We start from the raw sequence: 141,202 nt of genomic DNA on the forward strand, positions 1-141,202 counted from the left end.
CAGACTTTAACAAAGTTTAGTGTATATACAATTCAAAATTCTGGCTGGGTGCTGTGGCTCATGCCTGTAATCCCAGCACTTTGGGAGGACAAAAATGGGATCACTTGAGCCCAGGAGTTCAAGACCAGTCTGGGCAACATAATGAGACTCTGTTTCTAAAAAATACAAAATAAATAAGCTGGGATTGTAGCATTCATCTGTAATCCCAGCTACTTGGGAGACTGAGGTGGGAGGATTGCTTGAGCCTGGGAGGTCGAGGCTGCAGTGAGCTGTGACAGCACCCCTGCACTATAGCCTGGGCCACAGAACAAGTCTCTGTCTCAAAAAATTTTTTTTAATTTTAATTTTTATTTTATTTAAAAACAAATACCTTGGTTGCAACAATCATCATATTTACAAATTTAAAGAGTTATAAGATATTCTGTAGTAGAAATATATTGTATTTACTTCACTGTTCTTTGATATATATTATTATGTTTCTATTTATGATTATGTTTCTCGTATATATCTCATGGAAATACATATGGTTGTACTCAATACATATATAGTTATACACAATTAATATGTAAAATGTTATAGCTTTCCTTTGTATTAACAACAAATTAGAAAACATGATAGGGGCCGGGCGCGGTGGCTCACACCTATAATCCGAGCACTTTGGGAGGCCGAGGCGGGTGGATCACGAGGTCAAGAGATTGAGACCATCCTGGTCAACATGGTGAAACCCCGTCTCTACTTAAAATACAAAAAATTAGCTGGGTACCGTGGCGCGTGCCTGTAATCCCAGCTACTCAGGAAGCTGAGGCAGGAGAATTGCCTGAACCCAGGAGGCGGAGGTTGCGGTGAGCCGAGATCGCGCCATTGCACTCCAGCCTGGGTAACAAGAGCGAAACTCCGTCTCAAAAAAAAAGAAAACATGATAGAAAAAATACTTCAATCAGAATCACAATAAAAATATTAAGTGCTTAGAACTAAAGAAGGTACCCACAACATGGATGAACCTTGAGGAGATCATGCTAAGTACAGTAAGCCGGACACAGAAAGAAAAATATCGCATGATCTCACTTATATGTGGAACTCAAAGAGGTGGCATACATAGAAACAGAGAATGAAACTGTGCTTATCAGGGGCAGATAGGGAGCACAGGAAATGGGGAGATGTAGGTCAATGGATATAAAATTGCAAGATCTAATGTATAGTGTGAGGATTGTAGTTACTAATATCAATCTAAATTCAGAGTTTTTCTAGAGCAGGGGGATATAGCTTGGTTTCATGTCCCCACCCACATCTAATGGTGAATTGTAACCCCTGCACCAAGTGTGTTGGAGGAGGGGCCTAGTGGGAGGTGATTGAATCATGGGGATGGACTTCTCCTTGCTGTTCTCGTGATAGTGAGGGAGTTCTCACGAGATCTGGTTGTTTAAAAGTGTGTAGCACTTCCGCCTTCACTCTCCTGCTGCCTTGTGAATATGTTCTTGCTTCCCCTTTGCCCTTCCACTGTGATTCCTGAGGCGTTCCCAGCCATGCCTCCTGTACAGCCTGTGAAACTGTGAGCAGATTAAACCTGTTGTGTTTGTAAATTAGTTGTTTAGAGCAATAAAGGGGTTGGGGATCCTTTGCATTAGTCTGCTCTCACATTGCACTGATTTGCGACCTGTTAGGAACCGGGTCATACAGCAAGAACCTGAGCGGCATGTGAGCTAACATTACTACCTGACCTCTGCCTCCTGTCCGTGGCAGCATTAAAGTCTCACAGGAGCATGAATCATTTTGTGAACTGTGCATGCGAGGGATCTAGATTGCACTCTCCTTATGAGAATCTAACGATAAGTGTTATGCACTTGAATAATCCTGAACCCATCTCCCCACCACCACTGCCCCTCATCCGTGGAAAAATTGTCTTCCATGAAACCCGTGCCTGGTGCCGAAAATGTTGGGGACCACTGTTCTAGGGAGTAGATTTTGGGAGCTCTTGGCACACACACACAAAGGATAGCTGTGTGAGATGCTGGCTGTGTTGATTTGCTTGACTCTAGTGGCCATTTCACTATGTATAGGTATATCAAAACATCATGTCACACCCTAAATATATACAATAAAAATATAAAAGGTGCAAGATCTAAATACATACAACAAAAAAAGGTACAAGATCTATACTTTAAAAAACTTCAAGGTTTTAATAAACACATATAAAAGAACATTTGACTAATTGGAGTGTCAACTTTGTCACTGATAGAATCAATATTGAAAATATGAGGCCGGGCGCGGTGGCTCATGCCTGTAATCCCAGCACTTTGGGAGGCTGAGGCGGGTGGATCATGAGGTCAAGAGATCGAGACCATCCTGGTCAACATGGTGAAACCCCGTCTCTACTAAAAATACAAAAAATTAGCTGGGCATGGTGATGCGTGCCTGTAGTAATCCCAGCTACTCAGGAGGCTGAGGCAGGAGAATTGCCTGAACCCAGGAGGCAGAGGTTGCGGTGAGCCGAGATCGCACCAATGCATTCCAGCCTGGGTAACAAGAGCGAAACTCCGTCTCAAAAAAAAAAAAAAAAGAAAATATGAGGCTGGATGCGGTGGCTCATGCCTGTAATCCCAGCACTTTGGGAGGCCCAGATGGGCGGATCACTTAAGGTCAGGAATTTGAGACTAGCCTGGCCAACATGGTGAAACCCTGCCTCTACTAAAAATATATATATATATATATATACAAAAATGATCGAGGCATGATGTTGGGTGCCTGTAATCCCAGCTGCTCAGGAGGCTGAGGAAGGACAGCTGCTTGAACCCAGGAGGTGGAGATTGCAGTGAGCTGAGATCACACCACTGCACTCCAGCCTAGATGACAGAGTGAGACTCTGTCTCAAAAAGGTTAAAAAAAAAAAAAAAAGGAAAGAAAAGATGCTATTTCAGTCAAATCTCTTTGCAATGAACGGGAAGCATTGCCTTCAACATCAAGGGAGGCTAATGGAAGGATTTTATAGAGCAGGCGGTCTCAAGTTGGCCACCTCCCAGGATTACCTGGGGATGACTGACAGTCACCCCCTAGAGATTCTGACTTAATTGGTCAGGCTATGGCCTAGGTATCAGGATTTCTAAAGCTCCCTAAAGCCCATGGTTAGGAATCTCACAGAGTCCAAGAATCAGATTAGCTGGGTCCAGGGGTGGGGGTAGGGGCTGCAGAGGGTCATGTAAGAGAAACCCTCTTCCAGGGACCAATCCTGTGGTCAGTGAGAAGGGGGGCAGTTCCCAAACAAAAGGAAGTCATGGGCTGGGCACAAATCCCCAAAGGTGCCCACCACATTCCATCCCTTGGCTACCTAGTCCACACAAACACCTTATATATACAAACTTGCCTTGGTTTAATTCAATCCAACCATCTCACGCACACCTTCCGAGTTCTTAACTTTCCCCTTACCAGAGGCAACCGAAGTCACGTCCAGCTATTCCATCCAGAGATGATGAAACTGGGACCACTCTTCTCAGTGTCCACATCTTTGGGGGTGTCCACCCCTCCTCTAATTCTGTCACAACCCTAGGATCAGTCATGACTCTTAGTTGCAAGCAATGGAAACTCACTCTGGCTGCTGTAAGTGGGAAGAATTTATTGATGCGATATTTGGCAGCTCATAAAATCATCAGGAATACTGCAGACTGAGCCTAGAAGCTGGGCTTACACAGGGACATCCGGAGTACAGACAGGGGCATAAAGCCAGTCAGATGATGGCATGGCCACCATGCCACCATCACTCCACGCTGGATGCCACAGCTCACTCTGCCATCAGTGCTGGCCCTGAAAAGCCCACTTTCCCACTGCTGCTGCTACATCTGATGACCAACAAGATGGCCTGGCTACCAGCCCGTATGTGGAGCCCTCATAAGATAAGTAAGCAACAAGGAGGAAATGGCCCAGGTTGGGGAGGACCCCAGGTGGGGAAGTACAGTGACAGTGAACAATTATTCTGCGAGATGGCTAATCACAAACAAGCTGAGGGTACAATGACTTCAGTGAGCACAATGACCTCGTTCTGCATGTAGCTGCATTAGCCCTCTCCAGCAGGACTCTCTAAAACTTCCCTCCAGCCCCTGACTCTTTGCAGACAGCCGCTTCTCTGCTGTACTGCCCATTGCAACCTTGCAACGTATTTTCATATCTTCTCTCGTAAACCTCCCTTTCTTACGACTGTCTTGGAAAACTCCTTTACTGCCTGTGACACCGTGGGTCCTAGCTAGTGGCTACCTGCAACATTTTGGTGGCCAGTATGGGGACTCTCTTCTCTCTCTCTTTTTATGTCCCATCTCAGGACCCTCAATGGACTGTGTCTAAACACAGACACAGCTGAAAGTCTCTGGCCACGGCTGCACTCTGGTGAGGCTGAAAGGTGTCCATGTGGAGGCCTCTGACTGCTGCTTCTTGATTGGGTGAGAATTCAGAGTTTGTTTCCTTTTCAGTCTCCCAGTGGACAAACTCTAGTATCCCCCTGGTGATTGACGGGGCCTCTGCCCTGGCTGGCTTCCAAATCAAACATCATCAACAACAAAATGAAGCCAAGGGCAACTCTGGAGGCAGGAAGTAAAATTATACGTTTCCCTTTTGCATTCAAGAGCTGCTTATCATAAAGATGCCTCTTCTACCCCTTTCTGCAAATGTTGACCTTTTACCACATATATGGTAAAAACCGGGAAAATTACTGTCTAGACTTAGACAGGCTTTTAGACTGAGTCACTACTGGAACTGGGTATGTGATTGAATGAAAAAGGTTAAGTTAAAAGAAGGATGCATAGCCCGGGTGTGGTGGCTCATGCCTGTAATCCCAGCACTTTGGGAGGCCGAGGCGGGTGGATCACGAGGTCAGGAGTTTGAGACCAGCCTGGCCAATATGGTGAAACCCTGTCTCTACTAAAAAATGCAAAGAATTAGCCGGGTGTGGTGGCGTGCACCTGTAATCCCAGCTACTCAGGAGGCTGAGGCAGGAGAATCGCTTGAACCTGGGAGGCAGAGGTTGCAGTGAGCTGAGATCGTGCCACTACACTCCAGCCCAGGCAACAGAGCAAGCCTCCATCTCAAAAAAAAAAAAAAAGAAGAAGAATGCATAATAATAACATGGCTAGTCTTAGAAAATTCTCCTGAGCAGTTAAAATCCTTCACAAGCTTGAAAATGCCCTAAATTGCTTTGGAAGAAACAACAGTTTTCACCTTATGCTGCAGGGTAGTTGCTAAGGCTTTGCCTTCTCACAGAGGTGGCCTGGAAATTCCTGGCTTTGGAAGTGAGTCCTTTGAGGTTTAATACCTGTGGTGCTTTCGCTGTTTATTGATTCTTTTCCCCCTCCGTGGACAGCTTATGATTTCCTGACTTGTCGCTGAGTTACCTTTGGGGTAATTCCGGATGTTGTAAACTGCTTACCATCTCTTTGGAGACACCTTGTGCATCCATGTTTAAGTCTCTGGCTTAGTTAAGGCTTATTAGTTTTATGTAGGAGGTTACCTTTAGTAAAATATTCAAAAGCCAGAAATATTGGCCATTTAGCCCAGCTAAAAGATTTTAAAAGGATTTTCCTTTTAAAATAGTCAGAAATTGACTTAATTAAAGCTGATATTTGGGCTCTATATGTACAGATATTATTTATAAAGCCCCCGTTCTCCCTCTAAAAACTTCTCAGTTGATGGAATTTTGTATTGATTCTCCATTTCTGTCTGTGTATTTAAATGTGTTGTGTGTGTGATGTCTATATAAAAGAGCTCTGATTAATTGGCATAAAGAAAAATAAGCACTTAAAATATTGTCAGAAAAATAGAAACTTTAATGTCTTTTAGGTCACATGACTCTATCTTTAAAAAATAAAGACCATCTGGGCCGGGTGTGGTGGCTCATGCCTGTAATCCCAGCACTTTGGGAGGTCGAAGCAGGTGGATCACCTGAGGTCAGGAGTTCGAGACTAGCCTAACAAACATGGAGAAACCCTGACTCTAGTAAAAATACAAAAATTAGTGGGGTGTGGTGATGCATACTTGTAATCCCAGCTACTCAGGAAGCTGAGGCAGGAGAACTGCTTGAACCTGGGAGGCAGAGGTTGCAGTGAGCTGAGATTGCGCTATTGCACTCCAGCCTGGGCCATAAGAGTGAAACTCTGACTCAAAAATAAAATAAAATAAAGACAGTCTGGGCCAGGAGCGGTAGCTCACGCCTGTAATCCCAACACTTTGGGAGGCTGAGGCGGGTGGATCACCTGAGATCAGGAGTTCAAGACCAGCCTGGTCAACATGGCAAAACCCCATTTCTACTTGAAATACAAAAATTAGCCAGGTGTAGTGGTGAGTACCTGTAGTCCCAGCTACTCAGGAGGCTGATGCAGAAGAATTTCTTGAACCCAGGTGGTGGAGGTTGCAGTGAGCCAAGATTGCAACATTGCACTCCAACCTGAGTGACAGAGTGAGACTCTGTCTTGAAAGAAAGAAAGAAAAAGAAAGAAAGGAAGAAAGAAAGAAAAGAAAGAAAGACAATTTGAAGATTTTTGGTAAAGTAAAATAAAAACGTCTTCAAAGTTCACACATTTGAACTAAATTCGGTAAGTCAGGTACTGTTTGCCAGGTACTTTAAGGCCATAAACTGCCTCTGTGACTTCTATTAATAATAATTGTTTGCCTTGTCTGTTTATGGCCACTGGATTCTAGGTAAGGCCTGGAGAAATACGGAGTTAGTCTGGTTCCCTAGCTAGGCTAAGAGTCAGACACAATCTGCAGCTCCATCCTTGTCCTGAGCTCTGCAGTCCTGACATGGTTAAAACTGCTTGCTCACAGGGTTTTTCACCAAAAATAAAAGTTGCTAAGAGTTAACACTGTAATGTGGACTTGAGACTACCTGTATTAGTCTGTTCTCAAACTGCTAATAAAGACATACCCAAGACTGGGTAATTTATAAAGGAAAGAGATTTACTGGACTCACAGTACCACACAGTGAGGAGGCCTCACAATCATGGCAGGAGGTGAAGGAGGAGCAAAGGCACGTCTTACATGGTGGCAGACAAGAGAGAAAGAGAGCCAAGCAAAAGGGGAAACTCCTTATTAAAACCATCAGATCTTGTGAGACTTATTCACTACCACAACAACGGTATGGGGAAATTGCTCCCTTGATTCAATTATCTCCCACCAGGCCCCTCCCACAACACATGGGAATTATGGGAGCTACAATTTAAGATGAGATTTGGGTGGGGACACAGCCAAACGTATCACTATTGGAGGAACAGTTTAGGTGCAAAGTATAGAAGGAAAGTTGAATGTATTTTTGGTGGGAGGTTAGAAGGAGGCATGGGAATATGGTTTTTGTTAAAGTGGTAATCCCCTCACTTTTTTGGCACCAGGATCTGGTTTCGTGGAAGACCATTTTTCCACAGACAGGGGACTGAGGGGATGGTTTTGGGATGAAACTGTTCCACCTCAGATCATTAAGCATTAGATTCTCATAAGGAGTGCCCAACCTAGATCCCTCGCACGCACAGTTCACCATAGGGCTCATGCTCCTATGAGAATCTGCTGCTGCTGCTGATCTCACAAGAGATGGAGCTCAGCGGTAATGCCTGCTTGCCTGCCACTCACCTCCTGCTGTATGGCTTGGTTCCCAACAGGCCGCAGACCAATACCCACCCTTGGCCCGGAGGTTGGGACCCTATGTTAAAGGGAATGTAATCTTGTCTAGCTCAGAGGGTTTTAAGGATTGGCCTAACCTCAAAGACTAATGGGACACAACTGAAGGTTTAAGCAAGTTGAAAAGGGTTTGTGAAGGGTTAATCTTGTAAAAAGTTCTGTGGGTATAAGGAAGCTGGCTAAGATATAAAGGGGATTATTTAGTTTTTCCGTACATAGAACATTGAAATAAAAGCACACCAATGCAGAGCCAGAATCTGGGACCATGTGTCTGAATAACAGTTTTCTTTAGAAATTGATCTGTTTAACAGAAAATTGTAAAGAGTTATAAGAGGTTTATGGAAATGTTACCTTATGATGAAACTAATTAAGACTGTGCAGATTTGTTGATAAGGTTTTATTAATAATTGGATTTAACGTTAATAATATAGCAATGCAAAGGTGAAATCAGGTTTCCTCTTTTAAAGAGGACATTTATGTAATATTAAAAAATAATGAAAGATTTTTGCTTACCTTTTAATAACAGAAAAAGGAGAGGGAGGAGACAGATTCAGTTGGCTTCATGTTGTCTTTATTGTAACCAGTTTGGGAAGTTGAGCGTCCCTTCTATCAGCAGGTAAAGATGTTTTCAAACAACCCAAGGGCACAACAACCTCATAGGTACAATGACCTCTTCCTCAAGTAGCCCCCTCCAGCACAACCCTATAAAACTTCCCTCCAGTCCCTGCTTTTCTACAGGCAGCCCCTTCTCTGCTGCGCTGCCCATTGCAATCTTGCAACATATTTTCATATCTTCTGTCTCTCTCTCTCTTTTTTTTTTTTTTAAGACAGAGTCTCCCTCTGTTGCCCAGGCTGGAGTGCAGTGGTATGATCTCAGCTCACTGCAACCTCTGCCTCCCAGGTTCAAGTGACTTGCCTGCCTCAGTCTCCTGAGTAGCTGGAATTACAGGTGCACACCATCACACCAGCTAATTTTTGTATTTTTAGTAGAGACGGGGTTTCACAATGTTGGCCAGGCTGATCTCGAACTCCTGACCTCAGGTGATCCACCTGCCTCAGCCTCCCAAAGTGTTGGGATTACAGGCCTGAGCTGCTGTGCCCAGCCTATATCTTCTCTTATAAATATGCCTTTCTTCACCTACAACTATCTTGGTAAATTCCTTTACCACCCGAGACACTGGCCCTAGCTAAGTGCTACCCAGGACACCTGCTCCTTCCCACCACTGGCTCCGATGACAAAGTCATGGGGTGGGTACATTAGATGCCTGGCCTTAATCCTAGGCCAGCACCCCAGATTTAAGGGAGGCTAGTGGGGGAAAAGTGAGAATTTTGTTTCTGTAGTGGAAAGAAAGCGGGGTCTCCTAATGAAGCTCTGAAGTGGTAATCCTCAAACACAGGAAGAAAAAGAAAGACATCCTTTAGAATCCCACCTCACTGTTCTGAGATCACTATTTCTAAGCAATAGGTATGGCTCATAATAGAAGAAATGCAAATCTTCCCTGAAACAAACAAAAACTCTCACAAAAAGATTGTCCCAGTTTCCACTGATGCCCCAGGCTATGGGGCAGTTTTTCAAGAACTCCTTTGATGAGGGTTCTCTCATTTTGCCAAAATGAGAGACAGACAAAATTGCATTTTCTTCAGCCACAGAATGGTATTGTGTAGTTCTGTTTCTTCAACACGAGGACCTGTGCTTTACTCTTTTTGGACATTCACCTTTTCCAGCTCGGCTAACCATTATTAGAGAGCCAGAATGGCACTCTCCCTGCCCCCAGGGTTAGGATCCTACTAGCTTTTTTGTTTCTGGGCTTTTGTTCCAGTGGCAAAGGAACTTCAGTCTTCAAAGCATAGTACAAGTATGGAACTCAGGAATCATGGTGTTTAATTTTTTTTTTCCAGTAGGGAGTTTATTTGGGTCCCGTTCAAGGACTACAGTGTGCGAGCAATTCAAGTTGCCCTGGATAAATGCTCCCAGGAACTGTATTTTAACAGAAATATAAATGACATTCATTTTGTTTGAACTGGCCTGATCTGTAGCATCCCAGGATAGCAGCAGAGGTTCTGGAATGTCCTGGAATGTTGTGCTCTCCCGCTCCTTCCTTCCCTGGTTCATACCTATTTACAATGTCCCAGATCAGGTCAGACACGATGGCTCACGCCTGTAATCCTAGCACTTTGCGAGGCGGAGGCGGGCGGATCATCTGAAGTCGGGAGTTTGAGACCAGCCTGGCCAACAGGGTGAAACACTGTCTCTCTTAAAAACACAAAAATTAGCCAGGCATGGTGGTGCACACCTGGAATCCCAGCTACTCGGGAGGCTGAGGCAGGAGAATCTCTGGAACTTGGGAGGCAGAGGCTGCAGTGAGCCGAGATCGTACCACTGCACTCTAGCCTGGTGACCGAGCAAGACTCTGTCTCAGATAAAACAAAAAAGCAAAAGGGAAGAACTACAGTGTCCCAGATCACAGACACGGAATTCCTTTCCCTCAAGTCTCCAACTGTACTAGTTTGCTTAGGCTGTCATAACGAAGGACCACAGATGGATGATTAAACAACAGAAATTTATTGTAGAGGCTAAGTCCAAAATCAAGGGGTCGGAAGGGTTGATTTCTCCTGAGGTCTCTCTCCTTAGTTTGCAGACGGCTGTCTTCTCCCTGTGTTCTCACATGGTCTACTCTGCTTGTGTGTGTGTGTGTGTGTGTGTGTGTGTGTGTCTGTGTGTGTGTGTGTCTGTGTGTGTCTGTGTCCTAATCTCTTCTTTTTATAATCCTTTTCCTGTATTAGGGAGGGCCCACTCATATGACCTCTGCAGAGACTCCATCTCCAAACACAGGCACGTTCTGAAGGACTAGGGTTAGAATTTTAACAGATGAATTTGCAGGAGACACAGTTCAGCTCCTAACACAAAGCAATCATTTGGCAGTGTGCTGAGTGGCAGTGTGGTAGTGAGAAATGGCTGTGGTCCCAGGCATGCCTGGGTTGCATCCCGGCCCTGCCATGGGTCCCTGGGAAGCTGGCTGGTTCCACTATGATCCTGCCTCCCTTGTTAGGAGACAGGAGAGCATGCGTCTCTCACGGCTGGCTGTGTAAGTGAAATGACACCAAAGGCCTGGCACATGCCGGGGGATCCGACACATGGAAATCAACATCCTTAGATAGAAGTGCAAGACGAGCCCCCAGCAGGGAGCTGAGAGGGCAGCTGGCTTCTGCCAAATTACTTTTTTTATTTTTTGAGATAGAGTCTCGCTCTGTCATTCAGGCTGGAGTGCAATGGTGTGATCTCAGCTCACTGCAACCTCTGTCTCTCTGGTTCAAGTGATTATTCTGCTTCAGCCTCCTGAGCAGATGGGACTACAGGCATGTGCCACCACGCCAAACTAATTTTTTATATTTTTAGTAGAGACAGGGTTTCACCATGTTGGTCAGGCTGGTCTCAAACTCCTGACTTCAGTAATCTGCCTGCCTCAGCCTCCCAAAGTGCTGAGATTACAGGCATGAGCCACCATGCCCAGCATAAACTCTTAACCTTTTCTGAGGCCTTTGGAATAGGACCACTGCCTATTGTCCACCCTTCCTGTGGCAGCCCCACCCACCTTTCAGCCCCTCCTCTGATCACCCCATCCCCAACCTCTGCTGAACTACACCCACTACCTGAACCCAGCATCCAGACCTGTACACAGCCTGCTCCCTTATCTGGGATGTTTATCACCCTCCCTGAGGCCACTTCTCCTTGCCCTGAACCTGTTTAACTCCTACTAACCCTGTAGACTGTGACCCTGCCAGTGTTGGGTCACATCCTCCAAAAAGCCTTTCTCCTTCCTTCCTTCCTTTTTTTCTCTCTTTCCTTCCCTTCCTTCCTTCCTTTTTCTTTCTTTCTCTCTCCCTCTCTCTCCCTTGCTCCCTCCCTTCCTCCCTTTTCTTCCTTCCTTCCCTCCCTCCCTCCTTTCTCTCTCTCTCTCTCTCTCTCTCTCCCCCTCTCCAGGCTGGAGTGCAGTGGTATGATCTTGGATCACTGCAACCTCTGCCTCTCAGGTTCAAGTGATCCTCCCACCTCAGCCTCCTGAGTAGCTAGGATTATAGGCGTGCACCACCATGCTCGGCTATTTTTTTGTATTTTTTAGTAGAAAGGGGGTTTCACCATGTTGTCCAGGCTGGTGTCGAACTCCTGACCTCAAGTGATCCTCCCATCTTGGCCTCCCAAAGTGCTGGGATTACAGGTGTTAGCCACTGCACCTGGCCAGGAAGCCTTGTTTGACCCCTTCCTCGGTGATTCCTCAGCCTCCAGGGCTTCCTCCATCACCACCTGCCCTGAGGACATGGGTTTGTCACTGGTGGAGGAGTCCCAGGAAGACATGGCGTGAGTCTGAGGTGCCCTGAATAGGACCGTCACAGAGCGGTCACTCCACACCTGTTTATTGTGAGAATGTATTAGTCCATTTTCTTACTGCTACAAAGACATACCCAAGACTATAATTTATAAAGGAAAGAGATTTAATTGATTCACAGTTATGGACATCTGGGGAGGCCTCAGGAAACTTACAATCATGGCAGAAGGCAAGAGAAGCAAGGCACCTTTTCCACAAAGATGCAGGAAGAAGTGCCAAGTGCAGCGGGAAGAGCCCCTCCTTTATAAAATCATCAGATCTTGGGGGGTGAGGTGGCTCACACCTGTAATCCCAGCACTTTGGGAGGCAGAGGCGGGTGGATCACTTGAGGTCAGGAGCTCAAGACCCACCTGGCCAACATAGTGAAACTCCATCTCTACTAAAAAAACAAAAATTAGCTGGGCATGGGTAGCTCACTCCTGTTATCCCAGCTACTTGGGAGGCTGAGGCACGAGAATCATTTGAACCTGGAAGGTGGAGGCTGTAGGGAGCTGAGATAGCACCACTGCACTCCAGCCTGGGCGACCGAACAGGACTCTGTCTCAAAAATAAATAAATAAATAAAAATAAATAAAATAAAATCATCAGATCTCATGAGAACTCACTATCACGAGACCAGCCGGGGAGAAACCACCCCCGTGATTCAATTACCTCCACCTGGTCTCTCCCTAAACCCCTGGGGATTACAATTCAAGGTAAGGTTTGGGTGGGGATACAAATCTTGACCATATCAGCTTTGAATTGGGTGTCTCGCTGCGTGGGAGGCACAGGTCGAAGGCTGTGGGAGTTTGAGGAGGGAGCATCTCCAGGGGCTTGGCAGAGCCTGTGGTTCTCCAAACTTTATGTGTGTGGAATCACTTGAAATCTCTAATTTTTTGGTAGCTCACTTACAAGCATGGAGTTCTTCTTGCATCTTATTGCTCTAGTCATGCCATTGTCCTGGGACCTTCCCAGTGAGGAAAAGCCCCCAGGGGAGGAGGGACTCAGAACAGACCCAGGAGTGGAGGTGGGTGGACCACAGCATGAGGCCAGCTCCTATGCTGGCAGAGGGCAGTGTCTGGAAAGCCACACCGGGTGTCAAGGACTCTGCCACCTCTCTGAGCCAGTCTCCTCTGCTGTAATATGGAGAGAATGCCTATTCCAGCAGTGGCTGTCATGTTATGCATGGCTCTGAGTCAAAGCACACGGCATTGACAGCTGCTAGGCATCGCCCTCTCCATTCATGCACCAACAAGAATTTACTGAGCATCAAAGATGTGCTCAAAACCCAGGGCACAGCAGAAAATAGGGCTGAGACTGTCCCTGCCTTCAGGAAGCCCCTAGACTAGTGGGCAGAGGAAAACATCAATACATTCTTAACAAAGAAATAAAGGAACATGAAGGAGGATATGTGTCCTAAAGAGCGGGGTGGGTGTAGGGCACCAAGGCGCAGGGACTTGGTCAGCATGATGGGCAGGAAAGGCTCTCTGCACAGGTGGCATCTTGGCTGAGACTTGAAGGACAGGAAGGAGTCTGGTTGAGCCAAGAGGCAAAGAAAGGAGGCTGGAGCTTGGGTGCTCTAGGAGCCCTGCAAAGGTCGGGGGGCTGCTGCACGAGTGCAAGGGACTTGAGGCTGAGATGCGCCTGGAGGGGTGAGCAGAGACCAGGCCAGCTGCTGCTCTCAAAAAGCCAGGAGAGGGAGCGGGTGGGGCGTAGCAGCAGTAGCACCACGTGCAAAACCAATGGAGGCTTGTGCTTCAGAGGTTGGGTGGCGTCAAAGCCATCTGTATCTTAATTCAGGGAAAAACAGCCCACGCCTGCCAGTAATGATCTTTCAAACATATGGAGGGCTATTTGTTATCAGGGGAGAGGGACCTGTTGTTCTGCTCCTCTGAGATGGAAAGAAGCTGGACTGTCACAGCAGGACATAATGAATGACTTCCTGCTTGGAGCAGACTTCTTGGGGTGTGTGTCATCATCTTGCCCATGACCCAGGGATTAAAGGGTGGGGGAGCCTCCCTGGCCCCTGAATCCCCTAGTGGAACTTTTCCAAAGACCAGTTTCATCTTTTGCAACCTACAAGCAAATGTGCTGCACATCAAGTCTCTTGACTCTTACATAAAGACTCAGGAGAGCCGGGCACAGTGGCTCACACCTGTAATCTCAGGACTTTGGGAGGCTGAGGCGGGTGGATCACCTGAGGTCAGGAGTTCAAGACCAGCCTGGCCAACACGGTGAAACCCAGTTTCTACTAAAAATACAAAAATTAGCTGGTGTGATGACAAAAACCTGTAATCCCACCTACTCAGGAGGCTGAGGCAGGAGAATAGTTTGAACCAGGGAGGCAGAGGTTGCAAAGAGCCAAGATCGCACCATTACACTCCAGCCTGGGTGACGAGCGAAACCCCATCTCAGAAAATAAAAAAGAAAAAGAAAAAAGATTAAGGAGAAAAGCGACATAATTTAATGCCAGAAATAGCCATGTCTCTCCTAATAAAATGGTGGACTGTCTTTGGTCAGTAAAGAAGACCGTATAATCATAATTTGATCATAATTTGAATTTTGTTTGGTTGCCAAGACACTCGGGGTCAGGCTGAAGTGCATGCAGTAACGATATGTCTCTAATTTTTGGCACAGTTTCTTCCCTGACTCAATTGTTTCCTAAAACAAAAAACAAAAACAAAAACTTTTCACTAGTCACACACCATCCACTTTCATTTAATTTCCTTTTAGTCTTTAGCCACAGGAATATGGCTTTTACACAGTCCTCACTGCACATTCATACTCAATTTGATTTTCTATTTTTTCACTTAATATGAGTTCACAAATACTGTATTTCTCTTCATATATCCTACTCTGCCCTTTCAACAATGGCACAATATCCCGCTGAATCATGAAATATTGGTAGGGTTGAACCCAACTGTACATTCCAGAAATGGGCTATTGTTGAACTCTGTTTTTTTCCTAGATTTTCACTGTTCTAAATAATTCTATTACAAAAATAAATGAGAAAATATCAAGGGAGTCATCAAAAGAGAAATCCAAATGGCTGGTAAGCACATCAGAAGGGTTCAACCTCTGATGATTAAAAACATACTTTGAAACGAGATAAGAGTTTTTTTTCCCTGTGGAAATGGCTCAGATTAAACAACAGAGTGACACAATGCTGGCTGGGAAGCGGAGACACCCACAGCTGCTGTGTCTCTCTCTGGGCTGTGAATTTGGCAGTTTCTTGGTGCAGCACTTACTCTGCTAGGCCATCCATGCTGGAAGTCACAGAGGTACAGCTGAGCCTAAAGCACACAGGTTTCACGAAAGCATCCACCCTGCAAAGTTTCAAGGACCAACATGTCCCCTAATAGGAGAGTGAGTAGTGAAGCAAATGTGTATACGACTTTTAAACATATCCACTCACTGGATATGTAATGAAGATTTCTAATAAGACAGGGAAATGGGCCGGGCACGGTGACTCATGCCTGTAATCCCAGCACTTTGGGAGGCTGAGGCTGGCAGATCATGAGGTCAGGAGTTCAAGACCAGCCTGGCCAACCTGGTGAAACCCCGTCTCTACTAAATATACAAAAATTAGCTGGGTATGCTGGCGTAATCCCAGCTACTCGGGAGGCTGAGGCAGGAGAATTACTTGAACTGGGACCTGGGAGGTGGAGGTTGCAGTGAGCCGAGATCGTGCCACTGCACTGCAGCCTGGACTATAGAGGGAGATTGTCTCAAAAAACAACAACAACAACAACAAAAACGAAACAAAACAAAACAGGGAAATGTTACAATACTATAACGTTTAGTGAAAAACAGAACCCTAGATACGAAGCGAGTCAGAAGACCTCTATTCAAATAGAGGCACTGCCAACCTCTAGTTCGGAGACTCCTAGGTCTGAGACAGGGACTTTATTCGTTGCAGAAAAATAATAGCTGGAGTTTCAGCCTGATGATCACACAAGTTCCCTGTGTCTTCCAAGTCCCGGGATCGGTACGGGGTGGGCGAGGTCAAGGGCCTGTCATTGTCACCAGTACACACAATGGGCTGCATTATGCAGCAGAACACTGAGTATGGGGCATTTACTGCTTTTATGGTAAACTTGTCTGTAGGGAGATGGTACCTCCTCTTTCACGGTTGCTTGTTGCAAACACGACCCTGAAACACGGGTACGGAGCGACCAGGGCTTTGCATCTGGGGCATACTCAGCAAGAATGTGCAGGAATGTCCAGGCCCATGATGGATTCTTCCCCTAACACCTGGGTGTAGCTCACCTGGACTACAAGAATCTCAGGGCTGTAATCTTCCAGTGGGCCTCTGAAAGCTGGTGTGCTCAGAACTGGAGAACAGGGCCTAGAATCAGCCTGGGTTTTGGGGTCTGAAGCATGCTTAGAAGCAGCCTGGTTCACCTCCTGCATTTTGCAGATAGGGAAACTAAGGCCCAGAAAGGGACTTGCCCAGAGCCAGACAGTGAATGAGGAAGGGGTCGGGACTGGTGCTCCCCTGCTCTGGTCCTGAGGGCACATCACTGTTGCCACCAGCACAGCAGCTGACAGCGATTAAATTACAGTTTTCTCCATGGGGCTCACCTGATGGGAGTCAGCGTCTACTTCAATTCTCACGATGCTACAAAGTCCTAATCCTTGCCCCACGTGACACGTGAGGAAATGAGGTACCAAGAAGTCAAGGGCTCAGGGCCACAGAGCCAGAGAGTAGTGAGCGTGGATTGGAACCCAGGGGGTCTGGCTCAGGTTCAGTCTGTCCCAGGCTCAGTCAGGACCTCTAGTTGGTTTTGGGTGCTGGGAGGCTCATGGTGCTTACTTTCCTGACACCTGGTGCCTGACTTTCCAAGTCACCAGCCACAGGGACAAGAGGCCGTGGAGGACAGGCCTGGGGCGAGGACCAGACTGAGTGCCTAAAAAGGGGGCACCTCAGAACAGGAGTAAGCTCTTGAAGCTTCAGGAAAGGCTGGGGGAGGCCAGGTTTCCGCTGCCCTCTCTCCTGGCTTCGGCTTATTTTCCCAGCTGCCGCAGGCTTGGCTCAGTCCTCCTCCCAGCAGTCCCTCTGCCTGCCTAGGGCAGTATCGGTGCCTAGCTGAATGAAGGAGGGTCACCTCCTCCTGCTGTCCCTGTTTCCTCCTCCCCACTTCCTTCTCAGCTACCCACAGCACAGCCACTCCCTTCCCATCCCCAGAAAAGACCCTGGTCACATCACCAGCAGCTGCCTGCTCCAACTCCATTGAGACTTCTCAGTCCTAGCTTCACTGAGCACTGGGCCACACTGGGCGGTCCCAGCCAGAATCACATTTTTTTTTTTTTTTGAGATGGAGTCTTACTCTGTCACCCAGGCTGGAGTACAGTGGTGTGATCTTGGCTCACTGCAACCTCCGCCTTGTGGGTTCAAGCAACTCTCCTGCCTCGGCCTCCTGAGTAGCTGGAACTACAGCTGTGCACCACTAAGCCTGGCTATTTTGTATTTTTTTTTTTCCCGTAGAGACCAGGGTTTCACCATGTTGGCCAGGCTGGTTTTGAACTCCTAATCTTAGGCAATCCGCCTGCTTCATCCTCCCAAAGTGCTGGGATTACAGGTGTGAACCACCGCCACCAACCTGTTCTTGCCTTTTACATAAATAGAATCATGCAGCGAGTGTTCCTTGGTGGCTGACTCTGTTACACCTACTTAAGTCTGTGAGATTTACCCGTCATGTGAGGTGCGGATCATTCATTCCTGTTCAGTTTGTCCTGCTCCTAAGCCCAAGTACTCCACGCTATTCATCTGCCTTGATGAGGCTGGTTTTCCCAATTGGAACAATTGTAACTATGGGCGTTCTCCTACATGCCTTTCTGTCTTTTGGACACACGTGTATGCGTTTCTGTTGGGTGTAAGGCTGGGAGGGGTGTTGGTGGCTCAAGGGGTCCACAGTGAACTCACAGGAACGCCACTTCTAGCTCAGTGGTGTCCAATGAGTCTCATCCCGTTCCTCTGCATCTTCACCTGCACTATTTTGTTTTTCTGCTTTGGAAAATAAATCTACTTGTGGTTCCAAGGACTAATTCATCCTCAGTAACCCACGTACTCATGAATTCCTGTACAAGGAACTGGTCCCCGCAGGCACAGCGCCAAGGCTGCCTCCCCTGCAACCTCGGTGACATCCTGGGTCTCTCCCTCGGGCTCTGGTGTCCCGAGTGACCCAGCACCCGCTGGGATTTTAGTTGCCTTCTGGCCTGGCCCAACTGTCCCTGTCTCTGAGGGCAGAGTCGGGTCCCACCCCGGGACACGCCTGGAGTCAGCCGCCGACCTGCAGCCTCCAGGCCGAGGGTGCTGGCTTGGCGGTGGGCCCGTCCCTGTCCCCCTACCTCCCACAGCCGAGCCTCCAACTCCAGGCCGGGGTCCCAGCTGCTCCGCGCCGAGTCGGGCGGGGCTGACCTTTGATCCTGAGCCCGCCCCTCGAGAGGGGGTGGGGGGAGGAGGGGATCGAGTTTCACGGGAAGTGGGGGGATAGGGCTGGGGGCATCCGGCCCGAAGGCGCCCCCTCTGTGCCCCCTCCGGGGACGTCTGGAGTCCAGGCCCCCGCCCCCAGCCGTGGGCGCGCGCCCCCGGCGGCCGGGGTACGGGGAGGGAGGGCCGCGGCGTGGGGCGCGGGGAGGGAGGACCAGGAGACCCGCGGCCCCGCCTCCGCCGCGCCCTCCTCCCGGGCGGGATAATTGAACGGCGGGGCCCGGGCCCAGCGTTGGCTGCCGAGGCTCGGCCGGAGCGTGGAGCCCGCGCCTTTGTCCGCCGCCGCCAGCCGCCCGCCCGCCCGCCGCCCATGGAGCGCGCCGCGCCGTCGCGCCGGGTCCCGCTGCTGCTGCTGCTGCTCGGCGGCCTCGCACTGCTGGCGGCCGGAGGTAGGGGCGCCCCGGGCCCGCCGCCCCCGGTTAGGGTCCCCACTCGCCTCGGCCTCGCGCTCCCTGCGAGTTTTGGAACCACCGGGACCCGGAGCCCGTGCGCTGCCCTGCGCGGCGCCCCCTCCCCCACTATCCGCTCCGGTCCGCAGCTCCTCTCCGGCCCGGGGACTTGTTTCCAAACCGGATTTCCCCACCTCTCAAACACACCCTTCTACCCCAGTCCTAGCAAATCCAGCAGTCTCCGGAGGCCCCACTCCGGGCGCTGGGGGTTCGTGGGGGGCGCTGGTTGGGGGTGACCGAGGCCAGGGCGCCTGGCACTTGGCGTCGGAGGCGCCCTCAGGCCTCTTTGCTCTCTGCTTCCCGCCTCCACCCCCAGGTAGGGACCGTTGTACCCAGTTTGCGGATGAGAAAACTGAGCCTGGAGGATGGGGAGCAGTCGTTTCCCTAGGAGACACTAGCAGTCGTGAAATAGGGGATGGACGGGAAGAAATTAGAAAGTCAGGGAGCAGCCCGGAGGTTTAGGGGTCATAGCTGGGAGGGTGGAGGGGATGTGGACCTGGCCACCTCCTCCCTGCCTCCCTCCTGGGACACAGGGCCCAAGGCAGTGGTTCTGCCAGACTCGGTGCTCAGCGTGGACTGGGGACTGGTCACTTAGACCCAGTAGCGAGGGGTATGGAGTTTGCAATAGCAGATCTGATTGATGGCCCAGACCCCAGGCCCCCAACCCTGGGACTGACAGCTCTCGGACGGTGCCCACCCAGCCTGCGCTTTTCTCCCCACTAACCCTCCAGGCCTGGTCCCTGGGGGGACCACCACGAGGTCCTCTGATCAGAGCAGCTGCTGGGCACCAGAGCCAGGACCTGTGACCTCTCAGGGCCACTAGCCAGGGCCGGTACTCCTGGCGTCTTTGTTTCTCCAGTTGCCCACGTCCAGGGCAGTGCCCTAGACCACCCTCGGAATCCGAATACGGGTCTTAATCCCTGGTTTGAGTTCCTTGTAACCTTTGGTGACCGCCTTTGTTAGTCAAAAGGTCACTTGTCCCAACTACTGCTCACTGGGGGATTCTAGGAGGGGGGTTGAAGGGGGCTGGAGGGGGAGGGGAGGCGACTGGCTGAGCTCTGCGGAGCCTTCTTGACTGGTTTGCGGCAGCAGAGCCTCGTGGTTGTTGAGGCGGTGCTGGGCACGGCCTGGGCACCTCCTGGGGTTGGATACCTGGTGGAGACACGCAGGGCTCAGTGTTGGCACCAGGAGCCTTCGCAGCCCCTGGAGGCTCCTTAGAGGAGATGGGGCTGGATGCGAGGAAGCGCGGGAAGAGGGCATCCAGCAAGCATCAGGCGGCTGGGTGGCTGCCAGCTGGAGGGAGAACCCAGAGGGGCCCTGTGGTGGGTGGGTGGGACATCCAAGACTCCTGTTAAAAATGGAGGGAGCCTCAGAGACCCTGATTGTATAGATGAGGACGCTGAGGGCCTGAGAGAAGGCATGGTAAAACTCCGGCCCGGGAGTCCCTGCATTCCCTTTCACTGTTCTTTTCTGTCTACTGTTAGGGAACAGTTTGTCCCTGTGCGTTTGACTGAATGAACACCCCAGGACTTGGAGGCCCGGAGGGAGGGGCTCTCTGCGCCGCTGCCGATCCTTCTCCACAGAGAAGTTTCTAACTGGAGGGGTTTAAAAAAGCCTCCTGATTGCACACTTCGATAAAAACAGCTGGATGTCCTGTGGGCCTTTTGTTTCTTTTGGGGAGAAGTCTCTTTGAGTTTCAACAGGTTTAATTTGGTACAGTTTGGGAAGGGGTTTTTGAAGACTGCCTGGCTCCTGTCTACAGCTGAGAGGCCTCCAAAACCCTGTATGTAAGGCCACGAGTGGCACCGCCCCTGCTCTCGGAGAGCCGTGGGGCCGCAGATGGCGAGCCTGTGAGCTGATCTGCAGAAACTCCTTTGGCGCCGGCCGCTTACATGGAGAAGGGCGCTGATCTTTCTTGCCAAGGGGCCGAGAGGAGCCGCCCGCCCGTCTGTCCTGTGTATGTCGGTCCCATTGGGCTTTACTGAGAGCTGGGTGGGAGGGAGTAGAAAGGAGGAGGTGTTGGGAAAGACTATTGTGTTTTCTCCAAGGCTTTCTTGGCCTCTGACTGCAGCCAGGCAGCGTTTCCGACTGATTAAAAGAAAGTTGGGAGGGAGAACAAAGGCCAGGGAGAACTTGGCTTGAAAACATGTGGTCTGGAAGTTTCCCAGTCGGGAGGTGGGGGTCAGAGCACCAATGCATGAAGATGAGGCTCCATGCCATGGGGGGCAGCGCTGGGGCCGCTCCTGCAGCACCTACGGCTCTGGCTCACGCCCCGCTCCCGGCCCCGCTCCCAGGCCTCACCGAGGGCTCCCCAACTCAGGGCTGCATTTGCCACCCTGTGAGGTGTGTGGGGCAGGAGAAGGGGCATGCGGCTGACTCATCTTCAGGCCCTGCAGGGCTCCTTGGCTACTGTGAGACTAGAAACAGTTTGCAGCAGAGAAAGCCGCGGGATGCTTTGGTGGTTTTCTCATTTGTAAAATGAAGAGAACAAAACCTATTTCTTAAGTTGCCTTGAGGATTAAGAGAAAGAACATAGGATGGTGTCTACCATGGCAGCTATACTATTATTATTATTATTATTATTATTATTGAGACAGAGTTTCGTTCTTGTCATCCTGGCTGAAACACAATGGCATGATCTCAGCTCACTGCAACCTCTGCCTCCTGGGTTCAAGCAGTTCTCCTGCCTTAGCCTCCAAGTAGCTGGGATTACAGGCGTATACAATTAATGTACAGCTAATTTTTGTATTTTTGTAGAGACGGGTTTTCACCATGTTGGCCAGGCTGGTCTCAAACTCCTGACCTCAGGTGATCCACCTGCCTTGGCCTCCCAAAGTGCTGGGATTACCAGCCTGAGCCACCTCGACCGACCGACAGCTATATTATTAATATTAGCTATTATTCCTGTTGTCTCCCTCCCTAGGAAGTGTTGGCACTGGGGGCCTTCGCAGCACTTGGGGGCTCCCTGGAGGCTCCTTGGAGGAGATAGGGCTTGATGTGAGGGGAGCACAGAAAGAGTGCGATTCTGCCAACACCCCAAAATCGTTTTCCCCAAGAAACCTGTGAACTTTCTTCTATGCTGAATTTCCCAGCCAGGCGCTGGGACGGAGGCCCCAGGGCCATAGGACTGGCGGTAGTCACTGCCAAACCCGTGTTGGGAAAGGTGGTGTTCTGAGCCATTCAGTCATTCATTCACTCAGGGATAGCTCCGTGCCAGGTGCTGCTGTATGTCTTGTGGTTGTGGCAGGAAGGGAGAGAGACCCGGTTTTTCTCCCCATGCAATTCACGTTCCCTAGGAGATCCAGAAAAATGAACCGAGCCCTACTGGCAGAGTCAGGGAAGACTTCCTGGAGGAAGCAGTATGCAAACTGGGACTTGAAGGAGGAGAAGGCAGTGGTTAAGTCTGTGGGTGGGACTGGGGGAATGGAGAAAAGGGTGTTCCTGGCAGGGGAAATGGCAGGGCCCAAAGGCCTGGAAGGAAGAGAAAATACGAGACTTCCAGGGAAACGTCCAGTTCTGCGCCCTCCTCTCCACTGGGGGAGACCGCACTGCTTAGCGACTTCTCCAGCAGCTTCCCTGACCTGGTGAGACTTTAAGGCCGGGCTCTGAGCATTGGGCACCTGGGCAGGGCAGCTTTCCAGGTGAAGTTTATTAAAACAGTTCTAAGAGGCACATGTTTTACCAGCATATTTTATACAAGATTTTCATTTTGCAGAATAGCAAATCGTAACAATTTGATGAATGAATCCTTCTGTAGGCCCCATATGGTTCCAGTTTCCTTGTAATGATCTCACATGTAGCCCCATAACTAAACAGGGTGGGAGGGGGAACCACTATGTCACCTTCTCTGGGATCAGAGACTCCCTCAGGCTGGAGGGGAGCTCAGGGCTGGCTAAGTCATCTGCTGCTAGTCACCCAGTGAGGAGCAAGGAGCGGGCCAGGCGGTGGGAAGGGAGTCTGGGCTCCACCGCCCTTAACCCCCGCAGGTCCTAACTAGAGGCTGCGGTGGGTGAGTGGGGTGCCTGTTGCCCTAGCTGCCTACAGGTTATTTGTGGGGTGCTACACTGTGTGGAGCAAACATTAGAAGGGAGTTAGGAAGCTGTGTGTTGGTCCCAATTCTGAAAGTGTCTAGAGGGATCTTGACGACACCCACAACCTCTCTGCTTTTCTTTCCTTCACTATGAGATGTTCGTGTCCTCCGGGTAATGCAGGTGAAATGCTTTACATTTAGTAATGAATGTCATCTTCTTAGCAGCCCAACAAAATAGGTGATCCAGTGTTGTTTTGAACCTGTTTTATCATTATTATTCTTTTTGAGATGGAATCTCATTCTGCTGCCCAGACTGGAGTGCAGTGGCATGATCTCGGCTCACTGCAGCCTCCACCTGCTGGATTCAAACCGTTCTTCTGCCTCAGCCTCTTGAGTAGCTGGGACTACAGGCCTGCACCACTACACCTGGCTAATTTTTGTATTTTTAGTAGAGATGGAGTTTCACCATGTTGGCCAGACTGGTCTTGAACTCCTGACTTCAAGTGATCCACCTGCCTTGGCCTCCCAAAGTGCTGGGATTACCGGCATGAGCCACCGCGCCCGTCTAGCCTCACATATCTTTAGAAGACTTGAATCTTTAAGTCTGGTTCGCGGGAAGCCTGTTTCCTTTGGAGATTGATGGTGGGGCGTGTGTGAGCTTTAGAGTCAGAGCTGGATCTGAAACCTGCCTCTGCATTGGCTGCATGGCCTCGGGCACCTTGGTGATTCTCTCTTTGCCCCCGTTTCATAGAATAGCTAGGATCATGTGAGATCGTTTGTGCATTCATTCATTCACGGACATTTACTGAATGACTGCTCAGGGCAGGCGTGGGAGCAGGATGCAGAATGAGACAGTGCCTGGCTCAGCCTTGTGGCACTAAGTACAGAGTTAATTGTTTGTGCTAAGTGCTGGGAAGCTCAGGGTACAAAGAGACTATGCAAGAAAGGAACATATTTGTCCCATGTGCATGTGTGTGTGCATTGGCGGTAGTTAGGGAGGACTTCCTGGAGGAGGGACCTTTGAGCTGGTGTGGCATGAACAAGCTGGCCTGAGGAGAACAAGGGTCCTGGGACCATCTAGCCTGTGAAACTCCAGATTCCAAATGCTAGGTGCAGAGGGTGCATGACAGGTGACCAGAGGGGCGAGAGGAACATCAGGGTAGATGGGTCCTAGAAGGCAAGGAGGCTCTCGGAGCAGGGTGGGGGTTGTAGAAGGATGAGGATGGCCCTCTCTGCACTGGGCTGATGCAGAAAGTTGCTGCCTGGGCCAGAGCTGCCTGGAGGGAACTGTGGGGAGAAGGCTTCTTGCCTTCCCAGAGAGGTGCCTTCTGCTTCTTCACTCTTGCTGCTTCCTCTCGGCTGGTTCTCCACCCAAGACCTCTGTCATCACCATGACAGATGCTGGGAACAGGCTCAGCAGTGGACACAGGGAGCTCTTGTGCTGGGGACAGGGCCAGGACCCCTAAGAGCAGGCTCTAGTTTGCCCTGCTTCCTCCTGCAGAGGCCAGGTGACCTTGAAGAGGGACACGAGTCTGTCCTCATCCTGGTCCTGTAAGGGATGCAGGGACATAGGCCAACCTGGCTGGATCCCTGCTGGCTCCCCAGGCTTGGAGGGGCAGGGCGCACTCTCGCGGTTGGGCGGAGTCTTGCGCAGTCCTGTTTGGTTGGAACTTTCCGTCAGGGTCTCTGTGGTTGACCTCTCGTTGCATTTCAGGCTTTTCGGTTTCTCAGTTCTGAACACCAGTGGGGCCACTCCAAGTCTTTGCTGTAGCTTTAGATAATGCTATGGGGCAGATGAGTGGAGCAGGGGCATGAGCCTTTTGGGTGGTGAGTCCAGAAGGCACACGGGACAAAGCATCAAGCTCCCGTTCACTTTCAAATCTGACGCCCTCAGCTGCCTCTGAGTTTTTGAGCTTGAGCAGAGGAAACCGAGGAAATTGAGGCTGGCTTCTGATCACATGCCTTCTCTTCATCCCCAGCTATTCACGGAGCTTTGCCAACTTTTCAAATATCCTCATTTGCCGGATGAGGATATTAAAATAAAACACACAGAAACCCAATCAATCACCATCTCATATCATCACCACTTCATAGAGGTAGGGGACATTTTAATGCACCAAATTTTGGAAGGACACAGTCTCCTAATAAAAGACAGCATTGTAGGTAGAATCGGGCCGGCTTTGTGGAGGTCCCTGGGTCCTGCTTTACTTTCACCCTATTTTGTTGCAATCTGGTAGAAATTGTGTCAGAGCAATGCCCGTACACAGGGTGGGATTTGGGGAGCCTGCTCTTAACTGCAGGCCAAATCCTCCATTCAGTTTATAGATGAAGAAACTGAGGCCCAGACAAGGGTCCAGGTGGGAAAACTCTCAACTGTGAGATCAGAAGCAGACTCCAGGCCTCTGGGTTCCCCAGTTCCTGGTCTCCCCAGCACCCCAGTCTCCCCACTGTGGCAGTCTGCACGGCAGCAATCTGGATATTAAGATGCTAGTGGCTCACAGGCTGCCGGGAACGAGATCAGGCGTTGCCCAAAGCTTCTGCGATGTTCACAGCTAGCAGGCTGACATTCTAGAAGCTTCCACTCAAGGAGTGGCACAGAATCTCTCTGAGTATCTGTAGTTTTAGAGCACAGGGCCATATCCTTCCCAGGCATCCCAGGGCATGGTCCCTGTGGGCCATGTGACCTGAGTTTCTCTGTGTGCCTTGGAACATGGGGCATGCTGCTGGTCTGCCCCATAATCTGTATGGAGGTTTAACGCACCTGGAAAAAATTTAGTTTTAGCAGCTGTCCCAGGCAACATGGTATCTGAGGCCTGTGAACTGAGCCATCCATCTGCACCAATTACGCCGGCTGGCATGCCTCTCTCCTGAAAAGAGGTGGTGGACATGGTGGCATGGTGGCCATGGGGCGCCATGTCATTCTGGAGGAGTGTGTGGTTCCTTTGAAAAAGAATGTTCTCCCAAGCCTGGTGCAATAACTTTTTTCCTTTTGTTTAGTTTTGAAGATTGTGTTTTTTTCCTGTGGTCAGGGTGCTGATGTAAGCACTTTTCCTGGATTATCTCATCGATCTTCCCCCATGGTTTTTTGTTTTTTGGTGTTTTTTTGAGACAGTCTTGGTCTGTCACCAGGCTGGAGTGCAGTAGTGTGATCTTGGCTCACTGCAACCTCTGCCTCCTGGGTTCAAGCAATTCTCTCACCTCAGCCTCATGACTAGCTGGGATTTCAGGTACCCACCACCATGCTCGGCTAATTTTTGTATTTTTAGTAGAGATGGGGTTTCACCATGTTGGCCAGGCTGGTCTTGAACTCCTGGCCTGAAGTGATCTGCCTGCCTTGGCCTTCCAAAGTGCTGGGATTATAGGTGTGAGCCACAGCGCCTGGCCTCTTCCCCCATTTTTACAGATGAAGGAAATGAGGCTTCCTGAGGCTTAGTAAGAGAAGGAGCCAGATTCAAGGCTGAGCAGTTTGAACCCACAGTGTTGCCTTCCCTGGGAGAGAAGATTCCAGGTCCCTGGAGGCCCTGCTTCTCTCTTGAGCCCCCATAGCCCAGTGATGGGGTGTCGAGTTACCAGCGAGTGCCTGTTTGGCTTGGGTGGGTGTCCAGTGTGGGACTGGTAATTTTTGGATCTCAGAGCAGCGCACAGCTGCTGGTGGCCGGGGATAGAAGAAGCAGTCATGGCTTCAGTTGGTCCATGTTACCTTCCTGACTCACAGTGTTCCAGGCCCGCCCGGATGCCCTAGGGTTTGTGTACAAATGGCCTTGATTTCTACCCTTCTCAAGGTGTCATGGTGGGTCTGACTGATTAGGCAGTTGGTTGGATGCTGTCGACCCCTGCAGAACTCTCAGTACCCATGTGGCATGGAGTTGGCGTGGGGGATCTATTAGCCCGAGTCTCCTGTTTGCCCCCGCTCCAGCCTGGCCGAGGGTCCTGGGCAGGCACCAAGAAGGCACCATGTCGGGTAGGACTTGATGAGCAGGTGTGTAGGACAGTGAGGTGGGAGGTGCCTCTGTGGGCCTCAGATGGTCCCCTGCCTGTGTGATGGGGCAGTGAAGCTCAGGATGCCCCGTGTTTGGATATCTACAGGTGACCCCATCCCCAGGTAAATGAGCAACTGGAAGAGCCTACAGGGGTACAGGCGGCACAGCCAGGGTGGGGCTGGACCCAAGGCCCTTCTGCACCCCATCTTCCCTCCTTCACAGGACACACAGGGAGCTCTGAGCCTCAGGGTGTTTTTTTGTTTTTAGTTTTTTGGTTTGTTTTGAGACAGGGTCTTCCCTTTCCCCCAGGCTGGAGCGCAGTGGTGCAGTCATGGCCCACTGCAACCTTGAACCCCTGGGCTCAAGCGATCCTCCCACCTCTGCCTTCCAAAATGCTGGGATCATAGGCTTGGGATGCCATGCCTGGCCTTTTTTTGCTGTTCTTTTAAAGTTGTTAAGTCATGTTTATTTTGGTTACAAAGTTACAATCTATTTTCTACGGAACATTTTAAGTCTCATTTGAAGTCTCAGCTTGCCATGCAAACCATTGCATACGCTGTCAAACTGCTGTACGGAACATTGTGAAATGCAATGTAAATTAATTTGCTTGACACTGTTGGGATTACTGCATGAAAACAACATTGATTGAAGAAGGCAAGTAAGTCAATGGACAAACGTCAGATGGCCATCTTTCCTAAGGCAGGATGTGACAGGATGGCCAACAAACACTAAATTATTTTGCTTTAAAAAGGTACTTTTTATTGTGGTGAAATATGCATCACATAGGATTTGCCATTTTAACCATTGCCTTTTTGTCTTTTTTTTGAGATGGAGCCTCACTGTGTTGCCCAGGCTGGAGTGCAGTGGCGCGATCTCGGCTCACCGCAACCTCTGCCTCCCGGGTTCAAGCAATTTTCCTGCCCTCAGCCTCCTGAGTAGCTGGGACTACAGGCGAGCGCCACCATGCCCAGCTAATTTTTTGTAGTTTTAGTAGAGACGGGGTTTCACTGTGTTAGCCAGGATTGTCTTGATCTCCTGACCTTGTGATCCACCCACCTTGGTCCCTGAAGTGCTGGGACTACAGGCATGAGACACCACGCCCGGCCCCTCATTTCTTCAGAGCAACAATGAGTTAATCCCCTTCAATTGTTTAATCCTCCAGCCACTGTTGACGGAGAGCTTTCTGTGTGCTTGGAACTTTATAAACTTCATCCCTCTTCTCAGCAACCCTGGGAAGATAGTGCAGGCCCCGTTTTCCCACGGGGGAAGCTGTGGTTCAGAGAGGCGATGTCACCTGCCCAGGGTCACAGAGCAAAAAAACTGCTGGAGCTGGGACTGGAACCCACGGCTGTTTGGCTCCAAAGCTGACACTCTTTCTACTCAGCTCCATAGCTGCCACCCGCTGGGTGGATACAAGGACAGGAGACAGACCGTGCCCTCACAACGTTTGTGGCTATCAGGGTAAGGCAGGCAGGCAGGGCATTGGAGGATGGGGAGACACGCGCCAGGCACGGGAGGTGATGTGGGAGCAGAAGGACACCCGGACCATTTGGGGTGGGCAGGCATGCGGCCAGAAGAGAGTGACGGGGCAGGCACAGGAGGTGGGCTAGGACAGGAGATGGGCTGCGGAAGACGTGAGGGTGAAACTGCAGATGGGGGACTGAATAGGCCTGACTGGAGAAGGGGTGAAGGGGGCGTGGGGACAGAGATGGGAACCGGGCTTGGCTGCACGGGGAGAGCAGCGTCACTGTCAGGCCACATGGCCAGATCACATCGTGTTCATCCAGGAGTGCGCCACAGCCGTGTCTCATCTGTAACAGATAAGGCTTGGCTTGGTCAATGCTTTTCTTAATGAATTCGAGCAAGAATGAACGAATGAATGGGAACGTTCAAGGTTATCCCCATGATAACGGGGCTGTCACTTCTGATGACTTCTACTTTGGTGCCGGAGGCTTACAACTCCAGACAATCTGACGTGAGCTCCGGCTCCTGGTGAATCTCACGTCCACCCAACAGCATCGTTGGGGAACGTGGAGAGGGGACAGCTGAGGTGGTGGATGGGCTGAGTGGTCAGGCCACTGGAAACTGGTGGGCTTTGTGTGGGACAGACCTTCACTATTACCGACGCGACTGCAGGACTCCTGCCACCCTGGGGGAGCTGGGTGAGAGTAAGAAGGGTGGGTCTACCTTGCACTGCAGAAAGCAGCTCTGAATTCTCTGGAAGCCCCAGGGAAAAGGGAAAGCCCCAGAGTTGACACTGGGGGACACAGTTCTAGGTGAGACCCCTCCTTCTGGCCACGTGGAATGGCCTGGCTGAGCCCCAGCTCATTTGTGCACTGACCCTACCCATTCTGGAATGTTTCTGGAAGTTTCTCCTCCTCCCTTGCTGAGAATGGGTTGGGGCATCTGAAGGTGGCATATTCTAGACGTGCTTACAGTGGCTGATGACCAGTAGGGTGGTTTAGAGAGGCACTGCCTCACCCAGCAGACAGTAACCTCACTCTGGGCCACCCTGCGGGCCCAGACCGGAAGAAGAATGCATTCAGGCAGAGCAGCCACAGTTGTGTGTGGGGAATGCTGCCAAGCCCCATGGGATTTACCCTCTAGGGATTGGAAAGCCATTAGGAAGGAAACGTGGGGCTTCTTGAAGCCCAGTTTTGTAATGTCCTGCCGAGAGGTGACCCTCTGCTCAGAGGCTGAGGCTGTCGGTGCTAATGCTTTCTGGCATGTGACTCCCTTAGACTGAGAGCCAAGTATGTGGGCACCTGGCACCCGGCTGCTCCTTCCTTCAGGTACCATGGGGTCGTCTCCCTCTGTGAGCTGTGGGGCTGGGGGGTGCCCATTGGGGCTGTAGCCTGGGCTGGGTCATGGGGCACAAGGGCCTGTGTGCCCAGCTCATTCGGGCTGTGGCCTGGCTGTGAGGGCGTGGGCCGGCTGCTTGGCGCCTGACCTTTTCATCTGCTCTTTTTGTGAGTGAGAGAACGTGGCCAGGCTGCCACTACTCCCGAACCAGTGCTCCCTGCCCTCCCAGTTCTGTCCTCACCGGTCTTCTCACAGGTCCCCGTCTGTGGCAAGTCAAGGGCAGAAACCATCACCAGCCTCGGTTTCCTCATCTGTAGCTTGAGGCCCATGTCCCCACTCCCACCCTAAGATGAAAGGAGAAAACACAGTCGTGGGTTACAGAAGCTGGTCTAGAAATGTTGGATTTCAGGCCGGGCATGGTGGCTCACACCTGTAATCCCAGTACTTTGGGAGGCCAAAGCGGGCAGATCTCCGAAGTTCAGGAGTTCGAAACCGGCCTGGCCAATATGGTGAAACCCCATTTCTACTAAAAATGCAAAAAATTAGCCAGGCATGGTGGTGGGCGCCTGTAATCCCAGCTACTCGGGAGGCTGAGGCAGGAGAACCACTTGAATCTGGGAGGTGGAGGTTACATTGAGCTGAGATCACACCACTGCACTCCAGCCTGGGTGACGGAGAGAGACTCTGTCTCAAAAGAAAAAAAAAAAAAGTTGATATTTTTTCCTTTTTATTTGCCTCAGCTCTTTGCATTTTGAATCTCTCCCTGTCTGCAGTCTCTCCTCTGGAAAGAGTCAGGTCGGTTGTTCCTGGCCCTGCCTTGCCTGCTGGCAGGACTGACTGGCGGTGTGGACGTGCCTCTGTCAGCGGGGCCTGTCTTTCTTGACCACTGGACTGTGAAGGCAGGGACCCCATCTGGACAGGGACTGCGTCAGCATCTCCAGCTTGTGGCTGGATCTTGGGGGCTGAGCTGCAACCCCGTCCAAGTTGGATTCAGAAGGGGATTCAGCCGGGGAAGGATTCAGGCCTTTCTAGGAAGGAGTAGGGTGTGGGCTCCCAGGCTTCCACCTGGGACCTGGTGCTGTTTTCAGTACTGGTTTGCAGAGTGACTAAAGGATGTGTCCCCTGCCCTTTCAGACCAGCCTGATGCTGTAGTCAAGATAGAAGGATGTGCGTGTCCTGGTGGTGCACCTGGGAGGGGCCCTCCGCTCCTTGGGTGGCGAGCTCCCTCTCAGCTTGTTGTCTTCCCTGCACAGTGGACGCGGATGTCCTCATGGAGGCTTGCTGTGCGGATGGAAACCGGATGGCCACTCATCAGAAGGACTGCTCGCTGCCATATGCCTCGGAATCCAAAGAATGCAGGTACATTTGCCAGTGGCCACTGTTTCACTGGAACAGTGTTCCTTTAGAGGGAAGCAGGGGAGGAAGGGACGATGTGTGCCAGACCTCTCGGGAGAGGCTAGACACTCAGGCCCGGATCCGTCCAGGCTGCGGGTGCTGCAGTGGGTGACTCCTGCCTCCCTCGTGGCACAGGGCCTTGGCCAACCCTTCCTGTGCCACTGTGATTGTCAGGGTATCTGTCTCCTTCACTGGGAGCAAGAAGATGTGGGCTCGTGGCTGCTCTGCCACAGCTGGGCAGCTGTGGACAAGTCAGTTTCTTCTTTAAAAAAAGGGGGGCCCGGGCATGGTGGCTCACACCTGTAATCCTAGCACTTTGGGAAGCAGAGGTGGCCAGATCAGGAAGTCAGGACTTTGAGACCAGCCTGACCAACATGGTGAAACTAAAAAGATACACAATCTCTACTAAAAAGATACCAAAAATTAGCCAGGCATGGTGGCTCATGCCTGTAATCCCAGCTACTTGGGAAGCTGAGGCAGGAGAATCGCTTGAACCCTGGAGGTGGAGGTTGCAGTGAGCTGAGATCGTGCCATTACACTCCAGCCTGGGCAACAGGGCGAGACTCTATCTCAAAAATAATAAGGGGAGGGGGACAGTTGTTGGGGAGCACAGGAGATCATGTGACTAAAGTGCCTTGCGAATGGAAACACAGACCACCTATATATCCCAGAAATGCCCATGAGCCGGGCACAGAGTGAAGTGTTTCACCAGCCAGTTTTTCACCTTGTGCAGTAGCCCACATCTGGATCTACTGTTTTTATTCTTCTCTCCCTACATTGACTCAAGATCTCTGAAAATTCTGAGACTATATAAGCTTAGAATAAATGATGAGAGGCTGGGTGTGGTGGCTCATGCCTGTAATCCCAGCACTTTGGGAGGCCGAGGCAGGTATATCACCCGAGGTCAGAAGTTCAAGACCAGCCTGGCCAACATGGTGAAACCCCATCTCTAGTAAAAATACCAAAAAAAAAATTAGCCATGCATGTTGGTGCACACCTGTAATCCCAGCTACTTGGGAGGCTGAGGCAGGCAAATTGCTTGAACCTGGGAGGTGGAGGTTGCAGTGAGCCGAGATTGCACCATTGCACTCGAGCCTGGGCAATAAGAGCGAAATTCTGTCTCAAGAAAAAAAAAAAAGAATAAATGATGAGATTAGGTCATGCTGATCATCATCATAAAAATAATAGTGAAGGCTGGGCACGGTGGCTCACACCTGTAATCCCAGCACTTTGGGAGGGCGAGGCGGATGGATCACAAGATCAGATGTTCAAGACCAGCCTGGCCAAGATGGTGAAACCCTGTCTCTACTAAAAATACAAAAATTAGCCGGGTGTGGTGGCAAGTGCCTGTAATCCCAGCTACTCAGAGACTGAGGCAGAGAATTGCTTAAACGCGGAAGATGGAGATTGCAGTGAGCCGAGGTTGCGCCTCTGCACTCCAGCCTGGGCCACAGAGTGAGACCCCATCCCCCAATAATAATAGTGAAAGCCCCAGCAAGCTCTTATGGAGCACCTACTTTACGTGGAGCCTTTGATGTATGTTATCTCATTGAACCTTGTCATGAGCCCCATTTGATAGAACAGGAGACCGGGCTTTTCCTGGTTGTCCAGCTGGTAAGCAGTGAGGTGAGGATCTGAACTCGTAGCACATGTCTGGGAGGCGAGGGTGTGGAAGCATCCAGCATTTGCCATCCATTTGTTTTGTCTGCCTGAAGTCCGAGTCGAAGCGGCTGTGGCGCGTGGAGCCAGGGGCATGGGGTGGAGAGCTGTCATGGGAAGAATGCGCAGGGACAGCTCACCCGGCTCACCCACCTCCTCCCAGAGATTCGCATTTGTGCTGGGGTGTGCACGGGTTGCTGCCTTCCAGCAGTGATGAAGGACATAGATCCTGGTGGAGGAAATTCTTGAAAAGTCAAAAGCATTCTAGACCAAACAAAGGAAAACAGGAAGCTTGCACAGTTTGAATTGACTAGGAGACCATGCAGTCAGGATTTATGGGGCATCTGATGAGTGGGAGCCCTGATCCTGGCTTGTGGCGGGTTCAGGAAATGCTGGAAGTGTCAGAGGGGCCGCCGACAGTTCTGCAGTGAGGCTGTGGGTGATCAGTGCCAAGCATTTGGTGTACCGTCTGCATGGACAGCAGCCAGCCTGGCCCCAGGAAGGACAAGGGCTGGGGAGGTGGACCAACCTGGTTGGGTTTCTGGCTGGATGACCTGAGCCAGCTCAAAGGCACCATGATACCTCCTTTTCAGGGCTGTTATAACGATCAGAGATTGGCTGGGCGAGTTCTAATTGCAGCACTTTGGGAGACCAAAGTGGGTGGATCACCTGAGGCCAGGAGTTCAAGACCAGCCTGGCCAACATGGGGAAACCCCGTCTCTACTAAAAATACAAAATTAGCCAGGTGTGGGGGCTGGCGCTTGTAGTCCCAGCTACTGGGGAGGCTGAGGCAGGGGAATCACTTGAACCTGGGAGGCGGAGGTTGCAGTGAGTCGAGATTGAGATACTGTACTCTAGTCTGGGCAACAGAGCAAGTCTCTGTTTCAAAAAAAACAAAAAAGATAGCTCCAAAATTTGTCAAAGACATTGGTGAGAAGTCAGTAGTGACTAAAATCCTTATTCACAAGCAAGACCCAGAGAGCCACTGAATCTGTGGCCTCGGTTTCTCTGTCTGCACATGGAGGGGTTACACTGGCTGATGCCTCACGTTCTTTTATTTCAGTAGGTATTAATAATAGTGGCTCCCTGTTATGGGCTAAATTGTGTCTTCCCAAAATCCATCTGGTGAAGTCCTAACCCCCAGTATCTCGGAATGTGACTCTATTTGGAGACAGGGACTTTAAACAGGTGATACGGTTAAATGAGGTCATTCGGGCAGACTCTAATCCACTTTGAGGAAGAGGCGAGGACACAGACACACACACAGGGAAGGCTGACTGGGGACACAGGGAGAAGAGGGCATCTGCAGGCTCAGGAGTAGGGCCGCAGAAGGAACCCACTGCCCTCTGAGACCCACCCAGAGAGGGAGTTCCTTCTCTCTTTATGGGAAGTGTGGGTGCAAGTCCAGACTCTCCTGTGGCTCTCGACTTGTTTCTGGTGGTGCTTGCTTCATCACGAGGGGCCTTGGGAAATTCTGGCTAGGTATCACGAGTTTCCATATGACAGTATCCCTGGAACATGTGGTTCAATGCCCGGGACACCACTCAAAGGTCCCCAGATACAAGTGACTGGCCACTTGTGTCACTTAGGCCCCAAGAGGCCCATTGACTCATCCCAGTGGGCACACAGGCCAGAGGCCACATACCTGTCCTACGTGCTTCTCAAGTGAGCCACTGAGCCGCCCAGCTCTGCTCTGTCACTGTCCTGTGGTCCCAGGTGCTGTCTGCTGCCCTCCAACCATTCCTGCGGGCTTCCCCTTTATCCTGTTCTCATTGGCCATGCAGTCTGCACCAATCAGAGGCTGAGCCTGGGCTCCAGCTCACAGTGAGATGGAGCCCATGTAAACGTGCAGCAGGCAGGCTGTAGGGTCTTTGTGTGAGCAGGACCCCGCCCCAGCTTTCCCAGTCTGTAGAGGTCAGAGCTCCTGTCTGGGTGAGGCAAGGACTGCAGGTGGGGGGTGTGGCCAGCAGCACAGTGATGCTAATGAAGGGACTTTCTAATGAGTTTTGTACAGATTATCATTTTTAATGAAGGCAGGGAAGGGATAGGGTAGATCAGAAATCAAATCTGATTTACAAGAATCCTCTTAATAGTGATATTTAAAAGATGTAAGGAAACAAGGATCACTGACCACCTGGTTTGTCTGTTCTGCTAGCCAGTTATTTTTTCTTTCTTTTCTTTTTTTGAGACAGAGTCTCGCTCTGTTCCCGAGGCTGGAGTGCAGTGGCGCAATCTCAGCTGCTGCAACCTCCACCTTCCGGGTTCTAGTGATTCTCTTGCCTCAGCCTCCCGAGTAGCTGGGATTACAGGCGAACTCCACCACGCCTTGGTAGAGATGGGGTTTCACTAAGTTGGGCAGGCTGGTTTCGAACCCCTGGCCTCAAGTGATCTGACACCTTGGCCTCCCAAAGTCCTGGGATTATAGACATGAGCCACTGTGCCCAGCCGAGTTCTCTTCTTTTGAATTGGCATTCTGTGAGGCTCACCAGCTGAAGTAAAATCAGTTTTTGTTCATTCAACAAATCTTTATTAGTTCTTGATGCTCAGGAAGAGGCAGGATGAAAGCCATGGGCAGGCGAGCCCAGGCCAGCTGTCCTGTGCAGAAGTTGAGGGTGTGAGGCCCTGAGGGTCCCTCGGGGCCCAAAGGAGGGGGCGTCAGCTCCCCCAGTGGATGAGAGGCTCAGAGAGGACTGCAGGGAGAGTCCGACCTCTCTGCAACCGTGGGCTGTAGCCAGGCAGGGTTTAAGCAGCCTGCAGCTTTAACAAGGACACTTTCGGGGTGGTCAGGAGACGGCAGCTTTGATGTTTTCCCATCATATATCATCTTGACTCCAGGTCTACACCAAGGCCCGACATTCCTTGGGATCCGGATCTAAATCCACCAAAACCTTGGCTTAGATTAAACCCACGTGCCCTTCAGCGTCTTTTGGAGGAATTTGGACACATGCAGTGTCCCTAGCTGACATTTTCCAGCCCAGCACCTCTCTGACCCCTTCTTTATTTTGCAAATCTCACTGAGGGCCTGCTGGGTGCCAGGCTGCATTCTGGTGAGTGGGGATACATCGATGAACGGAATACGCGAAGTCCCCTGGCCTCGCGGAGGTGGCATTCTACAGGGGATGCAGAATGTAGAGAAGTAATAAGTCAGTCTGATGGTTTGTAGGAAGACAGGGTGAGCCGTGTGGGAAACAGGGAGGGATGGGGCTTCTGCTCATGATGGGTTTACAATTTTAGACAGAGCTCTGGGGATGGCCTCACTGTGCCAGGACCTGAAGGGGGCAAGGGAGTGGGGAGTATGGAAAGTAGGAAGAGCATCCTAGGCCGAGGGAACAGTCAGAGAGAGAGCCCAGAGGAGAGGGTGTGCAGGCGCTGGGTGGCACAGCAGGGGAGCCGGGGTGGCTGGACTGGGGTGAGCGAGGGCCAGTCCCCATAGAGGCTCAGGGGGTGGGGTTGAGCCTGAGGCAGCTGGACACCCAGCAGTGCCTGGGATGCTAGCTTGCTTCCACCTTTAGGGTGTTGTAAATAATACTGCTGTGAGGCTGGGCGAGGTGGCTCACACCTATAATCCCAGCACTTTGGGAGGCGGAGGCAGGTGGATCACTTGAGGCCAGGAGTTTGAGACCATCCTGGCCAACATGGCGAAATCCTGTCTCTACTAAAAATGCAAAAAATTAGCTGGGCCTGGTGGCGGGCACCTGTAACCCCAGCCACTCGTGAGGCTGAGGCAGGAGAATCTCTTGAACCCAGGAATCAGAGGTTGCAGTGAGCCCAGATCACACCATTGCACTCCAGCCTGCGTGACCGAGCAAGACTCCGTCTCAAAAAAAAAACACCACAAAAAACTGCTGTGAACATGGGTGTGCAATATCTGTTTGAGTCCTTGCTTTCAGTTCTTTGGCTGTACCCAGAAGTGGGATTGCTGGGCCCTGTGGTTTTTCCGTGTTTAATTTTGTGAGAAGCTGCGCTTTGAGGCAGCTGCACCTTTTCCATTCCCACCAGCGATGCACGCGGGTTCCAGCTTCTCCACATCCTCACTAACACTTGCGATTTTCTGGCCAGCCAGTGTTTTTTGAATGGATGCACACATGTCTGGTGGTTGTCTCTGGCAGTTTCGTGAAATGCCTGTCATTTGCAAATCCACCGAAAGCATGCATGAAATGTGCGCTAGCTCAGCTCGGTAATTCCATCCCGGAGCCTGGAGGCAGTTCAGACAAACAGGCTGCTGGGCGCAGACATCCGGCCCCAGGGAAGGTTGGGGAAGGTACGTCCGGCCCCCCAGGAAAGGTTGCCCGAAGGTGCCTCCGTCCCCCCACCCCCAAGGTTGGGGGAAGGTGCGTCCGGCCCCCTGGGGAAGGTTGGGGGAAGGTGCGTCCGGCCCCCCAGGAAAGGTTGCGGGAATGTGCGCCCGGCCCCCTGGGGATGGTTGCAGGAAGGTGCGTCCGGCCCCCTGGGGAAGCTTGGGGGAAGGTACGCGGGCGGCTGCCATTTCTGTGCAGAGGCGGCCTGGCTGTCAGTGCCAAGAGGCTGGGGAGGCCCCCACCCTCTCTCCTGGAGGCATGGGTTGGGCGGCTCTTCCTGCCCTTGCTGGCTTTAGCCGGAGCTGGGGTGACTTTGGGTCTGGTCGGGGGCCACCTGTGACACGCTCCTCTCCTGCTCATTGCCTTTGGAGCCTGCCCATGCCAGCCTCTAGCTGTCACAACCTCATGGTTGTGTCGGAGGAGCTGATTTTGGCAGGTCGAGGCCCCCCTGCTACACAAGCTCCGGGTTTTTGAGGACCTCTCACCAGAGCCCTGGCAGGGCTGGGAGGCGTGGGCCGTGCCACTGGATGCCATCACAGCAACCATGGGACTCTCAGAAGCTGTTTGCTCTGAGCCTGAAGCCGGGATGAGTGCTGAGAAGAGCTCTGAAAGGTCGGGCCCAGAGTGAGCCCCCAGCCGCTTTTTGTTTTTCAAATCCTCAGGAACATTCTGCGGGTGAGGCCCAGTACTCAGAGGAGTGATAGCCACTCTGGTGGCAAAACTGGGGCTCCTGACTCTGGCTCCAGACACCACTCTGCATTCAGTCTTTCTTTTTTTTAAAAAAAAAAAAAAAAAAAAAAAAGAGGCCGGGTGCGGTGGCTCAAGCCTGTAATCCTAACACTTTGGGAGGCCAAGGTGGGCGGATGACCTGAGGTCAGGAGTTTGAGACCAGCCTGGCCAACATGGTGAAACCCCATCTCTACAAAAATACAAAAATTAGCTGAGTGTGGTGGTGTGTGCCTGTAGTCCCAGCTACTCTGGAGGCTGAGGCAGGAGAATTGCCTCAACTTGGGAGGTGGAGGTTGCGGTGAGCCAAGATCGCACCACTGCACTCCAGCCTGGGCCACAGAGACTCCATCTCAACAAAGAAAGAAAGAAACAGGGTCTCACCAGGTTTGCTGCCCAGGCTGGTCTCAAACCCCTGAGTCAAGGGGTCTTCCCACCTCATCCTTCCAACGTGCTGGCATTACAGGCGTGACCCACTTCGCCCAGCCAAGCCTTTCTAACTAAACGCTAATTGAACCCCTTCTGTATGCCGTGCACTATGTGTTTCTCTCTGTGTCTGTGGGAGCAGGGAAGGGGAGGCTCAAAGGTGAGAGCGCCCCATCCCCAAGGACCTCGTGCCCCGGGCCCCCTGCCCACAGAGCCTTGGCCCAGCCCACCCCTCGCCCACAGGATGGTGCAGGAGCAGTGCTGCCACAGCCAGCTGGAGGAGCTGCACTGTGCCACGGGCATCAGTCTGGCCAATGAACAGGACCACTGTGCCACATCCCACGGTGACAACACCAGCCTGGAGGCCATGTTTGTGAAGGTAAGAGCCAAAGACCATATGGGTTGCTGCCTGTCCCTGCTAGTCAGCAGACCCGGGCCCTCCCAGCTGAGTGGCACTGTCCGTCAGCGCTCCCCGCCCCAGGCTGCCTTTCCTTGTGAGCAGTGGGGGTTCCTGGGCCAGGAGGAAGGTGGAAAACCCCAGTATTTTTCCTCCTCCCCTGTGGTCATAAATCCCAGAGGACATCTGGGGCCAAGCCTTCTGTGGGGAGGGGGGGTGAGGTGAGCTGGCCTTGCCCTGAGGATTGCCTGTCTCCAGGCTTTAGGCAGACGCAGAAGTCAAAGCAGGGCTCATCTTGGGCTTTCAGAATCTTCTCAGTTCAGGATAGGCATCCTCACCCTACCCAGGAGGCTCCCAAGCTTCCCTACCCACAGATCAGTCAGGGTCCAGAGCTAAGAATGGGCCCTCACTAAGTCCCCTAAGATATGACCTCTATAACCACTCTAGAAGAGGAAACTGAGCTTCAGAGAGGCCCACCCTCCAAAATGGCCTCTCTAAAGTCCTGTCGGACCCAGAGGTGGTCCTGCCCTGAAGGTAAGCTGTGAATAAATGGCATGATCCTTTCCCCTGAGTGCTTCTGGGACGCTGTGTGCTGGCAGGTTACAGAACCTCCATGGCCATGGAAGGGCTGTGTCTTTGCAAGAGGTGGAAAGGTGCCTGATAGCATTCCCGGTCTGAACACTGCCAACAGACCCAAGGTGTCCAGGCCATCCCTCCCTTACCACCGCCCAGGGAGGAAAGCAAGCCCGGCCAGGAGGAGCTTGGGCCTGGAGGAGCTCGGGTTGGGAAGCTGGGTGTTCTGCTGGAGGCGCCAGATGACGAAAATGCATTCCATGGAAGAAGCCTCCCATTCCCAGTTAGGAAGGTGATGGAGTCATTTTAAGAAGCAAGAATCTGAATGAAATCTGGATTCCAGGACGGGGTGTGAGGGCTCCTTTGTGGGGATTCTCCACATAGATTGGGATGTGGAGGGATGCCATGTGGAGGAATTAAGGTTCCTGAGCCCCCTCCCCACCTTGGCCCGGGTAAGCTTTCACGGGGGGTTGGGGGGGGGAATTCTGGCCCAGGAGGTTGCTGGGTGGGGTGAGGGTGGGGTGGCCTGGTCAAGCAGTGCCTGGGAACCAGGACCTTGGGCATCTAATGACTGCCCCCCCCCCATGCAAGGCTGGGCCTTGCAGATGCCGTCTGTCTGGCACACAGCTGTGCCCATGTCCCCAGGCTTGAGAGGTGTGGAAAAAGCAGAGAACATTCTAGCAGGAGTGGGAACAGATCACTTTGGCAGATGAGCAATTTGTGTTTCCGGGAAGGATTACTCACACCCTAAAAGATGGACAAGGTAACTGCCGCTCCCTACGCTTTCTGGCAGCAGAGGGCGTAGAATAAGCAGTCTGGAAGACCCATCAGCGCCACAGAACCGAGGCAAAGCCACACCTCCCGGCTCCTGCTGGGGACTGTTTGGAAAGTTCTGTGCCCCTCTTAGGATAACCATTTAATAAAGACTGAGCAGGGCTTTTCATGTGTCAGGGCAGATGTTGCCTCAGAGACTCAGATGTGAGGCTGCAGGGACTTGGAGGTAACTATTGGGACCTGGGTCCAGGTGACAGACAGCGACCCTGTCCTTTGACCTTGCTTGATGACTTGTCTTGAAGTCCCTGTGCTTTCAAATGCACGGTGCAATTCCTGCTGCTGGAACCCCCCTAACTCAAAAAGGGAGAGGCAAGGCGCAACATGTCGTTCTTCTGGGCATGGTAGGGCAATCTCAGACCACGCAAAACGAACAGACCTTTGGAGCTTGCGCATGATGCTATGAGAAGCTCCCTCTTCCTGGAGGTGTGAGAGCAGAGCCAGGTGGTCACTGGGCAGGGCAGGGATGTTGAGGCGGGCAATCCCATGTCGGGGTAGGGAGGGGAGGTGGAGGCCAGGCCCTTTAAGTTTCCTTTAAAAACTGGGACCTAGCCGGGCGCGGTGACTCACGCCTGTAATCCCAACACTTTGGGAGGCCTAGGTGGGTGGATCACAAGATCAAAAGATCGAGACCATCCTGGTCAACATGGTGAAACCCCATCTCTAAAACTACAAAAAATTAGCTGGGCATGGTGGCGCGTGCCTGTAATCCCAGCTACTCGGGATGCTGAGGCAGGAGAATTGCCTGAACCCAGGAGGCGGAGGTTGCGGTGAGCCGAGATCACACCATTGCACTCCAGCCTGGGTAACGAGTGAAACTCGGTCTCAAAAAAAAAAACAAAAACTGGGACCTAGATGGTTTAGGGTGGGGGATGGGTTTGCTTTGCTATTTCCTGCGGCTGTTTAGAAGTGGTATCTAAGCCAGACATGAGTCATCACTCTCCAGGTTGTGTGGACAAGGGGCTGAGAGGCAATCCCCTGAGGCCTCTTGGGCCCCACTGGGCTGTCTGCCCCGCTCCTCCATCTGGAGTCCCCACTTGTGTTTGCAGAGGTGCTGCCATTGCTGTCTGCTGGGGAGGGCGGCCCAGGCCCAGGGCCAGAGCTGCGAGTACAGCCTCATGGTCGGCTACCAGTGTGGACAGGTCTTCCGGGCGTGCTGCGTCAAGAGCCAGGAGTCCACAGACTTGGACGTCAGGGGCCTCCAAGAAATGGGTAATTTTTTCCCTTCCTTCCCTTGTGGGCAGTGTATTAAGGTTCTCCAGGATGTGTATATAGAAGGAGAGTGGAGAGCGAGCAATTTTAAGGACTTGGCTCACGTGATCGTGGAAGCTGGCAGGTCCAAAATCTGCAGGGCAGGCCGGCAGGCTGGAGCTCCAGGGAAGAAGGGACATTGTAGCTGAAGTTCAAAGGCCGTGTGCTGGCAGAACACCGCCTTCCCCGGGGGAGGGCAGTCTTTTTTCTCTTAAGGCCTTCAGCTGATTGGGTGAGGCCCACCCACGTTGTGGAAGATGATCTGCTTTTCTCGGTCTCAACAGACTTACATACTAATCTCTTTTCTTTTTTTGTTTTTTGAGACCGAGTCTCGCTCTGGCACCCAGGCTGGAGTGCAGTGCAGTGGTGTGATCTCAGCTCACTGCAACCTCTGCCTCCCGGGTTCAAGTGATTCTTGTGCCTCAGCCTCCCGAGTAGCTGGGATTCCAGGTGTGCACCACCATGCCCGGCTAATTTTTGTATTTTTAGTAGAGATGGGGTTTCACCATGTTGGCCAGGCTGGTCTCGAACTCCTGACCTCAGGCGATCGACCCACCTCGGCCTCCCAAAGTGCTGGATTACAGGCATGAGCCACCCAGCCTGGCCAATATTAATCTCTAAAAAATAGCTTCACAGCAACATTCAGGCTAGTGTACTAAATATTAGGGTACCGTAGCGCAACCAAATTAACACTTAAACCATTACAGGTAACATGAGCATCCACATCACCATTGCCTTAACTCAGCACGGACTGACTCTGGTTTTCAGAGCCATTTGTGTTTGTGACCTCATCTGAGAGCCACTGTCCTGGAGTGACACTGAGTGCTTGGAGTTTGGGATCGGACAAATCCGTGCTCCGTCCCAGTCCTAACGTGTACCTTGGTTCCCTCATCTGTGAAGTGGGGATAGTTGCAGTCCTATTTCATCAGGTTGCTGGGAGGATGGAGTGGGAGATTGGGTGTCAAGTGTTGGGTGCAGCACCCGACCCCGTAAGCATCTGCCCTCACCGTCTCCCCTTGTCCCTTCAGCCACCCGGGGCAGCGTAGGTAGTTGGCCTTGCTCTCACGTCGTGGGTACAGGTCTGATGCTCAAGATCACATGGCTGACACGTGGAGGAGGGAGACCCTGGCCTTCCACCTCCTGGCCAGTGCCCTCCATCTGGAGATGATGACGTATGTGACGTATGGGGAGCGGCTAGGGGCCATTGCTCATCAATAACTGGCTTTGCTCTGTCAAATCACAGATACTTACTCAGCAAAGGGGTGTGTGACCCCAACAGCAGCTTCAAGAGCACTCTCAGCTGTGTGCCTCCCAGTTCTGCGTCCTCACCCTGCTTTTCTCCAAAGGCTTGGGGCATGATTCTGTTACAGGGTTCAGGAGAGACTTTGTGGCTGTCTAGTAGTCTCTTACACGTATGCCATGGTTTCTTGTGCTGTAACGGAATTAACCTGGAAGAAGGCAGGACTCTGCCAGGGCCAAACTTGCTGTGTGGGTTTCGGCCTGTTCTCTCCTCTCTCTGAGCTTTGTCCCCACTCTCTTAAAAAATAAGAAGGCACAAGCTGGGCACGGTGGCTCACGCCTGTAATCCCAGCACTTTGGGAGGCTGAGGTGGGTGGATCACCTGAGGTCACGGGTTCGAGACCAGCCTGGCCAACATGGGGAAATCCTGTCTCTACTAAAAATACAAAAATTAACCAGGCATGGTGGCAGGTACCTGTAATCCCAGCTCCTCGGGAGGCTGAGGCAGGAGAATTACTTGAACTTGGGAGGTGGTGGAGGTTGCAGTGAGCCGAGATTGTGCCATTGCATTCCAGCCTGGGCAACAGAATGAGACTCCATCTCAAAAATAAATAAAATAAAATAAAATAAAATAGAGGCGGGAGGTGCCAGAAGGGGCGAAAGGGAAGAACTCACAGACCTGTACTCCCTAAGTCAAGTTGATGGCTGTAGGGTCCCAGGTCACACAGGGGACCTGGTCACCCGGGACCCATCTTTCACTTCCTGTTCTTAGTTTTTCAAGTCCAGGGCTCCATGGATGCCACTGAGATGATTTCACATGTCACAGTCTTCAAGAGGGGTTGGGGCAACATTCTGCCTCCCTCCTTGGCTTTTGAAATCAGAGATGACATTTTCACTTTAAACAAACCCAAACTATTCATGCTGGTGGAGGATTTCTCCTATGTCTCGGGGGAGGATTTTCACTGATTTATGTCTGCAGCGTGAGCAATCTCTGGGCTTTTCTGCAGCTCCAGATGTTTGTTTTATCTCTCCAGATGTTTCATCTCTCCTGTCTTTTATCTGCTTCTATCCTTGCTCCAGACTTTCCCTTGCATGCTCCCTCCTCTGGGAGGCTTCCTGTCTTCACAGCTGCACTTTCCTCCACTGCTGCCTGTGCCATGGACCCGCTGTGTTTCCTGGGGGCCATGCAGAAGGACCCCAGACCAGTGCTGGCCTGCCACAAATAAGTACAGAAACGGAGAGTGACCTTTACAAACACACAAGAGCGTTTGACAGAATCAGTCAGGAGACACAAGTTTTTACCGTGTGCATTGGTTTAGACTCGGAGGGCGTGTCTTGGTCATTAGCAAGGCTGTGACTGCATTTGCTGTGATGGTCGAGCAGTTTGGACCGTGGGACAGCACCAGCCTGAAGTCAGTGATTATAGGCCTTTGTGTCTGTGCTCTTTCTGTTATAATTGATCCTTTTTTTTTTTTTTGAAATGGAGTCTCACGCTTGTCACCCAGGATGGAGTGCAATGGCATGATCTTGGCTCACTGCAACTTCCACCTCCCGGGTTCAAGCAATTCTCCTGCTTCAGCTTTCCAAGTACCTGAGATTATAGGCACATGCCACCACACCCAGCTAATTTTTGTATTTTTAGTAGAGGCAGGGTTTCACCATGTTGGCCAGGATGGTCTCAACCTCCTGACCTCAGGTGATCGCCTGCCTCAGCCTCCCAAAGTGCTGGGCTTATAGGCATGAGCAACATGCCCGGCCTATAACTGATTAGATTAATTACACATCTACAAGTGTAATTGTATCGTAAAAAGGATACAGTTAACACTTAGCTGTTTATATAAGATGTTCAAATGGGTGTTGCTGTCTGATAGTGACAAGAAGGAAGAATGTTGGGAGTTTCTTCTAAGATAAGATGGGACACTGTGTCTGGATCAATGTCTGACTTGGTCTTTTTCCCCCTTAGATAAGATTATTGAGGTTGAGGAGGAACAAGAGGACCCATACCTGAATGACCGCTGCCGAGGTGAGACTTGGGTATCTCCCATGAGCCGTTTGTTGGTAGTTAAACAAACCCCAAGGGGCCAGCAGGGTGGCTCAGGCCTGTAATCCTAGAACTTTAGGAAGCCAAGGCAGGAGGATCCCTTGAGCCCAGGAGGTTGAGGCTGCAGTGAGCTATGACTGTACCTCTGCACTCCAGCTGGGCGACAGAGCTAGATCCTGTCTAAAAAAACAAACAAACCAAAACAAAACCAGGGAAACTGAATGCTGATCTCATTGGAAGTCGGACCCCAGGTTTTGCTCTGGTTTACCCTGGAAAGTGTCCTTTGGCTGGGAGCCAGCTGGGAGCCACTTCCGCCCTGTGAAGTCCTGGACTCCCTGCTTCTTCCCTTTCCTTCCCACTTCCAGATCTGGGGCTGGCTGGGAGGGCAAGGGTAGCCTTACCAAAGAGGGCCCTGGTGAGAGCTGGTGTGGAAAGCCTGCACATGACAGAGCTCCAGGCCTCGAGAAGGTGACAGAGGCCTCCCCCAGGCTAGGAGCCCTCATGGAGGAGGAGAGGGCTAAGTGTTCCTTGCCTTTGGGCCCCTGGAGCCACAGCCACAGCTCTGTCACCATTGGTGATATTCATTGGCCTCACAAGGAGATGTTTGCAAAGTTAAATAAGGGCTTTGTAGGTTTGTTTTTCATGTGATAAAGCTGTTTTTCTTTCATGGCACATTCTGGCATGTCTGGACCTGCAGATCTGCCCCGCAGCTCTTTCAGTGGTTCACCCTGTGGCTGGGGTATTAATCAGGAACCAGTTTAATCCCCAAATAGTGCAGTCAGTGTACAGTGACAGTCAGCCCAGAGGCCTGGTGGAAGGAGGAAGGGAGGGACCCAGAGCCCCAAAAGCCTCAGGGATATGGGAGGGGCTTTCTGGGGAGGGGAGAGCTGGTCTGCAAGGAGGCAGGATTAGCTGGGAAAATAACCTTGAAAGCATCCTCAGGGAGCCCTGAAGACGTTGGAAGGGTACTGACCCACAGTAGCTGAGTGCTGGAGGGCGGTGGGCTGGGGAAGGAGGTGGGGTTAGAGGGTCAGAGGGAGGAGCCCAAGAAACAGGCAGGCTGGCAGCAGTTAGAAGTATCTCTCGTAGAATTTTTCCCTGGTCCAGGCATATCCTGAGGAGGTTTGCAGTTTGAGCATCCCTCTGGCCGCCCTGTAGGAAATGCAGGTTGTGGAGTGATACTGGGCTACGCAGGAAGACCAGGTAGAAGGAGGCTGTGGCCACAGCTAGGTGGGCAGCCCCGGGAGCTGAGGCCGTGGTAGAGGGCTTGGAGCAGCGGGACAGCTCGAGAGTTCAGTGGGAGCAGGTGCCTGAGGCCCACTTGGGGCCTGGCCTTCCACGTGGAGCCCACACCCTCATGTCTGTGGCTGGTGGTGAGCTCCTCTCTGCTTCGCCCCTTCCGGGCCCACCCCAGCCTACAAAGGGCCCCCTGTACACAACCTGATTTTCCAGACAGGGAGGCTGGGACCTGAAGCAGCAGCCCCTCGGGGGTGTCCAGAGCAAGAGCGTGGGGGTCTCCCATGAGGGCTGCAGGTGGGCTCCAGCCAGGTCAGCCTGCCTTCCTGGGTTCATCTGCCCAGAAGGCGTTTTCTGTGACCCAGCCTGAACAGAGCTAGAAACCGCCGGGTGTCGGGTGTGTCCAGCCCCGGCTCTCACACACTGTGCTTCCAGGAGGCGGGCCCTGCAAGCAGCAATGCCGGGACACGGGGGATGAGGTGGTCTGCTCCTGCTTCGTGGGCTATCAGCTGCTCTCCGATGGTGTCTCCTGTGAAGGTAATTGTCTCTGTCCCAGGCACCAATAAGACTGGCAGGTCACTGTGCTTGGAAGCTTGTGCTGGACGTCTGAGCAGAGCCTGCCATATATAACCAGACCCCAGTCAGGGGTGGAGAGCAGCCCAGGACTCACTTTCTCATGCTCCCTGGAGTTTGCAGTGCAGTGGCCCCTCCAAGAGAATATAAGCACTGGGGTTGGGAAAGGGAATGGCTCCAGGATGTGCTGAGTGGCCTTAGGCACATACTTCAGCCTATCCTGGCCCCCTTGTCTGTGAGATGGGGGAGATAGAAAAGAGTGGCTTCTTGAGGACCACGTCACTCCAGTCCCAGAAAAAGCAGTAGATATGAAGGTTAGCAGGGGAGAGAAATCACTGCTTTCGACTCCATGCAGTCCACAGCCTGCACATGCGCACACGGTGGGCCTCGCTCAGTTTGTGTGCGTGCAGGGAACCATTTCCATGGTGGCTTTGGCACATTTCCTTCTGAGGATGTATTAGGATGGGTTGTTCTTGCCGGTCACTTCCTCGCCGCCCTGGTCTCTCCTAGATGTCAATGAATGCATCACGGGCAGCCACAGCTGCCGCCTTGGAGAATCCTGCATCAACACCGTGGGCTCTTTCCGCTGCCAGCGGGACAGCAGCTGCGGGACTGGCTATGAGCTCACAGAGGACAATAGCTGCAAAGGTACAGCAGACCTGGTCTCCCAGGCGTAGATACGGCGCGGTGGGAGGGCAGCTCTGGGTCTGGGCTCTCGTAGTCCTGCGCCCTGTGTGGCTGCCGGGGCGACTGCCTGCTCGTCTGCAGGAGGGAGGTGGTTATACCCACCAGACCAATATCCATGGTGTCTGGGCGGGTGAGATGGAAAGGGAAAGTGCTTGCCAGGAATGTTCAGAATATTTAAAAAGTTGACGGTAGGGCACCGCTACCGGCTAGTCCAGCCATTAGGAAAGATTTACGTTCTTATGGAGCAGAGTAAATGATGGCAGGTTTGCATTTCTAAAACGGCTCAGTGCATGATTATTTAAAATCAAGACCAGGGATGAATTTCAGGTGCTCACACATACTTTCTATAAAAAAACAAAACAAAAGAAAACAAAAAAACCCACAGCTGTTTGCACAACAGCTGCCTTCCATCTGATTCTAGGCTTCCTTGAAGTTCAAAGCATATCTCCTCCCACTGCATAAAAACATGCCATTTCTGGCTGCCAGCCTTTTCCTGCCAAGCCATAGGTGTTATTTGGCAGAGGGTGAGGCTCCGATGAGGCTCTTTCAGAACACAGTTTTTGCAGAGCATTTCAAGCCTTTCCAAAGGACAAAACCACTTGTGTAAAAATGTCGCTTGCTCACTGTGTCATGAAGGTGACTTCAAAGCAAGGCACACCCTTCTGATCTCGAGGGCCACTGAGCAAGTTTTCTCCTCCACACCCACGCACACCAGCTGGGTGGTTCGGACCCCAAGAACCCAGCGGCTAGGCCAGCTGTGTATACACATTTGACCATTTGACAGCCATGAACTTCAAGGGAAGGGCAGCCCATCACATCCTATCGTGACCGTAACTCTTGTTAACATTTGGAATATGGTGAAGGGTTCAGAATGCATTTGTTTATAGAGACTGTGTTTGTTGCCACTAAGATAATTGCTCTGTGATCTAAACTAAACATACACTTAGCCTGAATGAATACTAATATATATATCTACCTGCCAGGAAAATGTCAGGGTGATTTATTATAACAGACAGTTTGCTTCATAAGAGCCTTGGGAAAAAAGTCCACTTTTTAAGTCTTTAGCAACTGGAGCACAGTTTGGCTCAGTGAAGTCCTTTTTTGTGTATGATTTCTCTATTGGAATGTTGTGGGTGATAGCTTGAGTAACGAACATTAGTAAAAAACTTTCTTGTGATTTTAAAGTGTTGTAAGATGCTCTTTGGCAGGACTCTTGCTAACCATTTCCTTTTTTTATGATGTACCAGATATTGACGAGTGTGAGAGTGGTATTCATAACTGCCTCCCCGATTTTATCTGTCAGAATACTCTGGGATCCTTCCGCTGCCGACCCAAGCTACAGTGCAAGAGCGGCTTTATACAAGATGCTCTAGGCAACTGTATTGGTAAGACGTGTGCTGCCAGGATTAGTGGGGTATTCCAGGAAGGGCCAGCGATCGAACCTCGGGCCAGACCACTGGACTCTGCAGGGCCGCATGGTGTACAGAACAGGGGTTGGCACCTTTTCTGTAAAGGGTTGGACAGCAAATACAGCAAATACTTCAGCCATTGTGGGCTGTATGGTCTCTGTTGCAATACTCAGCTCTGCTGTGGTAGTCAAAAGCAGCCAGGGGCTGTCTGTAAACAAATGGGTGTGGCTGTGTTCCAATAAAACTTTATTCACAAAAATAGGCAGCGGGCTGGGTTTGGCCCAGGGGCCACAGTTTCCCGACCTGGGTTTAGATGAAAGAGCCTGGGTTCTGGAGTTAGAGACATGTTATTTTAAACTGAGTGACCCAAGAAAATTCCTTCTGAGCTTTATATTTTTTCCTCTATAAAATGGGAGTAATCATAATATCTGGCTTGTAGACTTGAGGCCAGGATTAGACAAGTACTTTCGAAGGTACACAGGAAGCACGCAGTGAGTGGTGATTCCCTGCCACAGGTATTTAGCCTATTAAAAAATTGTTTTAAAAAATACTTAACTGGGCGCAGCAGGTCACGCCTGTAATCCTAGCACTTTGTGAGGCCAAGGCAGGAGGATTGCTGAGCCTAGGTGTTTGAGGCCAAGCTTGGGCAATATAGTGAGACCCCCATCTCTACAAACAATTAGCTGGGTGTGGTGGCGCACACCTATAGTCCCAGCTACTTGGGAGGCTGAGGTGGGAGGATCCCTTGAGCAGGGAAGTCGAGGCTGCAGTGAGCGGTGATCGTGCCACTGCACTCCAGTCTGGGCAACAGAGCAAGACCCTGTCTGAAAAACAAAACAAAATATAAAAGTAAAAAATACTCTGTGATAGTATTTGAATTCAAAGAGACAGAAAGTAGAAAGACAGTGGTGCCAGACTCTGGGCAGGGTGGGGAACAGGGAGTGAGTGTTTCATGGGTGCAGAGTTTCAGTTTAAGATGAAACAGTTCTGAGATGGATGGGGGTGTTGGTTGCACAGCAGTGAGACTGCACTAAAGCCCCTGAACCCGTCTACTTAAAACGGTTACAATGGCAAATTTTATGTTACATACTCATGTAGTTCACCACAGTAAGAAAAGAAACTCTGGCCAGGTGCAGTGGCTCATGCTTGTAATTTGAGCACCTTGGGAGGCTGAGGTGGGTGAATCACCTGAGGTCAGGAGTTCGAGACCAGCCTGATCAACATAGTGAAACCCCGTCTCTACTCAAATACAAAAATTAGCCGGGTGGAGTGGTGGGCGCCTGTAATCCCAGCGACTCGGGTGGCTGAGGCAGGAGAATCGCTTGAACCCGGAAGGCAGAGTTTGCAGTGAGCCAAGATTGCACCACTGTACTCCAGCCTGGGCGACAGAGCAAGACTCTATCTCAAAAAAAAAAAACAACTCTTCTGGTATCAGATAGAGAAATACTAATATGAAAAGAGAGAATCCCATGTGAACTTGGTATGAATTTAGGAGGTCTAGGTAAGACGGCTCACTCTAGAGGAACAGTGTGAGGTACAGCCGGGGAGCTGGCCGGCCTGAGGTACCGGTTCTGGAAAGACAGGAGGTGAGTCCTGCTTTCCCCTGGCTTTGTCAGGTTAACCACCTGGCTTAGGCCACTGCCGTCAGCGCCTAAGTCCTGATCCACTGGCTTTCCTTGGCCTCTACTCAGCAGATGCTCCTGGGTCTGCTGTTGAGGTCAGAGCTACTTTTTAGGAGAAAAGATGAGGAATCCCAGCTACAGATCACACTAGTCAGAACCTCCCTACCTGGAGTGCCCTCATCACCTGTCCTCTCCAAAGGCTGGTACTGCTGTGAGCAAGGAACTGTAAATGTCCCTCTTCTATTTCCGCTTTTTCTTAGAGAAATCTGCATTGATCATTTATTTGAAATAGTGGTTTGAACAGACAGCTCTTCCCCCACTGCAATTTTTTAACTGCTGAGATATTTAAAGACAAGTGGATGTGGCCGGGTGCGGTGGCTCACCTGAGGTCAGGAGTTCGAGACCAGTCTGACCAACATGGTGAAACTCCGTCTCTACTAAAAATACAAAAATTAGCCAGGTGTGGTAGTGGGTACGTGTAATCTTAGCTACACGGGAGGTGGAGGTTGCAGTGAACCGAGATCGAGCCACTACACTCTAGCCTGGATGACAGAGCAAGACTCTGGCTCAGAAAAAGAAGGCCAAGTGGAACAGTGAACTCTTAGGACAGGGGCCTCATCTGAACCCCGCCCCAGCCTTCCTTTATTACAGCTTCCCTGTCATCCCCTGGGGGAGATTTCTGAGCTGGGGGGCTGTGGCTTGGCTGCCAGTTGGCCCCTCAGCAGTCCCCTGCCAGCAGGGAGGGGGTGGTTGTCGCTCAGTGCAGCGGGTGGTGAGCAGGGAAGCCATGGGCTCTCCAGGGCCAGTGGGGAGAACAGTCCTGCTCGGATTGCAGCCTGCTCAGAGGGGGCTCTGGAGGACGCTGGCGTCTGCTGAGGACGGAAAGCCTGACATGGCAAAATCAGCCCCGATTTCCACCAAGAGGCAGCGTTTGCAAGTCTCAACCTAGCTCTGACTTTCCTCTCTAGAGGGCACAGCACTGTGTAGGGACTGAGGCTTGGGAGCTGTCTCCTCACTGTCCTTCCAGGACTGGTAAGCAGGCTGTGGGCTGAAGCTCAGCCTGGCGGCACTGAGTTGTTCCATGCCATCTCCGTGGGTCTTCAGTGACAGCATCGAAAGCCAAATGCTCAGCTCCCGCAGGGTGCCCCCTTCGGATGGAGGTGGGATTACCCTTTTCTTGTGCTCTCAATCCTTGCAATCAAGCTCAGCATTCATGGTTTTAAAAGATGTCTATTTATTTCAACAACTATGTACGTCTTTACTTACAAAAAGCAAACAAAACCTCAGTTTTGTGGGAAGTAGACACCCCTCCCCTGCCCGATCCTGCCTGCCTCTTGGCAGGTCCGTGAAACCTTCTGGGCTCTGCTCCCTTGAGACTTGTTGTTTTTTTATGAAAATGGGACCGGACTGTTCTGCCACTTGCTTTTTTCCCCCACTTGACAGGGTATTTAGAAATCATTTCATGTCAGCACCTTTGTGTTACCTTTTTAAAAATGACTGCATCAGCAGAAATAATTCTTTCTAAGGAGAAAATCTATCAGGATAGAAGATAGTTTCCGGCCATCTGGGAGAGGGCTGAAAAGGCTCTGTGTCAGGTCCTGGTCCCCCAGCACCGTCCTGGGTCTTCTCCTCCCACACCTGCGCCCATGGTACCTGCTCCCTCACCCGGGAACAGATGGTCCATGGTGGGAAGTGCCGCTCCCTGTGTAGCGAGAATCCATCTTCCTGGAGCTCCTAGAACTGGCCTGGGGCCCCAAGAGCACATCCAAGCCTCCTGCCTGTAGCAGAAGAGCTCTTCCTACAGGGCTAGCACAAGGGATGAGTCAGGGTCCCCGAAAGCAGAGGTCTTTGCCTCTGTCACAGATGGAGAATTTTCTAGGACCTTAAGGTGGGGTCACCAAGGGTTTTGAGACCAGCTTGGCTTTGCTGGGTTTTCTTTGCTCTTTTTCTTCGAATCCCCTCCTCCTGCTGCTTCCTGTCTGCCTTTCTTCTTCTTTTTTTTTTTTTTTTGGAGACAGTCTTGCTCTGTCACCCGAGCTGGAGTAAAGTGGCACAATCTCAGCTCACTGCAACCTCCACCTCCCAGGTTCAAGTGATTCTCCTGCCTCAGCCTCCTGAGTAGCTGGGATTACAGGTGCCCACCACCACGCCCAGCTAATTTTTGTATTTTTAGTAGGGATGGGGTTTTGCCACGTTGGCCAGGTTGATCTTGAACTCCTGACCTCAGGTGATTCACCCTCCTTGGCCTCCCAAAGTGCTGGGATTACAGGCATGAGACACCACACACGGCCTCTTTTTTTCTTCTTGAGTGGGGAGGAGGGAATGGGCCAGGCCTTCCCACATGCCCTGGCCGACCTGTGCCTGGGGATGCCCGCAGGTCATGGGGCAGGAAGGGGTTCCATTGAGTCTAGGAAGCACTGGGTGAAGCAAAGAGAACGGGGACCTCGGCAGCTGGGGCTTTGCCCATGTGAATCCCTCGGAGGGAGACAGTGCACCGTGTTCCCAAACTCACCCGACACTTTCCATTGATTTGCTCTCTGTATTCACTCCCATTCATTCATTCATTTATTCACGATAGCGAGGTCTTAACCCTGTGGAGCACATGATATTCTGAGGGACGCTATTGTTCCATGGTGCAGAGTTTGGGGAATGCAGTCTGAGTGAGGAGCCTGTAGCGCCTGGGGGGAGGCAGCCGCCGCTCTGCTGAACGCTGCGTTTATTCTTGATACAGGGCAGGGGCCACCTAGCTGTTTCTCTAAAGGGCTAGATGGTAAATAACTTCAGTCTCTGTGGCAGCCACTCCACTCTGCCCGTTGCCGTGTAAAAGCAGCCCTGAGCAGTGTGTAAGAGTGGGCCTGGCTGCATGCTAATAAAACTTTATTTACAAAAGCAGGTATAAGCTGGATTTGAACCAAGGGCCATCATTTGCTGACCGCCGATTTAAGGGAGCTCGGAAGCCTGGTTCTAACCTAGTCCCTGCTGGGCCCCTGACTCCAGCCATTAGTCCAGAATCATTCAGTCTCTGGACCTTGGTGTTTCCTGTTTATAAAGTGCAAGCAGTGATGATAGTGATACCGGCCTCACCTCATTTGCAGGCTGGTTGTGGTGCTCAAGAGCAGTAATGGATGTTAACGCTTTTGTGAACTGTTCAGTGCTGCGAGGTCGGTGCAAAGGCTGACTCGTTTGACTGAGGAGGGTGGACTTGGCTGGCAGGGAGAGGGGTACAGCTAGCTGTCTTCCTTTCTGACATATGCTCGGGGTCTTCCACCATTACTCTCTCTCTTCGTCCTCCCACCCCTTGATGCTTTGTAAGTGTCTGAGCAAGGTGATTCTCCAAGGTGATATTTAGACACTTAGGTCCTTTTCGACTCCATCGGGAAGTGAAATCTGTGTATTCTTCCTCCAAATTGGGGCAGAAGAAGGGAATCCATGTGTAGCGTGGTCCTCCTGGGTCAATCACTGGTTCACACTTGCTCACTGTATGTCATCAAAGGTGAATGCCCCACAGTCGCCATGTCAGGGGTGTGTCCATTCAAGGAAGGAGATTGCCATGCCGTGAGCTCAGGGAGCCATGGCACCTCCCGGGTGGGCCTGCGTCGGGAGCGTAGGCCCTGTGAAGCCCCGTCACTGGAGGGACCTAGAGTCTCGCTGGGAGCCAGAGTTGCTGGCACCAAGTGGACGGTCACCTGTCTCCTTGTCACTGGAGCCCTGTCTCCTGTCACTGTCACAGGTCCTATGTCTCCTGGCACTGCGCCCAGTGTGTGGAGTAGGTGAATGTAGCAGAAGCCGGGCAGGCAGGTCCTGATTTGGTGCAGTGAACAGTTGGAGGTGCTGGAGCTGTAGGGGCAGGGAGAAGGGCCAGAGGTATTTGAGGCGGTATGCAGTGATGACATTTGGGAGCCAGTTGGGAGGCGGCTGTGTGGTCCAGGGTGAGGGGATTGAGCCCCTCCGTTTGTAGTTTTGCGGAGAGGTGGGAGGGGAGTTTCTCTGGAGATCCAGTTGTTGGGTTCGGGACACCCCCAGGTTTAACCGCGTCGTCTCTGTCTCTTCCCGCTGTAGATATCAATGAGTGTTTAAGTATCAATGCCCCGTGCCCTATTGGGCATACATGCATCAATACGGAGGGCTCCTACACGTGCCAGAAGAACGTGCCCAACTGTGGCCGTGGATACCATCTCAACGAGGAGGGGACTCGCTGTGTTGGTTGGTATTAAAAAAGAAAACAAATCTGAAATCCACTTTCCCGTCTGTTTCCAGCACACACCCTCCTTCTCTGGAAGTGGAAAGTGGACCCCCAAAGAAAAGCCATTTCTGTCAGCCCCATCCATCCCATTGCCAGCTCCCAAGCACGGGCCTTCATTGTCCTGCCTGGACTGGTGCAGTAGAGCACCAGCCCATCTATGCCCCAGCCTTGTCTGCTTCCGTCTGTCTAGCTCGTCATGAGCCCAAAGCTTTCTCACCCCACCCTGTTTACAGCTCCATCAGCTCCCCATTGGTGACAAGGACAGATGCCTCTGCTTATAGTCCAGTCCCTCAGAGCTGGTCCAACTCCACAAACCCTGTAATTCAAGCGATGTGGGTCTTGCCACTCTGCACACAAGCTCTGTTCTTTCCTCTCTGTGTGGGTGTTCAATCATACATCATTCCCTCTGCCCACCTGCTCCTACGTTCTTTTGGATCCAGGGCACCCAGCCTGCCTGGCTCCTGCAGGGAAGGAGCCTTCCTCACTATAACCCCCAGGACACTTCTTCAGTGTCTTCCTGTGTCTCCTGATGATATCTGCCCTCTGTGGCCACGTGGGGGTTCATGGGCTGTGGCTGAGGCTGTGTGGGACGTGGCTAGGATCATGGGGCTTGGAGCACAGCCTGGGCACTTCCTACCTTAATGAGAGTCCTTGTTGGCCCACCAGGGAGGGCTGCCGCTGGGTCAGCTGTCTCCCCAGCCCGGGGCCCCGCACACAGTAGGTGCTCTGTGAAGTCGTGTTGAAATGGAACGCATGTTTCCATTTGCTGCTTTCTTGCCCTCCTTTCTGATCGTCCTGGGGGGAAGAAACCCAACCTAAAGGTTTTCACCGTGGCTTTCTCTCTCCTTTGAAGACGTGGACGAGTGCGCGCCCCCTGCCGAGCCCTGTGGGAAGGGGCATCGCTGTGTGAATTCTCCTGGCAGCTTCCGCTGCGAGTGCAAGACGGGTTACTATTTCGACGGCATCAGCAGGATGTGCGTGGGTGCGTGGGGACCCCTGCAGGCTGTGGGAGAACCTGGCCACGTGGCACCAGGGACATATTCTGTGGCACCTAGTGTGATGTGGTCTGATCCTCATCTCAGAAAATCCCAGGTGCGGGCAGACCTCGAGAGAAGACCCTGAGTCAGGACCACCCCATTCTAGCCCCAGCTCTGCTGCTGCCCGGCCAGGCGGCCACTGGCACGACCCTCACCACCGGGTGTGAGCCTGCTCCCCACCTGTAGAAAGGGGTTCTGCTTGACCCAGGACCTCCAAGTGTTGATGAGCCAGGTCTACAAATATGGGCAGTATTGGTGATTTCCTGGAGATTCACGGCTGAGCTGCAGAGGTGCAGGGGCTGCAGATGTACCTTTAGCCCAGGGTGGCGAGGGCAAGAGTTTTGACCGGGAGTGGGATCAGGTCCTGTCCAGTTAGTGCCTGCTGTCACCAAACCTAGGTGCTCAGAGGAGCCTGGCAGCTGCCACTTCACTCCTGCCAAGCGGGCACTTTGCTAGATCCTGGCAGACCCTCCTTGTGGGCCCTGGGGAGGAGGACTGGCAGGACGGAACAGGTTCAAATGTGCTGCCACGGAAGGAGCACAAGGCTTGCCCAGCGGGCAGGCACACTGCAGCAGTCCCGGCTGTCCCACTGACATCCCGCGTGCTAGGGACAAGTCACTGTGCATTCCTTGTCTGAGAAATGAGGCTGGAGGCCGGGTGCAGTGGCTCATGCCTGTAATCCCACCACTTTGGGAGGCCGAGGTGGGCGGATCACTTGAGGTCAGGAGTTTGAGACCAGCCTGGCCAACATGGCAGAACACTGTCTTTACAGAAAATACAAAAATTAGCTGGGCGTGGTGGCGTGTGCCTGTAATCCCAGCTGCTTGGGAGGCTGAGGCATGAGAATCACTTGAACCTGGAGGCGGAGGTTGCAGTGAGCCAAGATTGGGCCACTACACCCCAGCCTGGGAGACCAAGCGAGATTCCATCTCAAAGAAAAAAAAAAAATGAGGCTGGAGGAGGCGGAGGACAGAGGACATGAGCAGGCCTCACTAGGAGGGTGGGGTGTGCCGCCACTGTGGCTGGACATGCCCTGAGCCGGCCCACCCCTCTCTTTCAGATGTCAACGAGTGCCAGCGCTACCCCGGGCGCCTGTGTGGCCACAAGTGCGAGAACACGCTGGGCTCCTACCTCTGCAGCTGTTCCGTGGGCTTCCGGCTCTCTGTGGATGGCAGGTCGTGTGAAGGTGAGGTCTGGGCCCCATCCACTCACTTCCCCAAGGCCCCCTTCCTCCTGGGGAAGCCACCGTCCTCCTGCAGACCCGTTTGGGGCAGATCTGTGTTGATTTCCCCAGCACATTTAAATGTTAGCAGGAGAGTGCCTGTGAAATACTGTTCATCAGAAGCCCTGCCTGACTGCCCGCCCGGTCTCTCCTGCTGGCATCTACCCTCTGAGGCTGTGTAGGGGTTCATAGGCTGCGGCAGAGGCCGTGTGGGATGCGGCTACGATTATGGGCCTTGGAGCCTGAGACCCACCAGTCATGGGGCCTTGGTTATGCCTGACCTCTGCCTACCTCCGTGTCCTCACCGGGGAGAGGGGTTGGTGTGTGAAAGAGCAGCAAAGCTGGATGCTTGTTCTACACAAAGACGGTGTGTGGGTTTTAATCAGATGCTGCTTATGGGAGACAGGCCTCTGGGTCCATTGATCTCAAGTCACCTAAACGATTGGAGGGAGGCTTTGTAAATGACGGAGCCGAGAGAGGAATATGGAGGTCCTTAGGGCGTGGGTCAGTGTGATTAGGGCACCTGCTTCTAACTTGTTTTTTTGTTTTGAAATGGGGTCTCTCTCTGTCGCTCAGGCTGGAGCGCAGTGGCACGATTTCGGCTCACTGCAACCTCCATCTCCTGGGTTTAAGCAGTTCTCCTACCTCAGCATCCCGAGTAGCTGGGATTACAGGTGCCCACCATCACGCCCAGCTAATTTTTGTATTTTTAGTAGAGACGGGGTTTCACCTTAGTAGAGACGGGATTTCACCATGTTGGCCAGGCTGGTGTTGAACTCCTGACCTCCGGTCACCCACCCACCTCGACAGTTACGTTTTCCCCTCCCAGGGACAGAGAGAAGTGCCCTGGCCTTCCTGATGATGACATTCCCCAGGCATGGCCCCAGTCCTTGAGAAAGACACTCTTGGGTTGCATATCTCCAAGGGACAGAGACAGTATTTACATTTGCAAGTTTTTCTAAAGTACATGCTTCAAAGGAGAAAGGAGGTCAGCGCCTGTAGTCATGTTTGGGCTGGAACCAAGAGAAAAGTCTTTTGGCAGCGTTAGACTTTCTCAGTCAGGCATCCTAAGGGGGCTGGGTCTGCATCCTGGGTACGTGGTCCCTGGCCAATGGCAGCCACACTAATGTGGTCAGGTTAAGTCTCTTGGCATGTGGGGGTTGGACACAGTTGTTCCTGCCAAGAGTCTTGTGGTTCTCAGATAACACCAGCCTCCTGGGCTGATGGGATGGTCACATGAGCAGCGTGTGACCTGGTATGGGCCTGGCACATACTACGCCAGGGTGAGCTGTAGTGTGCATAATTCTCAAATCAGAGGATGGGACAGTATGAGGGGGTCCTGGGATTATTTCACAAGAACGCCTATGGATGAGGAACAAGATTCACGCATTGAGTCTCTGGGGCTTGTGTTCAAACCCCACTTCTGCCATTTTCAGGGCCTTGAAGAAGTAACTCAGTCTCTCTGGGCCTTGGTGTCCTCATCTGTAAAATGGGCGGAGTAGGACCAACCCCATAGGGGATTGTGAGGGTGAAACGAGATTGAGCAGGTGAAGAGTTTATCACAGGGCTGGGCGCCAGGTGACGAGCTGGCAGTGTAGAGACTGCTGGCATTTTTTTTCTTTTTTCCTGAGACAGAGTCGAGCTTTGTCGCCAGGCTGGAGTGCAATGGCGCCATCTTGACTCACTACAACCTCTGCCTCCCAGTTCAAGTGATTCTCCTGCCTCAGCCTCCCGGGTAGCTGGGACTACAGGCACGTGCCACCACGCCAGGCTAATTTTTGTATTTTTAGTAGAGACAGGGTTTCTCATATTGGTCAGGATGGTCTCGATCTCTTGACCCCGTGATCTGCCTGCCTTGGCCTCCCAAAGTGCTGGGATTATAGGCGGGAGCCACCGTGCCCAGCCTACTGCTGGCATTATTATTATTACTTGTAGAAGTAGGATTCCTGGTTGTGCTTCCTCTGCTCATTCGTAAAGTACTGAAAAGTCGGCTTTCATACTCACATTCGTGGACAATGTCGTGGACACAGAAGCAGGGCCTGGCCAGCCTTGCCATGTGACCTTACTAACCATTTGTTAAGCACGTGCCCTGGGTGTGTAGGAGAACTCGGTCCTGCACTGAGGAGTGTCTCCCCTGGGCAATGAGAGACCACACTGGGCAGGTGGAGACCAGGCTAGGTGTGTGGGGGCCACAGAGATGAGACATGGGGTGGAAGGCTATTGGACGTTCGCCAACGCCACGTAGTGTATATTGCAGGCTTTTCCAGCCACAATCTTTGTTGCAACCGCTCAGCTCTGCTGTGGTAGCACAGAAGTAGCCAGAGGACCATGTTGAAAAAAATAAGTGTGGCTGCACGTGGTGGCTCACGCCTGTAATCCCAGCACTTTGGGAGGCTGAGGCAGGTGGATCACTTGAGGTCAGGAGTTTGAAACAAGCCTGGCCAACATGGGAAAACCCTATCTCTACTAAAAATACAAAAATTAGCTGGGCATGGTGGCACATGCCTGTTACCCCAGCTACTCGGGAGGCTGAGGCAGGAGAATTGCTTGAATTTATATCCACTTTAGTAGATAATAACCTCTCAGAGGTGGAGATTGCAGTGAGCGGAGATTGAGCTACTGCACTCCAGCCTGGGCGACACAGAGAAACTCTGTCCCCCGCAAAAAAAAAAAGAGTGTGGGTGTGTTCTTTATTATTATTTTGAGACGGAGTTTCACTCTGTTGCCCAGGCTGGAGTGCAGTGGTGCAATCTTGGCTCACTGCAACCTCCGCCTCCCGTGTTCAAGTGATTCTCCTGCCTCAGCCTCCCGAGAAGATGGGACTACAGGCATGCGCCACTATGCCTGGCTAATTTTTGTACTTTTGGTAGAGATGGGGTTTCACCATGTTGGCCAGACTGGTCTTGAACTCCTGACCTGAGGTGATCCACCCACCTCAGCCTCCCAAAGTGCTGGGATTACAGGCATGAGCCACTGCGCCCGGCCTGGCTGTTCTAATAAAACTTTATTTATAAAAACAAGTGGCAGGCCAAATTTGGCTCATGGACTAGTTTGCTGACCTCTGTTCTAGGTAAAGGGGGCAGATGAGCAGTAGTCCAGAGTTGCCCAGTGAGTTCTGTGCACTGGAGTGTGAGGAGTACTGGCGTATGGGCTGGGTGGCTGATGCCTTCCTTGTGTGCTGTCATCTGTGTGGGATGCCATCTTGGAGGTGAAGTGGGGAGCACAGGATCAGACTTCCATTTGAGAACTGGAATGGACTCTGGTGGCCAGGTTGGGGCTGGAGGCTGCAGCTGCTGGCAGGAAAGGGTGTGGTCAAAGCAAGCAGGGGCAGGCATGGAGGGTTCAGGGCCGCTCCAAGTATGTTAACCTGAGAGAGGTGGAGAGGAGGTTCTGTTCCCTGACCCTGAGGGCTGCAGTGGAGGCAGGGACGTGTGATGTTGCCCTGAGTGGTGACCCCGCTTTCTCTTTCAGACATCAATGAGTGCAGCAGCAGCCCCTGTAGCCAGGAGTGTGCCAACGTCTACGGCTCCTACCAGTGCTACTGCCGGCGAGGCTACCAGCTCAGCGACGTAGATGGAGTCACCTGCGAAGGTGCGGACTCCCCTGCTTGCTGAGGGGGAAGCAGCCCCTGGCGTCACTGTGACACAGCAGCACAGCTTCTGACTTTCAGATTCCACAGGGAAGAACCTGCCGGCATTTCCTCACCTGGCAGACCTTCCATGTCCGCCCTTGGAGGCTAGCAGGTGGTTTCTGCTTTCTCTCCAACTGAGATTTTTTTTTTTTTTTGAGACAGAGTCCTGCTCTGTTGCCCAGGCTGGAGTGATGTGGTGCAGTCACTGCTCACTGCAGCCTCAGCTTCCTGGGCTCAGGTGGTCCTCCTGCCTCAGCCTCCCAAGTAGCTGGGACTGTCAGCACATAGCACCACGCCTGGCTAATTTTTTATTTTTAAAAAATTTGAGACAGGGTCTTGCTATGTTGCCCAGGCTGGTCTTGAACTCCTGGGCTCAAGTGATCCTCTTGCTTCAGCCTCCCAAATTGCTGGGATTACAGGCATGAGCCACTGTGCCCAGCCCCCAGCTGAATTTCTCATATACTTTGCCCATTCTTTTTTTTTTGGGAGGGAGGGGGACAGAGTCGTACTCTGTCACCCAGGCTGGAGTGCAGTAGAGCAATCTCGGCTCACCCCACCTCCCGCCTCCCAGGTACAAGCAAGTCTCCTGCCTCAGCCTCCTAAGTAGCTGGGATTACAGGCGCATGCCACCGCACCTGGCTAATTTTTTGTATTTTTGGTAGAGATGGCCATGTTGGTCAGGCTGGTCTTGAACTCCTGACCTTGTGACCTGCCCTCTTCGGCCTCCCAAAGTGCTGGGATTATGGGCATGAGCCACAGCGCCTGGCTGCTTTTCACATTCTTAAGCATGTGGGTGGGAAGGGAGCAAACCACTCCTGACTTGTTCTTTAATAGATATGCACGGTGGTGACTGCTACGTGCACTGGGACCCTGGGCCGCGCATCTCGGGGCTTGGTGGTGGTGCATGGCTGAGAGGCAAGGAGAGGGCTCAGGGACCACCTGTATCCCTGACTCAGAGCTCTGACTCTTCCTCTGTAACGTGGGGATTAACCCCAGCCTCACTAGATCGTTAGAAGATTAAACCAGCTGACAGCAATTATGGGCAATTAGGGCAATTCTGTTTTTGTTTGCTTGCTTCTTTGTTTTTGAGACAGAGTCTCACTCTGTCACCGTCTGTCTCCTGGGATCGAGCAATCCTCCCACCCCTGCCTCCTTGAGTGCAGGCATGCACCAGTATGCCTGGCTAATATTTTTGATTTTTCGTGGAGACAGGGTCTCACTTTGCTGCCGAGGCTGGTCTCGAACTCCTGGGCTCAAGCAATCCTCCTGCTTCAGCCTCCCAAAGTGTTGGGATTCCAGGCATGAGCCAGTGCACCCAGCTGAGGTGTGTTTGTTACTTAGTCAAGCGTTGCCCATATTTCCCCCTGCCTGCCACACACGAACTTGCTGTGTGACCCTAGGCTAATTCCATCACGTCTCTGAGCATGATGGTCTCTGAGGCTTCCTGTGTCCAGCTTGTCCTGTGCTGCTGCCCTCCCGGATCCCAGTGCAGCCCCCAGGGTGATGCAGCATGGCCAGCAGCCATGGCCAGCAGCCATGGCCAGGTGCCAGGACACGGAGGCTGAGGTGGGCTTTGCTGTTGCAGACATTGACGAGTGCGCCCTGCCCACCGGGGGCCACATCTGCTCCTACCGCTGCATCAACATCCCTGGAAGCTTCCAGTGCAGCTGCCCCGCGTCTGGCTACAAGCTGGCTCCCAACGGCCGCAACTGCCGAGGTGAGCAGGCGGAACGCCTTGGGGTCCCTCTTGCTGTGCTGGGGGCTCTGCAGTGTGGGGGGGCTGAGGCCAGGCTCCGGGGCTGTGCTTCCCCAACCCAAGGGCCACAGCACAGATGGGATGCATTCAGAGACAGGAGCCCCTGCCGTCCAAGGGGTGTCTTGGGGTCTGCAGCACCCTGGTCTCCCACACCAGGCCCCAGCACACTTGTCCTCTGGATTATCTGACCCCCGTGAAGGCTACATCCAGCAGGAACACTTGACCCCTCCCACCCTCCCCCAGCAGCCCCGAAAAGGTAGGAACAGAGAGGCGTTTGTGAAGATGGCCACCAGGGAGAAAGCTGTCCAGGCCAGGGTATGGTGTGGCCTGTTGTGGGGTGGCCCAGGGGCGCTCATGGCTATGGGTCAGCTCCAGAGTGGGCTAAGTAATGGGGGCTAGTGGCACTTGTTTTGCATTCAGCCCCGTTTCTAAGAATGCACTGGGGCAGTGTGTGTCCCCCATAGCCATCTGGTAACATCCATTCAATGCCTGACAGCGGGTGCTAAGTGGATGCTAGTGAGTGTGATCCTCGGTGTACACACTGGTCCAGAGGCTGAGTCACAGAGGCGGGGCTGTCCAGCCAGGTCCTTGGGAGCCCCACATGGGTCTGTGGATCCTGGGGCTCCAGAAGCCCCTTGGGTCCTACAGATGTAGCTTCCAGTCATGAGGAAGGTGACTTTGCTGAAAGGCAGGCAGGAGCTGCGGCGTTTCCTGGGAGGCCCCCTCCGCTGGTCCGGGGCTCTGGATGGAAGGGCATTTGTGTCTGCATTTCTGAGGGAGCAAATGACTTTTCTCCTGGCCAGGCTCCCTCACCACAGCCTGGGGTCCCGCCCAGATTCAGCATAAACACATTCCTGAGCCGGCCTTTGAGGCTGGGGAGTGTTTTTTTTGCCACCGATGCTTGGGCATTTTCCACCTCTTAATGGATGTCTCCCAGGCTTGGGGACAGCCCCCGAGCCCCACTGTTTGGCTGCTCCAGAGTCTGCGGGAACTGAGCTGCTCCTCCATCTCCAGGGCCCTCTCAGTGTGGCACCCCAGGCCCCATCTCAGGAGCCCCAGGCCTGGTGGTTCTGGTCCACCCTGAACAGCCACCAACCCCAAGACACAGGGCAAGGCGTAGGATCCCTTGAAGCCTGTTTTTCTCGTTGTTATGTGGGGCTAGCAGCTCCTGCCCCTTCTCTCCTAAGAGGTTGAGCACACCTAGGGTAAGGGTTCCTTGCCTTGGGAGCCGCAGAGAGGCTCTGCGTGGTTAGTGCATGGACTCTGATTCCAGTATGCCTGGGTTCAAAGCTTGGCTCTGACACTTATAAAATGTGTGACCTCAGACAGGTCTCTTAAGCTCTGTGAGCGCCTCGTAAAATGAGGATCATAACAGTGTCTGCCTCATTGAGTTCTTAGGAGGATTCGTGACTTATCCTTGTGAGGCACTCCCAGGATCCATCATGTAATGTTTACTTTTACCATCGTCACACTCCCTCCGGGGATTGTGAATAAGTCAGCACTCTATAAATGTAAATATCCTATAAATGTAAGAACTGCCATAGGACGCTGCTCCGAAGATCAGCCAGTGGAGGGCAGGGTTGGCCTGACCCCCGCTCCTAACCCCGGTTGATGGGAGGCCCAGACTCCTCTGTCTCCAGATGGGGATGGCTCCTGCAGCCTCTGCCTTCACTGTGCTTCTGTGGGGTCTCTTGCAGACATTGATGAGTGTGTGACCGGCACCCACAACTGCTCCATCAACGAGACCTGCTTCAACATCCAGGGTGGCTTCCGCTGCCTGTCCTTCGAGTGCCCTGAGAACTACCGCCGCTCTGCAGACACGTAAGTCCCCTGGGCCATGCCATCGTCTGTCTTTGTTGGCCTTCCTGGTGGCCCAGCTCCTGGGTGGGTGGTTATGGGGCTGTGACCTCAGTGTCCTCCCATGAGGGACTCAGAGCACTCAAAGATCACCGGCTCCCTGGCCCTCAGGCCCCTAAATACTAGTGACGCTGGTCTCAGAAAGTCAAGGGAGTAACGGCAAATGAGGCTGGGATCCATAGTCATACTCTCAGCCAGGGCTGTCACAGAGCCAGGCAGAAACCACAGCCCTCTTTTTCCCTAGGGCGGAGCCTTGGGCAAGCTCTCTGGCCTCAGTTTCCTCATCTAACATACAGATGTCAGAACATGCTCTGACTCAGGTGCCTAGGTAGCAGTGTCTCCATGACAGCCCAAAGCCAGGGAGTCGATGTGACTTCCTGGATGTTGTTACTCGGTGCCCACCTGAAAGCCAGAATTCGTCCAGCCGGGTGACGGTGTGGGAACAGCATCAAAGATTCCAGATCCTAAACGTGGGGTTATGTGGCCCTATGTCTTTGTAAGCTCACCCACTCCTAGGCCATCACGGCATCCATGTGAGACCATAGTTCCCACTTCCTATCCCCACTGCCCCTAACTGTATATTCAGAAAGTCTCATTTAGTGCCACTGTCGGTTGCTTCAGGAAAAGCTCCACACTGGGACGGATCTTGGGACTGTGGACTTGTGACCTCCCCCAGCACTGAGTGCTCAATGCAGGCAGCCAGCTATTTCCCAGGCCTTGGGCTCTTGGCTAGCTCCCCCTGCCACCTGAGGGTCAGTGGTAGTGTCCACTGCTTGGCCTGAGGGGCAGCTGCCCATGGCATGGCAAGGCTTCTGGGTCACTGAGCAGCCCCATTGTCTCTCCGTATTTTCTGGCATTGGGGCTGCTCGTTGGCTGGCCCGGTCACTTCCCTGATCTGCTGTTTCCCAGCACAGGTTTCCTTCTGCTTGAAAACCCAACATCTTGCTTCCTTCTTGAGCGTGTGTTAGGAAAAAGCTGCCCCGAAACTGGGTTTGCAAGTCTGTAGCATCCCGAAGAGCTCATGGTTATGCAACAGCCTGGCAGGCAGTGACAGCGCTTCTCGGAGCCATTTAGAAAAGTCCATGGCCTCGGCTTGAGGCTGTGCAGCTGTTTGTCATTGTGAGTTCACTCTCTCCCCAGCCTTTGTCAGCGCCTGGGCTTGAGGGTTCCAGGAGGCTGGCTGTGGCTGTGTCCTCAATTTCTAACTTGCACACAGTCACGAAACCACCTTTCATGGGCGGGTTGGCCATGTGTGCTGAGGTCATGGCTGAGATCAGCAGAACCCAGCTCCACCCCTCATGTTAGCTGTGGAAGCCTCTGCCACCCTCAGTGCTGGAGAAGGTCATTCCTTCTTGGACCTACTGTGTGCAGGCACCTGGGTAGACAGTGAGCCTTTGTCCCTGCACTGGGTTGGCCTTTGGAGCGTGTACTAAGAGGGAGGAAGGCCCCCCCAGCTGGCTGGGCATGAGGGTGGGCAGGGGGCTGCCTGGAGTCAACCACGCCTGCGTGAAGGTGGAAGAAGGAGTGAGTTAGGCAGAGGGGGCGGGAGTATGCACATGTGTGCAGTGAAATGGGGTGTTCAGCCTGAAACCTGGGCCCTGCATGCTGTGCAGTGAGGGACTGACCTGCTGGGCTCCTGGCTTGTCCCAGCCCTTGGACTCCCGAGGCTGATAGCAAGGTGGGGCCACCCCCTCTCAGCACTGCTAAGCCCTCAGACTGGAGTTTTGTATTTTACAGCCCCTTTTCCTGCTCACCAAAATCCAAGCTTCTTAAAGGTTTTTTCATCTAACCTTCAGAAAGCAATTTTTAAAATCTGAAGGAGCTGTATTTAGGAGGGACCCGTGGCCAGCGCTTCTGTGGTTAACAACTCAGCAAGAACGGCTCGCTCGGGAGCCTTGACGGACAGGACGGCAGAGTCGGCTTCTGTGGCTTTCTCTCTCTCTCCACTCACTCTGCTTCTATCTGGGGAGCGTCCCAGCGGCCGAGGGCTGGTAACTGGAGCATGACCCAGGAAACTGGGCCGCAAACCACAGGGCTCGGCCTTGTGGACAGGACCAGTCAGCCACAGTCCTACCCGCAGGAGGAAGTGTGCAAAGCTGTCCCACAGCCTTTGCTGGGACCAGACACACCCTCTTTATCCCCTCAGTGGGGCTGGCCCCTGATGACCTGTGGTCTGGAAAGCTGGAGCAAACCCAGGTGGTCTTGGTGGCTGCTTCCTGGGGATGGGACACAAGAAAACAGCCGTGGGCCTGAGGGTGTAACACAGTGGATGGTGGTGGAGACAGAGCCGTAGAGGGACCCCCCTCTCTTGGCCGGTTCCTGGGGCTCGTCTCCAGGACGATGAGCATGTGACAGTCAGGAAAATGCCAATAGGGCTGTCCACAGGCACCTGGGATGGCCGGGATGGCAGTGACTCCCTGGAGGAGGACGTGGGTCTTGAGGGCCGTTTTTCTCTGCTGTGTGCTGGCTTAGGATCATTTTCATAGAGCTTGGGGTGTCAGGGTCACATGTGTTGAACTGGCAAGTTGGAGCACATTGTCCTCTAATGTGTGACATGGCCCGGGCTGCATGGCCTGATTAGGGGACATGACTGGGAACCAGGTGCCTGCGGTCCCAGGAGCCAGGCCCTGCATGCCAGGCAGGGACGAGGCAGGCTCATCTGTGCCCTGCTCTGTAATAGATTCAGTGATGACAGCCAGTCTCTGACCTACACACACTGGCTAAAAGGGATTTTTATGCCATTCCCAGTCTGACAGGCAGTTTGCCAGATAGAGTAGTTAACGATTTCTGGTGTTTTAATAAGTTTGAATAGAGCAAAGTGGGATAATTGAAGCCAGGACTTACCAGGAAAATCAAGGACGTGTTTATTTGTGCATTAGTCATTTGCTAAGCACATAGCGGGTGTCGAGCCCTGTGCTGGGGCCAGAGAGCCCCAGGCCATGCCCTTTGTTGAGAAGGAGCCAGCCCAGAAACTCCTGGTGCAGAGAAGGTTTTGGGGTGCCCTGAGGAATGACTGTGGGGTCGGATGTGGAGCCTCCAGGCGGTGTGTCAGGCTTGCTGTGTGTGATGACCGGGAGAGCTGCACCAGAACATCACGCACACCTCAGGCTGCTTTCCTCCACACGTGCTGGGTGAACACTTCCCTCTGGCAAAACAAAACCCCAGCCCTGGTCAGTACCGGCCATTCCGGGGGAAGCGGGGAAGCGGAAATCCCACCGGGGTGACTCTAGCGCCACCTGCTGACCAGCCCCCTCCAGGCCGGTCCAGAAGCCGCTGGTGTGTGTGTGTCAAAGCTTTGACATAAGACAGGCTGACTTTGAAAGCCATGTCTGCTGCTTACTACACACCGTGGAGCCATGAACAAGTTCTGCGTCCTCACTGGCATCTGTCTTCCTGCCTGTAGAGCGGGAGGACGACGAGAGAGTGGCGGAAGGCAGCGGAAGGAAAGCCTGCGGCGCACGGCCTCCTCTCTGCTTCCGGAAGTGCAGTTCATGGGTCCCCTGCACTCCCCCGTTCACTGCCGCCTCGGTCGCCGCTCCTCAGAGGCCCTCCCAGGGGAGAGCTCTCAAATCAGCTGGAGCACTAGGCATCTCTGGGGCAGGCCGCCGCCAGCAGCACCCGTGCCTACCTTCTTTCCTGCCTCTACTTTGGGCCCCTCCCAGGCAGGACACCCCCTTTCAGTGCCCTTGACTCCCAGGCCAGTCCTTTCTAAGCGTTTGGCATGGTCACTAGCCAAGTAAATGCAAGGCCTCCTGTCAGTCCCGACAAACCTGGAAAGGGGGCATAAGGAGACCCCACTCACAATGAATGTCAAATGTCAAGGAAGTCCACGTAACCAGCATGAGACATGGAAACTTAAACAGCCAAAAGAGAGAATGATGGAAGACCAGGATGAGAGGATGCTCCTGCCTGGAGCACCCAGACGCAGCCCAGAGGGTGGGACTTCCTAGAGCGTCTGGGCCAGGTCCTCTGGGGCTCCGCGCCTGGGCCCTGCTTCCTAAGGCAGCCGCCTTCAGAGTGTGATGCCCAGGAGTCCAGGACACAGGAGATAACGCCTGCCCCATCTTATAACAAGAAGTTAGAACTTGTTACTATCCTGTAGCAGGAAGATAATGCCTATCTCCTTCCTGTCACAGGAAGTTAGAATCTGTGACAGGAAGTTGGAATCTGTAACAGGAAGTTGGAATCTGTGCTTATCCTGTACAGGAAGTTAGGAACCATTCCTGTCTCCACCGCAGGAAGTTAGGATCCGTCCCCATCTCCACCGCAGGAGATTGGGACCCCTCCCCGTCTCCACTGCAGGAGGTTGGGACCCGTCTCTGTCTCCACCACAGGAAGTTCGGACCTGTATTAGTCAGGGTTCTCTAGAGGGATTGAACTAATGGAATACGTATATATTCCATGATATGTATAAACGGGAGTTTATTAAGTATTGACTTATATGATCACAAGTTCCCACCATAGGCCATCTGCAGGCTGAGGAGCAAGGACAGCCAGTCCAAGTACCAAAACTGAAGAACGTGGAGTCCACTGTTCAAGGGCAGGAAGCATCCAGCATGGGAGAAAGATGGAGGCTGGGAGGCAAGGCCAGTCTCTCTTTTCACAGTTTTCTGCCTGCTTATACTCTAGCTGTGCTGGCAGCCAACTCGTGGTGCCCACCCAGATGAAGGGTGGGTCTGCGTTTCCCAGCCCACAGACTCAGATGTGGCTCTCTTTTGGCAGCACCCTCACAGACACACCCAGTATCAATACTTTGTATCCTTCAGTCCAATCAAGTTGACACTCAGTATTAACCATCATAGGACCTGTCCCTGTGTCTACCCAGGAAGTTAGGACCTGTTTCTGTTTCTATCACAGGAAGTTGGGATCTGTCCCCATTTCCATTCCAAGCCCTGAACTGGCTCTGTGGAACAGGTGGGGTCCTGGGCCCTGAACATAAGGCTTAGTGACGGAACGGGGAGCCCACCGCACCGCCTGAGCAGAGATATGGCTCCTTCACTCACTCTGTGATCTTGGGAAGTAGGAAGGCCACCATTCTCTGTAAGCCTCAGTGTCCGCATGAGAAAAATGGCACGAAGCCACTGTCACGGTGTGGTGGCAGTGATCACACTAGCGAGTGCATGATGAGGAGTAGTTGGGCACTTGGTAAACAGCCCTGATTGCTAGTGGCAGAGACTGTCACAGGTCATCTCCGAGACCCACCCGAGAACCCTGTGTAGCCCTGGCCACCGTCTGGGCGAGGGTCTGGGAAGGGCAGGATGTGCCTGTGGAGCGCCCCCGGGGTGGGACTCTGCCCCTGAGGAGGGGACGTACCTCACTCCGGGCACAGCCCTTGGCCCTTGGCCACCCAGCACCCCAGAGGGTGTTGGAAGAGGCTAGTGCCTGAGTCAGCAGCCCGGAGGTCCACGCCGCCTCCTGCAGGTGAGTGAGGGGCGTCCTGCGTGTTGGCTGAATCGGCCAGAGGGGCGGCGGGAGGCCCTGCCTGCCAGCCCCTCATCCCTGCGCTCTGCCGTTTCTCCGCTTGCTGGACCGGCCCTAATCCTCTTGTCTCTCTGCCCACTTTTCTTGCAGCCGCTGTGAGCGCTTGCCTTGCCATGAGAATCGGGAGTGCTCCAAGCTGCCTCTGAGAATAACCTACTACCACCTCTCTTTCCCCACCAACATCCAAGTGCCCGCGGCAGTTTTCCGCATGGGCCCCTCCAGTGCAGTCCCCGGGGACAGCATGCAGCTGGCCATCACCGGCGGCAATGAGGAGGGCTTTTTCACCACCCAGAAGGTGAGCCCCCACAGCGGGCTGGTGGCCCTCACCAAGCCCATCCCCGAGCCCAGGGACTTGTTCCTGACCGTCAAGATGGATCTCTATCGCCACGGCACCGTCAGCTCCTTTGTGGCCAAGGTTTTCATCTTTGTGTTTGCAGAGCTCTGAGCACTCGCTTCGCGGGGTCTCCTTCCTGTCGCTTTCCTAACCCTGCCCTCTGAGGCGATAATAAAGTCTTAGCAAGCGTCCCACACTATGAGCCTCGCGTGCCTTGGTTTTATTTGGCATGGTTGGGAGTCTGTGCCACTTGTTACCTGAGGGTGAGCCGGGCACTGGCGCCACTGCCTGGTACCCCCGAGGGCTGACTGAGTAGCGCTCCCCATTAGCAGTGTGTGTGCTCGGGGCGGGGGGTCCTTGTTCACAGAGCCCACTGTACTGACAAGGAGGCTGTGCCGGGTACACCATTTCAGAGGTGTTAACTCGTCTTCACTTTGTGTTGAACCCAAAGAATACAGGTGCTGGTAGAGGGCCCTGTCGTTTTACCAATGCAGAAACAGGCCCAGAGAGAAGGGGAAGGGTTGGCCAAGGTTGCGTGGCCTGTTGTGGCCACGCCAGGTCGAGGAAGCACGTCTGCCGGCCCCTGCCTGGTTCTTTGCTGTGTCCCCGGAGGTGAGCATTTCGCTGAGACAAGAAGGCTGTCTCCTAAGATTGAAGCCTGGGCTCTGTTTGTCTGAATGAGAAGCCCAAATCTGGGATGCGGAAGCGCAGATGTGGTTGCGGTTCCTAGGATGCAGCTCTGGCCTCAATGAAGTTGTTTGCCCCCTCTAAGGCTCCTGGTCTTGTGCCAGGAAGAGACAAAGGACCACACAATACAAGTGGTGCTCACGGGACCCCACACAGGCCTTACACCAGTCCTGCCAGGCAGGTGGTCATCCTCATGAAGACTCAGAGAAGGCAAGTGATTTGCCCAAGATCACACAGCTGGTATCAAAGCCCTGGTTTACTGACTCCGCCGCTCTGGCTGTTGCATTCTGCCACAATACCTCCACTAAGAGCCTTAACCACCTGCCTCCCTCCAGCTCCTGCACCCGCCAGTCAGCTCTCCCCTCTGCTGCTCCCAGCATCCTTTCACCTCCCCTACTGCTCATTCTTTGCTTAGCAGCTGGAACGATCGTGCAGCCTCCGCCTAAAACCTTTCCCGGCTTCCTTCGCATTTGATAGAAGGAAGGTTAAGGCCTCCAGATGTCAAGATGTCCGAAGGCCATGCATAACTTAGACCTTGCATGCAATCTCCAGCCTGGCCTCACTTGTTCTGCCCTTGCCCACTTCCCTTGAGCCGCGTTGCAAGCTCTGCTGCCTTGGGCCCCTGCCACGGGCTTTGCACCCTTGGCCTGAAAGTTGCTTACACTCCAGCTCATGTGCCTTCCTCAGAGAGGCCTCCCCCTGTCATCCCTGGCTTCTGTTTTCTCTCCATCTTTCTCATGACAGCTTTCCTTCATGGTGCCTGCAACAGACTGCGGTTCCTGTTGACTTGTTTCACATTTGTCTTCCCTACCTTCCAGAAGGCTCTGTGAAGGCAGGGACCAGGTCCATCTGAGTCAGTGCAGTGTTCCCAGCTCCTGGCAAGACATCTCACATGCGGAAGGTGTTCTGTCAATGTCTGTTCAGGGAACAGATGACTCTGCCAGTCCTGGCTTCTGTCACTAGCATCTCTGTGGCTGTGACACTGTGGTGACACGGTCTCCAGGCAGAAATCCAAGCTGGGAAGGCAGAACACCCTAGTGGGGTCAAGTAAAGATGATTGCAGGGGCCTAAGGTTCTATCTGCACTCCATGTAAGCGGGTTTTGGGGGATGCCCACCTTGACGCCTAGCGGAGAGGATGGACCTGGACGTACAATCAGCCCCACACCTCGCGCTGAGACAGCCGTGAGTGTGCCACGGGAGCACAAGCCCTTTTCTCCTTGGCCCTCTCCACTTTGTCTCCCGGCCCTCTCTCTGATCGTGGCTGGTCTGCACCGGCCTCAGGTCTCCCATATTCTAGTGGCTTCTCCAAGCTATAGCCCAAGAGCCTCTCTGAAGGACCAGTCTGGTTACGATGGTCTCATCTTCCTTAGAACCTTCCCGTGGTTGTCTCTTCCTGGCAGATGAAGCATAGCCTCCTTGGACTGGCATTGGGGGTCCGTCCTGATCTGACCTCTCCCACCCTCTGAGCTGCTCCTGCCCTGCTCCAGCTCCTCTGTGTGCTTGTGCTCTGGCCCCACGGGGTGGCTTGACCTTCCCTGAACCTGCCTTCTTGTGGCCTTGGCATGTGCCATGCTGTCCCCCTGCAAACTGCCATTCTCCTTGCAGACGTGGCTCAGAAGCCACCGCCTCAGGGCAGTTAGTCTGAGCTCTCCTGGCCCCAGGTTCCTCCGTCAGAGCACTTACCCCATTGTGTTGTGGCTGTTTTTTAACGCCTCCACTAGATGGGCTCTTTGAAGGCAGGGATCGTGTCTGGTTAATTTCTGTATTCTTTGCAGCTTTGCAATGTTTGGCCTGAAGAAGTTGCTGAGTAAACATTGAATTAACATGTGGGTGGATGGGTGGATGGATGGAGGGATGGATGTATGGATAGATGGTTGGCTAGCATTTTTAAGGCTTAGTTCAAGTATCATCTCCTCAGCCGGGCTTGGTGGCTCACACCTGTAATCCCAGCACTTTGGGAGACCAAGGCGGGCAGATCACCTGAGGTCAGCAGTTTGAGATCAGCCTGGCCAACATGGAGAAACCTAGTCTCTACTAAAAATATGAAAATTAGCTGGGTGTGGTGGCGGGTGCCTGTAATCCCAGCTACTCGGGAGGCGGAGGAGAAGAATTGCTGGAACCCGGGTGGCAGAGGTTGCAGTGAGCTGAGATAACACCATTGCACTCCAGCCTGGGCAACACGAGTGAGACTCTGTCTCTAAATAAATAAATAAATAACGTCTCTTCTGTGAAGCGAGCAAGCCACAGCAGGGATTCTTGTCCTATCCAGGCATCTGTTTGTCATGGGCCAGATGACTCGGGCAGAAGGAACACCTTTGCCTCCACGTGCATAGGAGAGTAAAGAGGTAGGGGAACCTCTCGGGCTGTGGAGGCTGCCCAGTGACCTTCCACAGCTTGCCAGAAGGTCCTCTGCAGCAACCCCACCAAGGGACTCTCCCTTGTTTGTGGAACTCCCTGCCTCCCAAGGGGCCCCGCTGCATTTTGGGACCCCACCGAGGTTTGCGTGTTCGTACCCGAATGCTCACCCCGCCTCGCAGCTCCGCGGGGATTCTTAGCCATGTTCTCAGATCATGCTGCTGAGAGAGTAGACTGTGCAGAAAAAGCAAAATAAGAGCAGGAGTCTGAATTTCCTTCTTGTCATTTACTAGTTCTGTGACCCTAGATACTTTGTCAGCCTCTCAGAGCCTCAAGGCTCACCTCATGATTGATTTTGAAGAGGGCAAGAAATAATGCCCCAGGCAGCACCTGATACAGAGTAGGCACTCCGTACGTGTGAGTGTTGGTTTCTTCATTCACTGGAAGGTAACTCGGTGTTCATGTGGTTCTTCATTGAAATGGGGATGAAGATTCAGAGAGTTTGGATGAATCCAAGGTCATATGTGGAGCTGACATCACTTTTGAGTCCTAGACCTGTGCTTTCCTGACTGTGTAAATCAAGCTCCCAAGGAGAAAAGACAGTAATAAGAGTGATTTTTGTTGTAATGATAGTAATAACAACTCAAACAGGTAACACATCAAGTGCTGACCGTAAGACACGTGCTGTTGCAAGCATGTAACTCGCTTACCCCTCACTGCAGCCTAGTGAGGCAAGCTCTGTTAACATCCCCATTCTACAATGAGGACAGGGAGGCACAGAGGTGAAGAAATGCCAGGAATGGTGGCTCACGCCTGTAATCCCAGCACTTTGGGAGGCCGAGGCGGGTGGATCACCTGAGGTCAGGAGTTTGAGACCAGCCTGACCAACATGGAGAAACCCTGTCTCCACTAGAAATACAAAATTAGCCACGCATGGTGGCACATGCCTGTAATCCCAGTTACTCAGAAGGCGGAGGCAGGAGAATTGCTTGAACCTGGGGGGTGGAGGTTGTGGTGAGCTGAGATTGCACCATTCTACTCCAGCCTGGGCAACAAGAGTGAAACTCCATCTCGAAAAAAAAAAGAGAGAGAGAGGTGAAGGAACTTGCCCAGAGTTCCACGGTGGTTTCCAGTGGGGCTGGGACTCAAATGCAGGCAGCCTGGGCTGGGATCTGTGCTCTGAACCCCCGTCCTGCCCTGCAGCAAATGCTGGGGAGAGGCAGCGTCGCTGGATGAGTGAGATTTTGCTCCAGCCCCATCTCACAGAGCCCACTCTGCAATTCCCAAACCCAGAAGAGGATATCTTAGTAGCTAAAGGAGGAGGCAGTGTGCTCAGGGCGAAAGGGCTGTGAGGCTGGAATGAAATAAGATACGCAGAATGGGCTAGGTGTGGTGGCTCATGCCTCTAATCCCAGTACTTTGAGAGGCCAAGGCAGGCAGATCACTGAAGGTTGGGAGTTTGAGACCAGCCTGGCCAACATGATGAAGCCCCATCTTTACTAAAAATACAAAAATAAGCCAGGCGTGGTGGCACACACCTGTAATCTCAGCTACTCAGGAGGCTGAGGCAGGAGAACTGCTTGAACCTGGCAGACGAAGGTTGCAGTGAGCCAAGATTGCACCACTGAACTCCAGACTGAGCGCTAGAGCAAGACTCCATCTCAAAAAAAAAAAAAGATATGCAAAAGCTGTAGCATAGAGACTCCAGGAAAATTCAGATGCGTCATTTCTGAAGCTCTCTGGATCTCAACCAAAAAACACCCAGACAACTAGGAAAATAAAACTCCATGGAAAACGTTTGCAACTAAACAAGGTGTGGTTGTGTGCAGTTCAGACCCACCTGCGTGACTTTGGCATCTCTGCTGGAAAAAGCAGTGGGAAACAGTGGCAGAACCCCAAAATAATCAACAGGTATACCCAGAAAGTGCAGTAGGCGCTTTGGTGAACAGCACCTGAAGCTGGGAGGCATTTTGCTCTCTCCAGGGGCCAGAGTGTGCACAGAGCACATGGGAGGTGCAGGGGCCAGAGCAGGCTTGCTCTTGGGAGCTTTTGAAACTGAGCCAACACAGCTCCTGCTGAGGTCAGGGTCTCACACAAGGGAGGGACTGCTGGAAATGAAATAGAAAATTGTGTAGGAAAGCGACCATAGAGACTGTGGGAAGAAAAGGTCCAGGGGCATGTGGAAGAAAGTCAGGAGGTGAGCTCTGCAAAGTCAAGGAGACAACTGTGAAATAGACTCTCAAATTGCAGGAAACCTATTTTCTCTAAGGATAATCAACCCCAAAGCATCTAGGTCAAATTCCACGAGTTAGTTTCTGTAACAAAGTACCATAGACTGGGTGGTGTAAAGGAATAGAAATGTATTGTTTTGTGGTTCTGGAGGCCAGAAGTTCAAAATCAAGGTGTCAGTAGCCCTGTACTTCCTCTGAAACCTCCTGGGGATGCTCCTTTTGCAGGGAGTGCTCCTTCTGCAGGGAATGCTCCTTCTGCAGGGAATGCTCCTTCTGCAGGGGATGCTCCTTCTGCAGGGAGTGCTCCTTCTGCAGGGGATGCTCCTTCTGCAGGGGATGCTCCTTCTGCAGGGAGTGCTCCTTCTGCAGGGAGTGCTCCTTCTGCAGGGGATGCTCCTTCTGCAGGGAGTGCTCCTTCTGCAGGGAGTGCTCCTTCTGCAGGGAGTGCTCCTTCTGTAGGGAGTGCTCCTGCAGGGGATGCTCCTTCTGCAGGGGATGCTCCTTCTGTAGGGAGTGCTCCTTCAGGGGATGCTTCTTCTGCAGGGAATGCTCCTTCTGCAGGGAGTGCTCCTTCTGCAGGGGATGCTCCTTCTGGAGGGGAATGTCTTCTGTAGGTGAGTGTCTCTTCCGTAGAGGAGTGTCTCTTCTGTAGGAAACTGTGTCTTCTGTAGGGAGTGTCTCTTCTGTAGAGGAGTGTCTCTTCTGTAGGGGAATGTCTTCTGTAGCTGAGTGTCTCTTCCGTAGAAGAGTGTCTCTTCTGTAGGAGACTGTGTCTTCTGTAGGGAGTGTCTATTCTGTAGGGAGTGTCTCTTCTGTAGGGGAATGTCTCTTCTGTAGGGGAGTGTCTCTTCTGTAGGGGAGTGTCTCTTCTGTAGGGGAATGTCTCTTCTGTAGGGGAATGTCTCTTCTGTAGGGAATGTCTCTTCTGTAGGGGAATGTCTTCTGTAAGGGAGTGTCTCTTCTGTAGGGGAATGTCTCTTCTGCAGGGGAGTATCTCTTCTGTAGGGGAGTGTGTCTTCTGTAGGGCACTGTGTCTTCTGTAGGAGGATGTCTCTTCTGTAAGGGAGTGTCTCCTGTAGGGGAGTGTCTCCTGTAGGGGATTGTCTCTTCTGTAGGGGAATGTCTCTTCTCTAGGGCAGTGTCTCTTCTGTAGGGGAGTGTCTCTTCTGTAGAGGAGTATCTCTTCTGTAGGGGAAAGTCTCTTCTGTAGGGGAATGTCTTCTGTAAGGGAGTGTCTCTTCTGTAGGGGAATGTCTCTTCTGCAGGGGAGTGTCTCTTCTGTAGGGGAGTGTGTCTTCTGTAGGGCACTGTGTCTTCTGTAGGAGGATGTCTCTTCTGTAAGGGAGTGTCTCCTGTAGGGGAGTGTCTCCTGTAGGGGATTGTCTCTTCTGTAGGGGAATGTCTCTTCTCTAGGGCAGTGTCTCTTCTGTAGGGGAGTGTCTCTTCTGTAGAGGAGTATCTCTTCTGTAGGGGAAAGTCTCTTCTGTAGGGGAATGTCTCTTCTGTAGGGAGTGTCTCTTCTGTAGAGGAGTATCTCTTCTGTAGGGGAATGTCTCTTCCGTAGGGGAGTATCTCTTCTGTAGGGAGTGTCTCTTCTGTAGGGGAGTATCTCTTCTGTAGGGGAGTGTCTCTTCTGTAGGGAGTATGTCTTCTGTAGGGAGTGTCTCTTCTGTAGGGGAGTGTCTCTTCTGTAGGGGAGTGTCTCTTCTGTAGGGAGTATCTCTTCTGTAGAGGAGTGTCTCTTCTGTAGAGGAGTGTCTCTTCTGTAGGGAGTATCTCTTCTGTAGAGGAGTGTCTCTTCTGTAGAGGAGTGTCTCTTCTGTAGGGAGTATGTCTTCTGTAAGGAGTGTCTCTTCTGTAGGGAGTGTCTCTTCTGTAGGGGAGTGTCTCTTCTGTAGGGGAGTGTCTCTTCTGTAGGGGAGTGTCTCTTCTGTAGGGGAGTGTCTCTTCTGTAGGGGAGTGTCTCTTCTGTAGGGAGTATGTCTTCTGTAAGGAGTGTCTCTTCTGTAGGGAGTGTCTCTTCTGTAGAGGAGTGTCTCTTCTGTAGGGAATGTCTCTTCTGTAGGGGAGTGTCTCTTCTGTAGGGAGTGTCTCTTCTGTAGGGACTGTCTCTTCTGTAGAGGAGTATCTCTTCTGTAGGGAGTGTCTCTTCCGTAGAGGAGTGTCTCTTCCGTAGAGGAGTGTCTCTTCTGTAGGGAGTGTCTCTTCTGGAGAGGAGTATCTCTTCTGTAGGGAGTGTCTCTTCTGTAGGGGAGTATCTCTTCTGTAGAGGAGTGTCTCTTCTGTAGAGGAGTGTCTCTTCTGTAGGGAGTATGTCTTCTGTAGGGAGTGTCTCTTCTGTAGAGGAGTGTCTCTTCTGTAGGGAGTGTCTCTTCTGTAGGGGAGTATCTCTTCTGTAGAGGAGTATCTCTTCTGTAGGGAGTGTCTCTTCTGTAGGGGAGTATCTCTTCTGTAGAGGAGTGTCTCTTCTGTAGAGGAGTGTCTCTTCTGTAGGGAGTGCCTCTTCTGTAGGGAGTGTCTCTTCTGTAGAGGAGTATCTCTTCTGTAGGGAGTGTCTCTTCTGTAGGGAGTGTCTCTTCTGTAGAGGAGTGTCTCTTCTGTAGGGGAGTGTCTCTTCTGTAGGGGAGTGTCTCTTCTGTAGGGAGTGCCTCTTCTGTAGGGAGTGTCTCTTCTGTAGAGGAGTATCTCTTCTGTAGAGGAGTGTCTCTTCTGTAGGGAGTGTCTCTTCTGTAGGGAGTGTCTCTTCTGTAGGGGACTGTCTCTTCTGTAGGGAGTGTCTCTTCTGTAGGGAGTGTCTCTTCTGTAGAGGAGTATCTCTTCTGTAGGGAGTGTCTCTTCTGTGGGGAGTGTCTCTTCTGTAGGGGAGTATCTCTTCTGTAGGGAGTGTCTCTTCTGTAGGGGAGTGTCTCTTCTGTAGGGAGTGTCTCTTCTGTAGGGGAGTGTCTCTTCTGTAGGGAGTGTCTCTTCTGTAGGGGAGTGTCTCTTCTGTAGGGAGTGTCTCTTCTGTAGGGGAGTGTCTCTTCTGTAGGGAGTGTGTCTTCTGTAGGGGAATGACTTGTTCTAGCTCCTGGTGGTTGGTAGTCATTGGTGTTTTTTGGCTTGTAGCTACATCACTGCAGTCTCTGCTACACATGACCTTGTGTATCCTAGTTCTCACATAACCCTCTTGTAAGGATATTGGTCATCTTGGGTCACGGGCCTACCCTACTCCAATGTGACTTCATCTTAAGTAATTATATCTGCAATGACTGTGATTCTTGATAAGGTTGCATTCTGAGGTACTGTGGATGGAGCTTTCACATCTTTCTTGGAAGGACATAAAGCAAGCCATGAAACCCATACAAAGTGTTAAGACCTGAATTTTGTCCCTCCCATATTAACATGTTGAATTTCTCATCCCCAATACCTCTGAGCATGACTGTATTTGGATATAGGGACTTTAAAGAGGTAATTAAGGTAAAAGTGAGAGCATATGAATGGGCCCTAATCCAATTCAACAGGAGTCCTTATAAGAAGATATTAGGGACCAGGTGTGGTGGCTCATGCCTGTAATCCCAGCAATTTTAGAGGCCAAGGCAGGCAGATCAGGAGGTCAAGAGTTCAAGACCAGCTTGGCCAACATGGTGAAACCCTATCTCTACTAAGAATACAAAAAGTAGCTGGGCATAGGGGTGCGTGTCTGTAATCCCAGCTACTTGGTAGGGTGAGTCAGGAGAATCACTTGAACCTGGGAATTGGAGGTTGCAGTGAGCCAAGATTGCACCACTGGACTCCAGCCTGGGTGACAGAGCAAGACTCTGTCTCCAAAAACAGAGGATAGGACATAGGACATGAACATGCACAGAGGGAAGAGCATGTGATGACACAGCAAGAAGTCAGACTTTTACAAGCCAAGGAGAGAGGGTTCAGAAGGAGCCAAACTGCCAACACCTTGATTTTGGACTTTCAGCCCCCAGAACCATGAGACAATCCATTCCTGTTGGTTAAGCCACCCAGTCTGTGGTATTTTGCTACGGCAGCACTAGCAAACAAATGCACAATTATTATAAGCAAAAAAGAGAAAAAGAGAGAATGATATCCCTCTGCATAATGAAAGCACACCAGAAAGACATGCCCAGAATGAATGAAAATTCTAATATTCTATCTTGAAAGAAACCAAAAGTGTTAAGAAAATGAGCAAAATATAGAAGAAAAATGGGGCCGGGCACGGTGGCTCATGCCTGGAATCCCAGTACTTTGGGTGGCTGTGGTAGGCGGATCACCTGAAATCAGGAGTTTGAGACCAACTTGGCCAACATGGTTAAAGCTTGTCTCTACTAAAAATACAAAAATTAGCAGGGTATGGTGGCAGGCACCTGTAATCCCACCTACTTGGGAGGCTGAGGCAGGAGAATTGCTTGAACCCTGGAGGCAGAGGTTGCAGTGAGCCAAGATTGCGCCACTGCCCTCCAGCCTAGGTAACAGAGCAAGACTCTGTCTCAAAAAAAAAAAAAGAAGAAAAATGGAAGTCAGAATTAGAAAAAACTGAGAAATGAAGTAATAGACCAAAAAAACAAAAAGTTTAAAATGTCAGACATAAAGACTAAACTAGAAGGAACACAAAAGTGAATAAACAGAGAAATAGAAGTTGAAAACAACAAAAAGTTCTAAAAATCAAGAAAGAAAGAAGAGATGAAAAGCTTGAAGGAAAAGTGACAAATATTCAAAACTTATGAGAAGCTTTGACATTTAGATCATAGGACTCCTTGCAGAAGATGCTGAAAACAAGGGGGCAAGTACTATATATGGTCTCAGGAAAACTTCCCATAAATTAAAAGAGATTTGAAGTTCCACATTGAAAAAATACACAGCATACCTGAGAATATCAACAAGAACCACCGACACCAAGACACATTTTTGTGAAATTATTGTACTTTTAAAGAAAAGGAGGAAGACTGGGCATGGTGGCTCACGGCTATAATCCCAGCACTTTGGGAGGCCGAGGTGGGCAGATCACAAGGTCAGGAGTTCAAGACCAACTTGGCCAACATGTTGAAACCCCATCTCTACTAAAACTACAAAAATTAGCTGGGCATGGTGGAGTGTGTCTGTGATCCCATCTACTCAAGAAGCTGGGGCAGGAGAATTGCTTGAACCTAGGAGGCGGAGGTTGCAGTGAGCCAAGATCATGCCATTGCACTCCAGCCTGGGCGATATAAAAGGAGAAAAAATAAACTATGAATATTTAGACAAAAACAGTAAGTGACTTGTAAGAGAAAAAACTATGTTCTCATCAGACTCTTTGACAGCAATACTTTATGCTAAAAGGAAATAATTGGGCTGGGCGCGGTGGCTCACGCCTGTAATCCCAGCCCTTTGGGAGGTCAAGGCGGGTGGATCACGAGGTCAAGAGATCGAGACCATCCTGGTCAACATGGTGAAACCCAGTCTCTACTAAAAATACAAAAAATTAGCTGGGCATGGTGGCGTGTGCCTGTAATCCCAGCTACTCAGGAGGCTGAGGCAGGAGAATTGCCTGAACCCAGGAGGCGGAGGTTGCGGTGAGCCGAGATCACGCCATTGCACTCCAGCCTGGGTAACAAGAGCGAAACTCCGTCTCAAAAAAAAAAAGAAAAAGAAAAAGAAAATAATTAAGGACACTCAAGGAAAGGTAAGCCCAGAATTTTATACCTAGCAAAACTGACTTTCATGTACAACGAACACAAACTATGCAAGCATTAAACCATGCAAGCATTAAACATACAGTCACTTATAGAACTACAATTAAATGACTGTTATAAGAAAAAGAGTACAGTATGAATTACTGTATGGCTCAGACAATGTTGACATAGCACATTTATTTTTAAACTGTGAGCAGAATAGGCAGAGCATATCAATTATTTTAGATAATTATGTTAGTCATGGTAACTTTAGAATTGTTATCCTGGGACTACTGTGTAGGTAATGTGGGATAATGATGGGATACTCTATGTCCTTGAGGACCAGGATTCTGATGTGGAAGAAAGAATATTCCTTTGTAATATGGAAGAGATTAATTAAAAACCATGTGGTCCTTGTTTTGAATTGGCTATCAGTAGGAACTCTTGGTGTGTATTATTTTTTGAATGTCCACTGAAGACGCCTAGAAACAATGACCAACCCAGTAGCACTGAGCCTCCCTAGTATCCAGATTGTTGTCTTGATAAGTCATTTCTCACTAAAAAAACAAAAACAGAAATACAAATCCAGAACTTTTTGGAGTAATGGCTGATTGCAGATCTTGGGCAGTAAAAGTGTAAAATGAGGCTGGATCATCTTGTCACATCAGATAGCAAGAAAGCTGTGAAAGATGGCTGGACGCAGTGGCTCACGCTTGTAATCCCAGCACTTTGGGAGGCCAGGAGGGTGGATCACGAGGTCAGGAGTTCAAGACCAGCCTGGCCAACACATGAAATCCCGTCTCTACTGAAAATACAAAAATTAGCTGGGCATAGTGGCAGGCGCTTTTAATCCCAGCTACTTGGGAGGCTGAGGTAGGAGAATCACTTGAACCTGGGAGGTGGTGGTTGCAGTGAACCAAATTCGTGCCACAGCACTCTAGCCTGGGCAACAGAGCCAGACTCCATCTCAAAAAAAGAAAAAAGAAAAAAAAGCTATGAAAGACTTCAAAGACTAGGAGGGCTGGGCCAAAAGGACCCAGGAGCCAGCTTCATTTTCCCTCTGGCAAAAGATGGGAAAACTTGAGTTTCAACCAAGGATAATAATTGCAGCGGATCAAACCTCATGAGATTGGCTTCAATCATGACTTTATACCGATTTTTTTCCCCAAAAAAATCCTTTGGAGAACGACAGAGCACTAGTTAGTTTACCATCCTGAAAACTACTTTGTTTATTTTCCTAGAAAGTTCAAGGAAAGAATCCTGAAAACTAGTTAGTTTATTATCCTAGAAAATTCAAGGAAAGAATTAAGTATTGGCCTGCTATTTCCTGGCGATTAAATAACAATAGCACATGAAAGGAAGCATCTCTTTACAAAAGTATTCTAGCTAATATATGGAAATGAAATGGTAGAACCAGACTACCAGCATTTTGCAATCCTTGACGAATCAGTGGGTCTAGGCCTTGAGCATCAATAGATGCTGTTCTCACAGAGAGGCAGCCAGTCCCTGTGTGCCCCTAATTGAAGACACATTACCACCTACCATCTTGCCAAAGGGACTGGGCCTGCATGGGATCAGGCCTCTGCATCCAGCTGCCAACGTCCAGGAAATCCAGTGGACAGAGGAACACACTGAACCGCACCATGAGGATGCAATCAGCAAAGTCCAGACTGTAGGAAACGCGACAGCTCAAATTCTTCAGGTTCTTTAATAGATAACTTGTATGGAAAATAAAAGAGGCTGGGCACGGTGGCTCACCCCTGTCATCTCAGCACTTTGGGAGGCTGAGGCAGGTAGGTCACCTGAGGTCAGGAGTTCAAGAACAGCCCAACCAACGTGGTGAAACCCCATCTCTACTAAATACAAAAAATTAGCTGGCTGTGGTGGTGCATGCCTGTAATTCCAGCTACTCGGGAGGCTGAGGCAGGAGAACTACTTGAACCCAGGAGGTGGAGGTTGCAGTGAGCCAAGATTGCACGATTGCCCTCCAGCCTGGGCAATAAGAGAGAAAATCCATCTCAAAAAAAGAAAAAGAAAAAGAAAAGAAAGGAATGGAGAAATCTGTAGATTAAAATGGGCTTAAAAGGCAGAGCAAAAACTTGCTCATGGACGAGTCTAAATAATTGCGTCTAGAGATGCACACTTATGTGGTAAAACTATAAAGAAACCCAAGTAGGAGATTGCTGTTGGACTCAGGCTGGGCGTTACTTTTGGGATGCAGGAGGGGTTGGCCTCTGCCTGGGAGATGCAGGGCCACTGATAGCTGGCCATGTTCTCTTTCTTGACCTGGGTGGTGATTATAAATGCGTTTGCCTTATAATAACTCGTTAAACTATACTTCCGTTTTGTGTAATTTTGTATCTGTGTTTTATTTTATGATCAAGAGGCTTTAAAAATCCGAGTCGTGGCACCAAGAAAAATGTAAATTAAAAAAAAAAAATCTGTCTAGTAACCAGGCACGGTAGCTTATACCTGTAACCCCAGTGCTTTGGGAGGCCAAAGTGGGCAGATCACGAGGTCAGGAGTTCGAGACCAGCCTGGCCAACATGGTGAAACCCCGTGTCTACTAAAAATATAAAAATTAGCCAGGTGTGGTGGCGCATGCCTGTAATTCCAGCTATTCAGGAGGCTGAGGCAGGAGAATCGCTTGAACCCAGGAGACAGAGGTTGCAGTGAGCACTGCACCACAGCACTCCAGCCTGGGCAACACAGCAAGACTCCATCTTAAAAAAATAAAACATCTATTTAGCATAGTAGCTGGAACCCAGACCTCTGATAGACGTTGGCCTCTCCTGCCTCCCTGTTGCGTGGTGATGTGGAATTGACTTCCCTGCGCTGGGCACCGACCTTGGCACTCTCTCCGCTCCTTTGTTTACCATCCTGCTGCCCAACCTCACTGTGGGCTCTGAGAAGGTGGGGCCATGTGCCCCTAGCACCTGGCACCTGGCACTCAAAACATACTTGTTGGGTGAGTGAACCTGTGACTATATTTTACAGTTGTAGATACTGATGCTCAGTTCGTGCAGCTGATAAATTTCCAACCTGTGCTTACCCACAGCCAGGGCAGGTGGAAGCCGGAGGGTGTCTGTGGCATTTCGGTCCCAGTCCAGTTTGCAGGAAGGGCCATGAAGCCTCCCCACAGAGCAGCCAGGCTGCAGAGACCAATGTTGTTCTCTGACGGAGCCGTCTCTGGGACAGAGGCCCCTGGCCTGGCCACCTGCTCCTCCTTCCTGTACCTTGGGCCCTGTGGGAGCTGCTGTCCCCGCTTTCCCGTCAGCCTCGCATGCTGTGGTTCCCCGCAGGCTGCGCCAAGAGAAGACAGACACGGTCCGCTGCATCAAGTCTTGCCGTCCCAACGACGTCACGTGCGTGTTCGACCCGGTGCACACCATCTCCCACACGGTCGTCTCGCTGCCCACGTTCCGCGAGTTCAACCGACCCGAAGGTGAGTGGAAGGGTGTGGGGGTCCCAGGGTCCCCTGGGGCCTCCCTCGGCTTCAGCTGAGGGCTTGGCCTGCGGGAGCCATTGTTGTAAGACGTGTCCCGGGCTTTGAAATGCAGAGCGTTCTTTGCCTCTGTGTCACCCCACTCCCACCCTGCACAGCAGCCTGTGGCCCATTCTCGGCTCTCCGTTCAGGGTGTCTTTTCTTATGGGTAACTGTCATTCTGCAGAGAGCCATTAAGCGCTGGTTCTGTGACCAGCGCTGGAGAATCAGGGAGGGCCTCTGTGAGGAAGTGATGGCCAGGCTAGGGCCTGAGTGCTGAGGTATTCAAGTGAAAGGGGGGAAGGGGAGAGGAGGGTGCCCAGTGGAGCAGGACAGGGCCGGAGGGTCTGGAGGTAGTGGGGCGGTGCGGGCATTTCAGGAACCGAGGTTTTCTGTTGGAGTGGTAGAGGCTTGGCAAGAGGCGGGCTGGAAGGATAAGAAGAGGCTAAAATCGGAGTTGGGGCTTCAACCCCCAGGCTCTGGGGAACCATTGGAAGGTTGCAATGGACGAGCTTTGCCTGGGAGCCCTCCATGGCTAGGAACGGGCTTTTGTGGACTCAGGGCCAGGTGAACTGGAGGGGCCGGGATGGAAGCAGGAGGCTCAGGTGTCACCCACTCAGTGCTCCCACACCCCAGCCCTGCTCTCTAGGAAGCTCCCAGCATGCAGTGTAGACATGTGTAGCTTGCCGTCACTGCACCGTTTCTCTGGAGCAGGGCTGGGGCTGTGTGCTCCCAAGCCTGGCAGAGAGCTGTGGATGCAGCACGGCACTGTTCACCTTGCTTCCGGCCTGTGCTGCCCCCGCATGCCTGGTCCCCAGCCACCCCCACCCTCTGGGGAGTCTCCAACCCCCACCTGCAGAGAAGCTTGCCATGATGAGTTCATTCACCAGCTGTGGACAGAGCCCCTCTGTGTCAGGCTCTGGGGACATGGTGATAAGAAGGAGTCCTCCCGCCCTCTCAGGGGAGACATACCACTGAGCCACCCGTGAGGACACCAGTGTTTACACCATGACACGGCCATGCAGAAGGGGTGGGGGGATGGAGAGGCTCCCCCAGCACGTGGTTGCCCAAGGAGTGGTCCCCAGTCCCAGCCGCGCTAAGCTTGCTCCTCCTGAAAAGGAACCGTGCTGAATTGTCACAGGGTGGCACAGACTTGGGTCAGAGAAAATAACTAACTGGTATGTGCCTTTTGCAAAATGATGGGGTTTCACCAAACCACATAGAAATCCTTCCCAAATTCCCGGGGGCTGGTTTTGTGGCCTCTCCGGCCAGTGCCGATCTGAGTGTTGGTTATCTCAGGGAACTGAGTGCCACCGGGACACCTGCTAGCAGCTTGGGCCCAGGAAATCCACACCCTGACCTTGAGTGCTGAAAGGACCTTTAGTGGGTCCCCGCCAGCTGCTTTCCTCACCTTACACATGAGGAAACTGAGGCCTAGAGACAGGACTCCCCCCAAGACAGCCCAGAGCCAGGGCTGCCCTGCTTCACTGTCTGACCTGGGAGATGGACACAGCCCCCAGTCCCCAGACAGCCCAGGCCACCCTCAGCGGTGGCCCCCCTTACCCGCAGCACTGTAGATGGGAGAGGAGCCCACTCCTCTGGCCTTTCTGCTCTCTCCCTCTGTCCCCTCACTCACCTCCCTCCTCCTGTCCCCACCTTTATGAATATTCACAGTGACTAAGGACTTCTCACCAGCCCTGCCTCTAAGGAGCTCTGTGACCCCCAGGAAGATCCGAAATCTCTCCTGACTTCAGTTTCCCCACTGATAAAAAGGGATGGGCTATGATATAGGAAGGTCCAGACCCCTCCCCCTCCCTGCATGGGGAACTCTGGCTTCATTGATGTTGCCTCATGGAAGGGCCCTGGGTTAGGTCTTCATTCCCCAAGGGTGAGTTCCTGGGGCTGAGGCTGGGGCTGGGGCTGGAGCCAGGCTGCGCTGAGCCTTCTGTGCCATGCGTCCGCAGAGATCATCTTCCTCCGTGCCATCACGCCACCACACCCTGCCAGCCAGGCTAACATCATCTTCGACATAACGGAAGGGAACCTGCGGGACTCCTTTGACATCATCAAGCGCTACATGGACGGCATGACCGTGGGTGAGTGGCCGGGAACTTCAGCTCTATCCAGGCACCCTTCCTCCTCCACCCCCAAACCCTCTCTGGCCCAGCCCAGTTCCCATCTGAGTCCCCTCCCCAAATCCAAGCCCACCCAACCAGGGCCCAGCGCCAAAGCCACCACAGCCCCCAATCAGTCTCCAGCGGAGGAGCAGCCAGAGTCGGGGAGCCTGGCCTGGGATCCCACCCTAGCTGTGCCACCCGCTCTCAGGGTGACCCTTCTGGGTCTCGGTCTCCCTGCCTATAAAACGGGTGGGTTCCATAGAGCCCTGCCTCTCACACCATGAATTTCAAATGATACCACCCAAGAAAAGCGCTTATCCCAGGACTGGCACAGTCCCACGGTCAGTGCGAGCTAATAAGAGTTTTATTCTTGGGGTGCAGCGGGAGGGATAGCAAAGTAGGAATCAGAGGACCTGAGCTCTGGTCTCAGCCTCAGAACTAGCTGGACTCGCCTGTGACCTTGAGTGGTGGTCGGCCCCTCCCCACGCAGCAGTTGAGTGGACCGGGGCTGCTAGGAGTGCTCAGCCCGTCTGAATGGGGAGCTCACTGCGCTTTCTCCCTGGAGATCGGGGTTTGGGGAGCACGAAGGGGCACTTGGGCATGAGGGGACTGTGGAAGTCCTGTCAGTCGGTGCAGGCCGGAGAAGTTGTTTACAGGCTGGGGCGGAGCCCGCCATGGCTAGGAACGGGCTTTAATGACAGTGTGCTCGTCTGAAAAGACACCGAGGCCCACTCTACTCGCACTCTTGCTTCTGTCATTCGTAGCTCCGCTCCTGAACTGTCACATTTTAAAAGATTTACATTCATGGGAAATGAAAACGGTGGCATCTTCCATTTTGGACTTGGATTTATGCTCTGAACACTTCCATAGCAGCTGAGCAACCGATGGACAGTCCCTGCCTTCCCCTGGGCCTCAGTTTCTCCATTGTGAACTGGGAGGAGTGAGCTTCACAGTCCCTTAGGCACTGGATTCCGGGAGATCCTAATCAGAACCGGCGACCGTGCAGTGCGCGTTGCCCAGAGCGTTTTGGTGCATGGCCTCCAGGGGGCGCTGTTGGACCTTGGAAGCTGAGTCCTCACTGCCCAAACGGGACGGTTAAACTGGCAGCTGGGGAAGGGGAATCGTTATTCCCCTGTTGCCCAAGAGCCATTTATAGCAACTTTACAAGCTTTTAAATGGGTTTGCATGTTGTAAACACGACTGAGTCACTGGGGGGCTCCTCACCCCAGCCTCCTCCTGCACTAGCCGGCAGCAGGAATAATTAGTTAATTACAATTAATGGCACTTAGCCCTCCGGTGATTCCAAGGGGAAGGCACATGGTTTGATTGTCTGACATTGTGAAACTCGCCGCTTGCCCTTGAGTCACTCCCCACTCTGGGCTTCACTTTCCCCCACTGTGGGTGGGTGGGGTGTGCACCCTGACACTGGCCCACAGCTGCCCCCCGCCCCCAGGGGCCAGTCCTGTGCTTGATGCTAGGCCTGCAGGTGTGGCTAGGACATAGCTCTCAGGTGATTCCCAGGTCTTGGAAGGATAAGAGTTTGGAATCCTAGACCTTTCCAATTCATGTCCTCATTCTTTCTGCTTCTGAACTCTTCCTGAGCCCCTGTCTGTGCCTGAGCCTGGGCTGAACCTTGCAGATGCAGAGATGGATAAATGCTACCTTGTCCCCAAGGGCTTTGCACCTCAGCAGTGGGGAGATGCCACCCCACAACCAGATCATCAAAATACGATGCTGAAATGGGCGTGCACAGAGACAGGCCTCGATGGCCTGTGGAGGCTTTTGGGGGGAGTCTCCTGGCAGGTTTCATGTCTTCAGTTCCCACCTAAATCCTTCCTGGGGTGACCCAAGCCAAGAGGTTGGGCAGCTGCTGGGCCTAGAACCAGCGCCCACCAGTGCCTTTCTCTGGCTGCACCTGCTCCAGACAGAACCAACTGGGAGTGTCTGTTTCTCAGCTTCCCATCCACTGGGGCAGAAAATCCTGGCATGTCAGATCCTGAAGGCTCCTAGAGACCATCTCTTCAAACTCCTTCTTCTGCAGGAAGGGAAACTGAGGCCCAGAGGGGCGAGGGGGCTTCCCAGTCTTCTCACAGTGACTCAGGGACACCGTGGGCAATGGAATGGGGTCCCAGGGTGTGAGGGAGGATCACAGGTACCATCCTGGCAGTGGGCTTCTGGGAACGGAATGTGGATGAGGCCACAAGGACCCAGCGGCTTTCCCCAGCACGGTTGGTCACGGGTGCCCTGGTCTTTGGAATTCTGGGCTGGGGCTTCGTTGGGGAGGGACCCAGCCTGGCCCTTGGAATCGTCACGCCTGTAGCCCCGTGTGCCAGGGAGGCCCCCGCCTCGTCTGTGCCTCAGTCTGTGTGCAGGATGCCCCACCTAGCTGGGCTCCTGGAGTTGACCTGGTGCCCATTCATCTCAGATGGAGGACTGAGACCGGGGCAAGGCCCGCGTGTTGGGACCTAGGCTGCGCTGCCGGCTGGCTGCTGTCTCTATACCTACCGTGGCCGATCTTACTTCTCTGTCTGGGATATCTTCCCTGGGCTTTCATATCCCCACTTCCTTCTTTCTCCTCTTCTGTCCAAAATAACATCCGTATGCCTGGGAGCTTCCTGCCCCCGCAGGGTCAGCCATCCCAGCACCCAGCCCCTGGCCTGTCTGCCTGACAATGGATGGTTCTGCCGCTGGACTCCAGCCCAAGCCTGAAGCAGCCCTGGAAACGTGGGGTTGAACGCTCACTGGCTCCTTGCTGTCGCCAGGCACCTTCACCCCCGCATTCTCCAGTCCTCAGACACTGCCAGCGACGGGTCATGATTGTTTCCCTAGGGCAAAGGAGGAGGCTAAGTTAAATGACCACCTGAGACTCTGCAACTGAAAAACCGCAGAGCCTGGGGTGTTTCCAGACTTGTTTTCAGCAGAGCAGTTCTGGTTTCAAGCAGTGACTTAGACAGAAACCCTTGATGGCGGGTGGAGAGGAAGAAAGTGGTTTCCGGGGCTGCTGCTCCCGGCGAGGGTGTGGGAGGCTCCTGACCTTCTGGGGAAGCCCCAGCAGCTCTGTGCTATCTGTAGCGCACAGCAGGGAACACCGCCTACTCACGACAGTGCTCACTGAACACCTGCCTGCTCTAGGCCATGCCCTGTGTGGACACTGGGCACCTAATCAGGAGGGCTTCCTGGAGGAGGCGAGGCCCAAGCTGAGCCTCCTTGCATGTGAGGGAGTGACACTTAGCACTTGTGATGACCAGGAGCCAGGATCCTGTGACATGCTGGGATTAGCTCCTCTAACGAAGGAGAGAGCGAGGGCCAGAGAGGGCAAGAGACTTGCCCATGGCCACTCAGAGCTGGGGCCAGAGCGGGCCTGGGGCCCAGTCTTCCCCAAACACCATACTCCCCCTGCCCCAGCCGGACCCCAGGGTTGACTGGTGTTGCCTTGAGCAAAGTTGCTGTGAGTTTGGGTGTCCCAGAAAAGCAATCAGCACAGAAGCCCCCGGGGCTCGCCGTGTTTGTCCTCCCAAAGTGCCAGAAGAAGAGGGAGAAATACTCCGAGTCCACTAAGAACCGGCAGAAGCCGGGTCTTCCTCTAATGTAGCCTCTAAAGACTCATTCTTAGGGGGGATCAAGTAGCCCGCAGCGGGGCCCCGCCGTTGTCTTTGTAAAGCCCCCTTGCATTCCTCTGTAACCAGCTGTCAAGGAAAAATGAAGAATGCATTTTCGCCCTATGCAAAAATGCTCCATTAATGCCTGAGGGATTCTCGGGCCACAAGGCTCTCCTTCTCCGACTCTGGATTCATTCTCAGCTCCGTGGGCTGCACAGGCTGTGACCGGGGTGCTCTGGGGAGGGATCTTTCAGGTAGTATCTCCTGAGTGATGACGAATGGAAGAGCCCTGGCTGCAGCAGGGGCGAGCTGTGTATTATCAGTGTGCAGATGAGACAGAAAGGTAACCTGGGGCCACCCCAGCTCCCCGGGCCGCTGGGCTGCAGCTGCTGTCTGAGCCTCAGACCTCCCCTCTGACCTCCCCTCCAGCCTCCCGATCACCACTTTCTTTGAACTCCCAGCCCAGCCACGGCTGTTTGTCTGGCTCACTCCACCCAGCCTCAAGACACAGCATGTGTGTGACCGCTTCCAAGAAGCCTCCCCGACTGGTCCGTGGCCATGTCTGTGTGATTGGGAGGGGCTGGCCCACAAGAAGGCCTGCCCTGTTTCTCCAGGGAGGGAAACCTGTGTGCTGTGAGGCTTGGTTGTGGCCACATTTCTGTTAAAACCCTGCCAATGCCGAGAGGAGCTGGAGAGCCTGCAGGTGAAGTCATTCTTTGGCCTGCGGGCGAATTTTGCATGTGGACCTCCTGGCCCTTGGGCCTGCCGGGTTGCGGGGAGCTGCGGAGTTGTCCTCATAGTTTTTTGCAGGCCAGCCCCTCCTGTCACACGGATATGACCGTGGGGCAGTCAGGGGAGGTTGACACTGAAATTCACAGCCACATCTATGGCTGGCCCGTGACACGATGAGAGGCAGGAAGCCGGGCGGGGAGGACACCGCATGTGGTTTGGGGCTCCTAGAGCAGTGCAGGGAGGCTGGAGGAGGCTGCAGGGCCAGGCCTCGGTGGGTGCTGTCCTGGGGCCATGGGAGCCATGGGAGGTCTATGCTGTCCCCTAGGAGCTTTGTACTCCCAATGGAGTTTCCAGATCCTGCTGCTTTCTTTAACCCATGGGGCCTCCTGCAGTTTGAGGTTGCAATTGAGGTTGTACCCATTCAGCAGGTAAGAAGACTGAGGCCGGAGAAGCTAAGTCTCTAGGATCTCCCAGCCAGGAAGTGTTCAAGTTGGGGCTTAGACCTGAACAGCCCAGCTCCAGGACTCCCTATCCCCATGGCCTGTGTTAAGCCCTGGTTATTTTTTCTGGTCTACACCAGCTGGTATCTACACTGGCTGGCATCTGTCAGCCGTGGCTGCACCTGAGTCCCAGCCATAGAGGATAAGTTGTGAAGCGCCTCCTTTGAAACAGTCACAGTGCTCCTGGCCATGGGGTCTTGGGTCCTGGGCCACCCCTTGATGAGGAAGGACCTCCCTGTATACCCAGGCAACCAAAAGGTGAGGTTCACATGTCACCATGCTGCAGAATGGCGGGGTCCTGAGGGTCTCTCTCCAGCTCTTTACCTGCCGAGTGCCCACTCATCCTTGCTCACACAGGTGACACACCAGGCTGCTCCCTGGGACCCCCAGACCTGCCTCCTTTCCAGGAGTCCTCCCAGCCTCAGTGATTCCCAGTGGCAGCCAGAGCTGCATCCCCTGAAGATAGATGCTGGGGCTGGCTGCAGTTTAGGGAGGCTGTTTCTAGGCTGAGGCAGGACCTTCACGGCTGGGAATGGGTTTTCATGACAACCTACCCATCTTAGAAGACATCCAGATCTCATCCACTCTGCAAGCTTGTTTCTGGGCAAGCCCTCTGTTCTAATTGAGTGCGTGTGTGGCTGGGTGTACTCTGTGTGTGTGTGTGTGTGTGTGTGTGCGTGCACGCGCGCGTGTGAGCGGTGAGTGCATATCCACATGATTTGATCTCTGAGAGTTTTAATTTTTTAATTTTTTTTTGAAGCAGTCTCGCTCTGTCGCCCAGGCTGGAGTGCAGTGTCATGATCTTGGCTCACTGCAACCTCCGCCTCCTGGGTTCAAGCGATTCTCCTGCCTCAGCCTTCCGAGTAGCTGGGACTACAGGTGTGCGCCACCACGCCCGGCTAATTTTTGTATTTTTTAGTAGAAGCAGCGTTTCACCTTATTGGACAGGCTGGTCTCAAACTCATGACCTCGTTATCAGCCCTCCTCAGTCTCCCAAAGTGCGGGGATTACAAGCATGAATCGCTATGCCCAGCCAATCTCGGAGATGTTTTATACCCTCTGGCTTGGAGAAAGGACAATCCTGTAGTATCAAGACCAGACCGTGTGTCCCCAGCCCAAGCCTGCCCTGGGCCCAGGGACAGTATTCGGACACTTTGCTGGAAGTTTTGTGTTGGAATCACCTGGTGCCTCCCCTGTACGTTCACCCATCCTGTGCCCAGAGGCCCTTCACAAGTGCCATATGCCATTAGATCCCTGAGCAGCCTGGTGGGATGGCCAACCTGGGGCTGGTATTGCTGTTTATGGAAGAAGAAAAAGGAAGTGCTGGTCCAGGGTCCCACAGCCGGCGAGTTGGAACTGCACTTCCCAGGCAGGTCCTGAAGTCAGTCAGCTCTCTGTTGCCCCCCAAGCCCCTCAGCTCCCCAGGCAGCTCTGTGGGTTCAGCTGCCACAGGGTTCCTCAGAGAAGCTGAAGGGTTCGGGTCCTCAGCTCCTGGCAGGGGCAGGGCCGGCCACGCAGCATGGCAGCGGTAAAGTCCACATGAACCGCTCACCTTAGACACGGTCACCTTGACCACATCTAGGAAGGAAATGCCCTCATGGCAGCCTCTGCATCTAATTTGTGTAATTCGATGAAACGATGTGTGTGAAAGCTCCTGGCATAGCTGGCACACAGTGGGTGCACAGGATGTAATACTAATGGAAACCTAAATGTTCTGTAAATGTCAGTTCTTCCCCATTTGGCCTTGCTGTCTCTCTCTTGAGAGTGGCTATACATCTAGCTGTGATCAGGAAGGAAGCTAGGGGTTTTGTTTTGTTTTGTTTTGTTTGTTTGTTTTTTGAGACAAAGTCTCATTCTGTCACCCAGGCTGGAGTGCAATGGCGTGATCTCAGCTCCCTGCAACCTCCACCTCCTGGTTTCAAGCAATTCTCCTGCTTCAGCCTCCTGAGTAGCTGGGATTACAGGCACCTGCCACCACACCTGGCTAATTTTTGTATTTTATTAGAGACAGGGTTTCACCATGCTGGTCAAGCTGGTCTCAAACTCCTGACCTTGTGATCCGCCCGCGTTGGCCTCCCAAAGTGCTGGGACTACCGGTGTGAGCCACCACAGCAGGCCAGAAGCTAGGTTTTGATGTGCCAGTCAGGTGAGACACAGAGAAGACAGTGCAATAAACATAGGAAGTAACAGAAGCAGTTTGTTATTCACAGGTCCCCAGAGAGGTGGGCAGCACCCCTCGCAGGGCCAATGGGAAGGGGAAGCGCCTGCAGAATGAGAGAAAGCCCCCAGCCTTTGCTGGGGCCCAGGGCATTGTCCAGGCAGGTTTCCCTTGAGGCATTCTATTTGGGGGCTTGGAGCAGGCAGGAGTTCCCTGAGGTCATGCAGCGACTGAAGGGAGTCATTGCTGCCTGGACCTGCATGGTCCCCATAGGCGTGGGGGTCTTTGGGTTGTATCCAGCTGTCCCATGAGGCGGGGGCCCCCAGGGGGTGGTGGTCTAAGGTGGACATCTGGGTCAACCACCTTGAGGAACCGGGAGCAGGTGGAGAACTGGAACCCGCGGCAAGGGTGACTGAGCCCTGCTCTGGTGTGAGAGTTAAACGTAGACCCAGAATGCATGCTGAGGCAACGTAGGATAAGAAGCCTGCACAACACCCAGGCTTTTCCGTGAAAGTGAACTTGACAGCCGCTTTCCCACACTGTCTGTGCTAAGTCGTGGGAGCCTCCGAGCTTAGCCAGTGTGTCAACACGCTCCTGCCGCCCTCACACCCCCTCTTAAAGGGAACTACCACAGTCTGTGTTTTGAAATCGCATTTTAAATTCCATCTGTGGGTGTATAAGGATTATTACCCAATTTCAAGTTTACCATTTGAAAAATGGCAATGGCTTGGGTGGCCCCTTTCAGGCAGAGCGTGGTTGAGTCTGCATGTCCGCGGCAAACTGCTCTGGGCTTGTGGCTTTGTTCTGTTTCCAGCTTTGTGACTTTAGGCAAGTTTCATAACCTGTCTGAGCCTCAGCTTTCTTCTCAGCACAATTGCCACAGTAATATTTGCCTTGCAGGGTTATCAGGACCGAGGTTTGTGCCTATCTTGACATGAGAGTGGTCTAGTGTGGAGGATACATGAACTGCTGTGAGGAAGCAGTTCGGAACTGGCGGGCTGGTGGGGGCCCAGAGCCTCCTCAGGGGACAACAGGCCAGAGCAAGGATCATGGGACAGGGCCAGGACCGTTCAGCCCAAAGTGGCTCCAACTACCCGGGACCTATTTAACAGGCAGATCTCACAGTGGAGGGCTGGTGAGGCTGGCCTCCATGTCCTGTCATCCTTGAGTTACCTTATTCGTTCAGCAAGAACATCCTGGGATACTGATGCATCCCCAGTGCATGTGGGGTACTGCCAGGCCCTGCACTGGGTACTGGAGAATACATCTACGTCCAAGCTACACATCCTGCTTTTAAGAAGCTCCCCATCCTGCCAGAGTTCGCACAGCTGAAAGTGCTTGTGGCTTAGGAGTTGGTGTGGTTCATGTCTCAGAGGGACAGAGGAGTGGTTTGTGGCAGCGCTGCTATGTACAGTTGAATGTGTTGTGCGCTGCAAAACCTAGGGAGCACTGTTCACCTCTTAGTCTATTTGCAGTGCACAACCTGCTCAACCGTACGCAGCAGCCCCAGTACAAGGGCTTGTGAATGAAGGTATCTAACACGCTGTACCTCTCCCCCTGGCCAGGCAAGGCCTCAGTCAAGGCTTGAGACCATCCAGTGTCCCAGCCACAGGGCCCAGATCACCTCGTTAAAATTATTACTCTTAAGGGGTTAACTGTGTGCTGCTGACCGTGTCCTGCAGCCCATGTAGAGAGTTTGGCCCGGGATCAGTACACATTACAAATGAGATTCAGAAATTCCACCTAAAAACAACAGCACAGCCGTCCCTGCCCGACGATGAGTGATTGCCCTGTCCTGACTTTCACGGCAAATCCCAGGGATTAGGCTCTTTCTTTTCTCTGGGAGGCACAGCCCTGTCACCCCTGGGGCCACACCCTGGCCGGCAGCCAAGTTGTTTCCCAGGGCACTGAGTCCGGCCTCCTCCAGGCTGCGATCAGCTGCGGCCTGACTCTATCTTGAGCTGGGGGTGTTGTCGAGAGTCCCAGGAGGTGGAGGGCAGGCAGGGAGGGTTTCTCAGAGACTGGGAGATGGAAAGGGAACATGCACCTTTTCTGCTTCCTGTGTCGTGACCCTATGGGGCAGAGATGGGTCTGCGGCATCCGGCGCTGTGCCCTGAGTGACTGCACGTAGCCCCTCTGCAACAGCTGCTGTTACCCTCCAGAGCGCCTTGAGCTTATCAATCCCCAATTCCCGAGATACCAAAATGCTCAGAAGTCACCCCCCATCACAAAGCTGGTAGCTCTCCCTGCAGCAGTTCCTGGGCTCAGGCCAGACTCCTCAGAGGGCTTGATAGCATTTAATGGGGCACAGCCTCTGCTTTCGAGTCTCCCTGAATGAGACACATAGGGGGCCCCCGGGGAGCAGTCCCAGAAACCTCCTTGCTGTGGGTGGCCCCCCAGACAGCCAGGACTGGACCTGCAGTGACATGGACAGCATTCATTCAGGGCTCAAGGCCTCAGCCCCGGAGACTCCCTGTTCACGTGAGGGCCACACTCCACACCCCAGATCGGTTTTCCAGCCCAGGACCTGGCACGGAAGGGTCGGTGGCATACGGCCTGCCCAGCACTCCCTGCTGTGGCCAACCTGCAGGAGACAGCGTGGTGGGGAGATGGGCTGTGTTGCCCTGCTGAACCCCGGGGGGCCTGCTACACCCCTCTCTACAGGCCTTTTTGGTGCAGCTCAGGTGAGACGATTCAGCCAAAAGAGGTCAGAAGATTACATAGCCCCACATCTGCAGGGTCACCATGGACGGGACTGTCATGGCCTCAGGGGGAGGGTGGAAGGAACCCAGACTTGAGACGCCTGCCTTGCACATAGGCAGTGGTGCTCGTCAAGGTTTGGGCTGGACTTCGCACCTGGCGGGCATCTGAAAATTCCCACCTCCCTGTGCTTCCCTGGTCCCCATGGACACAGGCCTGAGCTGTCAGGGACCACGAATTGCAGGGGCAAGAAGACACAGACGCACGCTGAGCAGGTGAAAGGTGTGGGGGTAAGCAGGTGTTTTGGAAGGAGTAGGGGAGGTCCTGGAATGGGGCCACGTGGGAAACAAGTGTATCCCTTTCACTGTGGGGTCAGCCCAAGGGCCCAGGCAGGGTGGGGTCCCAGCAATACCTGTTGGTGGGAGACATCAGGCCATCCACAGCACCAGGAGCCAGCAGGCAGGGCTGGGCCAGGCCATGTGGACAGGGCCTTGGGACAGTGCAGGGACAGAGGTCCCTACTCTGGGACCTTGACGTGCTGCTGTTCTCGTGAGCTTTTGGGGGACTCCTGTGAGGCACGTGGGCTGCATCTCAGACCTGTGGATACCCCGCCTCCCAGATGTTGTCACTGGGCTGGGAGGTCCATGAGCATGTTACAGAGCCCGGCTAGAACATCTCCCCTCTTAGCAGTGCGCGTCACAGTGAAATGTGCCTGGCCGCTGGTTCCTGATGCTGGAAGGCACGGACCCACTCCCCATGCCCACAGCCTGTGTTGCTGCGACTGCTGTGTTCTGTGCCCCGCTTTTCACACCCATCCCTGCTCCCTGGCCATAGAGGCATCCTCAGCCCAGAGCTGCTCATCTGCCTCATCTGCTCCTACCCTCTGGAAGAAAAAATATACGAGGTAGGGAATTTGTGCTTGTTTGCCAGTTGTGGGCTGGCCCCTGGGGGCCCAGCGCTCGGAGATGCCTGGGCTCCAGGCTGGAGGGAAGCACCCAGATCTGCTCACCAGCCCTCCGGTTCTGCCGCTTGCGTCTTGTTCCTTCCTCTTGCTTCCACTCTGCTTCAGCCACTCCAGCCCATGCCTCAGATCTGAAACGTTCCATGGCCTCCCTCTTCTCCTGGACTGTAGCCATGACTTTCACCTCCTCCTCCTCTTGGTGAACTCCTATTCATCCCTCAAAGCCCATGTCAGCTGTCACCTCCTCTTGGATGCCCTCCACTCATTCCACATGCAGAGTGTGCAACTCCTTCTTTTGTGCTCCTGCGGCCCAGGATGAGCCCTGTTTGCAGCACTCCTCATACTCATTCTCCCAGCGAGAAATGTGTGCCTCCCCGGGGGCAGGCCCTGCTCTGAGGAATGCAGCAGCGACTAAGGCAGACATGGATGCCTGCCTCATACACTTTTTATTCCAGAAGTAACAGCAGATGAGAAACAAGCATAACATACACATGACAAGATGCTGGTGAGGGCTGCGCAGAACAGGGGATGGGGAGGGGGAGGCGGGGTGCAGCATGGCAGTGCAGCTTTAAATCTGGTGGTCGGTGATGTGTCAAAGACTCAGGAGCTGAGGAAGTGACCTATACAGAGATCTGGAGGAAGAAGGCTCCGGGCAGAGGGCATAGCAGAGCGCTGGAGTGGCCTTGCCTGGGGAAGTTCTTCTAGAAAGTCTGCTGTGAACAAAAGCAGAGAAATGCTTGTGCCAGCGGGAGGCGTGTCGTAAAGAGGGAAGCACCAGCGGTGTGGCATTGGGAGTTTTTTTGCTTGACTTTCAATTCCACCAAACAATTCCTAGACGGAAGAGCCTGCAGGGGTCCATTCATGCAAGGCTACCCACTGTCACCCTGTTTGTCCTTGTTTCTTACACACACAGAGAACAGATGCACCCATTAGGGGGTCACCCGAACCCAGCCCCCCACAGGTGCCCTTAACTGACTGCAGGATCCCACACACCTGCTGATTTCCAGAGTCACCAAGGGGTTAAAAGGAGCCGGGAACAGCGTCTTAGTCTCCAGAGCTTCCCTCAGGAATGACTTGTGACCCTCTTAGGCATCTGGTCTGCACCTTCTGAAAAGCTCTTAATATCACCGGGCACATTCATGAATTATGCTTGTTTTAAAAAATTAAATGTTTTAACCAAATAGCAGTAGAGGCATAGTGTGCAAAATTAGGGAAAAAAACAGACAGAGAATGACGATGATATGAATCTTTTCGCGGCTTCTCCTGACCGTCTTTAAATCTGTGAAAGAGCCTCAGCGCCTGCCATTACCCGGCCAGCATGGGGGAGGATGTCGGCTGTTTCCAGGAGGACTCTGCTAGGAACGTCCCATCTGTGGCCAAGGCTAGAACCCCAGCTATCACGGTCCTCAAATTAACAGCAAGCCCTCTGTGGCCCTGGCGGTGTGCCAGGCACTCTTCTGAGCATATATATATATATGTATGTTACTTGTTCCTCATAGCAACCCTGCAGATCATTATTCCCATTTCCCAGATGAGGAAACTGAGGCACACAGGAAATTCCAGGCTCAGGTGACATGACTTAATGCACACATCAGGCCGGGCGCGGTGGCTCACGCCTGTAATCCCAGCACTTTGGGAGGCTGAGGCGGGTGGATCACGAGGTCAAGAGATCGAGACCATCCTGGTCAACATGGTGAAACCCCATCTCTACTAAAAATACAAAAAATTAGCTGGGCATGGTGGTGCGTGCCTGTAATCCCAGCTACTCAGTAGGCTGAGGCAGGAGAATTGCCTGAACCCAGGGGACGGAGGTTGCGGTGAGCCAAGATCACGCCATTGCACTCCAGCCTGGGTAACAAGAGCGAAACTCCGTCTCAAAAAAAAAAAAAAAAAAAAAAAAAGAATGCACACATCAGCCAGGCACAGTGGTTCACGCCTATAATTCCAGCACTTTGGGAGGCCTAGGTGGATGGATCACCTGAGATCAGGAGTTCGAGACCAGCTTGACCAACATGGAGAAACCCCCTCTCCACTGAAAAAAAAAAATACAAAAATTAGCTGGGTGTGGTGGCGTGCGCCTGTAGTCCCAGCTACTCGGGAGGCTGAGGCAGGAGAATTGCTTGAACTTGGGAGGCAGAGGTTGCAGTGAGCCGAGATCGTGCCACTGCACTCCAGTCTGGTAACAGAGCAAGACTCTGTTAAGAAAGAAAGAGAGAGAAAGAGAGAAAGAGGAGGGTGGGTCAGTGTTTGGTGCACTTGGGTTTGAATTGCCCATCTGGGAGGGGCATCTGGAGAGACTGGGTAGACTGACAAGCTTGGGTTTGGGGTCAAGGAGGACCCCAGCAGGTAGGTGGCTGGAGGCTGAGGTCTGTGCAGGAGACACACAGAGGGAGGGGAAGTGATTTCTTTTTATTTATTTATTATTTATTTGAGACAGAGTCTCGCACTGTCACCCAGGCTAGAGTACAATGGCACGATCTCTGCTCACTGCAACCTCCACCTCCTAGGTTCACGCGATTCTCCTGCCTCAACCTCCCAAGTAGCTGGGATTACGGGTGCCCACCACCACATCTGGCTAATTTTTTGTAGGTTTAGTTGAGATGGGGTTTCACAATGTTGGCCAGACTGGTCTTGAACTCCTGACCTCATAATCCGCCCACCTCAGCCTCCCAAAGTGCTGGGATTACAGGTGTGCGCCACCACACCCAGCCTAATTTCTTATCTGTCCAATCTCAGTCACCTGTTCATTTCTCCTAAAAGGAGGGGCATCAGATGGCAGATCCTTCTGGAACACTCCCAGACCTTGTCTTCCTTTGTCAAGGCTGCTGAGCTTGACGGAAGGGGCAGTGGCGCAGGGTCTGGGCTCCAGTTCTGGTTTGCTGCTTGCTGGCTGTGTAACTGTCAGTGACTCACATAACCACACAGAGCCGAATTCTCTCCCCTGTGAGCCCCCGCTGCCTGCGTCTGCAATGAGGGGAGAGGCAGTGGATGTGAACGAGCTCTGTGATGACAAAGCGCTGCAGAAATGTCAGCTCCACATCACGGTGAAGGCTGAGGAGCTTTAGTCCAAAGCTGACATTTCCCTTCATTTTTCTCCCCAAGGGGAAAGGTGCACTCTGGTACCCTTTTGTTCAGCTACCTGCAGCCGTCTCCCTCAAACTGTCTGATTTAGCTCACGGGAGAGCCGCGGAAGGAGCACATTTATAACAATCAAGAAATACGGCTGACGAGTTCTGCTGAGACATGTTGACTGACACTTGGTATTTTAAATATGTAGCCCAGACACCTGTCCCCCTTGCTTCCCGGCTTGTACGGCGTTTCTCAGACCAGCAGAGAAGACCAGGTTTTGGGAGCTCAGTCCCTTCAACCGCACCACCAGCTCCTGGCGTGATTGCCCTGTCGTTCCTCTCTGCTGGCGTTGCCGTATGTTTATGACACAGCTAAGGGCTGTACAGTCGGAGGAAGGAGACGCAGTGGGATGGGAAGAGCTGGGCTCTGAGGTCAGTCCCAGCCAGACGACAGCCTGTGGCCCTGTTCGCTCCGTGATCTGGAAGGTGCTCCTCTCAGAGCCTCATTTTTCTCCCAAGGAAAAGGAGGGCGACCATGTCTCCTCTCTAACTGCGATGGGAACTGAAGGCGGCAGTGGGTACGTGGGGTCCCTCTAACTCCAGCCATGTCCGCGGCTGCGTGGCCTGTTTCTAGCCCATGCACACTCTAGTTGGTGGCTTTGTGAGTTCTGACAGCCCTTCCATGTGTTCGTTTTGTTTTTTTTTTCTTTTTGGACAGAGTCTCGCTCGGTCGCCCAGGTTGGAGTGCAGTGGCGTGATCTCGGCTCACTGCAACCTCCGCCTCCCAGGTTCAGGTGATTCTCCTGCCTCAACCTCCCAAGTAGCTGGGATTACAGGCACCTACCACCATTCCCAGCTAATTTTTGTATTTTTAGTAGAGGCAGGGTTCCACCCTGTTGGTCTCAAACTCCTGACTTTAGGCGACCCACCGGCCTCAGCCTCCCAAAGTGCTGGGATGACAGGCATGAGCCACTGCCCCTGGCCCCACGTGTTCTGGAATTTCCCTCTTTGCCGTTGGTCTGTGCCACTTGTCCTCGCCTGCAGGGACCGTGATGCCTCTCGGGGTGAATTTACCAGGGCTTAGTGATTGTTTGCTTCTTTTCAGCTGCCTATGGTGCTTGTGATAGGCGAGCCTTCCTGGGTCTCCTCTGAGCTCCCGGCCTCTCTATTCCAGCACCTTGTCCACACAGGCCCACACTTCCCTCCCTTTCTGCTCATGGCTGGCCCCACGTGGTGGCCACCAAGGCCAGACAGGGAGGCCTGGCTCTCACTTGTTGCCCTGCCCCTTCCAGGCGGTTGCCATCTGAAATCCTGACCTTGGGCTGTTTGTTCATTCTTTCCCGATACTTTCACCTGTGGGCGATGATTTTTGCCTTTACAAATTGCCTGCTGCTTTCACCTTTAGTTCATCTATTCATTCAATAGGCATTTGCTGAGTGCCTTCTACGCGTCAGGCAGAGTAGGACCAAGGGCTTCCTATGTTCCAAGGGCCAGGGACAGAAGAGTGGGCAAGAAAGACAGGGGCCTTGGCCTCAGCCCTGCATGGTAGTGGGGAAACAGATCATCATCAAGAGAATAAATGACTCCAGAATCTGATTTCAGGGAGGGATAGCTTTGTAGCTTCTTATTCTGTTTATGACGTTGACATGCTGCTTTCAAAGTCCCACCTGCGCTTTTTCTAACTCAAATTGCTGGGAGTTTTTTGGGTTTTGTTTCTTTTTCTGAGATGGAGTTTCACTCTTGTCGCCTAGGCTGGAGTGCAGTGGTGTGATCTCGGCTCCCTGCAACCTTCACCTACTGGGTTCAAGCGATTCTCCTGCCTCAGCCTCCCGAGTAGCTGGGACTACAGGCGTGTGCCACCACACCTGACTAATTTTGTATTTTTTTAGTAGAGATGGGGTTTCACCATGTTGGCCAGGATAGTCTCGAACTCCTGACCTCAAGGGATCCACGTCTCAGCCTCCCAAACTGCTGGGATTACAGGTGCGAGCCACCGCACCCGGCCTTCAGATTGCTCTTTTAAAACACAGTTAATTTCCACTGGTATGAGATATTGTACAGTCTCTTGATTCATCATCCCAGCCCTGTACACTCCATTACACTTTGTCAGCTAGAAACACAAGCCTCGCCTTGGTGGCTGCACTTCAGAAGGGATGGCAACTTGCGCAAGGTCACACAGCTGGTCAATGCAGAGCAGCATGGGAACTCAGGGCTGTGACTCTAGGTTTCTTTATAGACCAGTGTCTAGAGTCAGAGACGTGAGACTCAGGCGGAGAGACCACCCGCCGCCACCGACTGTCATCATTTCAAACAATGGAGAGACAATCACATGCAACATCAAGTAGCAGGCGCTGAAAGACGGCTTCGAGACAGGGCCGAGGATGTGGCCCACAGAGCCCAAGAGGCAGCGAAGGTCTCCCCACGGGACCGTGCGCTTCGTGTTCAGGATCCTGGGTCCCCGGCACATCAGCTGCAGCTTACAAAGCAGAGCCAAGACATGAAAGTGAAGCGCCCCAGGGAGCCTACATTTTTCAACGGGGAAAAAAGTGCTTAATTATATCTTTAAGAGGCACAGACATGCCGAGGGATACCAGCAGCGTCTGAGACCTGAAGCTAAATGCCAAGGATGAGGATTTGGAAGATTAACGCAGTTGAACTCAGCACCGTGGCCTTTTTTTCTTTCGGGGGCTTTGGAAAGGTGGGAAGGTAAACACCCGGGCAGGTAAGACAGACAAGCCAGGCGTGATGGCAGTGTGCCTGTCGGCCCTGCCTTTTGCTGCTGGGGTGGTCCTTCCGAATGAACTGCTCTCACTCCGAGCCTCCAGTGGCTCCCCTTTCCTTCAGGAGAACGTGTTGTCTTCGTTCCTAGATTGTGAGGCTTCAAGCACTGATTCTCCTTCTTCCTTCTCTCCCTTCCTCCTCCTTCGGTCTTCATCTTACCATGTGATCATGACAGAAAGCCTGCCATGGGCCTACCAGGCCCTGGGTTGGGGACGGCGGGGCAGAGTTGAGCTGATGCTGTCCCTGAACAGGGAAACCGACTGTGAGCGTCCCCTGAAATGAGCAGATGCAGTGTCACAGTGGAAAGAGACCAGGTGCCAGGTGACATAGGGGACCTGGGGAAGACTTCTGTGAAGATGTCTATGAAGCGTCCAGCTGGTCCCAGTGTCTGGCACATGGGAGATGGCAAATCAGAGTCTGTAGGATCAAATGGATGGATGGAACTGGGCCCCTGGTGGCGGCTCTCCTGTTTGCCATGCTGCATGTGGGCAGTGAGTGTTCCTCGCTATTTCTTCCTCCTTCCCTGTGACAGGGAAGTTGGCAGTGGTTCTGGAAGAACAGTGGTGTAGAATTGGTGGTGGGGAGGAAACCAGGAGGTGACCCAGCTTCCTGGTTCTCTGAGACTGACGAAGTGAGGTGCTGGGGCAGTTCTCCACCAGGTGGCGCATGACTCAACCTCATCTGTCTGTCTCCCCAAGATTGACACTGTTCCCAGAACTGGCCTGAACCTTCATATTTTTGGGCTTTGCACATGCTCTTCCTGCTTCCTTGGCTCCTATGTATTCCTCAAAATCCAATTTAAAGCTTCCTGTTTAAAGCTCCCCTGTGCAGAGTAGCCCCTAATGGATGGGTGGGTAGCCTCTAATGGATGGATGGATGGATCCATGGGTGGGTGAGTAGATGGATTCGTGGGTGGGTGGGGGATGGATGGATGGAGGGATGGATGGATGATAGATGAATGGGTGAGTGGATGGTTGGGTTGATGGGTGGGTGAATGGATGGATAGTTGGATCCATGGATGGGTGAGTGGATGGATTGGTGGGTGGGTGGGTGGGTGGATGGATGGATGGATGGAGGGATGGATGGATGGATGGATGGATAGATGGATGGGTGAGTGGATGGTTGGGTTGATGGGTGGGTGACTGGATGGGTGGTTGGATCCATGGATGGGTGAGTGGATGGATTGGTGGGTGGGTGGGTGGATGGATGGATGATAGATGGATGGGTGAGTGGATGGACTGGTGGGTGGGTGGGTGGGTGGATGGATAGATGGGTGGGTGAGTGGATGGACTGGTGGGTGGGTGGGTGGATGGATAGATGGGTGGGTGAGTAGATGGATGGGCTGATGGGTGGGTAGGATGCTACGAGGAAAAGTGGCATGAGAATCTTGATTCTGCAGGCATTTATTTGGCATCTGTTATGTGCCAGGCACTGAGGACCAGCTAACTGTTTAGGTCCTCTTTCATGAAGTCCTCCCTGGCCACTGGCCTGGGTTCAGTCAGAGTGAGGGCAAGGAGGTGGAAGTCATGCTTGAACCAGCCTGGGGATGGAGGAAACGTGTTCCCCAAAGCAGAGCCCAGGAAAATGTGGCCAGGTTGGGGGCGTGTGGGCAGGTCCGCCGACAGGGCATGGCCTGGGAAAGGGGTCCTGGGTTGAGGGGGCTGTGTGCAGACTGGGAGATGCAATGTGGACCTCAGGTCAGAGGGGAGGGATGAGAAGCTGATTTTGGAAGGGCAGGCGGGGGTGCACACTCCTCAGCGCCTGCTGTGTGCAGCCATGCAGTCTGCTGTTTGACCCTCGCAGCATCCCTCTTAGTTCTGCCTTAATGATTTTTCTTGTTAAATGCAAAGAACCTGAGAAAATCCAGGCCCTGAATCTGACCCCCATTGGCGGTTCAGCCTCGCACCTCCCTGCCGCTTCGCGGCGCCCTTCCCCCACCGCAGTCCTTTGCTTCCTTTCCTGTTTCTCGCCTCACCATGCAGCTGTTCACAATCAGAATCATCAGCCCACAGCGTGGAGCTCCAGTCTCCAGCCATTGTAGAGATGAAACTTCATGAAGTGCCCTGACGCGATGTATTTAGGGACAAACATTTTCCATACATTCAGGGCTTTCCTTTCTCATAAATCAGTTCAAGAGAAATACTGAACACCTGCTATCTAAGAATTCAGCCACGCTTTGACTGCAAGTCAGATCGCTTTAAATATTGGAATGCTTTTTGATAGCCAGTCATTTCTGAATGGAGAGAAAAAGGAGGACATCAAGTTTGTTTTGTTTCTGATTTTGAAGGTTGCTGTTTTTAATCCTGTTCACAGAGGAGGAAATTGAGACTCAGGAAGGTCATACACCCCACCTGGGGTCCTACCATGAAGCCAGGTCGGTTCGTGTCCTGCAGCTCTCAAAGGGGCTACTTAGAATGTCTTTGGCAGGTCCCTGTCTCATATGGAGCTCACGGCATGAGCACTTTCTTCTTTCTTTCTGTCCCCAGACTGACCCCCAAGGAGAGAGCTTCGGTTTCTCTACATTTTTATTCAGCCAGTGTGAGACACTTGTAGCCTGCGCAGACCCTCTGTGCATCGGAACTGTCGATGATATTATCAGTCCCATGTGCGTCCAGGAGTCTGTGTTGAAATTTAGACATTTGGCTGGGCACGGTGGCCCACCCCTGTATTCCTGGAACTTTGGGAGGCTGAAGTAGGCAGATCACGAGGTCAAGAGATCGAGACCATCCTGGCCAACATGGTGAAACCCTCTCTCTACTAAAAATACCAAAAATTAGCCAGGCATTGTGGCTGGCACCTGTAATCCCAGCTACTCAAGAGGCTGAGACAGGAGAATTGCTTGAACCTGAGAGGCGGAGGTTGCAGTGAGCCAAGATCGCGCCATTGCACTCCAGCCTGGGCAACAAGAGCGAAACTCCGTCTCAAAAAAATAAATAAGTAAATATAGACATTTAAGATAAATATATGCACATATTAACATAATATGATTATATATATTTTGTTTACATTTTATAAATTTTAGAGTAAATATAAACATATTTTATATAAATAAATATAGATATTTATATAATTGTATTCACATATGTAAATATAATTATGTAAATATAATTATATAAATGATTATAAATTATATGTAAATTTATAAAATATACTTTATATAAAATATTCAAAATATAAATTTAACATATATTATCTATAGGATATATTTTAAATGATATACTAATATGTTTTATAATATATATTTTATATGTATAATATATATCATATATGAAACTATATAATATACAAAAATATAATAATAACAGAAATAGATCTCTTGTTTCTGAGACGGAGTCTTGCTCTGTTGCCCAGGCTGGAGTGCAGTGGTACAATCTTGGCTCACTGCAACCTCGACCTTTCCAGGCTCAAACAGTCCCCCCACCTCAGCCTCCTGAGTAGCTGAGACTACAAGCACACACCACCATGCCTGGCTAATTTTTTGTAGAGACGGGGGTTTTGCTACATTGCCCAGGCTGGTCTCGAACTCATGGGCTCATGATCTGCCCGCCTAAAAAGTGCTGGGATTGCAAGCGTGAGTCACTGTGCCTGGCTGAAACAAAAACATACCTGACTGTAGCTTGTGGAGGTGCCTGCCATTCCTCCCTGCAGCAATTCACAGGCTCAGCCAGCCTCTCACCCTTCTCCTTCAAGCCCCAAACCTCTGAATGCCAGGAAGGGTGGTAAGAACCATCTCTGTGCCTAGTACCAGTAAAGTTGACAAGTCACCATGGCCGGGGGGGAGGGGGAGCGCCATTGTTGGCCTCAGGCATGGGGAGAGAAAAATATGACATACAGGGGGTCACGGGGGTGTGTTTGGGTTCAGCTCTGTGAGCCCACACTGACCCTGGTGGGCAGACCCAGCCCAGGGAGGGATGGGCAGGAGAGACCCGGTCATCAGGGCTTGCTGGCAAGCCCAGGGTGGTGACAAGCCTACGTCTTTTGCCGGGAACTGGAGATGTTCATGGGCTTTCAAACAGGACAAAGCTGCCATGTCATCACCAGGTAGCATGCAGAGCAAGGGTGCTGACAGCCTGCAGAAGCCTGCGCTTATCTCTCCATCGGAGCTAAGGCCCATGTTTGCTTAGGGAACAGCCTGAAATTCCTCCCCAGCTGCTGGGCCTTTCACTTTTGAAACATAAGCCCAGGGAGCGAAAGGGGGTACGTTGTGTCCAGATTCTCCTTCTGAGCGTGAACTTGATGTTCCTGACTGGGAACCAGCCACTCGTACAGAAGGCCTTCCTGACCCTTCCGTTGTCCACTGAGCCTCTGCTGTGTCCTGGGCACCAAGAGCTGGAGATGGGCTGTCCCCATGCACGTCTCCTAAGCATGCAGAGGAACTGCTTGCAGAATCCAGCCTGGAATGAACTGTTTGTAGCAGTCGGTAGCTATTTCTCAACGTGTGGCTGTGAAGCTGCAGGCTCCGTGTTTGCTCTTCACAGTGCATCCAAGCAGGTATCTCAGGGCCAGCTCACACCGGCTCACACCAGCTCTGGGGAGCTGCTTGTACACATCTCTTGACAAGTCCACTTTCAGTGATGCCATGGGGTACCTGAAATTGGCTGTAGAAATTGACCTGTGGTATGATCAGAGAACCCAGTTGTTAGGTAGTTACCCTCAGCCCTACCCTCCATGCCACTTTAGACAAATCCTACTCTCAGAACGCGTGGAATGGAGAGGGGACCTTAGTGGTTCATTCACAGATGTCAACACCTGTAGGCCTGTGCCTGTTCAGCTGCAGACTCTGGGAAGCAGCCTGCAGCCCTGGCTCATGTAGCTTCCTCTGCAGGAGGGGCACCTCCTCCAAGAAACCCGTCCTACTCCCAGCCCTCCTCACCTCCATTCCTGCCCCTGCTGGACAATGCACACCCTTCACCAGAGCCTGGTGCCTACCTTTCATCCTAGACCTTCCACCAGCTTTAAAACCAGGATCCTGTTGGTTATGTCTGTAACCCGGGGCACCATTCCAGCACCTGCTGAGGAGCACATGTGTGCATGCGAAGGGGGTCTGCTGAGTGCTCTGCTCTGGCGGAAAGGCCGTCCTGCACAGCTGGAGCTGATGCCTTGGCAGATGCTGTGCTGGGCAAGTGGATCGTGCAGTGCAGGAGCACAGGGAGACATGGCACTGCTTGCTCACCAGGTGCAGGAGCACAGGGGCATGGCACCGCTTGCTTGCTTACTGGGGAATCTAGGCCTCGAAAGGGACTCAGTCTCTTCATGGTGCAGTGAGGACTGTCCCATACTCACCCTCTCCAGAGTGTGGAAGAGTCTCTGTGAGCCTCTGGGTGCCCTGCAGAGGGAAGGCAGTGCCAGCCAGGCCTGGCCAGGGGACATCAAGATGGCAGGCCCAGGTTGGGGAAGAGTTGTGGCACCCACTCTGTTATCCTAACCCTGCTCCCCTGGAATCTGCGGAATGCCTGGATGCTCCTCTTCTACCCTGGCATGGCTGAGCTTTGTCTCTGCCCTGTCCTCTGACCACGGTCTTTGCCTGGTCCCTACCCTGGTATAGGCAGAGCTCCCTGAAACCCCCAGCTGTTTTCCAGAATGGACATCGGTCTCCCTCCACCATCCATCCCCCTTTTGACTGTCCTGGGCACTCCACTGCTGCTCTGATCCAGTCACTCCGGCCACCTCTTGCTTCCCTGTTATCACAAACACTGAACAGTGAGCTTAGGTGTCACCCTCCACAGAGGCATCCACAGCAAGGGCTCCAGGGGCATGTCCTATGGGGAGCTGGGACTGCTCTGCTTGGAGAAGGATCCAGGGCCCACTGCAATCCTCACAGGTCCTGGGGAAGAGGATACACCTGCTTCATTTCTTCTCAGGGGTCAGAACTGGGCAGTGGGATGGAAGGAGGGAGACAGATGTCTATCAGGCATCCACTCCATGCCAGGCCCTTTTCTAGGCTCCCTTAAAACCTGTCAGGTGGATAGATGGTGGTAAAGCAGAAAACCTGGGCTCAGAAGCTGACATTGACCCCAGGGCCATCCAGTTTCAAAGCCCACACCCACAGCTTTCCTCCTGGTTGAGCAGTGTGTGATGGAAAGGCTGTCACAGCAAGTAGTGAGTTTACTTTCACCAGTCCCTGGAGGTGGAAGCAGAGCCTGAAGTGAACACTTGGAAGGGGATGTTATTCAGGGAACTCGAGCATCTGGCTTAGGACGGGACTCAATGAGGTCTAAGGCCCCTTCTAGCTCCGAAACTCTTGGGGGAAATCATTTCCTGATCTCTACGCTGCTGCGGTCCCTTCTAACCTCCGGCACACCTTCTGCTCTCTCCCCAGGTGTTGTGCGCCAGGTGAGGCCCATCATAGGCCCATTTCATGCAGTCCTGAAGCTGGAGATGAACTACGTGGTCGGGGGCGTGGTCTCCCACCGAAATGTCGTCAACGTCCACATCTTCGTCTCTGAGTACTGGTTCTGAGGACCGGTCTGCAGCACAGCCATGGGTGCACCTCCAGGCCAAATCATTGCTGCCAATGACTGTCCCATGTACTTGTTTGTACCTTCAGACTTTCTTAATGTTATGTATTTGTTTGTAGCATTAGGCCAACATGTATTAAGCTGAGCCAGATGAGTAGGTCCATCTGATGTATTTTTGGTGTTTAAAAAATGAGTCCAATTGCTCAACTGTTTGGTTGAAAACCTTGCTCATTTTTCAATGCAAAGGCTAAGCGTCACTCCCTTTCTCTGCCTCTAGTCTGGGCCTTGCTAAGGGCCAAGGAAAGAAAAGCATTTTTTAAGGGGCAGCCAGTCCAAATGCCAAAAGAAGGCCAGTTCTTGCCCTGATTCTATGAAATTTGACATTTTGGTACTTTTTTTTTTTTTTTTGCCAGTCAGATTTTCAATGATGTAAGGACACGGCTGCTGTAGAATAGCACAGAATTGGATAATAAATTCTCCCGAGAAGCGGCATGACAGAATGCCTCGGGGAGCACTTGGAAGGGAAATTGCAGTTCTGTTGAAACAGGAAAATCCCTTGGTAAAGACACAGCCTGTTAGGGCCTGGTGGGGCTCCAGTATGTTCACCAGGGGAATGGCTGGGTTTCTCTGCACTCTGCATCATCCAGCTTTTCTTATAGGCGGGAAAATAAACAACTTTGTGATCCTCCTGATGGTCTGTGCATGAGAGTCATTCAAGAAGAGGGCTCTCTGCCAGCTCAGGAGTTCCACCTAAGGGACTGGAAATCTTCTCCCCTTCCCCCTGCCTCACCCTGACCAAGGATGTCTCAACACTCCTCCTGCCCCTCCGGGTTCTGGGGTGGGACCCGGCTTGTGTATTGGAACAGCTTCCTACACACATTGGTTTCAATTCCATGCCCACCCTCTGAGAAGCGTGGCTCAGATTTGTCCCATGTGCCATGTCTAGTCCTGCTAGGCACGCCCCAGGGCTCTGGCTTCTGTGTGACTTGCTTCCAGTACCATCCCTTGTGGCATGTGGATCTCTCTAGACATCCCTAGAGGGAGGTAGTGACCCTTCAGCAGCCATGAGTCCCTGCCAGACACAGGCCTGGGCCAGGCCTGTCACAGGTGGTTCTTCACTCATTCCTCCTGGTGGCCCAGTGAGGTGGGTATGGTGACACACAGTCTTGAGATGGGCAAACTGGGCTCAGAGAGAGGAACTCAGCTGCCACAATTCATACATTTGAGAGACAAAGAGGGAATTGAAATTCCATTTATCTGAATTTAAGCCCTCTCTAAACTCTATGTCAGCAATAGATGTAGACAGACTGAATTTATTGGGGGACCAACACCCCAATTGGCATCAGTGGCAGGGCCAGGAGCTCCTGGTGCCCCAGGGCCCACTCGGGCCTCCAGGGACTCAGCATCCAGGCTCTGTTTCCACACGTGCCTCTCCTCCAAATCCTTCCCTAGGTTGATGCCATCTTGTTAGGTATGGACCCCATTTGTGGCTCAGAAGCTCTCTCATCCCATGCCTCATTCTGCAGCCTGGACCCTAGCACTGGATGAGATCTCAGCCCCACACTCAAGCCAATGCCACTCCAGCTCTCGAGAACATGGTCTCTGCCACCTTTGGGAAGACCTTTCCAAAGTCACTTATTTGAGTCACTGGTCCATCACAGCCAAGTCTGGGCCAGCCAGGTACAAGGCCTGCTGGAGCGTTGGCTGCTGGAGCTGGTGAGAAAGAAGAGGCCAGATGTGGGGCCGGATGGTCCAAGGAGCCACATCTGGAGACAAGACAGGTGCAGGGAACATCCACACAGCTCTTCATGCCAGGTAATTAGTGAAGCAGGGTCCCAGCAGGGAAGCAGGGCTGGGGGCTGCCTGTAGTAATGGAAGGAAGCCTCAGGGCGAGGGGCAGGAAGCAGAAAGGGACACATGGGGGAGGCACTGCCACCCACTTGCAATCTTGGGGGCAAATCTGCCAGAGCCAGGCCATTCTGGGCTCAGCAAAGGTTTTTGGGACCCTTCTTCCTTAGCGTCGGGTGGGAAGACGAAGGTGCAGGCTGTTTTGGGAAAGGAGCTTCCCATCCTCCTAACAGAAGTTAGGGAAGGCCGGGCGCGGTGGCTCACACCTGTAATCCCAGCACTTTGGGAGGCCAAGGCGGGTGGATCATGAGGTCAGGAGTTCAAGACCAGCCTGGCCAGGATGGTGAAACCCCGTCTCTACTAAAAATAAAAAAATTAGCCTGGCATGTTGACGGGCGCCTGTAATCCCAGCTCCTCATGAGGCGGAGGCAGAGAATTGCTTGAACTCGGGAGGTGGAGGTTGCAGTGAGCCGAGATCATGACACTGCACTTCAGCCTAGGTGACAGAGCAAGACTCTGTCTAAATAAAAAAATAAATAAAAATAAATTAGCTGGGCATGGCGGCCAGCGCCTGTAGTCCCAGCTATTCAGGAGGCTGAGGCAGGAGACTCTCCCGAACCCAGGAGGCAGAGGTTGCATTAAGCTGAGATCCACTCCAGCCTGGGCACGAGAATGAGACTCTGTCTCAAAAAAAAAAAAAAAAAAAAAAAAAAAAAAAAGAGGGCAGCTGCCACTGGGTGTGGTGGGGGGGCGGGGAGCAGAGCCAAGCCTCCTGTCGCTGATTGGCTCTTGAATAAGCACATGATCCAAGCTGTCCAATCAGAGTCCTGCCTATGAAGGGGTGTCCGTCTGGAGCAGAAGATGGCAGGAGGGGCCCACAGGTAGGCGGTGAGGGCGCCAGGTTGAGGAGCCCAGGGCAAGAGAGGAAGTCCTGACCCTATCTGATTCAGAATCAGGGAGGCATGGCCAGACCTCTCTCTGCAGGGCTAGCAGGGCGAGTCACTGCCATCCTCCGAGGTTCAGTTTCTGCATCTGCAAAGGGGAGGGTCCCGGATGGCATTTGGGAGCTCTGGAGAGCATGAATGGAAGAGGGCTTTGTGCGTTGCAAAGTGCTGCATTCGTGTGTGAGGTCTTATTTTCATTAACCGTTAAAAGCAGCGATGACGGTGATGATGATAATGGTTGCCACTGGCAATCCAGCCACGTGAATGCGCTCTGGAAGCTTGGCATCTTTTCAATCCGGCATTTCTTTTTCTTAACCATCCTGGAGAGACTTGATAGACAGTTGTGTAAATTACCCGCCAGTCTAACTCTTCATATTTCATATCGTGCTGTGGGTTGGGCACCTGATGGACCCATAAGTATCTCATTATACTTGCAAAGTAATTATTGTCAGAGCCTAGCATCAGCACCACTAAGGGACCCAGCTAATGGGAGCTGGAGGTGCCTCTGAGTTCTCCCACAACAGTGATTCCTTCTTAATTGTAGCCTTAGAACAAGATAACTGAAGGGAATTGCTAAAGGCAAAGTAGTTTGTAAGCAGCAGGAGACAGCAAACACACAGAGATGCCAAGTTGAATCCTTGCTGACCTGGTAGAAGAAACTTGGAGGGAAGGTTCCAGAAGGTCTCGTAGGGTGGTATTCGACCAGAAAGCTGCCTGGTTTTTTATTCCTAAAGGAAATCTATTCTACTGTGCAGAGGAAGTCTGAGGCATGTGTCAGAAGCGCCTGGGCCACCCAGGGTCCTAGCAGGACCTGCTTTAACCTGTAGGTGGGCATTGAGTGTGGGGGGGGTGCCAGGGCCCACCCAGCCAACTAGAACTCAAGGAGGTAAGCCAGCTTTTCCAAATTTTTCAAGTTTGTCGAGGTGAAAAAACACCTGGGAGTCAAGTTGGGTTTTTCCCTAATACTTTAGTATGAAAATTTTCAAATATACAGCAGAGTTGGAAGAATTTTACAGTGAGTACCAGGGCACCTTCCACCTAGTTCTGCCACTGATGTTTTATGAGATCGAGTTGCATTTTGAAGAAATGACAATATGATGAGATAATAAATGCAAATAATGTGTGTTTTATAGGCTTGAGTTCAAATCCAGCCACTTACTAGCTGTGTGGCTTTGGGCACATCGCTTAACGTCTCAGAGCCTTGGTTTTCTCTACAACAAAATGAAAATGAGGACAGGTACTTCCCAGGAGTGATTGTAAGGTGAAAGGGGGTGATTACATAAAACGGTGCAAGAACTGCTGCATAGGAGACCCCCCATAAATAGTACTGTCATTACAACACACCCACAGGACAGTCTATTCAGTAAGATGCCACATTTTATCAGAGTCTCGTGTGGACAAGCAGTGAAACCTCAGAAGAATGTATGAAAGAATAATTGGAGGCGCTTCCGTGTGACTTGGCTTCAGCAGCAGCACTCTTCGCCGCTTTGGTCAGGGCCACCAGCTTCCGGAGGACACGTTTACTTGTCTTTGGGCAGTTCTTGGCTGAGGCCACTGCCTGGACTTCAGCTGGGCCTCACCCCAGGCCAGTTCAGCTCCATGTTCAAGACAGTTTGCATAGCTGTCCCTACCCTAGCTGTCCTCTGTCCACCTGGACGATGTCTGAGTGCCAGCGACGGTTCCTCATTTCCAGTCACCTTTCCCCACATTCATGCCAAAGAGATGGGTGCCAAGAGGCCATCCATCTTCATCCTGGACACGGAACTCACTCTTGAAGGACTTTTGAAGTCTCAGAGAAGAAACAGAGCCACCATAGAGCTTTTGAAATACGGCCTGTGAGAAGCACAGTGACAGTCACCATTACTCCCAATAATCACATTACTTGTTGTGGGAGAAAGACCTACTATGTGCCAGGAAAGCTTCGGTAACCATCCCCAACACACACACACATTCTCTCACACACACTCACATGTGCACACACACACATACACACACACACACTTCCTCCTCAGCCCCTCTGCCATGCCCAGCTCAGGGCCGTCTTCTCCCATGAGGATGCTGACCTCATCTGAAATGACCCTGCCCTTCCATCACTCCAGAACTTAGGCTGTCTCCTGCTCTGGTTCTCTCTGTGTAGTCTAGTATGCATCAACGATTCTCTGTGTGAATGTCTTTCCTCCCTCATGATAGTGGATCTTTGATTATTACTTTAGTCTATCTATCTATCTATCTTTCTATCTATCTATCTATCTATCTATCATCTATCTATCTATATTTTGTGTAGAGACAGGGTCTTGCTATGTTTCCCAGGCTGGTCCTAAACTCCTGGCTTCAAGTGATCCTCCCGACTCAGCCTCACATGTGTGAGCCACCATGCCCAGTCACCTGATCTGTGTTTTGTTTTGTTTTGATATGGAGTCTTGCTCTTTCACTCAGGCTGAAGTGCAGTGACTCGATCTCAGCTCACTGCAACCTCTGCCTCCTGGGTTCAAGAGAGTCTCATGCCTCAGCCTCCCGAGTAGCTGGGGTTGCAGGTGGGCACCACCACGCCCAGCTAATTTTTTTGTATTTTTTTAGTAGAGATGGGGTTTTGCCATGTTGGCCAGGTTGGTCTCGAACTCCTAACCTCAGAGGATCCACCCACCTCGGCCTCCCAAAGTGCTGGGATTACAGGTGTGAGCCAACACACCTGGCCTGATCTGTCTTTAAGAGAGCAGCAGCTCCTCTGTGGCCACTGCTCCCCGGGGGCTTGCCAGAAGAGAGGTGCAGGGCACAGGGAAATTACCCACCTCTATGAGACTTTTTCAATGGCATCGAGTGTCCTCAGTGGCAGCACGCAGCACAGAAGCTGAGGTGTGGCTGCATTCCATTTGGAGAATTCCACTGTGATTCATGCTGTCCGCTGCAAGTTCAAGGTGTCACCATTTAATTATTAAACATCATGAGGCATTAGGAGGCTTGGGCACGCACTGATAAGTGATCCGTTTCTAACACTGCTGGTTTATTACTGTTTGTGGCAGCTCCTGCACGAATCGGTGTCCATTAACTAAGCAATGGTATTATAATTACACATTTAAATTATGCATGGGAAGGGTGTCAGTGGTAGAAGTCAGACTGCAGTGATTACTTTTAGTCATCAGACCTCCTGGATGTAGTCTCTCTGCAGATAGCTGTAACTCTGGCTTGTTTTCCGCTCCTTTTTTGCAGACGTGTAGAATCCGCTGCTGGGGTCCACCGAACTGTCTTCTGGGTGTTTTTCGGTGCTGCAGGAGATAAACGCATGTGTCTTCCCAATCGGACCCAGCTGATGTGCTATTCTAAGTCCTGTCCCTTGCCTGTCCTGAACTACTCCATGGCCTGCTTCTTCATGGAAATTTGCTTTCTTTTTTTTTTTTGAAATGGAGTCTCACTCTGTTGCTCAGGCTGGAGTGCAGTGGTGTGATCTCAGCTCACTGCAACCTCTGCCTCCTGGGGGTTCAAGCTATTCTCCTGCCTCAGCCTCCCGTGTAGCTGGGATTACAGGCACCAGCCACCATGCCCAGCTAATTTTTGTATTTTTAGTAGAGATGGGGTTTCACCATGTTGGTCAGTCTCGTCTCGAACTCCTGACCTCAAATGATCCACTCGCCTCGGCCTCCCAAAGTGCTGGGATTATAGGTGTGAGCCACCACGCCCAGCCGGAAATTTGCTTCTTTAGAGGAAAACACCGTTGATCCTACCTCCTTGATCTGGTTTGTAAGACATTATACCCCCGATACTATCTGAAACCATCTTGTTTCATTCCTTCTGTCCCATCTTGTTCATTCATTTATTCACTCATTCATTCACTCACTTCACGCCCTCCCTCTGGTGAATCAGTTCCCTTCTGTCCTCCCCACTCTATCCAGTGTTCCTGTAGGCTGCCAGATTACTTTTCCAAAACTCCGATGGGATGGAGGCCCTCTTGATCTCAGATCCTTCAAGGGCTGCCTTCAAGGGCTCCCGCACCAACCTCACGGTGTGGCTATGTGACATAATAAAAAATATACGCTTCTATTTAGTCTCTTTCCCGGTTCCTGACACAGAGCTCCTAATCCCTTGGAATTTCCTGGGTGATATGAATGTCTTTTGTTCTAATGAGGTGACTCTTGTAGCTCTTGAGTGGGGTTGGGGGCTGAGCACCAGAAAGACCCAGACACAACTAGGAGCCTGGAGCTTTCAGCTCCACCCCTTTCCTGGAGGGTGGGGCTGGAGATTGAGCTAATAATCCATCACACCTATGTGACGAAGCCTCCATACAAATCCCTCAACTACAGGACCCAGAGAGCTTCTGGGCTGGTGGACACATCGCATGCTGGGACGGTGGCGTTCCCCAACTCCACGGGGACAGAAGCTCCTGCGCTCGGGGCCCTCCCAGAGCTCGCCCTGTGTGCCTCTTCGTCTGCCTGTTCATCTGTATCATCCATAATGTCCTTTACAATAAACCTATACACATAACCAAAGTGTTTCCCCGAGTTCTGTGAGCCATTTTAGCCAATTACCAAACCTGAGGAGGGGGTTCTGGGGACCTCTGATGTGTAGCCAAGTCAGATGGAAGTGTGGGTAACCTGAGCACCTGATTCTTGCAACTGGCATCTGAAGTGGGGACAGTCTTGCAGGACGGAGACCATACCCTGAGGTCAAGAGATCGAGACCATCCTGGCCAAGATGGCGAAACCCCGTTTCTACTAAAAATACAAAAATTATTTGTATTTTTTTGTATGGTGCACGTCTGCAATCTCAGCTACTCAGGAGGCTGAGGCAGAAGGATTGCTTGAACCCGGGAGGTGGAGGTTGTGGTGAGCCAAGATCACACCACTGCACTCCAGCCTGGGTGACAGGGCAAGACTGTCTCAAAAAAAAAAGAAAAAAGAAATGAGAAGGGAACGTTTTCTACTCTGCATTGTGGAAAAGCTCTTTTTTTTTTTTTTTTTTTTTGAGACGGAGTTTCGCTCTTGATACCCAGGCTGGAGCGCAATGGCGCGATCTCGGCTCACCGCAATCTCCGCCTCCTGGGTTCAGGCAATTCTCCTGCCTCAGCCTCCTGAGTAGCTGGGATTACAGGCACGCGCCACCGTGCCCAGCTAATTTTTTTTTTGTATTAGTAGAGACGGGGTTTCACCATGTTGACCAGGATGGTCTCGATCTCTTGACCTCGTGATCCACCCGCCTCGGCCTCCCAAAGTGCTGGGATTACAGGCTTGAGCCACCGCGCCCGGCCGGAAAAGCTCTTATCCCGCAGCCTATCTTGACAATTTGATCGTTGCTCTGGATAATTGCATAATTAATTGTGCACAGGTAATTCACCCAGAGAAGGTGTTGGTGGAGGAGGCGTTGGACTCCCACTGCCCTGGAAGGGCACCAGGCTCACCTCTGTGCCAGATCCTGGCACAGCGGAGCCCAGCAGCGTGCACCAGGATTTTGATGCACATCTGACTGCAGGCGCAGCTCCATACCCGGACCTGGTGGTCCTTGCTGCTTGTTTGCTCTGCTAGGTCAAGTCAGAGGCTGTTCCTTGGAGCAGAGGCTCTGCCAGGGTGATTGAAGTGAAGATGCATCCTAGCCTCGAGGCTGGAAAGAGGCAGGGCTTTCATTTGGGGTTTCAGCCATTGCCCCTGTTGGTTTCCTATGACATTTCTGGAAAGCGAGTGTCCCTTCCCTTTTCCCTACACCACCCTCCTTGGACCATAAAGCCGTGCACTGGCTCAGGGGTCCAAAGTGCCCGTGGCCTGGCTGGTTCCCTGAGCCTTGGGCTTGGTCACGATGCTGGGGAACTACCACAGCCCCAACCCTGGGGGCACATGGCCATCAGGGAGCCAGGCCATCGCTCAAAGGGTTGTCTTGGGGCCCGGCACCGCTGGACAGAGTGCTGGGGTCCAGGAGAATGGTCCCCAAATGCAGACTTGACTTTTTAAGTTCCCCCGCTCCCAACACACATACACAGACCCTACCACCATTCTCGACCACTGCTGCCTCCTCCGCCAGGGCGGGTTCCCAAGGCCCCTTCCCACTCTGCTGTCCAAGGTCTGGGCAGGCACATCTGTGGGTGCTGGAGGGATGGAGGGCAGTGGCTGGCCCAGGGTTGTTGGCTGGGGGTTTGAAACAGCTACTCATGCCCGCAACCTGTTCCCTCCATCTCCCTCCCTCCTACTTCTCGCTCTCTCTGCAGAAAATTTTGAGGATGAACACATGGTCTCTGCTAATGGACAGCTCACAAGCCTTTGCCTGTAATCCTGGGATCGTCTTAGCATGTGGTGCAGAAGCCAAAGCTGCAGGGAAGTGGGGAGGCTCCCTCCATCCCCCACACAGCTCTGCGTGGGCCTAAGTCAGCCCCGACCAGGCTGGCTTTGGGAAGAATGTTAGGAAGTGGGACAGACAGGGGTGGGAGGTGGGGAGGGGGCCCTGGGAGGGGAAGAGGTGGTGTCGCTTTTGGAGCTGAGAATGGGGGAGTGGCAGGGGGCACAAGGTCACAGAACTAGGCTGAGGAAGAAGGGGTTGCCTGGAGGGTGGGACCCAGAAGCTACTGAAATGTCACAGCAGAAATGGCCATTGAAAGCCCCCCCTAAAGTCCTTGGTGGGGCACCAGTGAAGTTCTAACACCCTACATAGGAAATCTACGCAGTTAGCAGAGCCAAATGTGACGGCAACATGAGCCAACCACTTTAAACCTGACATTTTATTGTCACATGAGACCCTGGATCCCGGGGTCCCATACCCTGGCCACCTTGTCCCAGTTCCCACCCGTTTAGGGGTGAGTTATCCAAGTTAGTCTGTGGCATAGACAGTGCTCCAGATCAATTCCTAAGAGGCAATGACCTTTTCTGCATTTCTTCCATGCTGAGTCAGAAAGACCAGGGAGGAAATCTTCAGATTCCTCAGAAAGCACTCTCTTGAATAGCCTTTCCTGTGTGTACACAGCAGGTACTTCATTGTTGCTCTAGGGAGTAGAGCCCGCCCCAGTGTGGAGTGGCTTTGCACACAAGAAACTATCTCCATTGTCTCTCTAGATTAGAGAGGCCCCCAGTTGAAATTGCTTCCTCTGAGCCTTTGCTATTAGAAACTGATAAAACCCTTCCAGAAGCATCTTCCTGCAAACTTGAGCACCTCGACCCCCAAGCCCAGATCCCAGCAGAGAAAGCCTTTGGCATCCCAGAACTGAATGCTAACGGCATTGAGGTGGAGCGGAATCCACTCTGGCCTGGGCTGACTGTGACTTACTGTTGAGGGCGTTAGTGTTTTGGGTGAACTAGAAGAAATCTATTCCAGCGTAATTATTCCAATTGGGATTTAGGAGGACTGGTCATTCTCCACATTCCAGTCTTCTTCAGTTCCATGGGGTTCAGACGGGGCTTATTTTTTTCTTTCTGTGCCACAAACACTTGGCAGCAATGACTAACTTAGGGTAACACGAGAAAGCTGACTAGGTCGGCCTGTGGCTTTCCTGCCAGCTTTCCTGTTTGTCATACAACAGTGAGACCAGTGCCAGCTCAGCAGGGCACTGAGAGCTTTGGGTGATCTTTGCAGCTGGATGTGAGGCCCAGCTTGGTGGGCTAACACCCTGGAGAATGGGACCTTGGGTGTTCAGTGAGCGGCATTGCGGGAATGGCGGTGGGGGTGAACGGAGACAGGACACAGAGCTCAGAGGTAGAAGCGCAGTCTGTTTCTAATACACATGAAAAAGAAAGGGCATTTCTGGCCAGGTGCTATGGCTCATGCCTGTAATCCCAGCACTTTGAGAGGCCAAGGTAGGCGGACCACTGGAGTTTCTGAGTTTGAGACCAGCCTGGCCAACATGGCGAAACCTCGTCTCTACTAAAAATATAAAAATTAGCCGGGCGCGGTGGCACATGCCTGTAATCCCAGCTACTCAGGAGGCTGAGATGGGAGAATCTCTTGAACCCGGGAGGCAGAGGTTGCAGTGAGCCGAGATGGCGCCACTGCATTCCAGCCTGGGTGACAGAGCAAGACTCCATCTCAAAAAAAAGAAAAAAAGAAAGAAAAGAAATGCCACTTCCAACTGGATGAGGGTGACCTCCGTTAGAGAAACAGCAGCAACCTGGCCTTCTCCAGCCCCAGACAACACCGCCAGGTCGAGACCATTACTACCGTTTCGCAGAGGACAAAAGTGAGCCTCAGAAACTCAGGGACTCCCCTAGAATAGGACAAGGCCAAGCTGTTTCTTACCCTCCGGCCTCCTGTGCTCTTTCCCCTGTAAGCAGAAAGAAGAGGATACCTTTGGCTCGAGGTCTTGTTACACTTTGACACTGTGCAACCCATCTTTCCTCCTTGCAAACAACATTCAGTTCAACTTGGTGAATCTCTATTGAAAATTTACTATGTGCAAATCCCCGGATGCATGAAATAAAAATTTAAAAAACCATTTGCATAAAATAAAAACAACAGCACAACAATAGCTAAGCCACCAGGCATAGACACAAGACCTAGGAAGGGCTTGGCATGAACACACCAAATCAGCTTAGCTGGGGAGGCCGTTCCCAGTGTTCTGGGTGGAGCAGCTCTGGTGTTAGCTCCCTGGGAAAAGGCACCGTTTCCTCACTTGCTCCCGGTGGGACCAAACCCAATGCCTAGGACTTTTCACCAACTCTTTCAAGATCCTCCCAAAGAGCTGTTTTCATCTGTATCAGTTTTCTCATCTGAAAAATGGGTCTAATAATTACTACCTTGCAGGAGTTTTGGGAGTATGAAGCAAGATGGGGACTCTAAAACGTGGGCACAGTGCCTGGCCTGGAAGAGGAGCTCAGAAAATATCTGTCCCAGGTCTTCTCTTCCTTTCCCAGGCACCTTAAACCAAAGGTAGGCTCTTCTTTCTGCTTGTAGCGGAAAGAGTAGGTGGCCGGAGGGTAAGAAACAGCTTACCCTTCGCCATGTTGGCCAGGCCGTGTCCTTCTCTGGGGCAGTTCCTGAGTTTCTGAGGCTCACATTTGTCCTCTGCAAAATGGTAGTAATGGTCTCGACCTGGCAGTGTTGTCTGGGGCTGGTGAAAAGAGGGTGAGGTGACATTTACTGACAATGAATGAGAACTCTCTACTAAAAGTACAAAAAATAACCGGGCATGGTGGCACATGCCTGTAATCCCAGCTACTCAGGAGGCTGAGGCAGGAGAATCGCTTGAACCCGGAAGGCAGGGGGTGCAGTGAGCCGAGGGGCTGAGTTCTCAGTAAATGTCACCTCACACTCCTTCTTCTAAAAAATAAAAATGTTTTGGCATGTCTCCTATAACCCTGGTGCAGAGCTAGGCCCAGCGATGCCGTGATGAATGAGATGCAGTGGCAGCCTTTACGAGACCTACCCGCAGGGTAACGTGAAGAACGGCTCGGGGTCTTTCAGGCCCCAGTAAAAGCGAGTTTCTTTCATTGCCTATTACACATTTGCTGAACTAAGTTTTGTTTTCATCGTTTGTATTTTCTTAGTTTGCTCTCAACGCACCACAGTGTTTAAGACAATACTCGCTTCGATTTCATAAGAGAAATGAATTATAAAAGCAGGATCTGATTTAATTTGACTAACTTTAATAAAAACAACCTGTGCTTTTAGAATCCTAACAATCAAAGTATCCCTTTTTACTTTGGCTGCTGGGAAGCTCAAATCTAAATTTATTTATTTTTTGTTTCTTTTTTTTTAACCATCACATCTAAATTTAATACCCAATTGAATATATCCTATTTGGGATATATTCAGGCTGGAGTGCAATGATTCTCAAGTGATTCTCCTGCCTCAGCCTCCCGAGTAGCTGGGATTACAGGTGCCTGCCACTACGCCCAGCTAGTTTTTGTATTTTTAGTAGAGACGAGGTTTTGCCATATTGGCCAGGCTGGTCTCGAACTCCTGACCTCAGGTGATGCCCTCGCCTTGGCCTCCCAAGTTCTGGAATTATAGGCGTGAGCCACCGCACCTGGCATGTTTTTCTTTTTCTTTTTCTTTTTTTTTTGAGACAGGCTCTTGCTCTGTTGCCCAGAGTGGCATGATCTCGGCTCACTGGAACCTCCGACTCCCCAGGCTCAAGCGATCCTCCCTCCTTAGCCCCGGAGTAGCTGGGACTATAGGCATGCACCACCACACTCAGCTAATTTTTTTTTAGGCCGATTTCTGCAATTTCTTTTTCTCAGTAGGGGGCTCCTGTCACAGCGTCCAGGTTTTCATCTATCTCCCCTCCTATTGAAGTTAATTGCGCTCCAGGCTTCCCCCAGGAGGCGCCCAGAGTGCAAATGCTGCCTGGCTACCAGCCACAGCCGGCACAAGCCAGCTGAATTTGATGAGCGAGCAAACCCCTATCCCAGAGCAGGAGCTGAGATCACTCGTGCAACGGCAGGATGCGGCCTATTGCTAGCAACTCCTCGTGATCCTCAGCCCCCGCCCCAGCGGTGGCTAGCCCGCAGGCCTCGGAGGAAAGAAATACTGTAAACGCAGCAGCGACTGTCATCGCCGTTTTATTTTCTGTTTGGCCTCTGGAGATTCACACCGCTTCCCCATTATTACTCATATTATATCATCAGCCACAATTATGCTTGTCAACCACTGTGGAGGGAGCTACCATTTGAATACAGAGGCGTGGAGGAAAGAGAAAAGCAGCACTCCTCCGGGAAGGCAGAAGGCGGGAAGGCAGAAGGCAGCAAGGGCGGCTGCTGCACTGTGGCTGGTGACAGACGGGGTACAGTGGGAGGTCATCTAGCCAGGACCCCATGGGGACTGGCTGTAGTTTTCCCTGGACTCAGGGGCCGTCAGAGCCAGAAACTGCACAGTTGTGGACAGAGGCCAGGCCCGCCTGTTGGCTGGTGTGTGACTTGGTGGGTCTGTGGGCTGCTTTCTGAGTGGGAGGTGACCGTGGCCAGCCTGACGCAGGGCAAAGACACTGTTTCCCTGGCAAATGGCTCTAACAATAGTGATGCACATTTCTGGCCAGAGTAGAGTGGTGGGAAGAACTCAGACTGTGGAGCCAGAATGGCCTGAACTGGAGTCCCGTTCTGCTATTGACAAGCCACGTGGTGGGGTGAGCTGCTGAGCCTCTGAGACGGATACGGTGGCAGCGCTGGTGGAAGCGCCTAGCGTGGTACCTGAGACCTAGTAAGGGCTCGGTGGCTTAGTCACCTTCCGTCATCCTCCTCCCCTTCAGCATATGGTGAAAAATAAAGTCCTGTTCGCTTTGGTGACAAAACTCCAGACACCATCCTGCCCGTCCGGACCGATTCTGCACTTCCCTCCATTAATGGAAGAGGATCCTTGAAGGGACCATGGTCGCTGTCTCCTTCTCACAACTGTTGCAGTGAACCCCAAGTTTCTCTTCAAAGAATCAGTGTGTCAGTATGTTCAGCTCTCTTATTCTTTAATTCTCTATTTTAAAGTTTAACTTCCTTGTAATTCCAGTCAACAACCTTCTCCACTGGTTCTAATCAGTAGTTCGCATCTGCTCCACTGGCCCCCGGCTCCATCCTGACTCATCCCGGTCACCTGTTCCAGTCACCTGCCCTGGTCACCTGCTTTGACCTAGGTCACCCCTGGCTACCTGCTCTGACCCGCCTGTAACCGTCCTTCCCGCCAAAACACCCACCCTGCCACTTCAGCTCAGACCCCTGCTCTCTTTAAAATAGCCAGTCGTGATTAGTCTAGCTTGTGCGGCCTAACCCTAGCCAATAGAGGAACGACACAGCTGCAGGGACAACCCCTATCAGGCATAAGTGCCCCTCCCCGCCTTGTTTAAGCGTGCGGCCACCATTGCTCTGTCCATGCTCGGCACCCTTCTATAGAGGTAAACTGCCTTGTGAGAGGATTTATCTTCAACTGCTATTTCTTTTGTGGCATCAAGATTTTACTTAGAACAGCACTGGCTAGCATCCTGCAGAGTCTGAAGGGCCAGTTCCTAAGGGTGTGGCCTGGGTGTTCTGAACATCCAGTCTCTGCTTGATGGCAGGCGATGACCCCAAAATCAGCAGCAATCATAGTGAAGCCAGTGAAGTAATATGGTGATGGAAAGTGACCAAAATCTGAGACAACTAAAGGCAAATCTGTGACAGGTAAAGTCAGTGACATGCATGTGCTTACCGCAGAGTTCAGCATGCAGTTAGCATGTAACCAATGCCAGTCCCCGGCTTAGCCTTTCCTTTTCTTCCGGGAACTATATCCACTTCATGCATAAGAACCATCAAGCACGGCAGGCCGGGCGCAGTGGCTCAATGATGCAGGTGAGTGCCATGGTGCAATCTCGGCTCACTGCAACCTCTGCCTCCCAAGTTCAAATGATTCTTCTGCCTCAGCCTCTCGAGTAGCTGGGATTACAGGCACCTGCCAGCACGCTCAGCTAATTTTTGTATTTTTAGTAGAGATGGGGTTTCACTCTGTTGTCAGGCTGGTCTTGAACTCTTGACCTCAAGTGATCCACCTGCCTCAGCCTCCCAAAGTGCTGGGATTACAGGCATGAGCTACTGCTCCCGGCCAGAAGTTCTTAATTTCGATCAAGTCTAATGTATTATTCTTAGTCATTAATCTTTGGGTTAATGATTTTTGTGTCCTGTTTAATAAATCTTTGCCTATCTCAATGTCATGAAGATATTTTATTTTTTCTAGAAGCTTTATTATTTTACCTTTTATATTAATATAGGTCATCTTGAATTAAAATTTGTGCATAATTTTCCACATGGATACCCAATTCGGCATTGTTTATCGACAAGACCATCCTCTTCCCTACTAACTTGCTCAGGTAACTTTATTGTTAATTAAGTAGCCATCTGCTTCGATTCTATCTTATGGCCTGTATGTCCATTCTTATACCAATATCTCACTGTTTAATTACCTTTGCTCAATTAGAGTTGCTTTATAGTAGGTCTTGATACCTAGCAGAGTAATCTTCCAACTTTATTCTTCAAAATGTTTCTGTCTGTTCTAGGTTCTTTGTGATTCTGTATAAATCTGTTTGTCAACATCCATTACAAAAACACTGCTGGGATTTTGATTGAGATGACATTTGTTGTATATTCCTCTAATTTGCTCATGAGGCGGCCCCCAATTTTTAGAGCGGCCATAAACTCTGCCTGACGGAGCTCTAGGGGAGGTGGCTGTGGGTGTCACCATGCATCTCCCAGGGGTACTGCTTTATCCGTCAGGTCTGATGCCTCAGTGTCTGACCATGACCAGGTGTCCCTCTTACAGGGAACTCAGTGTCCAGTTTATTCCCACCAAGGCAGCCACTCCCTAGGAGAGCCCTGGCCCAGACAGAGTTTGGTCTGGGTGTGTCAGTCAGGCGGCCATGCGGGAGACGGCACAACAGAACACACGAAATAACAGAAGCGGTGTATCACTCCCAGCTCCACGGAGAAGAGGGTCCCGCAAGGAACTGAGGGAAGTCTGGAGACAGCAGGGAGCTCAACCAGCAGGCGGTGGGGGGTGGAGAGGAGAGAGAGAGGCCTGGGGACTAAAGCCTTTATTGGAATCCCGGTCATTATCCAAGCAGGATTTCCAAAGGTGGTCCTAATTGGGGGTTTTGGGGCATGCACGAGGGCCATAGGGTCACCCTGTGACTGAGAAGGAGTCACTGCTGCATAGACCAGCACAGTCCCTGAGGGAGTGTGGGGGTCTTTAAGGCAAATCAAGTGGGTTGTATCCAACTGTCCCTTTGGAGGCAGTGGGGTGAGCCAGACCATCTGGATTGATCATCTTAAGGAACTGGGAGGAGATGGAGAACAGGAACCTGTGTCAGGGGTAATTAAGCCCTGCTTCTGGTGTGAGAAAGCAAAACCTGTATTCAAAATGAATGCTGAGGCTGGGCAAGATGGCTTACACCTGTAATCCAATCCCAGCACTCTGGGAGGCTGAGGCAGGCGGATCGCTTGAGCCCAGGAGTTCAAGATCAGCCTGGGCAACATGGTGAAACTCCATCTCTACAAAAAAATACAAAAATGAGCCAGGCGTGGTGGAGCACATGTGGTCCCAGCTACCCCGGAGGCTGAAGCGGGAGGATCACCTGAGCCCAGGAGGTTGAAACTGCAGTGATCATGCCATTGCAGCCTGGGGAATAGAGTGAGACCCTGTCTCAAAAAAAAAAAAAAAAAAAAAAGAAGCTATAGATCAATTTAGGAGATTGACATAACAACAACATTGAGACTTCCAATCCGTAAATGTGGTGTATCTCTCCATTTATCTAGGTCTTGGCTTTCTTTTTCTTTCTTTCTTTCCTTCTTTCTTTCTCTCTCTCTCTTTCTCTCCTTCCTTCCTTCCTCCCTTCCTTCCTTCCGCTTTCTCTCTTTCTGATGGAATCTTGCTCTGTCACCCAGCATGGAGTGCAGTGGCATGATCTTGGCTCACTGCAACCTCTGCCTCCCAGGGTCAAGTGATTCTTCTGCTCAGCCTCCTGAGTAGCTGGGACTATAGGTATGCGCCACCACGCCCAGCTAATTTTTGTATTTTTAGTAGAGACAGGGTTTCACCATATTGGCCAGGCTGGTCTCAAACTCCTGACCTTGTGATCCACCTGCCTTGGCCTCCCAAAATGCTGGGATTACAGGTGTGAACCACTGTGCCTGGTTTTTTTTTTTTTTTTTAGAGACAGTCTCACTCTGTTGCCCAGGATGGAATGCAGTGGTGTGATCACAGCTCACTGTAACTTCAAACTCCTGAGCTTGAGCAATCATCCCATCTTAGCCTCCTGAGTAGCTATGGGTAAGTCATGTGCCACAATGCTTGGCTAGTTTTAAAATTTTGAGTAGATTTGGAGTTTCTCTATGTTGCCCAGGCTGGTCTCAAACTCCTGGCCTCAAGTGACCCTCCCACCTCGGCCTCCTAAAGCGCTGGGATTATAGGTGTGAGTTACTGCTCCTGGCCTTATCTAGTTCTTCTTTAATATCTCTTAGAAATGTTTTGTGATTTTTAGTGGCGGTCTTACATATCGTTCAAAAGACTTATTCCAAGCTATTTATATTTTCATGTTATTGTAAATTGTCTTTAATTTTGTTTTGTAGTCGTGTGTTGCTAGTATATAGAAATAAACTTAATTTTGTATGTTGACATTTTATCTAGTGGCCTTACCTAATTTATTAATTCTAATAGTTTGCAGGTTTTTGTTTTGATTTCATGTTTAGACAGCAATACCATCGGAGAACAAAATCAGTTCTACCTTTTGCCTTTCCAGTCTTCACGCCTTTTTCTTTTTCTTGCCTTATTTTACTGACCAGGACCGCCAGTACCAGGCTGAGCCAAAGTGGTGACATGGCTGACGAGAAGAAAGTGCTCCATAGTGGCATTTATGTCAACAGTAGGGTTTTAGAAAATATATACTCTTTATCCATTAAAGAAGTGTCTTTAATCTGGTTTAGCACCAAGAAAAAAAAAAGAAATTTCTTTAAATTTTTTTTTTTTTTTTTTTTTTTTTGAGAAGGAGTCTCGCACTGTCGCTCAGGCTGGAGTGCAATGGCGCGATCTCAGCTCACTGCAACCTCTGCCTCCCACGTTCAAGCAATTCTCCTGCCTCAGTCTCCCAAGTAGCTGGGATTACAGGCGCCCACCACCACACCCAGCTAATCTTTTGTATTTTTAGTAGATGGAGTCTCATCATGTTGCCCAGGCGGGTGTCAAACCCCTTGGCTCAAGCAATCCTCCTACCTTGGCCTCCCAAAGTGTTGGGATTACAGGTGTGAGCCACTGCACCTGATCCTGTCCATTTTATTAATCTTTTCAAATACCTGCCTTGGCTTTATTTTCTCTACTGCACCCAACTAGTTCATTAATTTCTACTCCTGTCTTGATTACGTTCTTCCTTTCACTTTCTTTAGGCTTCATTTACTTGGGTTTTAGTGTTTTGGTTTTTTTTTTTTTTTTTTTTAGTTTTATGAGACAGAAGCTTAGGTCATTGATTTTCAACCTTATTTTCTAATACATCGATTTGCAACCTTCTTATTTTCTAATACCTGCATTTAAAGCTAAAAATCTCCACTTAAGCACTTTTTTAGCCACTTCTCACAAGTTTCTATGTTTATTTTCATTATCACTCAGTTAAAAGTGTTTTTAATTTCCATTGTGATTTCTTCTCTGACCCACAGGTTATTGAGACGTACGTTGTTTAATTTCCAAACACTTGTGGATTCTCCAATTATCTTTCTGTTATTAATTTCTTGTTTAATTGCACTGTGGTCAGAGAACACACTCTTATGTGAGTTCAGCGCTTTGCAATCTGTTGAGACTTGCTCTAGGGCCCAGCATATGGTCTATTCTGTTAAATGTTCTGTGGTTCCATTGTCCCTCTCCCGCCCTGGCTTCATCGATAAATGTTTTAGCATTTTCTCCTTTATTTTTACCTGAAATGCTAACATTTTTGCTTATTTACCGAATACTTCCCCTTTTCTGTGTTTTTCATTTCTTCCTGCAGTTTGGTGCTTCCACTGGGGGTCCCTTTCCTTCAGCCCAAAGAACTTATCTGAGCTGTCCTGGAGGCGGAGCTGCTGGCAATGAATTTTCTTAGCTTTTGTTTGGAGACATTTTTGTTTATGCTTCCTTTCTGAAGAATAGCTCCTCAAAAGGTTGACCAGTTTGTTTGGCTTTTCTCTTTCAGCAATTTAAAGATGGTATTCTATCATCTCCTGGACTCCAAAAATGTGAAATGCTTCAGCAATTTGCGTGTCACCCTTGGGGGCCGTGCCGTCTTCCATGTGTCATTCCAGTGTTAGGATCCGAGCTGTCCAAACAAGCACATGCCGTCATTGGTAAAGCATGTATGCAAGCCCTTAAAAATGCCTTTCCTTCCAGTTTCTCTGCTCCGTCCCTCCCCAGAGTGAGGAGCAGAAGCGAGAGGCCACACAGCCTCTGGTTGTTTTCCTGGTGTGAATTTCCAGAAGGGTCCTAATATAATAATACCCTCTTTCCTCCCCCAGGTTCTGAGCAAGCTGAGAAGCACAGCAGGGAGAGGCAGGCGCAGCTCTGCCCCTTTCATCATGGATGCTGGGGCCACATGTCCAGAGTAGGACTGGGCATCTGGGACGAGGACTGCAGCTGCCCTTTAATGAGAGCCTGTCCTGTGCCCGGCACCACAGTTGTCACATCCCACACCTTTTCTCACTCCACCCAGAGCCCCATCCTCTGAGGCAAGTGCTGTCAGCTCCACTGGATAGGCAGGAGACCAAAGTTCTTTTTATTTTTTTGAGATGGAGTTTTGCTCTTGTTGCCCAGGCTGGAGTGCAATGGTGTGATCTCAGCTCACCACAACTTCTTGGATTCAAGTGATTCTCCTGCCTCAGCCTCCCAAGTAGCTGGGATTACAGGCACCCACCACCATGCCCAGCTAATTTTTTGTATTTTAGTAGAGATGAGGATTCACCATGTTGGCCAGGCTGGTCTTGAACTCCTGACCTCAGGTGATCCCCTTGCCTCAGCCTCCCAGAGTGCTGGGATTACAGGCGTGAGCCACTTTGCCCTGCCATATCTTGTTATTTTTGCAATGTGTGTTGCCTCCTTTACGAGGGCACAGACACATCTGTCTTTTTCCTGGCCAAGTGGGCGCCTGGCACTGAGTACTTACTTGTCCTTGCGGATCGGGGTCCTGCCCCAGCCCCCATCTTCTTTTCAGAAGTTTTCTCTTTCTCCTCCGGGAGGGGCTAAGCCAGCCATTGCTCTCTTCCATCCGGATTCCAGTGGAGACAAGCTGGGGAAGTTTCTGGGAGCTGCGCGGGTGAGCAGAGTTGGAGACCTGGCATGACTGTACTGGCTGGGTCACTGCAGGGCGGCTGGAGGCTCCACTTCATAACATGTTTACCTGAGTCATCTTTGGCAAAGGTTACCAGGCTCCAGGATGGAACACGCATGTGAGAAATGCCCCTTCTGTGACACACCCACCTTGCTCTAAAGTGAGACGAAGGAGGGAGGGCGCAGCCAGCAGGTAATGAAGTCTAGAGGTTGCCAGAGCGGAGGGATCAATGTGTCTCATTTTCAAGAAGCTCAGGACAAAACCCTGTTATGTCAGAGGACTTTGGCCAAATTCTGTCCTGTGGTGTTTGGGTGAAGTCCTGTCTTCACAACTGGTTTTGACTCCTCTCAGAGTAAGAATTCTTTTTATTTTATTTTATTTTATTTATTCGAGATGGAGTCTTGCTCTGTCTCCCAGGCTGGAGTATAGTGGCACGATCTTGGCTCACTACAAACTCCACCTCCCAGGTTCAATCAATTGTCCTGCCTCAGCCTCCCAAGTAGCTGGGATTACAGGCATGCGCCACCACACCCAGCTAATTTCTGTAGTTTTAGTAGAGACAGAGTTTTGCCATGTTGGCCAGGCTGGTCTTGAACTTTTGACCTCAGGTGATCCACCTGCCTTGGCCTCTCAAAGTGCTAAGATTATAGTCGTGAGCCACTGTGCCCAGCCCATTTTTTGTTTTTTAATTTCTATTCGACAAAGGAGGAAATGGAGGCCCAGGCCTTGCTGCACTCAGAGGGTTCCGGACCCTGACCCAGGTCTGGGTGAAGTTCGGGCCTCTTGACATAGGGTGGAGGTATAAACAGGGGAAAAATGAAACCAAACCAAAAATGTGCACAATCACTAATGGCACTGAAAACAGCTACTTAAGATTTTGAAATGTGAAGCTGTAAAATCCCATATCCTTCTCCATAGCCCCGGGCTTGCTGACAGGAGGAGGTCAAGGCCACGTCTGCCTGTGTTTTTCCACTGCTGTGAGCTCCACTGCTGCGGCTCACTTATCTGCAGCGCATGGGCCATGGGCATTTCAATGCAAGGAGGTGGCACTGGCCTTTGCTTGTGCTGGGTGGGTGTCACCCTGGAAGTCCTTCCCTGGGACTGCATAAAGCAAACAAACCCCCAAACCTCTAATGAAATGGGATAAAACAAATCAATGCAGGTTCTGCAGAGAGGCAGATGATCGAGTCTGTAAAATATTTCCAGAAACCCTGGCAGTTCCTGATGCACGTGATGGGAACACTGCCTCGGTGGGTGACTGTCCCTTTGCCGCCTTGCCAGATCGGACCTCTGAGTGCTCTGGGAGCCACTCGAGGAAGATGAGGAGGTAAACTGACTCGCTTCAGCAAAACAGATCTGTGGCAATCATTTTGTGGCAGTAATTACAGTTTATGGCAGGAATTACACACTTAGCAAAAATAAATACAAGTAACACGACTCTCGCGGTGGCATCCTTCACTCTGGTGCGGTTTTTGTTTTGTTTTGTTTTGAGACAGAGTCTCACTCTGTCACCCAGGGTGGTGTGCAGGGGCACGATCTCAGCTCACTGAAACCTCCGCCTCCCAGGTTCAAGTGATTTTCCTGTCTCAGCCTCCCAAGTAGCTGGGATTATGGGTGCCCGCCACCACACCTGGCTAAATTTTGTATTTTCAGTAGAGACAGGCTTTCACCACGTTGGCCAGGCTGGTCTGGAACTCCTGACCTTCAGTGATCTGCCTGCCTCGGTCTCACAAAGTGCTGGGATTACAGGCATGAGCCACCGCACCCGGCCACTGGTGCTGTTTTACAGCTATGGTGTCTGGGCTCTGTTCTCGTCACACCCCACGATGGACTTTTTGGCATCCTTCAAAGAGTTCTTTTTTTCTCTCTCTCTTTTCTTTTTTGTTTGAGATGGAGTCTTGCTCTGTTGCCCAGGCTGGAGTGCAATGGCTTGATCTGTGCTTACTGCAACCTCCACCTCCTGGGTTCAAGTGATTCTCCTGCCTCAGCCTCCTGAGTAGCTGGGACTACAGGCATGCGCCACCAGGCCTGGCTAATTTTTGTGTTTTTAGTAGAAACGGGGTTTCACCATGTTGGTCAGGCTGGTCTTGAACTCCTGACCTCATGGTCTACCAGCTTGGGCCTGCCAAAGTGCTGGGATTACAGGCGGGAGCCACTGTGCCCGCCTTTTCTCTCTGTTTCTTTTGTGATGCTTGTATAGCTGTTAGAGGCACATTGAATAAAATTCACAACATCTGTTTGGAGAGAGGCAGCATGTGTCCTTTGGAAATGGCTCCAAGCCGGTAACCTATCAAAGCAGGAAACAGATAAACCTGAGTTCAGGCAGCCATGGGCTTGATAGCCACGTGAGTTTGGACAGTTCACTTCAACTCTCTATTTCCTGGTAGATAAAGTAGAATTAACGATGCCTGCCTTGCACCGTGGTTATTATGTGAATTAGAAAAACCAGGCAACAGTCCCCAGCTTGGCACTGTTAGGGGCTTTGAAAATGCAAGCCAGGGCCAGGTGTGGCGTCTCACACCTGTAACCCCGCACTCTGGGAGGCCACAGCAGGTGGATCACCTGAGGTCAGGAGTTCGAGACCAGCCTGGCCAACATGGTGAAACCCCGCCCCCCCATCTCCACTAAAAATACAAAAAAATTAGCCAGGCGTGGTGGCAGACAACTGTAATCCCAGCTACTTGGAAGGCTAAGGCAGAAGAATTGCTTGAACTTGGGAGGCGGAGGTTGCAGTGAGCCGAGATCACGCCATTGTGCTCCAATCTGGGCAACAGGGCAACACTCTGTCTCAAAAATAAATTAATTATTTAAATTAAATAAAAATGTTTTCAAGAGAAGACGCAAGGAGGGTGAAGTGTGAGCACAAGCTTGCGGTCCCCAGGGACTGGTGCTGGCTGCTGTGGAAAGGCGGTGGGATAGGTGAGCTACGCCACCGCCAGAGGGAGGTGCAGTCCACAAAATGGGCCAGCCAACATGTGCAGATCCTGTGCATATCAGGACCCGAGGCCTCCGTGAGGGCCAGGTGGAAAGCCAGACAGGTGACGGCTGTAACCACAACCGGGGATTAAGAGCAGTGCACACATCATCCCTTTCAGTGTTACAAGAACCCGAGAGGCGGCCCAGTATTGATAAGAATGGAGTTCACCGTGTCCGAGGAGTGATGCAGGACCCCGAGTCGACCAGGAGAAACCGAGTGAGTCTGGGGGTTGCAAAGATCACCAAGACCCCAAGGAGAAACAGACAAAACGAGCAGAGGAAACTGCAGATTGTTTGCCCTCTGTGGGGGCCGAGGGATGCCTGGTCTCCCAGACAGCCAGGGAGGGAGGGAGCCAGCCTGGCTCTCAGTTGCCCTGGCAACGCAGCCAGCCTTGGTTCAGGGAATTAGAATGAAAAAGCTGATGCAAATGAGGTAAATTGCAATTAGTGGGGAAGAGCAAACACTTGGTCTGTCCTTGAGGCTGCAATGGGGAGTCCAGGAGGTATTTGTGCAGCAAAGAATGAGGCCTCGAAAGGAAGAACTCGCATTGCATAAAAGCCTACACCAGGTCTGGGGTGCCCAGGAGTCCCTTGGGTTCTGGTTGATCTCCCGCTTAACGCTGGTGGTGGTCAGATGTCTGGTGAATGTCAGGAGCCCCATGGCTGCCCCTGGTCAGTGTAATTCCCGCTGCAGAGACCAGAGGGAGCAGGGTCAGCTGTCAGCACTACTAGTATTATGTCCTTCTTACAGATGAGAAAGCAGAGGCTTGGGAAGAGTGCGTGGCGCACCCAAACTCACACAGCTGGCGAGAAATACAAAAGTCAGTTTCCAGTCCCCTCCACCATTGGCTTGCTAAGATCCCCAGGTGGCTGCGCATCTGCCCTTATACCAAAAACAAGCAATTTTCTAAAGATGAACCCCCCCATATTCTGACAAGTATTCTGCTACCCACCTAGTCGCTCCAAACTGAAACCCGCCAATGCAGCCCTGCCCACCTACATCTTTAATGACTTTACAAAACATGAGGGAGGGCCAGGGACCGTGACGCGTGCCTGTAAACCCAGTACTTTGGGAGGCTAAGGTGGGAGGATCACTGGAGAGCAGCCTGGGCAACATGGCGAGACCCCATCTCTATAAATAAATAATAATGAAAAATAAACTGTGAGGAAGCACTGGACTTTGAGGAAAGCCTCTGACATTCAAGGCAATAGTAAACAGCTGGATGCCGTGGCGCGTGGCTATAATCCAAGCACTTTGGGAGGCTGAGGTGGGTAGATTGCTTGAGCCCTAGAGTTCAAGACCAGCCTGGGCAACACGGTGAAACCCTGTCTCTTCAAAAAATACAAAAAAAAAAAAATAGCCAGGTGTGGTGGCATGTGCCGGTAGTCTCAGCTGCTTGGGAAGCTGAGGTGGGAGGATCACTTGAGCCTGCGAGGTCGAAGCTGTGGTGAGCTGTGACTGCGCCACTGCACTCCGGCCTGGGTGACGGAGTGAGACCCTGTCTCTCAGACACAAACCCAGAGTAAACAAACAGAAAAAATCCCTGACGTAACAGAGAATTAAGGAAATGAGTGAGAACTTCAAAAACAGCCACCACAAAGACTCCCGATCAGGATCCTCGGAGAGACCGAAGAAGGTACCGAAGTCGTAAGCCAAGAACAGACTTCTCTGAGAAAGGAACGTTCTGAAAACAGGAGAGAGATTGTGTCTGCAGTGATGAGCAGAGCAAGAAATAAAGGAATAAGTATATTGCCGAATATAGAAGGAGGCACAAGACGAGGACAAGAAAAGGTGCGTGGAGCAGGGAACTCCCAGCTGAGGAAGGTGCAGGAGCCAGGATTTCTGGGCAGTCAGTGCCTGAGGTCCCTGGTGACTGAGGGGCCAGTGCTGCAGCAGCGCTCACCTGCCCCACCCCCATGCCACCCCCGCCGGAGGACTGCCCAATCTGTCCTTTCCCCAGGGGTCAAGAGGCAAGTTGTCTACTGTTCCTCTGGCTAACCCTACCTTGAAAGTGATTCCTTATCCCCCAGAGCAGGCAACGGAAAAAGAGAAGCATTGTGCTCTGGTCCGAAGCCTGCATTCCCTTCTGTGGGGGTGGGGGAGAAAGGCGGGGGTGCCAGTGTTTATTTTCCTAACAGATAGCCCAGGATTATGACCCAACTTCAAACCACCCAAGCAAGAATGTGCTTCTATTGTTTTGTCTTCAGAAGCCACCTTAGTGTGTAGTGCAGAGTCGACCCTGGAAAATACAAGTCATGGAAACTAAGACGTGATGAGGGACCGGGCTGATAAATAGCTCGAGCGGGGCAGGAGCCAGCTAATCACCGCTGCAGAGAAGCAACAGCTCTGATTCCCCTAAGTCAGTCCGAGCTGGAGGAATGCTGACAGTACCATCTGCCTGGCCTGAGACGGGGACACCAGGTCATTGGGATGAAGAGAGGCAGGACTGGGCAGAGGCAAAATCCTACAACACAGATAATCCCCAAGAGCAGAGAACTCTAGAGGCCACGCCTGCAGATGCAAACAGGACGCCACACTCGCGGACCAAGATGCCTTCCTGTGACCCCAAGACCCTGAAGATGGAAGGATTGTCTTAGAATCCCAAAGGGCAGCTGCTTCTCGAAGTGTCACGAGTGTCATCTGCCCCGGTCAGGGGCATCCTTGGTGAGGGTAGGCGTTTGCCGAAGCATTCACATTTTGTGTATTTGCGTTTGTATTTCTCATACATCCACCGAGCTGAAAGTGAAAAAATAATTGTGTGTATGCTTTGAGGTCACAGCGACTTGGGTGAAACTCCTGCTTCTGCCACATACTGGCTGTGTGATCCGGGATAAACCCCTGAGACTTATTGATCTGCAGTTTCCGTGTCTGCAAATGGGAGAAGTAACTTTAAAAATTTTTTTTTTCTTGTGAAACAGAGTCTCACTCTGTTGCCCAGGCTGGAGTGCAATGGTGCAATCTTGGCTCACTGCAACCTCCATCTCCTGGGTTCAAGCAGTTCACCTGCTTCAACCTCCTGAGTAGCTGGGATTACAGGTGCACACCACCACTCCTGGCTAATTTTTGTATTTTTAGTGAGACGGGTTTCACCATGTTGGTCAAGCTGGTCTCAAACTCCTGACCTCGTGATCCACCCATCTCGGCCTCCCAAAGTGCTGGGATTACAGACGTGAGCTGCCATGCCTGGCTACCTTTTTTTTTTTTTTTTTTTAAGACAGTCTCACTCTGTAGCCTAGGCTGGAATGCAGTGGCGAAATCTCGGCTCATTGCAACCTCTGCTCCTCTGCCTCCTGGGTTCAAGCCTCCTGAATAGCTGGGACTATAGTCGCATGCCACCATGCCCAGCTAATTTTTGTATGTTTAGTGGAGATGGGGTTTTAGCATGGCCAGGCTGGTCTCGAACTCCTGACCTTAGATGATCTGCCCACCTCAACCTCCCAAAGTGCTGGGATTACAGGCGTGAGCCACCAGGACTGGCAAGGAAGTAATTTTCACACTGAGGTGAGGGTGAGGTGAGCCACCCTCGAGGGAAAGCTCTGTTCTTGACGGATCCCTGTTCTATGCCCTTAGTGCCTAAAGGAAGCACTCCTTCCAGACACAACTTAATCATCCTAATGGCTAACACCCTTGTGTGGTGTGTACCATGGGCAATGGCACTTCTGGGTGCTTTAAAGGCAGCAGCTCATTCGATTCGGATGCAGCCCTCTAAGCTAGGATTTCTTTGCATCACCTATTGCTGATGGGGAAACTGAGGCTCAGAGAGGTTGTGTAACGGAGCCACGGTCATGTCAGCAGCAGCAGCAGCAGCAGCAGCAGCAGCAGAATTTACTGGCAGAGAACCATGTTCAGACTGTTCAGACTCTCTGCCCTTCACCTCTGTGCCCTAGGGCCTCAGAATACTTTTTTTTGAGACAGGATCTCACTCTTTCACCTAAGCTGGAGTGCAGTGGTGCAATCTTGGCTCATTGCAGCCTACAACTCCTAGACTCAAGCGATCCTCTACCTCAGCCTCTGAGCAGCTGGGACTACAGATGCATGACCACACCTGGCTAACTTTTTTTTTTTTTTTGTAGGGACAGAGTCCTGCTAGATTGCACAGGCTGATCTCTAACTTCTGGCCTCAAGTGATATTCCCACCTTGGCCTCCCAAAGTACTGGGAAGAATACTTTAAAAAATGAATCTTCTGCCAGGTGCAGCAGCTCACGCCTGTAATCCCAGCACTTTGGAAGGCCGAGGCAGGCAGATCACCTGATGCCAGGAGTTCAAGGCCTGCCCGGCCAACATGGGAAAACTGCATCTCTATTAAAAATACAGAAGTTAGGCGGGAGTGGTGGCGCATGCCTGTAGTCCCAGCTACTCGGGAGGCTGAGGCAGGAGAATCGCTTGAACTTGGGAGGTTGCAGTGAGCCAAGATTGCACTATTGCACTCTGCCCTGGGCTACAGAGTGAGACTCTGCCTCAAAAAAAAAAAAAAAAAAAAAAAAAAATCTTCCCCAATGGGTTTCCACTAAGATACTATATTCTATTTTTTTTATTTTTATTTTTTTTAATTTTTTAAATTTAAAAAAAATTTTTTTTTTTTCAGACGGAGTTTTGCTCTTGTTACCCAGGCTGGAGTGCAATGGCGCGATCTCGGCTCACCGCAACCTCCGCCTCCCGAGTTCAAGCAATTCTGCCTCAGCCTCCCGAGTAGTTGGGATTACAGGCGCGCACCACCATGCCCAGCTAATTTTTTTATTTTTAGTAGAGACGGGGTTTCACCTTGTTGACCAGGATGGTCTCGATCTCTTGACCTCGTGATCCACCCGCCTCGGCCTCCCAAAGTGCTGGGATTATAGGCGAGAGCCACCGCGCCTGGCCCAAGATAATATATTCTAAAACCATCTCCTTTGCTTACATTGAGCTTTTCCTTTCTTAAATGTTCACTTAAAGTATGCGTAACTGGGTCATTAAGAAAAAAAGAAAAGGAAAGAAAGAAAGAAAACCACAGGAAAATGACTTTGGAATTCATCATGGGTGGTGGGGCTCAGCAAAGCTCTCCTAGCCAGGCTGCCATTGTGCTCACAAGAAAACTCTGAGGTCAGGTCTCCAGGAGGTACTGGTTGCAGCACAAACCATTGTAAGTTGTAGACGGCCTTTGCTCGGGGAAGAGCCCAGGGATCACCGCCATGCGCGCATGCATTACTGAGAGCTACGTAGCAATGTTCCAGATCCCTTCTCTACATGAACTTAACACAGTCAGATGAACAGCAGCAAGACCAGGAGCATTCCATTTACTGAGTGAGTTTAAGGCTTCGGGTTTTTTTTTTTCTTTGAGACAAGGTCTCGCTCTGTTGCCCAGGCTGGAATGCAGTGGTACAATCTCAGCTCACTGCAACCTCCATCTCCCAGACTCAAGTGATCCTCCCGCCTGAGTAGCCAGGACTATAGGCATGTGTCACCATGCCTGGCTAATTTTTGTATATTTTGTACAAACAGGGTTTAGCCATGTTGCCCAGGCTGGCCTCAATCTCCTGAGATCAAGCAATGCACCCGTCTCAGCCTCCCAAAGTGCTGGGATTACAGGTGTGATCCGCCATGCCCAGCTCGATTTTTCTTTATGAGCCCTTTGGAATAGGATCAAACAAATCCAGACATTAAGTCTTGCAAAGATGACACAGATGTGAGGTGAGTTTCGCAGAATCACAGCCTCGGTTTAGAAGCTGAGGCCATGGTTGACTTCAGGAGCCTCTAAGGCCTTGCTTATCTGTTTAGCGGCTGGGAGATCAGATGAGAACACTGGGCAATGTCTTCTTTTTTTTCTTTTTTTTTCTTTTGAGACAGAGTCTTGCTCTGACACCCAGACCGGAGTGCAGTGGCATGATCTCAGCTCACTGCAACCTCTGCTTCCCAGGTTCAAGCGGTTTTCCTGCCTCAGCCTTCCAAGTAGCTGGGATTGCAGGCGCCTGCCACCACGCCCGGCTAATTTTTTGTATTTTTAGTGGAGATGGGGTTTCACCATGTTAGCCAGGATGGTCTCGATCTTCTGACCTTGTGGTCTCCCTGCCTCGGCCTCCTAAAGTGCTGGGATTACAAGTGTGAGCCACCACGCCCGGCCAACACTGGGTATTGTTTTCTAGGGAGAGGTGGACAGCTGTATTCCAGTCCCGCCCACCTCTAGCCAGCTAGTCTTCCCTGCTCATTTGCTTAGGACCTAACTGCAGATAGGCTGTCCTGCTGGGGGAACACTTTTACCGGAAAAAAGTGCCCACCACATTTGTACTGGAAAACGTGAGAGGGCAGGAGGCAAGACTAGCTGGTCCCAGGTTCCCCTCCATGCACTCAAGGCAAGCCGGGCTCACAAAAGCACCACTCCCTCAAAACCTGGGGCAGCTTTTAGACCAATAAGGGCCAAGTTCGGTTAAAACCCGTGGAAAATGTTGGCGCTTTCTCCTGGTTTTGGCCCCAGATCAACTCGATGTCCCTCCAGAGGTTCTAACATTTCCAGCCTACAACTTCAGATTCTCAGTTCCTTTCAGAAAAACAAGAAGCCGGGGCCGGGCGCGATGGATCACGCCTGTAATCTCAGCACTTTGGGAGGCCGAGGTGGCTGGATCACAAGGTCAAGAGATCGAGACCATCCTGGTCCACATGGTGAAACCCCGTCTCTACTAAAAATACAAAAAATTAGCTGGGCATGGTGGCGCGTGCCCGTAATCCCAGCTACTCAGGAGGCTGAGGCAGGAGAATCGCCTGAACCCAGGAGGCGGAGGTTGTGGTGAGCCAAGATCGCGCCGTTGCATTCCAGCCTGGGTAACAAGAGTGAAAGTCCGTCTCAAAAAAAAAAAAAAAGAAAAAGAAAGAAAGAAGGAAAAGAAAACAAGAAGCCTCTCAAACAGGCAAAATTGATCATTTTCAATCTCGAGTTCCTTCTTCCCATTGTGTAAGTCCAATCTTATTAAACCTATGAAGAGTGAAGAATGAGGGTCAGAGCTGTATACCTCTAAGTTACATTCCAAATACGACTAGCTGGCTGATGTGTAGTTAAGAAGCAAAATCTTCATTGGCTTTTACAATGATCAGGAGAAGAAGTCTCGTGGCAGAGCAGGTTTTTGAGTCTGGCGAGTTTCGCTGACAGGAGAAGGAAACTGATAGCTTAGAGGCTGACATTTGCCACAGAGCAATGTTTTGTCTCCTGACCTGTGCACCTGCTAAGGCCTTGCTCAACCTCTGTCTTCTGTGTCCAGAGAAAGCCTTTCCAACCCCTTTCAGGATGAATGAACCGCCTCTTCTGTGCTCCCGTCTCTTTTCTAGCCCCCTGACTCATTGCTGTCTGCACAGCATCATCCCGCTAGACCAGAGACTTCCCGAGGCCAAGAGCTGTCTTCCCCTCACAGGACACCTGCGTTTGCTTGAATGAATAAGCAAACCGCTCCTTCCTCCGGCTGCCCCAACCACTGAGTTTCACCTTGACCATGACTGGTGCTTCTCAGACCCAAACCAAGAAGCTACTGCAGGAAAGGGAACCCCTATACAAATGAAAAGATGTTCATTGATTTGGGTGAACACCTGTTTGACCTCCCAGTTTTCTGGTTGTCGGAAACATTCCAATTTTTCCTCAGCAAGTAGATTTCCCCCTATGCCTTCAATTTCTCCTTCCCTTCCTTCCTTCCTTCCTTCCCACCTCCCTCCCTCCCTCCCTTCCTTCCTTCTTTCTTTTTCTTTCTCTTTCTTTTCTCTCCCTCTTTCTTGACAGGGTCTCACTCTGTCACCCAGGCTGGAGTGCAGTGGTGCAATCTCAGTTCACTGAAACCTCTGCCTCCCGGGTTCAAGCAATTCTGCTGCCTCAGCCTCCTAAGTAGCTGGGACTACAGGCACACGCCACCACGCCCAGCTAATTTTTGTATTTTTAGTAGAGTCGGGGGTTTCACCATGTTGGCCAGGCTGATCTCAGGTGATCAGCCCACCTCCGTCTCCCAAAGTGCTGGGATTATAGGCGTGTAATCCACTGTGTAAGCCACTGTGCCCAGCCCAATTTCTTTTATAATCTGTCCCCAAAAAGGAAAGTTACAAAATCCTCTTAAAAGAATATTCTCCACAGCATCGACAGATGAAAGAAAATGTTACTGAGTTAGGCGTGCCTTAATCTACGTTCATTCTACTCTTCGTCATCTATATTGTCTGTCTGACCGGATTCCTTTGTAAGTATTTGTACCAAGGAAATCCGACTTGCTGCCATTTGAGCTATTGTAGATAAATACGCTTTTTAATTGGCAAATCCAGAACTTTCCATCGTCATCAACCCACACTTTATGAGCTCCTATGAAGTGGTAATCTCCTTGCCCTACTATGGTCTCGTACATGAGCAAGGAGATGACTAAGGTTTTTAAAGTCAGCTACGAAAATAAATCAACAGGTCGGGCGCGGTGGCTCACACCTATAATCCCAGCACTTTGGGAGGCCGAGGCGGGTGGATCACGAGGTCAAGAGATCGAGACCATCCTGGTCAACATGGTGAAACCCCGTCTCTACTAAAAATATAAAAATTAGCTGGGCACGGTGGCGCAGCCTGTAATCCCAGCTACTCGGGAGGCTGAG

The 141,202-nt window shown here is 51.8% G+C and overlaps 1 protein-coding gene and 1 long non-coding RNA gene across 4 annotated transcripts; one reads left to right on the forward strand and one right to left on the reverse strand.

Annotated features, from left to right (window-relative positions):
* The first annotated feature begins 18,732 nt into the window (after positions 1-18,732).
* Positions 18,733-109,849, forward strand: FBLN1 (fibulin 1). 3 transcript variants are annotated; one of them, XM_064368215.1, is made up of 17 exons: positions 18,733-18,890; positions 31,016-31,121; positions 38,510-38,645; positions 41,117-41,279; positions 44,521-44,580; positions 46,270-46,371; positions 46,918-47,055; positions 48,342-48,479; positions 54,185-54,328; positions 55,222-55,350; positions 56,466-56,591; positions 60,099-60,218; positions 61,844-61,975; positions 63,712-63,835; positions 83,902-84,044; positions 86,048-86,179; positions 109,019-109,849. In XM_064368215.1, the coding sequence occupies exons 1-17, from the start codon at positions 18,812-18,814 to the stop codon at positions 109,156-109,158; spliced, it is 2,112 nt and encodes a 703-aa protein (XP_064224285.1). In that variant the 5' UTR covers positions 18,733-18,811; the 3' UTR covers positions 109,159-109,849. The 3 variants fall into 3 exon arrangements, with proteins under 3 accessions (XP_064224285.1, XP_064224287.1, XP_064224286.1); XM_064368217.1 differs by lacking the exons at positions 83,902-84,044; positions 86,048-86,179; positions 109,019-109,849 and adding an exon at positions 71,377-71,599; XM_064368216.1 differs by lacking the exons at positions 83,902-84,044; positions 86,048-86,179; positions 109,019-109,849 and adding an exon at positions 69,443-69,885.
* A 3,443-nt stretch (positions 109,850-113,292) lies between these two features.
* Positions 113,293-114,985, reverse strand: LOC135271321 (uncharacterized). Its single transcript, XR_010339428.1, has 3 exons — positions 114,739-114,985; positions 113,607-113,782; positions 113,293-113,424 (listed from the first exon to the last, which is right to left on the reverse strand). It is a non-coding gene; the product is annotated as an uncharacterized LOC135271321 (long non-coding RNA).
* Between the last annotated feature and the right edge of the window lie 26,217 nt (positions 114,986-141,202).

The sequence above is a fragment of the Aotus nancymaae genome, unplaced genomic scaffold, assembly GCF_030222135.1.
Source record: "Aotus nancymaae isolate 86718 unplaced genomic scaffold, 86718_ANA_hifiasm-v0.15.2.pri h1tg000076l, whole genome shotgun sequence".
Lineage (NCBI taxonomy): Eukaryota > Metazoa > Chordata > Mammalia > Primates > Aotidae > Aotus > Aotus nancymaae.

Coding starts and splice junctions, on each gene's coding strand:
- FBLN1 (XM_064368215.1), top strand. CDS start 18,812: ATGGAGCGCGCCGCGCCGTCGCGCCGGGTCCCGCTGCTGCTGCTGCTG. Junction 44,581..46,269: donor CCTGAATGACCGCTGCCGAG/GTGAGACTTGGG, acceptor CTGTGCTTCCAG/GAGGCGGGCCCTGCAAGCAG. Junction 48,480..54,184: donor TGCTCTAGGCAACTGTATTG/GTAAGACGTGTG, acceptor TTCCCGCTGTAG/ATATCAATGAGTGTTTAAGT.